General features: G+C 47.6%; 1 protein-coding gene across 8 annotated transcripts; it reads left to right on the forward strand.

Annotated features, from left to right (window-relative positions):
* The first annotated feature begins 57,299 nt into the window (after window positions 1-57,299).
* DUSP22 (dual specificity phosphatase 22) lies at window positions 57,300-121,145 on the forward strand. 8 transcript variants are annotated; one of them, XR_009048021.1, is made up of 10 exons: window positions 68,684-68,866; window positions 68,986-69,019; window positions 73,105-73,187; window positions 92,891-92,940; window positions 101,320-101,394; window positions 103,401-103,572; window positions 103,996-104,068; window positions 106,484-106,798; window positions 115,871-119,158; window positions 119,315-119,441. XR_009048021.1 is itself a non-coding variant. In XM_057699150.1 (8 exons), the coding sequence occupies exons 1-8, from the start codon at window positions 57,334-57,336 to the stop codon at window positions 119,461-119,463; spliced, it is 657 nt and encodes a 218-aa protein (XP_057555133.1). In that variant the 5' UTR covers window positions 57,300-57,333; the 3' UTR covers window positions 119,464-121,145. The 8 variants fall into 8 exon arrangements, 5 of the variants coding, with proteins under 5 accessions (XP_057555133.1, XP_057555136.1, XP_057555131.1 ...); XR_009048019.1 differs by lacking the exon at window positions 106,484-106,798 and having other exon boundaries at window positions 68,686-68,866; XM_057699150.1 differs by lacking the exons at window positions 68,684-68,866; window positions 106,484-106,798; window positions 115,871-119,158 and adding an exon at window positions 57,300-57,354 and having other exon boundaries at window positions 119,315-121,145.
* Window positions 121,146-130,872: the final 9,727 nt, after the last annotated feature.

The following is a 130,872-nucleotide window of genomic DNA, read 5'->3' on the forward strand; positions in this document are numbered from 1 at the left end:
GTGACGTCCACGTGGCAGCAGAGGCGGAGGCGGAGGCTGGAGGAGGCGGCTGTAAGCCAGGCATGGCAGGGGTTGCCAGAGCTGGGAGAAGAGGCACGGCTGTGCTGACACCTTGATTTTGGACTTCTGGCTTCCAGAATGTGAGATAATAAATTTCTGTTGCTTTAATCTACCCAGTTTGTGGTAATTTGCCATGGCAGCCCTGGAAGCGAATACGGCACTGAGGCTCATTAAGTAGAAAGTATGACCAAATCCACTCAGCCAGTATTCACAATAAGGTGTCCCTGATTCCAAAAATGTCATGTTTTTTCCTCTACTCCACGCTGCTCATCTAAGGCCAAGTGAGTGGTGGAGGTGGCCTGATAGCACACCCCCAACCCCTACTGCGCTAGGAAAGATACAGTGGAAGCAGGCGGGAGGAGACAGCTCTTTCAGGGGGGGTTACGTCTTTTCTGAGCTTGGCAGGCATGCAGGCAGGCTTTCTCAAAGCAACAGCTATCACATAGAATAACCACAACTCCACAGTTCATCTGAGAAATATTTATCTTAGGGATACAAATCGACCTAGAAAAGACTTAGTAATAACAATAATAGTGGCAGAAGAATAGCTCAGGTGAAGAGCTTTGCAAACATGATGTTTATTGTATCTTGTCCTCAAGCTAACACTACTTGTCACTAGTTCTCTCACGAGGGACCTGAGGTTCAGAGAGCATAAGTGACTTTCTTAAAGACACACAACAAAGAAGTGGGGCTCTGAGTTTTAACCCCATGAACTGAGTCTATACCAAGTGCTGCCCTAACAGGAAGTTGTCATAAACGCTGAGCACAGGGAGAGTTCCGAGGATGCGATAAGGCCACTTCCACAAGGGCTTCCAGACTAAGGTCTCACTGTCAGCTCCTGGGGAAGATGCATTTGTTCTTTCAGACTCCTGGCCAAGGAATCTTTTTTTTTTTTAATTTTTATTTTATATTGGAGCATAATTTATTAACAATGTTGTGTGAGTTTTAGGTGTACAGCAAAGTGATTCAATTATACAGATACATGTACCTATTCTTTTTCAAATTATTTTCCCATTTCAGTTATTATAGAATATTGAGCAAAGTTCCCCGTATTATACAGCACGTCCTTGTTGGTTATCTATTTTAAATATACTGGGGTGTACGTGTCCATCCCAAACTCCCAGTCATCTATCCCACCCCCCGACCCTTCCCCCCAGGAACCAGGATGACCAGAAGGAAGGGGATGTGGCAAGTTGGGGGCCTAGGGGGCCCTAGCCTTTGGGGACGAGGGAGGGGTGGCGACCGAGGGAAGCAGTGGGGGAAGGAGGTGAAGGTGCCCCCTCCCCGGCCCCCTCACATGCATATTAAAAAATAACTAGTCCATAAAATCCCCTCCTTTCAAAATATCTGAGGTTTGTTGTTTGGTACCGAGTACCCCAATCTTCTATTTTCTCCTGCTCCTCCCTGTTCCTCTAAAGCTTAAAGTCACATAAACAGATGATACTGGATAAACGCGGCGTTGGGTGTGGGAGGGAGATGCCGTGGGCAGACGGCGGAACCGACGGAGCGAGACGTGGGCGTGGGGCGCTGCACCCTCACAGGCTGTACGGACGCCGCCTTGCAGTGTGTCGGGAGTGGGTCCCAAGTCCCTTGTCAGAAATGCATCATATCTGGGTAAAAAGACTATTTCATTCCTGTACACTTTTCTTTTCCACAGAGAACCCAGGGAAGCCCAAAGAGGATTCAAACTCAAGTTTAAATGAAAACTCTGATCCGTGAACGTAAGTATTTTCCCATTCAAAAAAGAAAGAAAATATAAAAAAAAGTAAAGGGAAGAGGCTTTGAAAACTTCCTTGGTAACTTGATTTTCCTTCACCTGTTATGCTCTCTCTCTCAAGGGCTCATTTTCCACTTTTTGAGACATCACAAAGCAGAAAAGAAACTTATCTTACATAGAATCATCCAGGACGAGGAACCCACCCACACACTGACGGCTGTAAGGGGGAATGTGGTTAATCATTTCACAGAGAGAAACTTCTTTCTGGGGAGGGCAGAGAGAGACGATATTGAATTCTTTGCTTGCTTGAGACTGACAAAATAAAATTTGAGAATTAGGGTCCATAGACCAAGAGGGACAGAAAAATAAAGAACAGCTGCAAAGACTACCCCACCAACCTGTGTATTTCACAACCCGACGGCCCTCTCTTTCACGCTCCTGGAAACTCAGGTCTCCGGGAAATCTTATCTGGGATAGGAATAGGGAAAAAACAGGGTTCTAGCGAGAACTGTTAAAACAATCGATTAGGAGTTTTGCATTTCTGACCTCAAACCTGTGTGGACAATAGACAGAACTTTCTATAACCGAAAACAATTTCTTTTTCAGTGTCCCTTTTGCCCGTTGGGAGAATCTTGTTTTCAGGCAGGTCAGGCCCTCGCCCCCTCCCCACCCCCGGGATGGTGTCCACCTCTGGACCACTCAAGTGTGCAGGGGGTCCCTCTGCTGCTGGCTGCTGGTGCCACGCTGGGCGCCCAGAGACCCGGAGAACATCCTTGGGCCGTCTTCCCAGATGCACCATTTCTACTTTTGCTTTCTTGGTAATTCCCTTTTACCCTCTCAACCCCCATTGACACTGTCCCACAAGTCACCTAGGGCTTCAGAGGAAAGGATTTTGTGACACAAAATGCTGAAAACTCTACACTAATGTTGCTTTTTGACCCTATAAAGATAAGGAACGCTCCTAAGTTGCTACCAGCCTGTTTGATGTTTTGTCCTCTTTCATGTTACTTCAGGACTCCACAGAGTCAGCTAAAAATAAGAGTCTTGTCACAGAGCAAACGTAAAGTGCCGTTTTCCCATCATATGGATACGCAAACACACACATGCCAGTCCTCAGCCTTGGATGTGCTGCTGGACCGCACAGGTCTCACTCCCTAGTGCTAGAGATATGAGTGGTATACAACCTCGTGGCACGTGATTGGCAGTAGGCATCAAAGCTTACACATCTTGAACACTCATCAATTCTACCTGGAAACATTTTAATTATATGCTAAAAGTGACGTACATACCCCAAAATGTGTGTACACAGTATTTATCAAAGTATCACTTAAATAGTGAGTAATTTGAAACCATTTAAAGATCCCAAAATGGACTCACTAAATATTTTACGGTATTTTCATACAATGGAGGAAGTATGAAGCCATTAAAATTTCTTGCTGAATATTTAACCACATAAAAAATGTCACTGATATATTGGAAAGTTCATGTTACAAAATAAGATTTACAGTATTGTTTCTGAAGAAATTTATATTTATATTATGTAATATAAATAGAACAAAGATAAAAAAAAAACCCTAAATGCTGAAATGTTATCATTAATATTCCTAGATTATGGGCAATTAATTTTTTTTCTTTTTCTAAAATGCTTACAATGTATTTTCTGTATCTGTATTATTTATAATTAGAAATTTTTAAGAGAAATTCACTGGATGACCAGTGACAATACTTTTTAATATTTTGTTCTTTCCATCAAAATATTGTCTCCACCATAAAGCCCAAAAGAAGGCAGCACAGTGCTCAGCCCTATAGACTTTATTCAAGCTCGAAGAATAAACTTCACACACATGAAAACCATTTGTGTTTCACACACCTGTTCTAAACACAGGGCTAAAGATAACAGCTTCTGCTGGATTCAAAATAAATTCGCAAAAAACAAAAACAATATCTCCTCAAAAAACAAACAAAAACCCCCACCATCTACCACATATGCGTTCAGAGAACGTTACGTTCATTTTCTAGCTGATTGTGCAATTCCTCCCCGTCATTCGTTCTGTAAAATGAGCCACTAGAGTGATGATCACGCAGACCAGACAGCGTCTACTGATCACTGGCAATGTTGAAATCCAAGAATATAGACTGCACAAATCTGAGACCAAACCTGCAAAGGACAGCTGAGAGGATGGTCTAACAAAAAGAATTGCATATATAAAGAAGTGGCATTTAAAAATATGTACTATATTTTTTCTTTAAGATTCTTTATGATATATATGTGTGTGTGTATATACATACATACATATATATGCAAAAGAAAAAATCATAGTTGGAAAGTCTCAATAAAGGAAGAGGGATCTCTTACTATATATTATTACATTACTATTAATTAATTTTAATTTTTGGAAGACTGTACTTCACAGAAACAAAAACCATTTGATGTTGCAAAATGGAAATGACTGATGAAATAATACATTTATTTGATCTGAATGGGCAGCATCTTTGCTCTCTTTCTCGGCCACATTCCAGAGCGCCAGTATCTCCCAGAGAGGAGCTTCTACACAAGTCTGGTGCCCCAGTTCTCATGTCTGGTGACCCACTTTTTGCAGCTGCCACCCAAAAGACACCCCCTGATCACCAGGCTCTAGAGGCCAGAGGGGCTTAAGTTCCTGGATCCCGTGAGACTGTAACAATTGGAGGGACAGTTCTTGGCTGACTACTGCTCCCAGGGTACTGCAAAGACCGCAGGCTGAAACACATCTCAGTCTAGCTGAGAAGCAGGCCTATTTGCTTGTCCAGAAGCTTCAGCTTGAGGGGCAGGCTTCTGGCTTGCAGCACTGACAGGGCCTACAGAGATGCTCCCAAGGAAAGGAGGCTGCTGGACACAATCTTCCTGCTGTGCCTCTGCCCTGCCCAGATCACCAGTGTCTTGAGAAAGGAGCTTGTACCCTTCTCTGGCACCCGGCCAGGGGACACCTCGACATCTCCTGGCTCTGACGATAAGCAGGGCTAACGCTGACCGGTCCCACAGCACTGTCACCAACAGCAAAAAAGTACTTAAACAGCTACCACTTACAGGGCACAGCAAGAGGCAATGGCCCAGGAGCTCAATCTTTCTGGAAAGAGACCTATTAGCTAATCATCACAGCTGCAGCTTGAGGAGCTTCTAATTAAGCACACATCTAAGAGCTGACTGTAAAGCTTTCCTGATACCTCTGAAGGTGGGCACTGTCTTCATGCTTTCCCTCTGTTGCATGCCAGAGACCCAGCATTTCTCGAAGGTGAGCTCTTACATATGTCTGGTACCCCAGTTTTTATGTCTGGTACCCACACTCTCCCACGTCCATCATGGTGAGTGTGCCACTCATGGTGATGGTGACTCAGGCACGCAGGAGGGAATGATGCCCTGCTCCACACGTGCGCTTGGCTCCAGCTGTGGCGAAGACTTGTACTGAGTCATCTTCACGTTCTCACCTTCTCCTCGGCAATGCACGTGACCTTCAAGCACGGCTCTTAGAAAAAGGATCAGGATGAGGGAACGGCAAAAGAGAACGTGTACACACCTTTTTACATATTGATAGTAGATTTATTGAGATATTATTCGTATACCATAAAACTCAACATTTTAAAGTATTGGATTCAGTGATTTTGATGCATTCAAAGCATTGTGTAATCATAGCCACTAATTTATAATATTTTTATCATCCCTCCCCCCCAAGAAAAACCCTCTCTTACTCTTTAGTAGTCACTCCCTGTTTTCCCCTCCCCCAGCCCCTGGCAACCACTAATCTACTTTCTATGTCTATGGATTTGCCTATTCTGTACATTTTACGTAAATGACTCACACAATATGTGGCCTTTTTTGTCTGACTTCTTTCACTTACCACGTTTTCAAGGGTCATCCATGCTGTAGCGCGTGTGAGCACCTCATTCTTCTTATGGCTGATAATGTGTCATTGTGTGAATATACCACATTTTGTTTATCAGTTAATCAATTGATGGGTATTTGAACTCTTTCCATTCTCTGGCTATAATAAAAAATGCTGCTACTATGAAAATTCATGTACATGTTTTTGTGTAGATGTATGTTTTCATTTCTCTTGAGTATATACCTTGGAGTGGAATTTCTTGGTCATATGAGAACTCTGTACTGAATATCGGGAGGAACTGCCACTGTTTTCCAAAGTGGCAGCATCCCTGTATGTTCCCGTAAGTAAAGCAAGAGTGTTCCAGTTTCTCCACACCCTTGCCAACACTTGTGATTATTTGTCTCCTTGATTATAGTAACCCTAACGGGTGAGAAGCAGTATCTCTTTGGGGCTTTGATTTTCATTTCCCTAATGGCTAATGATTTTGAGTACGTTTTCAATTGCTTATTGGCCATTTATATACTTTGTGTGGAGAAATGTCTATTTGGATCCTTTGTCCATTTTTTTAAATTGGGTTATTTTTCTCTTTATATTAAGTTGTAAAAGTTCTATATTGTGAACACAAGTCCCATATAAGACATATGGTTTGCAAATGTTTTTTCCATGATACGGGTGGTCTTTCCACTTTCTTGATGGTGCCTCTTGCAGAACAAAAGTTTTAAAATTTGATTAAGTACAATTCATCTATTTTTCCTTTTGTCACTTGTGATTTGGTGTTATATCTAGGAAGGTTTTGCCTAATTCAGGAATATAAAGATGTACTTCTATAACTTCTCCCAAGAGTGTTATAGTTTTAGCTCTTACATTAAAGTTTATGACCCACATGAAGTTAATATTTGTATATAAGGAAGGAGGCCAACTTCATTCTTTGGTATGAGGATGACCAGTTCTCCCAACACTATTTGTTGAAAAGATCTCCCTATTAAGTTGTCTTGGCACCCTTGCTGAAAATCAACTGAACACAAATGTGAGGGTTTATTTATGGACTCAGTTCTTTGATCTACATGTTTATCCTTATATCAGTACCACACTGTCTTGCTTTCTGTTGTTTTGTAGTACGTTTTGAAATCAAGAAGGATGAGATCCTCCTCCAACTTTGTTCTTATTTTACAAGATTGTTCTGGCTATTCTGTGTCCCTTGATTTTCATATGAGTTTTCTGCTCTCCCCCTCTTCCAAAAAAAAGCCAGCTGGGATTTTGATAGGCATCGCATTGAATCTGTAGATCAGTTTGGGGAGTATTTTCATCTTCACAATAAATATTAGGCATTCCAGTCCGTGAACATGGAATGTCTTTCCATTAATTTAGGTCTTCTTGAATTTTTTTGATGATGTTTTGTAGTTTTAAGTATACAGGTCTTATGTTTGTCATGTTAAATTTATCCCTAAGCATTTTATTCTTGAGACTATTACAAATTGAATCATTTTCTTAATTTCATTTTCAGATGGTTCATTGCTAGTGTATAAAATCAATTATCTTTTGTGTGTTGGTCTTCTACCCTGAAATCTTGATGAATTCATTTATTAGTTCTAATATTTTATTTGGAGGCTTGCTTAAGATTTCTATATATAAGATTATGTCGTCTGCAAATAAGGATGGTTTTCATTCTTTCTTTACAATCTGGATGTCTTTTATTTCTCTTTCTTGTATAATTGCCCTGACTTGATCCTCCAGTACAATGCTGAACAGAAGTGGTGAGGGTGGCATTCTCGTCCTGTTCTGATTTTCAGGGAAAACATTCAGTCTTTTACCATATAGTGTAATGTTAACTGTGAATTGTTTATAGAAACAATCACATTGAGAAAGTTCTTTATATTCTTAGGGTTTGGGATGCTTTTATTATGAAAGGGTGTTGGAGTTTGTAAAATTCTTTTTCTCCATCTATTAAGATGACCATATAGTTTTGTTAATTATTCTGTTATTATGGCGTATCACACTGATTACTTTTACAAAGTTAAACCAGCCTTAGATTCCTTGCATAAACCTTATTTGAATTAATCCTTTTTATATGTTGCTGGATTCAGTTTGTTAGTATTTTGTTGAGGACTGTTGTGTCTATATTCTTAGGAGATGATTGGTCTGTAGTTCTGCTTTCTTTTCTTGTGGTATTTTAATCAGGTTTTGGTACCCGTGTAATACTAGCTTCATGGAATAAGTTGGAAAGTGTTCCTTCATATTCTGTATTTTGAAAAAGTTTGTGAGGAATTGGAGTTAGTTATGCTTTAAACATTGGGTAGAATTCATCGGTGAAGCCATCAGAGTCTGAGCGTTTATTTGTGGGAAGGTTTTTGATTACTAATTCAATCTCTTTACTTGTTATATGTCTATTAGATTTTCTGTTCCTTCTTCTGTCAGTTTTGGTAGTTTGTTTCTGGTGCGCACGTTAAAAGAAAAAACTTTATTTGAAACTTCCTTCCTTCCCTCTCTACCTTGTTAATTAGGTTCACCTCCCCTACAGCGACTGTAGAAAAAAATGAGAAAGAAAAAAATACTATCAATTTACATACTGCAGATTCCTTCAGATTTTGCTGCCTGTGGTTTCTCTTCACATACACGGCCTCCTTCTAGCTACTGCTCCTCCTCTTGAAAACTACTCAACTATAGAGAAACATAAAGGAGGGGGTGAGGGGTGATGGTGGGGGAAGGCTGATCCAGTAAGATCTGAGGCCATTTTCTTTGGCCACCTGGATAAAAAGTGGGCACATCAAATGCCACTAACGGGCCTGGCCATGTGGGCATCTTAAAGCTCTTACAGTGAGTAACTGTTAGTAAAGGTGTGGTGATTTGTAACCTTAGCAGAATTGAGACCATGAAATTCTATATTTCCTTCCTCCTTAGAATTGTTCAGAGGAGGAGAACACCATTTTTTCTATGAAAGTTAATCATGAGTTTCTTTCCTCTCTTTCTGAATCAAATCTCACATTTATTGATGGAGAACCAGTTTCACAAAGAACTAGGTAAAAAAGACTACAATTCTCATATGAATTCCAAGGCAGTTGAGCAAGAGGCCTCAATTCTGTTGTTATTAGAAGGAGATGAATTATTTTCCCCTCAATGTACTTTAAAAAACAAAAACTAACTGCCACCACCACCACTAAATACCCCTTAAACTTATGTTCAAAGTGCAGTGAGAAAAATTATTTTAGCATAGTTAGCATTTTCCTAGTATTGCCCCATCTTGGATTTGAGTTTTTCAATGGCCATGGGCAGTACCTTTTCTTTTGAGAGATTTAACAGCCTTTTCTGCAGGTCGTTTCCTCCAACTGTACCTTATCAGCCCTGCACCATAATATTTTATTTTACTTTATTTTATTTTGTTTACCAAGAAGTGAGTATTTCAGTCTTGGAGATTTGATTGCACAGAAACTAACTGTTGTCCACTGAAGAATTTCACTGCATCTGAGTTTGTTCTAAATACTCCCCACCACTGCATGACTGTTAGGTCATGAAAGGAAGACCAACAGCCTCTCCATGACCTGCACCCTGGCTTACGCATTTGCAGTTAATCATTTAAACCCAATTCTATAGATTTGCTTACATTTTCTTAAAGCTGCCATTCTTTTATCTTCATAAAAATAATGCTTGATTACTCATGTCTAAGTCTTTGAATGAAACATTCAAATTGATTGCCAGTCTTGCTGCTTTGGCATTCCGGTGCATATATTACAATTTTGCCTTATTTATTGACTTATAAACTTGTTATTTTGAAATAATTTCAGACTTACAGAAAAGTTGCAGAAATAGCACAAAAGACCCCCAAATTTCCTTCACCAGATGTCCTCAGGTGTTAATGTTTTACCAGGCGTATTTTGCCTATGTTAATGTTTTTAAAAAGGCAATGGTCTCTAGGGTGGATTATGGAGCATGGTTCTCATTTCATCAAGCAGCAGGCAATCAGCTAACAATAAAATATAGAGCATTAACAAGGCGATTTTGTTGCTATTCAAAACTCATCTCCAACTTTCTTAATCAGTTTTTTTTTTTTTTCTGGTTTTCCTTCTTAGTTTGTTTGCTTCTAGAACTGTTTCAGAAAGTCTTAGAACATATGTCCTTGTCCATTTAATAAACATTGCAGGACCTGAAAAATTCTGTCCTCAATTACCTCATAACTGAAACTAAAGCAAGTTTTAGCATGTCAATCTTATATTGTAAGCTACACACAGGAAACCCACGTTTATCACAGAGTGTCTCAGTCTTGGATGGCAAGCAAGGCATTATTGCTCCTTATAAAGTATTCTATAAAGTAAGGCTAGCATGTATAGCTTCACTCAGATATTAAACAAATTAAAGAGACCTTTATGTTATACCTGACAGTGACAAAGTAATTGTTACAACAGGCAGAAGAACAACAAAACAAAAATATTTGGTATGTCATAAGATGTTTATTTTCAAGCAACTATACTCCAATAAAAATTTTTACGAAATAAATTTATTTTCCCTTAGATTAAAAAAAAGATGTTTATTTTCTAATTTGAGAGAAACAAGGACATTATTTTGACACCAAAATTACTCTTTCTTTTCCGTTTTCTTTCTTGTCCATGGACCTTATCTACACAGAATTAGATTATTCATAATCTTTGGTTCATGACACACTCACCATTGGTCCATACCTGGCTCTCTTTTATTGATTTACTCATTTATGTATTTTTAATAATATAAAAAAACACCCACGAGCCCACTACCCATCACCACCAATACACAAGCCAGTACTTCGGCAATCATTTAATTCTAGTGTTCTGGTCCTCTCCCATTTTATGTCTCTGCCTCTCCCCACCCAACATTTAGGACTGTAGCCACCATCCTAAATTCTTTGTTTATCATTCCTTTGCCTTTCTTTTTAATGCACCGTTTTTTCTTTGCTTCTCTTGATTAGCAGGTCAATTTATTTTATTTATTTTTAAGTCCTTCCCATGTTTCACTCAGAAATGCCTTTCCCATAATTGTATTTGAGAGAATGTTTTTGTTCATCCTGTTGGGGTAATCGATTCTTCATTTATTCTTGTGACTGGCAAGGGTGGAGGAAAAACCCCTTCTCACCGGATGATACAACCAAGCAGAACTTCTGCGAGTTGCCTCAGCTGCCTCACGCTGGGTCTTCTCCTGATGTGCCAGCTTTGGGCGCTCCGCCCCTGCTCCTTGCACCGTGTCTGTGGCTAGCCAAGCTCCGTGATCATCAGCACCATAAGCTTCCTTTTCGAGAGCTTTCTGTATGATGGCTGACTTGGGAACCCACACTGAGGAAGTTTTAAAGAAGGGAGGCTGACTTTAGGGGCTTTTGGCTATATCATCCATTGAGGTCAATGGAAGCTGGTTCAACAGGAAGGGAGTCTTACAGAGCAGTAGAAAGAATTCTGGCTTCACAGCTTGGAGACGTGAATTGTAGTTTCAATTCTGCTGCTAACTAGCTGTGTGACCTCGGGCAAATGGTTTTTACCTCTCTGGGCCTCAGCTTCCTCTTCTGTAGAATAAACACTTAAACCAAATAATTTCTAAGGGCCCTTTCAGAGGAGGAACCTGGAGAAAGGGTGATTAAGTAAGCTGCTGAGGATCCCAAGGCTCTTCCTTCACTCCTTTAGTTACAGAGTCAGCATTCAGTCCCCTGAGCTCCTGCAACGTGCCAGGGATACAGGGATGGCTCCTGACCCAGGAGCTCAGAGTCCTGCACACGGGGAAGTATTGTAAATTGCGTATTTCAATCTGCCTTGCAAAGCGAAAATCTGCTTATGGGCAGGACGTCATGCTGAGACTCTTTTGAATGTGAGCAACAGAAGCACACTGTCACCAACTTAAGCAAAAGGGGAGATTTATTTTAAGAACACGGGGGATGGAGTGTTTCATGAAATCATAAGCATGAATACAATCAGGACTCAGTAAAAGACCAGAGACATCAGCGTGGTTGTTTGGGGCACCCAGGGAGCCATCTCTCTCCATCTTTATCTCCAATTCTCCTGTCAGCCTGCTTCGTTCTTCATTTTTTCAGTAGCTGCCACTTGGCAGACAATAACTTTGACAATCATACTGGTTTATATGGAGGAAGACAAACTCTTTTCCTCTTGGTCTCAATTCTGAATTCCTAGGAAAGAACTGTGATTGGCCCATTTCATGTCAGCCACTCCCCACTCCCAAATGTACCTTCTGTGGCCAAGTTGGGGTGGAGGTTAGGGAGGTTATGTCACACAAAAGTGGCCTTTAGTTCTTCCACTACAAGGATGGGATGGGGTGGTCCTGCCTGGGAAAGGCATTCTGGCTTCCAGCCCTGACAGAGGCCCGTGGTCAAACCTGGCTCTCTCACATCTCCACGCTGGACGCCAGCCCAGGGAGGGTACTCAGCACATGCTTTCTGAACTGATGCACAGATGAATACCATCAACTACAAGTGAAATTTTAAGGAAAGACTCACTAAAAGAACCCCATTTTTTGGCTTTAAAGTGAAACTAAAAGAATGTTAGTCCAAAAGAACAAGCCACACGATTCTGAATTAGAAGTTCCTAGAAGGCAGTGAAACTTAACACTAGACACAGTGCATGTAGAATCACGTATTAATCCATGTGATGGAAACAAAGGCTGATTATGACCCGGAAGAGGAGCATGTATTTTCTTAAAAGGCATCAAAGAAAAAGGAAGTGGTAATAGGATGACATCTTTTTTGAGATTTCAGTGACTTAGAGGTCTTTCTCAAAGCTTTTCACATTCCTTTAAAAATACAGACACCAAAGAAAGAACGGCCAAGGTAGACAGGGAAGCCCCTTTGTAGTTTGCCTTCTAGTGGTCATGACCTTAAAGTCTAAAGAAATCTTCAAATGGAGACTTGTGGCACTTTAGAGCTGAAATGAGCCCAACCCCACATCTCATTCTTTGCCCTAATTTTATAGGACTCAACTATTCCCTTCCAGCTAGAGGCAGTGACCCAGCTTGGTGTTCTGCAGAATCGCAGTCTGTAGTGGCCACTAATGTTATGTGTGTACAATACTTAGCTGCCCTGTCACTCAAAGCTGAAGAGGCGAACCAAGAGCAGATGCATACACTAGGGCCATTAACAATTTACTTATTGCTGAGGTAGTAAACAGAAGTCTGGCCCTGACCCGGACGTGCTCAGAGCTAAGCACTGTGTTTGCATCAAGGTACGTGCTGTGTTTTATCTAAATGAGTGCTACTATGCTGTGTTTTGACCTGATATGTGTTTGAGTACTCTCATCCTCTCGGGCCTGTGTAGCAAATGCTATGTCAAAGCCAGGATGTGCAGGCCTGAGCCCTGTTGGCCCCTGGATAGGTGCTCAGAGGAGGTCACAGGTCAGCATTTATGCAGTCAGCCAGCTGCTCAGCACATGAACACGCTGTGGTAGGCCAGCTGTAACACTGTATGTTATGTTACATTCACTTTTCATAGATCGATATAGATATGTGTGTATAGATGTATACTTACATATTTATATAAATGTATTACATATGTACATATAGATATATAGCTTTCAACAAGGGTATCCTTCCCCTAGATTTTATCTATTTTGTATCTCATGAGGCCTTGTTAAGGGAAAACATATTTGGCATTTTATTTTTAAAAATTTAAAGCTGATCACCTTAAATTAATCACTTAAAATTTTAACTTAGATCTAAAATGCCTTGGGGAATAAAACTCATGAGAAATGTTTCAGCATGAGAATTCCACTTGTGTTATTGAAGGACAATATACCCATTTACAAAGTCAACATGTTTTCCTCTAAAACACTGAATGTGTTCTAGAAAAAAATACTTCCTGGAGAAGTGGTTTCCTTTTGAAAATTTGTTTTATTTTGCTCTGACTGTTATTGGTTGACTAATGATGAGAAATCTCCCACTCATGAGGTAATTCAAAATCTGATGCTGTCACCAGGGGGAAAGAAAACTTCTAATTTCTCTCTAAGAGGAAGGAAGTCAGTGCCTGGGACAGATAACCACTTCCCTGAAAGAGTAACGTCTCTTGATAAGTTGAACTTTTAAGCGTAAAAATTAATTTTTCAATGCTTAAAAATTGAAACTATTGCTATAAGTGATAAAGTGGGTCCAAATTAAAGATTACATTTGTAAGGTAAGCATGGAAAGAATATTTGATGGAAATAGAATTTCTCAGGTTTTCCTCAGGCCAGCAGAAGGTGTGGGCCAGGTCTTTTGAAAGCAGCCCAGAGAATGCTCTGTATCTCACACGGGTGGAGGTTATATGAGTAGACACATACAAAAGGTCAAGACTATTATGTGCTTTCCTGTATGTAACTTAGACCTCATTTTAAAAGGCAGAGCAAACTAGCAAGCCAGCCGGAGCGCCTCGCGGAGAGCGTGTCTCCACACGTCGGACCAGCTGGAACCTCGCCCTTCTCCGCGCCCGGCTCTGGCCCAGCCAGGTACTCAGCTCAGCTTTGACAACCTGCCTGCAGGCGCCGCTCCTGCTTCCAGCTCTGTTGCTGAGGAGGCAGGACTGTTACCCACCCCCGACGCGCCCCCTCCCCGGCACGCGATGGAGTCCGGACCCCGGCGGTGTGCGGCTCGCCCCTTCGGCCCCTTCCTCGGCACCAGGGGCCCGCCGCCGCTCCTCCCTGCCAGAAGTCCTGCAGGGGCAGCCCTGCCCGGAGGGGAGGGCTCTGACGTCGCCTGTGACTGGGTCGGCGAGCCAATGCTGGCCTGCAAATATCAGCTATTTCTTTGTTAATATGTCAACTCATCTATCTTCCTTCTTCATTGGTTCCAGCCTCAGGTGGGAATGAAATGTACCGCACCAGTCACGAGGCTCCCCCAGAGACCCTGACACTTGCCTTCCCGCGAGAACAGATACAAAGCTCCCTGCTGCTCTGAAACTGAAACTGGCATGCCTGAGGGACGCCTTGCTAAAGCCTTGTGGAATTATTATGTAAAAGTATCAGCTGATTTTTATTTGTTAACTTCTAAATAGACTTCATTTTTTGAGGAAAACTAAGTCTACTCTTGTCCCTGATGTTTGAGAATGCTGCTCTATCACCCGCGTTGACAGACAGCCACAGGAGCCAGAGGTGGACCAACAGGTTGGTTTTGCTACTGGTGAAGTTAGATTAACAATCTTGGCTTGTACCCAAGGTCCACATGGTCTTCAAATTACCACCCACCCGCAGGCAGAACAGCTGTAGGCTTCCCCCTGGCAAGGGCAGCACCTGGCTCCTTGGGCTTACCCCAGGAGCGGAGAAGGACAGGTGCATCCTGTGGCCATACTGTTTCAAAAAATGTTGAGAGAGAGAGGGAGGGGGAGAGAGAGCGAGTGCACACCAAGTGGGGGGAGGGGGAGAAGAGACCTATGCACGTTGGAAGTGACCTGTAACGGGCAGCACCAGTAGTTTTCCACGCTGAGGAGTTAGAGGAGGGAGAGAGGAGAGGGCACGTGTTCTTTCCAACACTTCTGAAACGTTGGGTTGAGGCAGGAGCAGGTGGGGACAGGGAGATGTCTCCCTCTGACTGACGATTCCAGTAGGTCACCGAGAATGTCATCGTGGGCCAAAACTGAAACTAGGCTTTGCCTAATAGGCCTTTGCCTACAATGCAGCAAAATTTGAGAGCCCAGCAAACGTTTTAAGTAATTATTTGAAGAGACTGTGCATGCGTTGAAATCCTGCGTCCGCAACAAGTACGCTGCCATCAGCACTACAGCCTCTCCGGGGAGGGCCCATCTGGGAAGCTGGCGCACGGCGTGGGGCTGGGGACCCCGTGTCCCCTCCCCGTGCCTTTCCCCGCTGCACACGCTGGTGCCGCTTTTGATTTGAGGAATCGTCCCTGTTGCTTGTCTCTAGCATCAAAATTGGTAGCTAAGAAACTGAAGGTAGAAGAGTTCCATTCAAATAAGTGTTAGAATTCTTTCAGCAGTAACTTACTGAGCACGGACTACGTGCTGTTCTAGGTGCTAGATACACACACTGAACAAAATGGTCTGCATTCTAGTGGAAGGAAGCCACAGTGAGCAAGCGATCGACCTTTGGAGGTAATGTTGCTTGTATGTATTTGCCTTTTACATGTTTTCACGTAAAGATAAGACATGTTTCAGTTACTGTGAGGATACTCATTGAGACAGTTCTTTGAGGAGTGATTGTTGTGAGAAGGCATGACTGACGAATCACAGACACCAACACAGATACACACAGTTGATTTATTGACCATTCAGGTTGGGCGACAAACACTGTCATTTTAAAGCTTACCGTATTGCAGGAAGTATATTAAAACTAAGAACTGATTCCTTTCTGATGGTGGACAATAAACCTTGAACTCACATCTCCACTTTGTTTTAACCAGATAGCCAAAAAGCAATAGTAAAAGGTTTTGGCCTTTCTTTTTTTCCCCAAATAAAGACAAGTTTGAGAGGAAGATGCTTCAAACTTGTTCTTTAACCAAGACACGTTATTCACCTGCGCCCCGGGACAGTTGCTTCTTGGAGCCCACAGCCTTGCGGGGCCTGTGCCTTCTGCCCTTACTAACCATTTATAAACAACCATTTATTTATTTTGTAATCCAAAGAAAGGACACTTGTAGCAGAATGCAGCCTGTTGTCAGCAGGTAGACTTATAGACTCAGCATGGGAGGAGCCTGAGACACCATGAAGTCCAATCTTGCCTGCGGTATCGCTGAGAGATGGTCCTCTACGGGCTGGCTGCAGGTCCCCAGTGAGTACATGCACTTCTGAGGAGGAACAGCTATTCCATTGTTGTCTAGATGTAATTGTTAGAGAATTCCTTCATGTGTTGGGATTAGAAGCAATATCCATGTAGCTTCACCACCTGGATTAACTCAGAACCTATGTTCTCTTGAGCATATGTGCCCTTCTTAAATGCAGCAGAAGTTGCAAATTGCCCCTGTTGGATATTTCATTCTTTCTGCATGAGGTTTTAACTTTTAGGATAGTTGTCAACATGTAAAAGTTGAAATGTTTCACATAATCCAGATTTCTAGCTACTTTTTATAAACTGGAGAATCTGGTAACCCCCAGGTCTTCAACAACCTAGAAGAAATGGATAAATTCATAGATAAATTCCTAGAAATATACAATCTTCCAAGACTAAATAATGAAGAATTAGAAAATCTGAATAGACCTATTATTAGTAATAAAATTGAATAGGTAATCAAAAAACTCCCAACAAATGAAAGTCCAGGTTCAGATGACCTCACAGGTAAATTCTACCAAACATTTAAAGAAGAGCTAATACCTATTCTCCCCAAATTATTCAAAAAAATTGAAGAAGAAGAAACACTTCCAACCTCATTTTATGAGGCCAGCATTACCCTGATAGCAAAGGCAAACAAAGACACGTCACACACAAGAAGAAAATTACAAGCCAATATCATTCATGAACATAGACACAAAAATTCTCAACAAAATATTAGTAAACCAAATTCAACAATACATTAAAAATCATGTATCATTATTAAGTGGGATTCATTCCAAGGATGTAAAGATGATTTGACATTGGCAAATCAATAAATGTGATACACCACATTAACAAACTGAAGAATAAAAACCATATAGTCATGTCAACAGATGCAGAAAAAGCATTTGACAAAACTCAATATCCATTTATGATTAAAAAGAACACTCTCCAAAAAGTGAGTATAGAGGGTACCTACCTCAACATAATAAAGACTATATGACAAGCCCTTAGCTAACATCGCACTCAATGGTGAAAAGCTGAAAGCATTTCCTCTAAAATCAGGAATAAGAAAAGGATGCCCAGTCTCACCACTTTTGTTCAACATGGTATTGGAAGTCCTAGCTACAGCAATCAGATAAGAAAAACTAATAAAAGTCATCCAAATTGGAAAGGAAGAAGTAAAACTGTCAGTGTTTGAGATGATATGACACTATACATATAAAATCCTAAACACACCATCCAAAAGCTACTAGGGCTCATCAATAAATTCAGCAAAGTTGCAAGATACAAAACTAATATACAGAAATCTGTTGTCTTTCTATACATGAACAATGAACTATCAGAAAGAGAAATTAAGGAAACAATCACATTTGCAATTGCATCAAAAGAATAAAATTCCTAGGAATAAACCTACTTAAGAAAGTATTGGGTTAGCCAAAAAGTTTGTTCAGGTTTTTGGCCAACCCAGTAAAAGACCTGTATCAGAAAACTGTAAGACGATGATGAAAGAAACTGAAGATGACACTAACAGGTGGAAAGTTATCCCATGTTCATGGACTGATAGAATTAATACTGTTAAAATGACCATACTACCCAAGGCAATCTACAGATTCAATGCAATCCTTATCAAAATACCCATGACATTTTTTCACAGAACTAGAACAAATAATTTACAAATTTGTATGGAAACATGAAAGAACCCAAATGACCAAAACAATTTTGAGGAAGAAGAACAGAGATGGAGGAATTACACTTCCTGACTTTAGACGATACTACAAAGCTACAGTAATCAAAAGAGTATGGTACTAGCACAAAAACAGACAGATCAATGGAACAGAATAGAAAGCCCAGAAGTAAACACACCCACTTATGGTCAACTAATCTATGACATAGGAGGCAAGAATACACAATGGAGAGAAACAGTCTCTTCAATATGTGGTACTGGGACAACTTGATAGCTACATATAAAAGAATGAAATTAGACATTTTCTAACACCATATACAAAAATAAACTCAAAATGGAATAAAGACCTATATGTTAGACAGGAAATCATAAAACTCCTAGAACATAAGCAGAACACTCTTTGACATAAATCATAGCTATATTTTCTTAGATCAGTCTCCCAAGGCAAAAGAAATAAAAACGAAAATAAACAAATGGGACCTAATCAAAGTTGAAAGCTTTTTTTTTTTTTTTTTTTTTTCTTGACTGGCTTTATTGCAATAATTGCTTTACTGCAGTGGTTGGAAACACACTCACAATTTTCCAAGTTATGCCTGTAATCTCTAAACTGTTTTCTGTTTCTACTCACTTGCAGAATTAAAAAAAAAAATTTATTGGCGTATAGTTACTTTACAATGTTGTGTTAATTTCTGCTGTACAGCAAAGTGAATCAGTTATACAATATGTATATTCCCTCTTTTTTAGATTTCCTTCCCATTTGGGTCACCACAGAGCGTATTCAGTAGGTTCTCATTAGTTATCTATTCTATAAATAGTAGTGTATATACATCAATACCAATCTCCCAATTCATCCCAACCCCCTTCCCCCTTTGTATCCATAAGTTTTTTCTCTACATCTGTGTCTCTATTTCTGCTTTGCAAATAAGTTCATCTGTACCATTTTGCTAGATTCCACGTATAAGAGATATTATACAATATTTGTTTTTCTCTTTCTGACTTACTTCATTCTGTATGATGGTCTCTAGGTCTATCCATATCTCTGCAAATGGCACTCTTTCATTCCTTATTATGGCTGAGTAATATTCCATTGTATATATGTACCACATCTTCTTTATCAATTCCTCTGTTGATGGATATTTAGGTTGCTTCCATGTCCTGGCTATTGTAAACAATGCTGCAATGAACATTGGGGTGCATCTGTGGTATTTCAAATGGTAGTTCTATTTTTAGTTTTTTAGGAACCTCCATACTATTCTCCACAGTGGCTGCACCAACAAACTTGAAAGGTTTTGCACAGCAAAGGAAACCATCAACAAAATGAAAAGACAACCTATTGAGTGGGAGAAAAATATGCAAATGATATGACTGATAAGAGGTTAATATCCCAAAATATATAAACATCTCATATAACTCAGCATCAAAAAACACAAACAACCCAGCTAGAAAATGGGCAGAATACCTAAATAGACATTTTCCCAAAGAAGACATACAGATGACCAATAGGCACATGGAAAGATGCTCAGCATCACTAATCATCAGCGAAATGCAAATCAAAACCAGTGATATACTACCTTACACCTGTCAGAATAGCTATTATCAAAAAGGCAAGAAATGAGTGTTGGTGAGGATGTGGAGAAAAGGGTACCCTTGTGCACTGTTAGTGGGAATGTAAATTGGTCCAGCAACTATGAAAACAGTATTTTTAGTTTTTTCCTGAAAAAACTAAAAATAGAATGGCCATATAACCCATTAATTCCACTTCTGGGTATATATCCAAAGAAATCAAAATAACTTATTCAAAAAGATATACGTACCCCTGTGTTCATTGCACCACTACAGTGCACTACATAGCACTATCTTCACAGTAGTCAGGTATGGAAGTAACCTAGTGTCCATCGACAGATAGGTGGATAAGGAAGATCACCCACACACACGGGATGTTACTCAGCCGTAAGAAAGAATGAAATCCTGCCATTTGAAGCAACATGGATAGACCTGGAGGCTATTATACTAAGTGAAATAAGTTAGACAGGTAAAGGCAAACACCATATGATTTCACTTATACGTGGAATCTAAAAAGCAAAACAAACAAAATAAAGCACAGACTCATAGATACAGAGCACAAACTGATGGTTGCCAGAGGGGAGGAGTATGTGGGGGACAGATGAAAAAGATAAAGGAGATTAAGAGGTACAAACTTCCAGCTATATAATAAATAAGCTTTTCTAATAACTTTATATAAAATAGATAACGAATAAGGACCTACTGTATAGCACCAGGAACTCTGACCTATATAGGAGAAGCATCTAAAAAAGAGTGGATATATGTATATGTTTAACTGATTCACTTTGCTGTACAGCAGAAACTAACACAACATTGTAAATCAACTATACTCCAATAAAAAGTCAAAAGAAAAATTTTGCAAAGAGGAAAAAAACCAAATGAGTTACAGGGATGTAATACACAATGTAGGATATAATGTAAAAACTTTTTGGTGACATGTGGTAATTAGATTATTATAGTGATATTTCATAATGTATAAAAATACTGAATTACTATGTTGCTATGTTGTACACCTGAAGCTACTATAATATTGTATTTTAATTCTAATTCAATAAATAAATCCAACAAATAAAAAATAATTAGATTTAATGATTAATTAGAAGAACTTACAGAGCTTAGCAAAGCTGTTATACTCATGGTTACAATTTACTACAGCAAAGGATACAGATTAAAATCAAAAAAGAAAAAGACACATAGGGCAGAATGTGGGAGACCAGACACAAGCTTCCAGGTGTTGCCTCCCAGGGGAGTCTTTCTGATAACATTTAATTCTTCCAACAATGATGTGTGACAGCATGCAGGAAGTGTTGCCAACCAGGTAAGCTCACCCAAGCCTTTTTGTCAAGGATTTTCACTGGGGATCAATCCCGTAGACATGGCTGAGTGTGTGGCTGACTTTGGTCTCCATCCCTCCAGAGGTCAGGCTGATACCACATGTTCCAAAGCCCCAGCCATAAATCAGGGTATCAGCATAAGCTCTCTGATGTGGCCTCAGTTACTCTTAACTGACAGGGCTTAGAGGCTGTCTCCTGGGAGCCCAGCAGGAGCATGACCTTCCTTTGGAAAGTTCAAGTCTGGGTGACCCAGACCTGTTGAGTTAACACTTTCCTGCATAGCAAGTAGTCTTCTATTTCAAAAATTTCACTTTGATCCTTTTTTTATTTCATTAAAACACATAGCAAAAGAAACAAAATAAGAGATATTCCCTCTCACCTCTACTCAGTTTCTCTCCAAAAAACAACCTGTATTCTCAAATTCTTGTATGTAATTCCAGATATACTTCAGTTGCTAATGCATATATAAGCAAATATGTGTTGCATGTTTGAAACCTCTACTACAAATAGCAGCTGAGAATTGTGAGTGGAAAAATGACACATTAACCACTGGGTTTTTGGGTTTTGGGTTTTTTTTTTTTTTTTTGAGGCTACTGTTTCTTCTTTTTTATTGTGAAAAATGTATACAACATGAAATTTTTCATTTAAAACATTTTAGGTGTACAGCTCAGTGGTATTGATTACATTCACAATGTTCTGCCACCACTATCACTATTTCCAGAACTTTTTCAATCACCCCAAAGAGAAACCTTGTACCCAGTAAGCTATAACTCCTCATCACCTCCCCACACCCACCCAGGCCTTGATAACCTCTTATTTACTTCTGTCTCGGTGTATTTGCCTATTCTAGATATTGCAAATCAGAGTAATCACGTGATTTTTTGTCCTTTTATGTCTGGTTTATTGCATTTAGCGTATTGTTTTCAAGGTTCATCTGTGTTGTATCATGAATCAGAACTTCATTCCTTTTTATGCCCAAATAATATTCTATTGAATGTATATACCACATTTTACATACCCATTCATCTATCGGTGGATACTTGAATGGTTTCCACATTTTGACTATTGTAAATAAAGCTGTAATAAACATTGGCATAAAATATCTGTTTGAGTTCCTGTTTTCAGTTCTTTTGGGTATATTCCTAGGACTGGAATTCCTGGGTAAGGTGGTAATTCTATGTTTAACCCTCTGAGGCGCCACCAAATTGTTTTCCACAGTGGCTGAACTGCTTTAAATTACCATCAGAGGTGTAAAAATGTTCTAATTTCTCCCCATTCTTGCCAACACTTGTAATTTTCTATTGGTTTAATTATCATCCTGGTAAGTGTAAAGTGGTATGTTCTTTTGATTGTGATTTGCATTTATCTAATGATTTATGATGTTGAGCATCTTTTCATGTGCTTACTGGCCAGTCGCAGATCTTCTTTGGAGAAATGTTTATGCAAGCTCTTCACCCATTTTATTTATTTTTTCATTTGTCCTTGTGTTTTGAGTTGTAGGAGTTCTTTATATATTCTGGATATCAATCCCTTATCAAATATATGATTTGAAAATATTTTTCTCCCATTCTGTAGGGTGTTTTCCACTTTCTTGATAATTTTCTTTGATGTACAAATTTTAGAATTTTGATATTCAATTAATCTATTTTTTGTTGTTGCTTGCACTTTTGGTGTCTTATCTGAGGATTCATTAACAAATTTAAGGTTATAAAGATTTATTCCTGTTTTCTTCTAAGAGTTATATTATTTTAGCCCTTATATTTAGGTCCTGACCCATTTTGGGTTAATTTTTGTATATGGTGTAAGGTAGAGGTCGAACTTTTCATTCTTTTGCATATGGAAACTCAATTGTCTTTCACCATTTGTTGAAGAGATGAATTCTCCCCCATTGAATGGAGTGGTACCTGTGTCAAAAATCAACTAGCCATAGATGTATAGGTTTGCTTCCAGACCCTCAACTCTATTCTGTTTGTCTATATATCTATTCCTCTGCCAGTATCACATTGTTTTGAATAGTGTAGCTTTGTGGTTGAATTTTGAAATCAGGAAGTGTGAGTTTTCTAACTTTGTTTTACTTTTTCAAGATTATTTGGCTGTTTGGGGTCCCTTGCAATTCCCTATGAATTTGAGGGTCAACTTTTCCATTTCTGCAAAAAAGGTTATTGGTATTTTGAAAGGGACTTTATTGAATCTGTAGATTTTTATGGGTAGTATTAATGTTTTAACAATATGAAATCTTCCAATCCATAAACACAGAATGCCTTTCCACTTATTTTTGTCTTCTTTAATTTCTTTGAGCAATATTTTATAGTTTTCAGTGTAAAGTCATCTCCTGGTTAAATTTATTTCTAGGTATTTATTCCTTTAGATGCTACTGTAAATGAAATTGATTTTTAAATTTTCTTTTTGATTGTTTATTGCTGGTGTATAGAAACACAACTAAGTTTTTGTGTGTTGATCTTGCAACCTACAACTTTACTGGATTTATTTTCTTGTGGGTTCTTTAGGAGTCTGTATACACAGAATCATGTCCTCTGCAAATACAGAAAGTTTTCCTTTTTCCTTTCCAATTTGGATGCCTTTTGTTTCTTTTAATTGTCCAGTTGTTATGGCTAGAACCTTCAGTACAATGTTGAATAGCAAGAGTGAAAATGGGCATGTTTGTCTTGTTTCTGATCTTAGAGGGAAACCTTTTAGTCTTTCACAATTGAGTAATATGTTGACTGTGGGTTTATAATAAATGCTTTTTATCATGTTTAGGAAGTTCTCTTCTACTCCTAGTTTTTTGGTGATTTTTCAACCACGGAAGGGTGTTGAATTTTGTCAAATGCCTTTTCTGCATCGATCGAGATGATCATATGTTCCCCCATTTCCTTCTTTTAATGTGATCAATCTATTACATCAATTGATTTTCTTATTTTGAACCACCTTTGCATTCCTGGCATAAATTTCACTTTGTCATCGTGTATTGTCCTTTTAATATGTCATTGGATTCCATTTGCTAATATTTCATTGAGGATTTTTGCATCTATGTTCATAAAAGATATTGGTTTGTAATTTTTGTTTCTTGTAATGTTTTCTTCTGACTTTGATATCAGGGTAATTCTGGCCTCATGGAATGTTAGGAAGTATTCTCTCTGCTTCTATATTTTTGGAAGAGTTTATAAAGGATTGGTTGTTAATTCTTAAATGTTTTGTAGAATTCACAAGTGAAGCCATCTGGTCCTGGACATTTTATTCTTTGGAGGTTTTCTTGATTACTGATTAAATCTCTTTACTTGTTATAGATCTGTTGAGATTTCCTATTTCTTCTTCAGTCAGTTTGTCCATTTTATCTGGGTTATCTAGTTTGTTGGTTATAATTGTTCATAGTAGTCTCCTATAATCTCGTTATTTCTGTAAAATACAGGTCCCCACTTTTATTTTTTATTTTAGTTATTTGTGTCTTCTCTCTTTTTTCTTTGTCAGTATAGCTAAAGTTTTGCCAATTTTGTCAATTTTTTTTCAAAAAAACACAATTTTTGGTCTTGTTGACTTTCTGTTTTTCTATTCTTGATCTCATTTATCTCTATTCTAAGATTTACTATTTTCTTCCTTCTTCTAATTTTGCAGAAGGAAGTGTAGTTTTCTCCCCCCCCCCCACCCCGCTTTTTATAGATCCTACATGTGTAAAGTTAGGTTATTGATTTGAAATCTTTCTTCTATTTTAATGTAGATATCTACAGCTATGTTTCGCTTTGAGCACTGCTTTGCTGCATCCCATGAGTTTTTACTTTTCTTCATTTATAAGTATTTTCTAACTTCCCTTGTGATTTCTTCTTTGAGCCATTTGTTGTTTAAGAGCATGTTGTTCAGGGGCTTCCTAGGTGGCACATTGGTTAAGAATCCGCCTGCCAATGCAGGGGACACAGGTTCGATCCCTGCTCCAGGAAGATCCCACATGCTGCGGAGCAACTAAGCCCATGCGCGGCAACTATCGAGCCTGTGCTTTAGAGCCCGTGAGCCACAACTATTGAGTCCATGTGCTGCAACTGCTGAAGCCCACGTGACTAGAGCCTGTGCTCCGCAGCAAGAGAAGCCACAGCAATAAGAAGCCCACGCACCACAACAAAGAGTAGCCCCCACTCACCACAACTAAAGAAAGCCTGTGCACAGCAAAAAAGACCCAACACAGCCAATAAAATAAGTAATAAATAAATTAATTTTAAAAAAAGAGCATGTTGTTTAATTTTCAACATATTTGTGACCAGTTTTCCTTCTGTTTTCCTGTTTCTAGCTTCTTGTTCCACTGAGATTGGAGAAGATACTTGGTATTATTTCAATCTTTTAAAATTTACTGAGCTTATTTTGTGCCCTAATATATGTTCTATCCTTGGGAATGTTCCATGTGTACTTAAAAAGAATGTGTATTCTGATGTTTTTGGGTGGGGTGTTCTGCATATGTGTGTTAGATCTAGTCGGTTTATAGCGTAGTTTGAGTCCTCCATGTCTTACTGCTATTCTTTTTCTATGTCCTATCCATTATTGAAAATGATATATTAAAGTCTTCAGCTATTATTATAGAGCTATTTTTCCCTTCAGTTCTGTCACTGTTTGCTTCATATATTTGACCCTGCTGTTTTATGCACATATGTTTATAATTGTTGCATATTTTTCATGAATTAACCCCCGTACTCTTGCCAATGCAGTGCGATTAAACTTTCATTTCTGCCAGTATGCTTGGTTTATGTGAACTTTTCCTATTATGAGTGCAATTGAGCATCATTTTTACATGCCTAAAAGTCATTTATTTTTTCTTTTCTATAAACCCTATGCTCATATTCTTAGCTCATTTTTCTGCTGCTTAAATATTATGGACATTATATATAATCACAATATATTGGGGTAATTAGTCCTTTGTTTCAATGTGATTTGTAAATATACATTTACCCAGTGTGTCATTTGTTTTTGACTCTGCTTATGGTGGCTTTTGCTATGCAGAAATGTTTGGCTTTCATGTATCTAAATTTATTAACATTTTCTGAGTTTAGTATAATGGTTAGCCAAGGATACTTCACTCAAAGTTTGTTTTAAAAACTCTTTTTTTTCTATAGTTATTTTTCTTTAGTTTTTTTTAGTACTTCCTGGTTTCATCTTTTTTTCAAACTTATTAAATAAGTTCCATTGGGAATAAATCCTGGTACAAAGGATTCATACTTATTTATTTTTCCAGATGGCTTTCCATTTATCCAAGACTACATATTGACAAGTCTATCCATTCAACAAGCTTTTATGTGACTTAACTTTCACAATCTGATGTTCTCCCTGATCAGACAAATTTCTACTCACCATAGCATTACTTAAGGAAAGCCTACCTGAGAATATAACCCTGTCCCATATTTTGCTACCAAATCTGTGCATAGTAGAAAAGGCAACTATGGATCCCTAAGGTAGATAATTTGTCACCAAGTCAATATTCCTGTTTGTTCCACTCTGACCTGCTCCAGTTTAGTAAATGGGCTTTCTGTAGTCAAGACTCCATCTGTTCCCCATTTCAGGACCTTAACTTTATTTTGTACAGATTTGAGTGGGCCACTGCCTTAAAAACTTGTTTAGCCCTTCAATTCCTTTGTGACTGTGAAATGGAGACCTATTATAATTGTAGTGAGAATACCCTAGGCCAACCACTTATCTGCTGATCTGTACCTCTGAATGTTGTTTTCTCAGACTTCCTATTGTGAAGTTCCAAAGAAAAAGTATTTGCAGATCACATATCTGATGAAAGAATTTTTAAAAAATTGTATCTGGAATACATAAATAATTCTCAAAGCCCACTAATAAGACAATAAACAACCCCATTAAAGTGTTCAATTTGTATAGACAAATTTTAACAAAGAAGGTTAACAGCAAATAAGCACGAGTTATACAGTTCAACCATATGCAATTTATTGTATGTCAATTACACCTATGTCAATAAAGTTGTAAAAGATAGGAATATCACTTGAGAATTGATATTTGAGTCTGTATGCAATAAGCGAGTCACAGGAAGGTTTTGAGAGAAGGGTGATGTCCATAGTGCTATATATAAAGTTATAATTGAATTGGTGAAACTGACATTTGTGGAAATTTTTTTCAAATTATTACTCCCCATAATGAAATTGTAGAAATTATTACTCCCTATGAGGTACTAGATTAGAGTTGGAGACATCAGAACAAGCTCATGTTTAGCTTAGCACAGCCACAGATGGATGGATATTTGCATACACGTGCATCAGTGTGTGTGTGTGTATACACACACCATATACATCCCCACTCTGTCCACTGAGAGGGCCTGGAAGCAGTGGGACCACAGTAGCGACGGGCATACTCAGCCCTGGATTTCTAGCAACACCATCCTCTGATGAAAGCAACAAGGGCTCTTTGGAGAAAAGGCTAATTCTGGGACTGTAGCAGGGAAAATGCAAGATGAGTCTGGGGCATCTAGTAGTGCCAGCAAGAAAAGAAGTACTCGAGAAACAAAATGATTCAGACATCAAAGGGACACAAGAGCCAAGCTGAAAGAGCTCCCAGTGGCCAGCTTTGGAAAACTCTGAGCAACAAAATAAATAACATAGTTTTGGACAATAACCCAAAGTGTAAAATAAACATCCATGCGTCCATACTGACATAAACAAGTGGTCAAATGAGAGAAGAAATAAGGAAGGAAGGAAGGAGGGAGGGAAGGAAGGAAGGAAGGAGGGAGGGAAGAAAGAAAAAAGAAAGAGAAAGAAAGAAAGAAAAAAGAAAGAGAGAGAGAGAGAGAGAGAGAAAGAAAGAAAGAAAGAAAGAAAGAAAGAAAGAAAGAAGGAAAGAAGGAAAGAAAGAAAGAAAGAAAGAAAGAAGAAAGAGAAACAAATAAAGAAAAAGAATCTTATACATAGAAGAATGACAAAAAATTTATGTAGATACTTTGCCTTCCAGGAGGTATAGCTTAATCCTTCCACCCTGCCCCAGACTCTTCTTGAGTATGGACTCTGCTTGGTGACTTGTTTCCAAAGACCAGAATAAGGACAAGGGAGGGGTGACTTATAGTTAGGGTACCTGGAAAACTCTACTTCAGTCAGGTGGTCAAGATTATCATAACTGATTAGCCACATTGATAGCGTGTAACTCTAATATAATAAGACTGGCACTTCACCTCTGTGGTCTTCCTTCTAAAAACCATAACCAGAGCCTAACCATGAGCAAACCTCACACAAACCCAAATTGAGGAACATTTCTACAAATACCTGACCAGTACTCCTCAAAACTTTCAAGGTTATCAAAAACAAAGAAAGTTTGAAAAACGGTCACAGGCCAAATGACTACATGTAATAATTGTATCTTTGATGGGATTCTGGAGCGGAAAAAAGACATTAGTGGAAAATTAGTGAAATCCAGATAAAATGTGACGTTTAGTTGACAGTAATGTACCAATGTTGGTTACCTAGTTTTGACAAACGTACTATGTATTTGCATGATGTTAACAATGGAGGAAAAGTCAGACAGAGACAAATGCTGCACAACACCCCTTACACGTGGAATCTAAGAAACACAGTAAACTAGTGACTGTAACACAAAAGCAGCAGTCTCGCAGGTACCGAGAACAAACCAGTGGCTACCAGTGGGGAGAAGCAAGGGGGAGGGGCGATACAGGGTTAGAGCGTGAAGAGGCACAAACTACTAGGGATAAAATAAGCCACAAGGATATATTGTACAGCACAGGGAACACAGCCGTGTCATATAACCTTGAAAACTTGTGAAACACTATATTGTGCCCCCGTAACATAGTGCTATACATCCATTACACTGCAGTAAAAAATAAACAGATAACTAGATTCAAAAAACAATGGGCAGTAATCCCACTCCTGGGCATATACCCAAAGAAAACCATAATCCCAAAAGAAACTGGTACCATAATGTTTATTGCAGCACTCTTTACAATAGCCAGGACATGGAAGCAACCGAAATGCCCATCAACAAATGAATGGATACAGAAGATGTGGCATATATATACAATGGAATATTACTCAGCTATAAAAAGGGATGAGATGGAGCTATATGTAATGAGGTGGATAGAACTACAATCTGTCATACATAGTGAAGTAAGTCAGAAAGAGAAGGACAAATATTGTATGCTAACTCACATATACGGAATCTAAAAATGGTAATGATGAACTCAGTGACAAGAACAAGGAAGCAGATACAGAGAATGGACTGGAGAACTCGTGGTATGGGAGGGGGCGGGGGGGGTGAAGGGGAAACTGAGACGAAGCGAGAGAGTAGCACAGACATATATATACTACCAACTGTAAAATAGTCAGTGGGAAGTTGTTGTATAACAAAGGGAGTCCAACTCGAGGATGGAAGATGCCTTAGAGGACTGGGGCGGGGAGGGTGGGGGGGACTTGGGGGGGGGGAGTCAAGGAAGGGAGGGAATACGGGGATATGTGTATAAAAACAGATGATTGAACTTGGTGTACCCCCCAAAAAAAAAAATTAAAAAAAAAAAATTAAAAAAAAAAAAAAGATTAAAAAAAAAAAAAAAAAACCAATGGGGAAATATAGGGTGACTTTCTGCCCTTTCTTTGCAACTTTTCTGTAAATAGAAACCTATGTTAAAATAAAATGTTTATTTTAAACAGTATTATCCACCTTATTCTGATCTTTAGGTCGACTATTACAAACCAAAACAAATAAACAAACAAACAAAAACAAATTAAAAACTATGGCCAAGATCAACCTTTGTTCATCTCAAGGTGATTTCTCACAAGAAAAGAAGAAAGTCCTCCTACTCCAAATCTGGCACTCGGCTTTGGGTATTCCCGACTAAATTCTCCAAGTTTCACAGCTTCAATCTGAGGTCTTAGTATCCCCTACCTGAGAGACGAAGTCCCATAAAGGAATCCACTAGAGGGCTAGCAGGGGTCTAGTGAACTTGTTGAAGGCCCCCAGAGATGCAAATTATATTGACGGCTTCTTCCATCTGAGGAGAGAAGCCTTAGAAGAAAGGCGCTGGAAGACTTTGTCCAAGGACAGAGGGTAAGGGGATGACCTCCGCCATCAGAAGTAAAGGCTGAGAACTCAAGTCTCTGAAGTCCCCGCTGTATTGTAAGTCTCCCTGAAATATCATGAATTTCCTGCATCCTCCAGGGGGGTTACGTCCCCTACTCTGCTTTCCAAACACACGAAATCCACCATTTCTGCACTTACGATGATCTAGTTAGTATTGCTTTTCCGAGCCAGACAGTAAACTCCACGGGTCACGCCCCTGCCTGTGTTCTTCCCCACGCCCCTCAGTCCGCTCTGGCTATACGCCTTGCACTCGGTAAATACGTTGTATTCGTTTCTGCCCTAACATTACCACAAACTTAGGGACTTAAAACAATTCTAATTCATTAGCTTACAGTTCTATAGTTCAGAAATCTGACATGGTTTTCACTAGAACAAAATCAATGTGTTAGGCTGCATTCCTTTCTGGAAGTTGTAGAGAAGAAGCTGTGTCCTCCTAATTCGGTTTATTGGCAGAATTCAGCTCTTTGCAATTGCAGGATGTGGGCTCCTGTTTTCTTGCTGACCGTAATCTGAGAGCCATCCCTAGGTTCTAGAGGCCACAGAATTCCTTGGCTCTTGGCCCCCTTCCTCCTTCTTTAAAGAAGTGGCACTTCTCACATTGCGTCTTTCCAACTTACTTTTCTTTTGTCATCTTCCACTCTTAAGGGCTGAGCCAAGATAATCTCCGCATCTCAGGGTTCTTAACCTTAATCATACCTGCAAGGTCCCTTTTGCTGTTTGAGGTAAAATATTCACAGATACCAGGGATTAGGATGTGGACATCTTTGTGGGGAGGACATTATTCTGCCTACCACACATTTGTTGAATGAAAGAGTCAGAAATTGCAGAGTAAGAAGTTCCTTTTTAATACATTACGGGAACTTTGTAAGTCTTGTACCTTCTTTACATTTGCAATTTGTTGTTACATCATTTCAGTTTTCCTATAATGATTAGTTTTGTTGTGATTGGCAGTGACACTGTAAAAAAACAAAAGAAGAAAGTGTTTCACTTTAGAATGTCAAATGATAAAAGCATTTACTAAGCACTAAGATGTCCCAGGGACTCCGCTAAGTGCTTCAGATGCGTTACATCCTTCGATTCTCACCAACCCTAGGAAACTAATACAAGTGTTATGTTCTCATTTTGCAGGTGGGGAAGCCAAGTTTAAAATATTTAATAAATCTCCCAAGTTCATACAGCTCATCTGTAGTTTAGGAGCTGGAATTCAAAACCAGTTCTGACAAAGTCCAGAGCAGAAGTATCTACCCCAGGAGCAACTCTGCCTAGAAAGGAAGAGGTTATTCGGCGTTAGCCCTTAGCTGAGCTTCAGAGCTAAAAATCCCAAGAGTTAGAATAGACGGTGTCTAACTACCGACAGAGAAAAAAGAAAAAAGTTCTCTGTGGCCTGAGCAATGGGAAAAATAAGAACAAGCGGGACAAGGCTCAAACTAGGGGTGGATGAGAGGAGCTGATCTGAGCCTAGGAGGGAATCCAGGAACTGACTTCTGTCACTCTACTGAAATTGTATAAACATAAAATTTATTTTTGTCATCTCTAAATCTTCTCAGCATTTTCCCCAACGGTGGTATTGAGATACAATTTATTTGCCATAATGTTCACCTTTTAAAGTGTAAAATTCAATGTTTTTTAGTATATTCAGACAATTGTGCAACCATTGTCACAATCTAATTGTAGAAAATTTTATTTACCTGAGAAACCCAGTAGCCATCAGCAGTTACTCCCCAGTCCCAGCTCCCACTCCCTGGCCTGAGGCAACCACTCATTGACTTCTGATCTGTGTAGATTTGCCTATTCTGGACATTTTATGTGAATTGAATCATACAATATTTGTCCTTTTGTGTCTGGTTTCTTTCACTGGACATATTGTCTTCCAGGTTCGTTCACGTTGCAGCATGTATCAGAATTTCATTTTGTTTTAAGGCTAAATAACCTTCCAGTGTAAAATATACCACTCTTTGTTTACGCATTTATCTGTAGATGGGCGTTTGGCTGTTTCCAGCTTTTGGCTCCTGGGAATAATACTGCTATGAATGTGGATGTGCAAATCTCTCTTCCAGTCTCTGATATCAGTTCTCTCGTGTGTATACTCACGAGTGGAATTGCTAGATTGTGTGGTGATTCTGTGTTTAATTTTTGGAAGAACTGCCAGATTGTGTCAATAGTGTCTGCACGATTTTACATTCCTACCAACAGTGTGCAAGAGTTCCAATTTCCCCATATTCTCACCGACACATGTTTTCAGTATTTGGGAGTTTTAAAATAATAGTCATCCTAGTGTTATGACATGGTATCTCGTGATTTTGATGTGTATTTCCCTAATGACTAGCGATGTTGAACTTTATGCATTTATTGGCCACTTGTGTATCTTCTTTGGAGAAATGTCTATTCAAGATCTTTGCCCATTTTTGAATTGTGTTGTTTGTTTTTTTTGTGGTTGCTGAGTTTTAAGCATTCTTTATATCTTCTGGATAGTAATGCATTATCAGATATGTGGTTTGCAAATAATTTCTCTCATCCTGTGAGTTGCCTTTTTTACTGTATTGATAGAGTTTTATGCAAAGAGTTTTAAATTTTGATGGGCTCTGATATGTCTATCTTTTCTTTTGTTGCCTCTGACTTTAGTGTCATATCCAAGATATTCCAAAGATAATGTCAGGAAATTTTGAGTTAATTTTATATATGGTATTAGGTAAGGGTCTAAATTCATTCTTTTGCATGTGGATACCCAGTTTTTCCAGCACTATTTGTTGAAAATAACTTTTTTCCCCTTGAATGCTTTGAGTATACTTGTCAAAAAACATTTGACCATATATTTGTGGGTTTATTTCTGAGCTCTCTGTCTTGCCTATTGGTCTATATATCTGTCTTTATGCCAGTACCACACTGTTTTGACTTCTATAACTTAGTAGTAAGTTTTGAAATCAGGAAGTGTGAGTGCTCCAAACTTGGTCTTCTTTTTCTGGACTTTTGGGGCTATTTTGAGTCCCTTAAGATTCCATACGAATGTTAGGATGAATTTTTTATTTTATGCAAAAAAGGTTGAGATTTTGATAGGGATTGTATTGGCTCTATAGACCACTTTGGGTAGTAGTGACATCTTAAAAATATGACAATTGAACATGGGATGTATCTCTATTTATCTCTAATTTCTTTCAACAATGGTTTATAGTTTTCAGTACAAGTTTTTCACTTCCTTGGTTAATTACTAAATGTTTTATTATTTTAAATGCTATTGTAAATGAAGTTGTTTTCTTAATTTCCTTTTTGGGTTGTTTATTTTAAGTGTATAGAAAAGCAAATGATTTTTGTGTGTTGATTTTGTGTACTGCAACTTTGCTGAAATATATATTATTTCTAACAGTTTTGGCTTCTCTCCCCACCCTCCCACCCCCACCATGTGTGTGTGAATTTTTAGAGTTTTCTACATATAAAATCATGTCATCTGTGAATAGATATGATTTTACTTCTTCCTTTCTAATTTGAATGTGTTTATTCCTTTTCTTACCTAATTGCTATGGTTATGTTATGCACTGAATGCCCCCCCACCCACCCAAATTCGTATGTTGAAGCCCTAATACCAATCTGCTGATATTTGGAAATGGATCCTTTGGGACATAATTTGGTCTTGAGGGTGGAGTCCTCATGAATGGGATTCATACCCTTCCTTTTAAAAAAATATTTATTTACTTATTTGGCTGTGCTGGGTCTTAGTTGTGGAACATGGGCTCTTCATTGCAGCATGTGGGATCTAGCTCCCTGACCAGGGATCGAACCTGGGCCCTCTGCTTTGGGAGCACATAGTCTTAGCCACTGAACCACCAGAGAAGTCCCCATACCCTTATTTTTTTAAAAGGCACCAGAGAGATGATCTCTCTCTCTCTCAGTGATGTGAGGATACAGCAAGGAGGAGGCAACCTGCAAACCAAAAACAGAGTTCTCACCAGGATCCAAATTGCCTTTGATTTTATATTTCCCAGAACTGTGAGAAATAAATATCTGTTGTTTGAGCCACCAAGTTTATGGTATTCTGCTATAGCATTGCAAACTGACTAAAACAGGCTAGATCTTTTAATACTCTGTTGAATAGAAATGGTAAAAATTAACATTCTGGTCTTGTTTCTGATTTTAGAGGAAAAGTCTCAGTCTTTCACCACTGAGTGTGAAGCTAGCTGTGGGTTTTTCACATATGACCTTTATTATTTTGAGTAGTTTTCTTCTGTTCCTAGTTCGTTGAGTGTTTTGATCCACGAAAGGGCACTGGATTTTTTCAAATGTTTTTTCTGCATTGATTGAGATGATCATGTAATGTTTCCCCTGCATTGTGTTAATGGGTATATTGCATGATTGATTTTCGTATGTTGAAGCATCTTTGCATTGCAGGAATAAGTCCCACTTGGCCATGGTGTATAATCTTTTCACTATGCTGATGAATTCAGTTTGGTTATCTTTTCTTGAAGACTTTTGGATCAATATTCATAAGGGACATTCATCTGTAGTTTTCTTCTCTTTTAGTGTTCTGTGGCTTTGGTATCAGGGCATTGCTAGCCTCTTAGAATAAGTTCAGAAGTATTCTCTTCTCTTGAATTTTTTGAGTTTGAGAAGGATTGGTGTTATTTCTTTTTTAAATGTTTGGTAGAATGTACCAGTGATACCATCTGGTCCTGGGCTTTTCTTTATTGGGAGGTTTTTGATTACTGATTCAATCTCCTCACTAGTATAGATCTATTCAGATTTTCTATTTCTTCATGATTCAGTTTTGCTAGCTTTTGTGTCTCTAGGATCTTGTCCATTTCATCTAGGTTATCCAATTTGTTGGTGTACAGTTGTTTATATGCCCTTTTATAATCTTCTGTGTATCTGTAGATTTGGTAGTAATGTCCCTACTTTCATTTCTTATTTTAGTAATTTGAGTCTTTTTTTTTTTTTTTTTTTTTTTTTTTTTTTTTGTCTTAGTCCAGCTAGTTAAAGATTTGTCAATTTTGTTGATTTCTTTGAAGAACCAACTTCTGGCTTCACTGAATTTCTCTATTGTTTTTCTACTCTATTTTATTTATCTCTGTTCTAATCTTTATTATTTCCTTCCTTCTGCTAGCTTTGAGGTTAGTTTGTTCTTCTTTTTCTAGTTCCTTAAAGGATAAATTTAGATTGTTGATTTGAGATCTTTCTTCTTTTTTAATGTAAGCATTTACAGTTATAAATTTTCCTCTTTACCATGCTTTCACTGCATCTTATCAATTTTGGTATGTTGTATTTTCATTTTTATTCAACTCTAAATAGTTTCTAATTTCTTTTGTGATTTCTTCTTTAACCAATTGCTTTTAAGACTATGTTTTTACATCATTACATATTTGTAAATTTTTTTCTATTTTCTTTCTGTTATTAATATCTAACTTCAACTTGTGTTTAGAAAAGGCATTTTGTGTGATATCAGTCTTTTAAAATCTATTGAGATTGGGATTGCCACACATACGTTACTAACAAGAAAAAAAATATCAAATTGTACACTTTAAATATGTGCAGTTTATTGTATGTCAGTTATATCTCAATAAAAGTTCTTAAAAAAACTAAAATAAAATAAAATCTACTGAGACCAGTTTTGTGGCCTAATGTATGGTTTATCCTGGAGAATGTGCCATGTACACTGGAGAAGAATATGTATTCTGTTGTTGTTGGGTGAAGTGTTCTGTGTATGTTTGTTAGCTCTAGCTGATTTATTGTATTGTTGTTCAAGCCTTCTATATCCTTGCTTATCTTCTGTCTGGTTGTTCTATCCATTACTGAAGTTGGGGAAAGGAAATCTCCAACTATTATTGTGGAACTGTCTACATCTCCCTTCAATTCTGTCAGGTTTTGCTTCATATATATTTTGAGGGTCTGTTATTAGGTGTGTGTAAATATTCATAATTGTTATATAATCTAACTATATTGAAACATTAATATGTAATGAGTTTTTGTCTCTTACAGGCTTTTCTGATTTAAGTCTATTTTGTGTGATATTAGTATATCCTCCCCAACTCTCTTGGTTACTATTTACATAGAAAAACTTTTTGCACCTTTTCACTTTAAATCCTTTTGTATCTTAGAATCTAAAGTGAATTCCTTGTAGGCAGCATATAGTTGGATTATTTTAAAAATCTCTGTCTTTTCATTTGAGGGTTTAATCCATTTACATTTAAACTATTTACTGATGAGGAGGGACTTGCTTCTGTCTTTTTGCTATTTGTTTTCTGTAGGGTTTATTGCTTCTTTGTCTGTCATTTCCTGCATTACTGTATTATTTTGTGTTTGAAACATTTTCCTTCCTTTGTCATTTCCTTCTGTGTACACACTATAGCTATTTTCTTTGTGGTTACCATGGGGATTGCATTTACTATCCTAAAGTTATAATGTTCTATCAGTAATTTGAGGTTATACCAGTTTGAGTTTAATACTGCACAAAATCTGTGCTCCAATACAGCTCTGTTCCCACCTTCTGTCAGTTATTGATGTCACAAATTACATAGTTGCACATCACGTTCCCTAAAAAAATGACTAGTAATTGTGTTTTCTATGCATTTGTCTTTTAAAACTTGTAGAAAATAAAAACAGGACTTACAAACAAAAAATATAATAATACTTCTTTTTTTTATAATGCCCATGTATTTACTTTTACTGGAAACATTTATTTCTTCAAATGGCTTTGAGTTCTTGTCTAGCATCCTTTTATTTCAACCTGAAGGATTTCCTTTAGCATTTCTTGCAGGGAGGTCAGATGCTAATGAATCCCCTCATCTTTTGTTTATCTGGAAAGTCTTAATTTCTCCCTTATTTTTGAAGGAGAGTTTTGCTAAATGTAGAATTCTCGGTTGACAGTTTTCTTCTTTCAGCACTTTGATGATCTCAACCCATTGCTTTCTGATCGCCAAGGTTTCTGGTGTGAAATATGTTGATAACTTTGTTGGGGGTGATGTGTGTGTGATAAATAACTTCTCTCCTTTAGTTTCAAGATACTCTCTTTGTCTGTCTTTCAACAGTTTCAGTGAAACTTGCCTCAGTGTGGCTCTCTTTGAATTTATCCTGCTTGGAGTCCATTGAGCTTCTTGAATTTGTAGATTCATACCTTGCTTCAAATTAGGGAATTTTTTAGTCATTATTTCTTCAGATATCTCTCTGCCCCTTTCTCTCTCTTGTCTCCTTCTGGAACAATGCATATGTTCCTTTTCTTGATGATGTTCCACAGATCCCTTAGGTTCAATTCCCACTTCTTCAACTTTATTTCTTTCTGTTCCTCAGGCTTTATAATTTCAATTGTCCTTTCTTCAAATCTACTGATTCTTTCTTCTGTCTGCTCAAATCTGCTTTTGAGATGAATTTTTCATTTCAGTTATGCTTTTCAACTTCAGGATTTGTTTTTGTTCCTTTTATGATTTCTGTGTCTTTACTGATATTTCTATTGTGTCCATACATTGTTTTCCTGACTTTGGCCGTGTCTTCCTTGAGCTCTTTGAGCATCTTTGTATCACAGCAATTGAATTTCTTTAAAGACTTTAAAGTCTTTGTCCAGTAATCTGGCATTTGGTCTTCCTCAGGAATCATTTCCATCCATTTATTTTGTCTCTCTGCATGGGTCATACATTCTTGTTTCTTTGTAGCCTTATAATTTGCTGTTGTTTTTGTTGAAACTTGGGCATTTGATTGTATAATATGGTGACTCTGGAAATTAGATTCTCTCCATTCCCCAATGTCTACTGTTTTGTTTTGTTTTTTCCCTATAAAGAAAGACAGACAAACTTTTGAAATATTGGGAGCACTATGTGCCATGCACTATTGACCTTTGCATGTGACTTTTTATTGCTGAAAACTATTTGTGAAATGCAATGAGAGCTTTTCCTTATGTTAAAAAATGTATAGTGTAATAAATTTTTGACATTTACTAGATTATTTTGCGACATTGTCCATGTCCCCAAATTTGCAACTATCTTTGTATCGTAGCAACTGAATTTCTTTTAAGGCCATCTCACAAAGATCAAAGCTTTTATCCATTTATGGTGATGAATAGAGTACAAAAAACCCTAAATTAAATTTGGATACTGGTCAGCAGGTAAGCACAAATATCAACTAAGTGACTTGGTCCTGCACATTATAAAGCAAAAAATGATTCAAATTTGCCTCAGCAAAATTATACATGGGCATGTGTTGAAGATCTTTGATATCTCTCATGTTTAATCTTGAAAACCATGCTACAAATTTAGACCATAAATAGTATTTATATTTTTCCTCTGTTCATTTTAGTTTTCTCTCTCTCTTCCTCCCTTCCTCCACCCCTCCATTCACCTCTCTTTCTCTCTCTCACAGAAAAAAAAAAAAAAACTGAGCTGCTTATTTAGGACAGGTCTTGTCATTGTGCTTAATTTAAAAAAAAAAGTCATGACAGCCTTAATAAAAATTATAGACTCTTTATATTCCATACATAAAAATGACCACCCAGTACTTAGCATGTGCAAGACACTGAGTTGTTTACATGTTTCTTTGCCCTGCCCATGCAGTATAATCACCCAGGGAATTTTTAAAAACACAAACACCCAGGTTGAGGCTCACACCTGATGAACCAAAGGCAAGTAACCAGTGGATTTCTGGGCTCCTAGCTACACTAGCCACTTTCACACATATCACTTAATTCTCATAACTGTGCTAGATGGTGTCTTGCTACACACTGTGCCTGAGATGATTGACTCACTTTAGCAACTTGCCCAGGGTTACACAGCTGTCAAGTGGAGGTACCATGATTTAAACTGAAATTTGTTTGATGCCATAGTCAGTGTTCTTTCCACTATGTAAGTTAACAAATACTACAAAAATTTAATCTTACTAGGTTTTTTTTTTTTCTCTTTACAGGGTTTCTCCTGGATCTCCTTGGCTGTACTGTGTGTTTTATTTAAATGGAAAAATATATCTAGAATTTCCCTTTTGTAAGAACCTCTTTTATTTTTCTGGCTCCTGTAATACCAGTTCCTCCTCCGTTTCTCTAATTCTTTTTTGTTTGTTTGTTTTATTGAGATATAATTAACATATAACATTGTATTAGTTTTAGGTGTACAAGATAATAATTTGATATATGTATATGTTGTGAAGTGACGTCACAATAAGCTTAGTTAACACATATCATCTCACATGGTATCATCTCACATGCTTACAAATGTTTTCTTCCTTCATGAGAACTTTTATGATTTACTATCTTAGCAACTTTGAGATATACAGTGCAGTATTGTTAACTCTGGTCACCATGCTGTTCATTATTATGACTGAAGTTTTTTTGGGGTTTTGTTTTGGTTTGTTTTAATGTTCCACATATAAGTGAGATCATACTGTATTTGCATTTCTTGATGTGACTTATTTCACTTAGCATAATGCCCTCAAGGTCCATTCATGTTGTCACAAATGGCAGGATTTTTTAACGGCTAAATAATATTCCACTATAGATATAGATATAGACATTCAAAATCACATTTTCTTTATCCATTGACCCATTAACGGACACTTAGTTTGATTCTTGGCCTAGGCTATTTTAAAAATGCTACAGTGAACATGGGATGCAACCATCTCTAAGGTAGTGATATAGTGATTTCATTTCCTTCAGCCATATGCCAAGTAGAGGAATTGCTGGATCATATGGTAGTTCCATCTTTAACTTTCTGAGGAAACTCCATACCGTTTTCCATAGTGGCAAATCAGTGTGCATTCTCACCAGTGGTGAACAGGATTCTCTTTCTTCACATCCTTGCCAGTGTTTGTTATCTCTCAGCTTTTTGATGACAGTCATACTAGTATGTGTGAGGTGATAAATCATCGTGGTTTTGATTTGTATTTGATTGCATTTCCCTGATGATTAGTGATGTTGAGCATACTTTCATCTACCTATTGGTCATCTGTATATCTTCTTTGGAAAAATGTCTAGTTTCTTTGCCCACTTTGTAGTTCAGATTGTTTGTTTTTATACTGTTGAGTTGTATGAGTTTTTTTAAATATATTTGGATAGTAACCCCTTATCAGATATATGATGTGCAAATATTTTCTCCCATTCTGTAGGTTGCCTTTTTATTTAGGTGATGTTTTCATTTGTTGTGCAGAAGCTTTTTAGTTTGTTACAGCACTGTTTGTTCATTTTTGCTTTGGTTGCCTTTGCTTTTGGTATCAAATACAAAAAAAAAATCATTGCCAAGGACTCTGTCAAAGAGCTTACCCTCAATGTTTTATTCCAGGAGTTTATTCAGGTCTTATGTTCAAGTCTTTAATCCATTTTGTGTTAATTTTGTGTGTATGTGTGTATGGTATAAGATAAGGGTCCAGTTTCATTCTTTGGCATGTGGCTGTCCAGTTTTCCCAACACCACTTATTGAAGAGATTATCTTTTCCCCATTGTATATTCTTGACTGTTTTGTCATGAATTAATTGACCATATATGCATGGGTTAATTTTGGGCTGTATATTCTGTTCCCTGATCTATGTGTCTGTTTTTATGCCAAGTCTATACTATTTTGATTGCCATAGCTTTGCAATATAGTTTGAAATCAGGACGTGTGATGCCTCCAGCTTTGTTCTTCTTCCTCATGATTGCTTTGGCTATTTGGGGTCTTCTGCAGTTATACACAAATTCTAGAATTGTTTATTCTGTTTCTGAGGGGGAAATGCCATTGAAATTTTGAGAGGGATGACATTAAATCTGTACATTGCGTTGAGTAGTGTGGACATTTTAACAATATTAATTCATCTAATTTATGAGCACAGGATAGCTTTCCATTTATTTGTATCGTCTTCGATTTCTTTTCTCCATGTCTTACAGTTTTCAGAGTATAGGTCTTTCACCTTCTCGGTTAAGTTTATTCCTAAGTACTTTATACTTTTTGATGCAATTCTAAATGGCATTGTTTTCTTCTTTTCTCTTTCTGATAGTTCATTGCCAGTGTATAGAACTACAACTGATCTTTGTATACTGATTTTGTATCTTGCAACTTAATTTGTTTATTAGTTCTATCAGTTTTGGTGGAGTCTTTTAGCATTTTCTATATGTAATATTATGTCATCTGCAAATAGAAAGTTTTCCTTCTTCCTTTTTGCTTTGGATGCCATTTATTTCTTTTTCTTCCTAGTTGCTCTGGCTAAGAATTCCAGTGCTGTGTTAAATAAACGTGGCAAGAGGAGGCATCCTTGTCTCGTTCCTGATCTTAGATAAAAAGCGTTCAGCTTTTCACCACTGACTATGACGTTACTAGAATCCCCCATATAAGTAAATAGTTTTGAGAGGGACAAACAGGCAACAGTAAAGGTGACCCCTTCTGAAGTATTAGTGTAGAACCTTATTCATGTGTTTCGTATTTTTGGTAGAATCTTCACTAGACATTTCTTGCATTAGCACATTAACTTTAGTCCTCATCAAGTGAGTTAAATGAGATATAAACATTAACTTAACTTAGTGACTATATTTCAATGTCATTTGGAAAAACTTCTGCCACTACACTGTGTTGGACATTGTTATCACATATTAGAATCATGACACAGTCATCTAATCAGAATTTCAATTTTTAAGTTTCGTCCATATTTACTTTTTAATGTAACAGACATCACTTTACTAAAGCTTCATTTCATAATTACCATTTCTCTCGAATAGTCTTCAATACACAGAGTTAGATTTCTAGGGTTAGGCATTGTCTGCACTAAATGTCCCTGACTTCAGGGTCGTAATAAACCCAAGCGTGGGCAACTGACCTAACCTGGGCCAATCAAATTTTTTCTCCCGGTGATTTAAAGTCTGGAAGTAAAAACCCAGATACCAGGAGTTGTTGGAGGAGAGTCGCATTATTGCACAATCTAGGGAAAAGGTTCACAAATTCCTGTTGCTCAGATCCTTGGAGACATTTCTCTTCTGACTCTTCATTGCTTTATTTTTTCTTTGATTCTGTGAGATAACTCATTGTTCATTGCCTACTCAAGAACCCTCCCTTATTCTTCTTTGCTTAAAACCCCCAGATATTTCCCATGATGGTCTCATGAGATGACTTATAATTGCTCTAAGACTTTCTAGACAATATAGTTTATCTTTGCCGGATACTCTATTTTTTATCCTTTCTTGCAACAAGAGGGGACAAATGACCCTGTTCTGACCAAAGATACATTAGAAAGTTTGAAGGAGAGATTCTGTTAATAGCTCTCCCGCTTTTCTCTGGCCTTGAAAGCAGACATAGTACCTGGAACTGCAGCAAGAGCAGCAAATCAAAACACTAAAGATGGTGGAGTAGAAAGATGAAAGAGACCAGCTCCTTGATGGACCACCCAAATCTAATCTCACTGCCACCAGACTTCATTTTATCACAGAAAAATAATTCCTGTTTCTTTAAATCACTATTAGTCAGGTTTTCTATTTGCAGCTTCAAAATTCTTAACTAATGCTCTATGTCAGGCAGAATAAATCAAAGATGTCCACATCCTAATCCCTTGTGAATATGTTGCCTTACATGGCAAAATGTACTTTGCAGATGCGATTAAGGCTAACAACCTTGGGATATAGAGACATTACCCTGGACCAATCTAAACATGTGAATCCTTAAAAGTGGAAGACAGTGAAAGAAGAGTGGTTCAGAGAAATGCAATTGTGCAAGGGATTCAAGCTACCAATGCTTTGAAGATGGAGAAAGGAATTTGTTGACCTCCAGAAGCTGGAAATGGGCCTTAGCTTACAGCCAGTAAGAAAACATGGACATAAGTTTTACAACTACAGGAACCGAACTCTGCAACAAACCAATGAGGAAGAAACAGATTCTCCTCTATGATTTCCAGAAAGGAATGCAGCCTTTCTAATACATTGATTTTGTTGTAGTGAAAACCCTGTCAGATTTCTGACCTACAGAACTGTAAGCTAATGATTTCGTGTTATTTTAAGCCACAAAGTTTGTGGTAACTTCTTATAGCAGCAAGAGAAACAATACGTACACATAATATTATCTCAGTAAATTCAATTTATCTCCCCTAGAACTCAAAGAATTTTTGCAATTCAAGAATTTACGTTTGTAAAACTAAACCTGTATATTTTCTGAGTTAAAAAGAGAATACTCTTTCGCAAGACTCTCAGATATGTGCCCAGTATTATCATTTTTTTCTTTCTCTTTCTTTTTCTTTCTTTCTTTTTCTTTCTTTCTTTCTTTCTTTCTTCCTTCCTTCCTTCCTTTCTTTCTTTCTTTCTTTTTTTTTCTTTCTTCTTTCTTTCTTCCTTTCTTTCTTTCTTCTTTCTTTCTTTCTTTTGTTCGTCTATACTCTAAGAAGACAAAGAAACTTCTGCATGGCTCTCTGTTATTCTTCAGAATTATATCTGGAGTTGTGGTTCCTCTTTGTTGCCTCCTTCATCAGCTTAGATAAACTCAGCCAAGCAGAGACAAATATTTAGCAGATGTTCTTTTAGCAGAATTAGAATCACAGTAGATGTCTAGAAATATGTGTATGACATAAAAAACAGTAAGTTCTAATCTGTGATTCTATTAATTGTTCAACATGGAAAATTTGTTAATGTTATTAAAAATTTAAAACAATTTTATTATTTAAAAATGGTAGTTAAAATTCCATGTGGGGTTGTTCTGTAATCATCTCTAATGAAATACAGTATTGTAAGCGTGCATAATACAGAGAGCTCACCCTGGAGTGAGGGTTAAGTGCTGGTGCCCTGAGGCCACACGTCTGGTACGAATACCATACTCTTTCCACTTAGCATGTAATTACTGGGAGTTACCCTCTTTTAACTTTAGTTTTGGATCAGTTAAAATGGGAATCACAGAACCGTAAGAATTAAATTAGTAGCCCATATTAATGCTAAAAAATTATTTGTTGTGTATGGAAAATCAAATTTAAGTTTTTTTCCTGACAATCCCACCCACACATGACCTACCAAGGATATACAGAAAAATTTGACTCCGTGGGAAGGACGAAGCCCGATCCTGGAGTCCCAGGCACACAGGACCCGTCTGAGACTGAAGCTAGAGCAGGACAGCAAAGCACTCCCCGGTTTCCCATCACAAAGACAACAAGCACCAAGGAACAAGCAACAGCCGGCCACCACTGGGAGGTGAAATATTTACATGAAAACTTTTTATTGTTTGTGTGAAATTCAAATTTAGCTCTGTTTTTACTTGCTAAATCTGGTAACCCTAATGTTGCAGTTCCCTGCCCTCTCCCAGTGGTAGGAGACCTCCAAGGTACTGGTATAGGATCCTGGGACAGGACTGTTTTCTGTTCCACCCCCAAAGAGAGAGGATTTTTTATTTTCAGTCTTTCCTCGGACACAATGCATGTTCGCTTGTGCCCTAGGACTGACAGTATTTCATATCCCTCTCCCAGTGATGTAAAGCTTTAGTCACACAGGGGAGAAGGTCTGGATGGGACTCATGATGTTCCTGGAGTGGCAGCGCTCCCCTCCTCCACGTCTGCACCACCACAGGCGCTGTCTTCAGTGTCCTACCCCCCACCCCTGATTGCACTGATAGGATGTGAAAATCCGATGAAAGTCTGTGGGGAAGAGACTGTGAATGGGCACACATTCTCCGTATGTCAGCTGGGTGCCTTTCACACTAGCTCATACTTGGCTTCTACCAATCTGTTACAAAAATTTTAGCTCTTTCCCACTTGTATGGTACCCAACATCTTTTCCCACTATGTTCTACGATGAGTGGGCAAGTGTTTATACCCTGTCTCTCCTTGAAAGGACTTACCTTTCCTCGGATTTGGGGCTGTTAGTCAACTTGTGACCTCAGGTCTCTGACGGGTTCAAGAAAAGCTATATAGTTTATCTTGCTTTTACTGGTTAGAGTAGGAACAATACTCCTTGTTTTCTGTCTGTTTAGAACTCCTTGTCTTTGTACTTTTAAAGTCTTAACTGATACTTCAAGTAGGATATAACAAAGTACATAGTTCTTTTTAATTGAAATAAAGAAAATGTATAGTGCCTTATCTTTCTCATTGTCCAAATATATATTAGGGGCATTTTTTGACCAACAGTATAACCGCACAGATGTTTTCGCAAGGGACTTTTAGGAGGACTGAGAGCCATTTTTCAAGAAGACTGTCTCTCTTTTGTACTACTTGCCTCCTAAGGGATATCCGCTGACCATAATTAGGGTTGTCAGAGCTACCAAACCACTGAAGTTGAGGTGGATGATAAATTATTTCAAATTAAGATCTCATAAAACCATCTTTGGGGTCTCTTATTTAGCATACACAGGCACTTTTGTTATCTTTACAAGTTTCGGTATCGCATAGTTCACTTCCTCATTGTCTGTTGCCTATCTGAGCTGACTAGTTTGAGATGCTGCACTAGAAAGAGACCTGCTGCGTGGCGTGTATGCTCTGCTCTACCAGCGGGGCGTAGGAGTTGCTGCCTTGACCTGCCCTTATCGCCCACTGTTATCTTCTACTGCGGACAGTATAACTGGGATGTGATTTAGAAGCAGCTCAGTCATCACACTAGAGTTCAGCTGGAAAACTTGAGATGTACCATGTCCACATTTATTCCATCCTCTTTGGGTCCCTCTCTTGTTTCCTTTGTGTAACTCCATCAACTATTCCTGGAAGACTCAATGTGACTCATCTTTCGCTACTACCTTCCTGTCTCCCGACACCTATTTTAGAACTTTATATGAAAATGGAACAATCATTTCTTGTTTAAAAAATTATTGAAGTAACACGGTTATAACTATGACCGAATCATAGTGGTCTTTGCTTATCTCTCAGAACAAAGGTAGGAAAAATAATCACTTTTTAGAGCAATCAAAATATTGCGATTTATGCTGTAAGATACAACAAAATTTAAGTCATCGTTGGGTTTTCTGGATGTTCTGGTGTCATTTAGCTCCAAATTTTCTACCTGGATAACCCCGAGGTATCTGAAACTCGGCACGCCCAGACAACAATCGTCACTCTCCCACCAACACCGCTCCTCCTCCTGTGTCCCCACCCTCACGCGTGGCACCACCGTCCACGCAGTTACCCAGGCTGGAAACCCGGAGGGAGCCTGGGGGTAAGTCCCATGAATGCTCCCTCGTCCTTTTCCCCAACCAGACCCCTTCTCTCCATCCCCACTGCCAATCTTTATTTAAGGCTCTCATTATTTTTCACCTGGCCGTGGCCTTCTAAGTGATCTCCTATCGTCAGTCTCACCTACTAAAACATGACATACTCCAAAAAGCCCTCGAGATGCTCATTCTAAAATCCAAACGCTGCAAACAGTCCCCGCGTTCTCTGGGAAGGAGTCTAAACGTCCTGACATGGCATGCCCCGCCCCTTGCACTGATGTCTGGCCCTCTCCACTTCGCATCCTGTGTTGCCACCTTGGTAAACCACCTCAGGTTCCAAAGGTGCCACAGTCTCTCTTGCCAAAAGGCCTTTGCGTCTACAACATCCTCTTTTGGAACTGTCCTTTCTCCAGGCTGCATCATCTGGCTGATGGCTACCAGGGATGCAACCTGGACTGGTGGCTTTTGAGCTAGGCAGGCTTGAGTATGAAAACTGACTTAGCCATTTGCTCAACCTCTTTGAGCCTAATTCTCTTATCTGTAAAAAGGGGAGAATAATACCAACCTTCCTGGACTGCTAGGATGAACTACAAATAATAAATACGAGGGTCTGGTGGTGAAAACGACAGCAACGACAGCACCCATGAGTCATGTTATAGTACACGTAAGCGTCTACGTGTTTTCTTCCTATTAGCTCATTTATCATTTCAGACTCAGTTCAAGAGTAAGTGACTCTTCCTCCATGCAGCCTTTCTTGATTTCTCAAAACTTGATGACATGTCTTTGCTGACCATTTTCTACTTGCCCCCTGAATCCATTCTTACCCTTCTCTGCCCTGCAAGTGCCCTGGGAAAGGACACATGTGGAACAAATCACTTGGGCGCCTTTGCTGGCCTCCAGGCAGGTTTATTTTTTAAGTGAGATCAGAGAGCAGTTGGAGAGAGAGGCTAGGCCATCTCTTCCCCGTGGCCTCCCTGACAGAGTCACGGTTCTTCAGTGGCTGCTTCCTTCTCTGTATCCGTTTGCTAGAACCGCTGCCATAACAAGGGACCACAGACTGGACAGACGACATCCGCTTTTTCTCTTAACAGCAGAAGATTATCGTCTCACAGTTCTGGAAGCTGGGAGTCCACGACCAAGGTGTCAGCAGGGCTAGTTCCTTCTGAGTCCTCCCTCTTTGGCCGTTTTCTCCCTGTGTCCTCACAAGGTCTTCCCTCTGCGTGTCTGTGTCCTAACTGCCTCTTCACATAAGGACCCCAGGCATAACGGACCCACCCGTAGGACCTCATTTCGCCTTAATTCCCTCTCTCCAAATACAGTCACATTCTGAGCTACTAGGGTTAAGACTCCAACACGAAGACTTGGGGGACACAGCTCAGTGCGTAACACCGCGGCCCAGAGCTCCGCCAGGTGGCCTGCCGCCACGGCCCGGCTCCGGCGCCCAGCAGGCCCCAGCCAAGCTGCTCGTCCTCCCCCAGCAGCCCCAGGCCTGGCAGCAGCTGCCCGCTGCGCTAGCCTCCTGCGGCCGCAGCAGCTACTTTGGGTTCTCAGCCTGGGCACACCCTTCCCGAAGTAACTCCTCCTCACAGCTCTGTGGACTCCCTGACTGGATGCCGTTTCCTGCTGAGACACGGATACAGCGCGTCCCGTGACTTTCCTCGGCCACGTTTCCTCTCCTACCCCTACACTCAGGACGCAGCACGGCGCTGTCAGACCCCTTCTCCACGTTCCCTGTGGAACTGCAAGCTCCTTGGGGATAAAAACCATGCCTTTTACATTTTGTATCTTTAGGGTTCATACAGCAGGTGCTCAAAGTCTGTTGTACAATTTAACCATTGGCTAATGCTCTCCTGACCCCCTTCCCCTACTCGCCTCTTCCAATCTCATTTCCTTAGAGCCCTGGTGCATCATCCCTAGGCGATGGACCTCACTCTTCCCCACCTCTTCCACCGTCAGTGCTGGTGACGGGTTAACCTTCCTCATAAGAGATTCTCGGAGCCGTGTGGCGTTCAGGACATCCCTAATGTCCTGGCCCACCTTTCATTCCTCACTCTCCCCCACGCCCATCCCCGCCACCCGCCTTGCAAACCAGAACAACCCTGTCCCGCCAAGCTTTGCGCTGCTGCTCATGTACCTCTTGGCAGCTGAAGCAGCTGTCGCCCTCCTTGCCTTCGGGTGGAGTCTCGTACAGCCTCCTGGGGGGATGTTCGAAACATCACTACATCGTGGGTACTGACCCACCACACAAAATCAGCTTGGAGGAGGAGCAGGGTTGAGAGCGCGGAAGGCTCTGAGCTGTGCTGGGGTTAACCTTCTGGTTGCTGGTCGGGGGAAGGTGGGCAAATCCAGAGAATCGGCTGGATAATGAGGGAAAACCTGAAAGAGCAGGTATTTTCTGATACTGCTTATTTACCCTGAGAAAATCACTTCGTGTTTTGGTGCCTCAGTTGTCCAGTGGCTTAGACTAGAATCTGATGGTCTTCAAAGGCCCTTCGAGTTCTGCAATTCAATTGTCTTCAACATACGGCAAATTGGATCTGCTGATTCAGCCCATCACCAACCATCTACCTCTTGAGGCCAGATTTCCCTCAAGAAACACAAGTGAAAAGTTCCTCTTCACAGGCTGAGTGTTTACCAAACCTGTACGTTGTGTGTATCGTATACACGCCACGTTCATGCTTGAGAATGGTACCTGTGAGAATCTTATGAAGGGCAAGGGGAGGGGTGGGAATGGTGAGAGGTAGAAGCCACTAAAATCAGTTTTGCTCGGCTTATAACAAGAGCACATTCTGGTACTGCCCTTGCTATATCTGGGCATAAGGCACATGCCTCAGTCCCTATATCTCAACACTTTTGAAAATGATCTTCTATGAACCGAGTTCCCGAATGCGACAATAAGACAGGCCGATCTTATATTCCTGGCCCTAAATAACCCAACCTGTGGTACTTGAAACACACATGAGTGCACATGTTTGCATGTCAGAAGGATGGAAACGTAAGGATGCCTATTTTTACAGAAAAGTAGAGCGAGCTGAGGCAGTTCTGAGTGCCCTCCTCTAAGCGCCAGAAAGCAAGTTTACAAACTGAGAGTGCCATGCTACACGGCAGTTACTGATGTGTGAGCCCCTATTTCCAAGGAACTTACAGGTGAGTGGGAGTTAAGTGTGGGGCAGCTTTGTTTCACTTCTGTATGGTCAGCCTCTGGCACACCGCCTAGAACACAGTAGGTTTTCAATAAATGTGGGTCGAGTGAATAAAAATGCCACCTCAGTGCTTGGAAATGGGGATGCAAAGGACATCTAAGAGCACGTTCCCTGGGGAGCAGTAAACAGGCTGAGAGACAGCCAGCGGTGAGGTGATTTAAGAGGAGAAAGAAGATGGTGAATGAAAGCATTCTGGGGCCCAACCCTCCCACTTCATGAAAATCTTACCATTTTTAGGAGACTGTCCATCTCCCTTGAAATAAACGCTCTTGCAAGCACTGTGATCTCTCCAATTTAATATCATAAGGAAAATCTGTTAGTCTCTCATGGTTACTCTGATTTAGTTTCTAGGGAAAATATTCACATTGAACCTAACACAACTATTGATTTGTTTGGGGAAAGATCAATACGTATTTTTCTTCAGGGTGAAATATTGACATTGACTTTTCTCTAGACAATACTTCCCTTCTGGAAAGTGTCAGCTGCCTGCCTCCAGCGCGGAGGAGACCCCGACCCTGCCTACGGCCCGGCTCTGCGCAGGAACGGGAGGCAGCTGCTCCTTCTCACCACTTCACACCCACAACTATTTGTCAATAAACAGGGAGGTGCTTAAATAACAATTACATTTTTTTTTCTCATTTAAAGTTAATGTATATTTCCCCAGAATACATCATAGATCTAGCACCCAGCTGTCCTGGCTTGCCAAGGATTAGAGAGCTTCCCAGGACACAGGACTTTCAGTTCTAAAATGAGCGAATCCTGGGCAAACTGGGACAAGATGGTCACGCCATGACAGCTGCTGTATACGGCGTGAAAAGACCAACGGTCCCCTGTTTTTTATGTGGTGACTAAACATTTTAGAAATAAGAAATTTTATTAAATTGAAAAGAACAGAAAGTGATACAAACAAAAACCATATATTTCTTTAGGACATAGGTAAAGAGGGCTAAGGGATTATTATCTTAACTCTGAAACTTGACACTTAATAACTAGAAGAGAGCATGGTCTGTTTCAAGGTAGTTCTGCCTACTACAGGGCGGACATTTACCTCTGCAGCCCTGTCACAGTCAGATATGTAATTGTGGCGATCAGAACCAACACTTATACCGACTCTGAAGTTCTAGCGTTGCTATTACTCAAGGAAAAAAACCACACACACACCTTTATACCGAAAAGAGACTTCATACCCGGCTTGAGTAAAATAACCACAAAGCAGAGAGCTTCCTGCCCCCTTGCCTGGTTGTTATGACTGCAGTGAAAACAGTGAGATTTTAAAAGCAAAAGTTCACTTTGAATTGTACATTTTTCATTATATGCAATATCTTGTAATAACCTATAATGGAAAATCATCTGAAAATCTGTATATATTTGGCTGAATCACTTCGCTATACACCTGAAATCAACACAATATTGTACATCACTATACTTCAAAAAATTATACACATTTTTAAAAGCATTGCAGTGAGGAAAGATGTCCACATATCGTACTGTCTTATGTGTCAGTTACCTATCTCTCTAACCAACCACCTACACTGCCCTACACAACCTTGACAAGCAGGAGGGGGAATGGCCATTTAAAAGTCACAAAGTTTTCTGTGTTTAGAGACAGGGATTTCATATCATGTCCAAGACAAACTGTGCCTTTTACAGGGTAAAAGTGCCATCGTGGACAATTCAATTACAAGCAAGGTAAAATAAGCACTCCCTTGTACTTTGGAGCAGAATGAGGGAGAAATCGATGTCATTATAAAGCCAAAAATAAATGTTTTTAGATTGGGATATTGTTCTAATGTGCACAGTCTGCAAGTTCTGCAAGTTGTGTGTTGGCAAATCAGGGTGAGCACTGCCTCAAACTTTCCTGCCCTCTTTCAGGGGTTACTGGCTGTATGAGAGGTGAATGAGAAACACCCCCTAACTTCCTGTGAACTGAATACACCTCCTTCTGCAGTGGCTCAGTCCTCCTTGCAGCAGTTGCTCCTGTGCTAGTGGCTGTCTCTGCAGGTCCGGAGTTGAAGCCCTGCACAGAAAGGGCACACAGGTGTGACAGAGATGGTGAAAAGCGCAGGCCAGCTAGCACTGGAAAGGCACCAGTCTCTGAAAAGCAACGTGCAGCTCTAGGGAAACTGTCTTGTCTGGGTGGAGGCAGGTGGTCTCCTGCAGACCAAGAGGTGGGCAGTGAGAAAATACAAACGCCCCGTTGTAGATAAGAAAGAAAACGATCCCGGTCTATTGTCTAGCCTGAGTAGCACTTCATGTATAACGGTCTTTCCGTAACTCACAGGGTTTTAGTGATGAATGACTAATCAAAATAATGATAAATATTAACAACTTGTCCAACAGAGGGTGGAAGAATGGCACCATTCTGTCCCGTGAGATGGACTTCCCCTCTCACAGCAAGTGAAATTTCTCTTGGGACATTCCATCCTCTGAGGAAACCCCCTTCCCTCGCCAGCCCCCAGCCAGACCCTTTTAAGGTCTTCAGATCTAGTTCAATTTCTGTTTCAGGTAAAAGGTGAAAAAAACAAACAAAACTAACCAACCTTAAGTAGAAAAGAACTCTTCAGTAGGAAAGAACTCTAAAGTAACATTCAGCACACAGGGGTCAGTTTCTCGAAGGAGCGCTTCCCTTGCCCAGCTGTTTCTCGGAGCCGGGGCCTCTCTTGCCATCTTCTCTTGTGTCTTCACTTCAGTGCTGCCCCCCACCCCCAAAGGCATTTGAAGAAGCAGAAGTGTGCCTCCGAGAGGGCAGCTGGGCATGCAGGTGTGGTGAATGCAGACCGATGGGATCCTCTGACGAGGGACACAGGGGCTCTCCCACTCGCCACTAGGTTGTAGGCATGCGGTCACTTTGAATAGGGTTTTATGAAGATTTGGAGACCGTGAAAACAGTACTACAGAAAAGGCAACTTGGTGCGTCTCTTTGCGCCCAGGTGAGTCAGGGCAGAAAGCAAGGGACAAGTCCAGTCAAACACAGATGAGAAAGCCAATTCTTCTACTGAACCTAAAAATACATTCGTCGTTCAGGTTTTTCAGCTGTTTTGGGCTGGCAAGACATGAAAAGTTTTTGATTTTTCACCATGAAAAGTTTTAAAGGAACTGTTTGTTGTCTCAGGTAGACTTCCCTTGGCAGAGAGAGGGAAATGCATAGGTGGAGTCAGACCATTCCGGGCAAGAAAAGAACCACAGCCAGCCTGCAAGATGGTGTTCGTAAACCGGGAATGCTTTCCCAGCTGGAGCTCAAAGAACAACATGATGTCAAGGGCAGAATTACAGAAAGCGCTGGGCTCTGCCAACCACAGCTACGGCTGCCAATCAAGAGGAGGAGGACAGCAACACACGCACACTGTGTGCAGTCTCGCCCCCGCCCTCTCCCACCCTCTCTCCCCCGCCCTGCCCCACCCCCGTCTCTCTCTGTCTCTGTCTCTGTCTCTGTGTCTCTCTCTCACCAGTATATATTGCATCCATTTCAAAAATGAAGCCCAGTAGGACTCTGGTCACTCCTAGATCACAGCCATCCGACATGGAAATTCCATTTCTCTAGCAAAGGCAGGCTAGGTAGATCCAGCGCTGATAGAGTACCTGGCATGTAAAGGGATGAATTATTTGTGAACCTCATATGGGGATGAATGCAGCAGTCTCCCAGTTGTGTTTTCTCTCCTAATCAACAAACACCTGAAAGCTTCCCCACGTAGTAGGGCCTATTTTAGGTGCTGGATACCAAGATCTACAAGTTGTCCATGCCCTCATGAAGCTTACAATGATGGAAACTAGGTGTACTGACCATACACTGGCATGTATGCTACGACCTGCAGGCTGACAACAAAGTCACCTTCCTTCGTCTTTAGGAACAGAGCTCCGTCTTATTCCCACTTTGCCTGATACCCTGCTCTGGAATCTGCCTGACAGCTCCACTCCTCCACACAGCTAGTCTTGCCTCTGCCAACCCTGCTGGGAACTCCACATGCCAACAGAATTGACTGACTCCCAGCTACATGCCTGCTGGTGTCCCGTCTCTCTGCGCACCTCCTCCCAGGCTCTCCACCATGTCCCTCTGCCCTGCGTGCCCACCTGGGTGTTCAGTCCTCCCGCTGTTTCCCCGATGCCACACTCTCCAGCCATCAGTGCTCTGAGACCTGAGGTCCCCAAACCTCTCAAGTGGAAGCAGGAAACCAAGTTCATATTCAGGAGACTGCTTGGAGGGCTGGAAAGCGGTGGCCTTTCAAAGGCTGAGGTCACTGAAGGGCCCATCCGCACGGTCAGGCTAGCTCAGCATGGCCCCAAGCAGTCAGCTGGACACCCACTCTCTTTCTAGACAATTCTGGAGAAGCAGAGAAAATGTTTCGTGCTTTTGCTTCAGTAGTTATAGACTCCACTTTTTTTTTACTTCTCTCCACAATTCACTGGGTTCTAGCCTTTTTTTTTCTTTCTTTCTTTTTTTTTTTTTTAACTTTCTGTCATGTTTTGGCTAAATTAGCTCTTCATCTTAACTTCTTTTTCTTAATTTGTTCTAATTTGACAGCGTCGCCAGAGGATTCTGCAGAGGGCTAACATCTATTGGTGCACATTAAAGTGGTTATCAAGTGAGAGAACGAGAGAGAGGGAAAGAGACACACAGAGAAAGAAGTTTCATCCCTAAAAGATCTCATCCCTGCGGCCCCACGGCACAGATGCTAGTGGCAGGATGTGCATCTGCTCTCCGAGGGCTGGAGGCATTTCTGATCGTCATGACTGGAAGGGGTGCCGCTGATTTACAGCAGTAGAGACCAGGGATACGGGTAAACATCGTAAAACACACAGGACAGCCCCACAAGAAGAAAAAAAAAAAAAGATTTAGCCCTAAATGTCAGCAGTGCTGAGGTTGAGACACTCCGATTACAGTATGTTCAAAAGGCCAGGGAAGATTACTTAACTACCTCCCACTGGGGCTGATCTCAGTTCTCTGAATTAGCAGGGACGCCCCCAATGCCTTGGTTGGTTCTGATGGCTGAACCTCTGCTTGCAGGCTCTTACGTGCTCCCACCTTCAAGCTCAAAGCTTTTGCTAAGTACACCACTAGCTGGTTATCCTTAACCACATGCGTGTGGTTCCAGCTGGTGCACATGACTAGTAACCATTCTGCACTGTGCACACATGAAAGCTTTATTTATTTGGGAGCTGCTGCCAAAATTTGTGGTGTTGGCTGTGCTAAGAGACAGGAAAAGAGCAGGAAGAAAAGTGGAAGTAAACAATCTTACATGGAGTGAAATCCCACCAGGCCTATGATGCCTTAACAGTTTTATGAATAAGACAGAATGCAAGTGAACAGATTCTACTCTCAATAGGAAGCAAGCCACCTTCTTCTAGGAGTCTTCTTCCCTCTGTTCTTTCCATTATCAGGAGCTATAAAGAAGGAAAGAGAAAGACAGGAAGGAGCTTGGAAATGAGCACATCACCTGTTCGGCATGAAAGCTGAACCTGAAAATCTCTGAGGCGGTGCTATGAAAATGAAAAGGGAAAACCAGGACATGTCAAAATGCATCAGACTTTCTCTTTTCCTTTTTTTTAGTCACAGAATTGCCAGACATGACGATGATGATTCCTGGCTTATAATGCAGAGCAGTGGGGTTAGGTCCCAGGATAAGGTGTACGGGAATGCAGGGAGATAGAGTCTCTTACGGAGAACTTTCCCCAAAACACATACACAAAAGAAAACAAAAACTTTAATCTGACTCTTCTGACTTCTAGTGCAAATGGTTTCACCTCTTCTCATTTAACCAAACAGTGGGATCTGAAAGAAGCTCTGGGCACGTGCATGCTGTAAGGCCATACTGAATGCAGGCCAGAGTGCCAATTTTGACTGTTCAGAGATAGCCAAAGCTGGTTCCGAGCTTAGGCGAGATTGTGAAGCAGATGATCTGAGCTAGAAAAATAAGTTTATAGAAAATGAATAAAGAAAAGAAAATGTTCCAAATGGATGGCAGGAGAAAAATTGGGTATGGATTTGTCATTTATGGGCAAATCCTAACTCACGAATTGTCCATGTTTTCAAACGTTTATCTGCCTACTGGAAGCAACAACAGCACAAGCAGAGGCGGAAAAGAAAGGCCCGTCGACGGCTGGGCAGCACCTTTGAAACGTCACAGTCCAGTGCTCTAGTTTAAGGAGGACGAGAACGGTTCAGAACAGTGGGCCGTCTTGCCCAGCAGCACTCGGAGACTCGGGAACAGAGGTTGGTCTTGGGATTCCCCAGGCAGCCCACTGACCATGCTGTGTTGTCTACGAGCAGGAAGGCAGGGGGAGGGGCAGAAGAGGAGGGGGTGGGCTGTCCAGGTGACGGGGAGGTGGGGGGAAAAGGGGAAGCGAAGGTGGTAGGGAAGGAACACCCCAGAAGCAAGGGGTAGGACAGATGCGTCTGGTATGGGTCCTGTCCTACCTGTGGGGGAAAATTTGGGTGTCCGTGGAGGGGGACCGCCTACACACGGGGCTCTGGTACCTGCTGTGGCCCAGAAGGCATCAACAAGGAGGGAAACGACTGAGATGGAGTCTGCAAGTTCTTTTCAAAACGTCGGCATTCCTGAGACCCTCACTACCCTTTCCTCGGCCCTCTGGAATTTGTTTAATTTATTCAACATATGTTTACTGAACATCTGTTTTGCGCCAGGCACTGTCCCTGGCCACGTGGCTGCAGCCGTGAATAAGACAATGTCCTTTTCCTCCGGAGGATGCTTTCCAGTGAGACAGATTAAAAAAATAATAATAAGTAAATAAATATGAGGCTGTCCAATCATGCTAAGTGCGATGAAGAAAACAATACAGGGTAACATGATAGTGACAGCAGGATCTCCTTGAGACCGGGTGGTCAGGAAGGCCTCTTTGAAGAGGTGACGTGTGGGCTGAGACCTGGAAGAGAAGAGCCAGGGAGGGATCGAGATGGCTGGGTAGAGAGCACGGCCCACACAAAGGCTCAAGGGCATGATCAAGGGATCCAGCAACCAGGGGTGGCAGGTTCAAGGAGCACACAGAAAGGCTCCCGGAACCTGCGTGGCTGCGACCCGGGGAGGAAGGAGGAGCAGATGAAGTGAGGTCACGCGGCGGGGGCGCCCGGCCATACCAGAGGGATGCATTTGTTCATCTCACAAATAATTATCAAGCGCCCACTACGTGCAGGGCAGCGCTGAGCGTATAAAAATGAAACGCCCAAAGTCCTAGCTCACGGGCGCTGTCCGCGGGGAAGGAGTCGGGAGCGCGGCGAGGGGGACGGAACGCACACAGCTCCGCTAAGGGTCAGAGCGCACCCCGCTGCGGGCACCGCCACAGCGCAGAGGCCAGGGTGGGCCTCCCCAGGGCGACTGCGCCCGCACCCCAGCCGCCCCCCGGGGCCGGCTTCTGGTCGGAAGCGGGGGGCCCTCTGGCCGCCCGAGGGCGCGGTCCGAGGTCCGAGATGCGGACATCTGCTCCGCCGGGGTCGGAGGTCAGGGCCCCCCGGAGATGAGTCACCGGGCCCCCCTCTCTCCGCCGGGCGCGCCTTCTCGGTCTCCGTGGGTGGGGCAGGGCCGCAGGAATGCCCCCGCCCGGCCTACATCGGGCGCGCTGAGAAACCCCAGGCAGGGGCGCCGCCGCGGCCGCGGCCTCGGTGAGCCCCTGATTCACCCAGGCAGTCACGGCGGGGCGGCGCCTGCCGGTAACAGGCCCTGCGCCGCCGCGGGGAAGGCCTGCGGGAGTTTTGGTGCCCGGTCCCGGGGGAGCCTCTGCGCCGCCCGCCCCGCCCCGTCTCGGAACGCACGGCGGCGGGGGCGGGCGCGGGCGCCGAGGGGCCGCGGTCGGTGCGCCGCGTCCCCGAGGCCGGGGCGGGGGGCGAGGAGGGGGGAGGGGGGATGGGGGAGCATGGGGAGGATGGGGGGAGGGAGGATGAGGGATGGGGGGGAGGGAGGATGAGGGATGGGGGGCATGGGGAGGATGGGGGGAGGGAGGATGCGGGGCCGAGGGGGCGGGCGCGGGGCGCCCTGCGGACGCCGGCGGCCGCAGGGGCCCGGGCGCCGCAGGTCCGCGCTGCCCGCCCCGCCCCGCCCCGCCCCGCCCCCAGGGCCCCGCCCCGCCCCGCCCCCAGGGCCCCGCCCCGCCCGCCCGCCCTGCGCGGCCGCCATGGGGAATGGGATGGACAAGGTAACGCGCGCCGCCCCCCGCCGCGCCTCGGGTCCCCGCGCGGGGCTCTCCGGCCGGGGCTCCCGCCGCGCGCCTGCGTCCGCCGGGCCGGGGGGCCGCTTCCGGGCCCGCGGCGCCCACGAGGGGCGGCGGGGCGGGGCCGGCCGAGCCGGGCCCTCCCCCCCGGCCCCGGCTCGGCGCCGCTCGGCGGGAGCCGCGGAGGAGGGTCCCCCGCCGGAGCCGCCTGCCCCGGCCTCTCCCCGCGCACGGAGGGGCCGACAGCGGCCTCGGCCCCGGCCGCCCGCCCGCGCCGCCCCTCCGGCCCCGCGCCCGAGGCCCTGGCGTGGCCGGCGCCTCCCGCCGCGGACGGGCCCGGGTCCAGCGCCCGCGGCCGAGAGCTGCCGGGCGTGCTCCCGCCGGACGCGCGCTCGGGGGCTCTGAGGCCGGGTGCTGCGGGCTGCCAGGAGCGACGGCCGGAACTTAAGTCCTGTCAGGAGCGGTGCCTCCTCACGGGGCCCCGGGACGGCCCTGGGCCGGGGCGGCGTGTCCGCTGCCCGCTCCCCGCGCGCTCGGCTGCCGGCGGGGCGCCTTCCGCCGGGCTGCCAGCGGTCCGGGCGGGTGGAAGGTGCCCACTCACCGCCTCCGCTGCCCCGGCAGGTCAGCTGCCCCGGAGGCTCCGCTTGTGAAGGGCGACGCCGCGGCCCGGCCCGTCTCCCCGGGGGCGGCCGCTGGCCGGAGCGGGGCCCCGCGGGAGGGCTGGCGGGGGGCGGGGGGCGGCCGCGACCGAGGGCGGGGACGGGCGCTCGCTCTCCGTCCCCATCCGCCCCGGCAGCTTCTGCTTTTTAATGAGAACAGAAGAGAAAAGGGGCTTCCTCGAGGTTGCGGGTTCTGTTTCCCTTCCCACTACTTGTGGTCGTACCTCCGCTTTTCCTTGGCTTTTTTCCTGCAGTTTTCCCCACTGGAGGTGTTCGCGCTCCACCTCTTTCAGCATTTAATGCTGTGTTATAACTCAGAGGACATATGTAGGAATGCAGATCTTTTCCCGAGTGTTCGCAATTTCAGGCTTTTCGGCAAAAGCAGTCATATTCATAGCATGATTTTTAGCTTTCAAAGAAAGCACCACATTTCTTGATGAGGTCACGATCCGAACCGTCCTGTGTCGTAAGTAGAGCCACTCTCTCCAGTGTGGAGATGGGGAAACGTACGTACACACAGATTCAGAGCCACCATTAAATCAACGCATGTTTATCGTGTACTTGCTGTCAGCCAGGGGCTGTACCTGTCGAGGGGGCAAGGGGAGGATGCACAGGCAGAGGTCTTTCACAGAACCTTCAGTATAGAAATACAGTCTGACCTATGTATGTAATTTAAAATTTTCTAGTAGCCACATGAAAGAAGTAAAAAGAAACTAATTTTAATACTATATTTTATTTAACTGAACTATGTTGAGAATACTGTTTCAACATTTAACCAATAGATAAAATTACTCACAGAATGGTTTGTATATATTTTGTGCACCAAGTCTTCAAAGTCTGTTGTGTATTTGATACTTAAATCACATCTCATTTAGGAATAGCCACATTTTAAGTACTCAAAGCCACTGTGGCTAATGGCTACTGTAGTGCATGACACGGGGTGTGTGTGTGTGTGTGTGTGTGTGTGTATGTATGTATCTGAGAGAGAGAGAGAGAGAAAACAAACACAAGGTGGGAGGAGTGGAGGCTCCAGAGGATAAGAGAAGCAGTTTCTTAAGAGCCGGGTAAGGAGATGTGAAGAGCGTAGCCTAGAAGGAGCATTCAGTTGAGGTTGGGGTCATGCTGGAGTAAAGATGTTTAAGCTGAGATCTGAAGAATTGCCCAAAGTTGCAAGGTTCTTTAGTGGCAGAGTAGATTGCTGGAAGACAGAAATTAAAAGCCTTAATTAGAATTTGTTCACGTATTAGTGTGTGACTTGGAACTCGGCTTCATTTTCTCTCTAAAAAGAAAAAGAATGGTTGATTTGCAGACCTGGTGGAATTAGTATAAGGTGCTAGCCATAGAAGTGCTTTTCTAAGAACATTTTTAGATAAAAACACAATGCCCTTGGAACTGAAAACTTAATTTGCAGTGTGTGTACCCTGAGGTGCCTGGGACAAGATTTATTTCCAGTCTCACAAAAGTCGGTCATCCTTGGCAAAAGAAAACTTAGGAACTAAGCAATGCGATTCTGTTCTGACTGCTTGGAATACAGCAGTTTCTGTTTCTGCTCTGTGTCCTCACAGAGGATCTTCTCACTAGCACGCCCCAGTCTCGTGTGTGGCAGAATACCGTGCCCCTCGTCGTTAGGTGTCCGCAGCGTGCTACTCAGACAGTGTAAGGGAAAGAGGCATCTGTGCTCTGGCCAATTAAAGGTGATGAGGAAACAGAGAAGAAGATACAGCAGTTGTTATCTATTTTTTTTTTTTTTTTGAGCCTCATGTGATGTCCCTGCAGTTTATAAAATCTGCACCTCACTATATAGCCCTAGGAGGTCAGTCTGTCTTACTCTCTATGCAGATTAGGAAATGAAGACTCTTTAAGCAGCATGACTAAGGTCTTAATGCTAGGAAGTGGCAAAACTGGATTTGGAACCCAGTTCCCACTGATTTCGAAGATGGTAGACGTCTTTTCTTTGAACTAGCATGCCAGCTCATTCCAAGTGATTTCTAAAGACGCTGAAAAATAACCTGAAAAAAGCTCCCTTGAGTCCCAAATTAGTTGCAAAATAGGAAAAGCCATCTCCTCTTTTCCTTCATGTTTGATATGGATGAAGAGGAGGGGGAACGTCAGGCAACTACAACCATTTTTTCATTGTTTTTTGTGCAGTTTCCAAGTAGATCCTCTGAACTGACCAACGTGATAGTCACTAATGAACTTGTGGTGTGCCAAGGCCTGTTTAGAGACGTCACCACATGGAATCACAGCTCCATGAAGCAGGTTCTGCTGTTCTCATTGCTGCTTTACAGATGACCTGGCCAGAGTCACCCATCGGGTGAGGGCAGAGCCTGGACTCCAAGCCAGGTGGCCTGGCTCTGAGCTTCATACAGACATCCCAGCTGTGCTTCTAAGGGCCAGTCTGGCTAGTGTCTATAGTAGGATTAGGTTGAACTGAACAGGCTGCTGTAAGCAAATGCGTTTCTGTGAAGCCTTTGAAAATTCCTCGTTGAGCTGAAGTTCTCTCAAGGGTCTGACGCCAATATCTTTTGGGTGAGGGCCTATAAAGAAAGTTCCTCATTCCCATCTCATTAGTCTCAGGTACTGTAACAACCCATTAAAAACCGAAATCTCCTCTCTGGCCAAGCATTGTGTTAGAGAGATGTGTATATTTTTATCTTGATGAACCTGAAGTGATGATCTAGAAGTGGGCTGACGCATCAGCTTTCTAGGGCCGATTGTGAAGACCCAGGGTTGGTGCAGCGTACGCAGCACACAGCTGCCCAGGCTGGTGGCCTCTTCCTGCCGCACTGCCCGGTTTCCCCTGAGAGCTGCCTACCTGGTGGAAGCGCGTGCTGCCCCAGTGTTTCACGGAAGCTTGCTCATGGCAGGGGGAGGCAAACACTTCAACTGGTGCATCCCTTCTCTACGAGAAGCCCACTGTTGTGCAAGAAAGAGGGGCAGAGCTGTCAGAAAGCCTGATTTGCGGCGTCTGCCACTCTGCGGCTGCGTGGGCATGTTCTTGAACGAGTCGCTCGGAATTGCTGCGCATCCGTCTCCTTATCGCCTTGATTCATGGGATGGTCGTTTGCTTAGCTAGTCTCCTGATTTGTTCTAAAGTGAGTGTAATGTGATCTCCCCCAGTTACTACCCAGATTCTTGGGAGACGCAAATGGAATGTATCAGGAGGCGTTTTTGCAAACTGTGAAGCACAGATACGCACGGCTCTTAGTGTTCTTGGATTTTCCCCATCAATGGTGACAGTGATGACGTTTGCCTTAGATGTGGTTGACACCTGTTTTAGGATGACTCTTTTCTCCTTAGGAAGATAAGGGAGTATAGCTGAGAAAGGAGTAGTGTCCAAGGGCAAAAGAGCAAGGGGAATAACGCCACCCCCCCCCCCACCCCGCCCCAGGCATAGACCGTTCCTCAGCCTGTGCTCTGCTGGCATTTGGGGCTGGATCGTGCTTTGATGGGGGCCCCAGTGGGGGCTTCATGCACCCCAGCCTCCACACACTGGATGCCAGCAGCACTCTCCCCTCCCTGTGGCAGCCAAGAATGTCTCCGGGCACTGCCAGACGTCCCCTGGAGGGTAAAACTACCTCCTGCTGAGAACCACTGGCCTGGGGTTCTCCACTCAGGCTCTCCTGAGGCCTGTGTGCTCTGGAGCTGAGTCAGGATCAGCAGGTGGAAGGAGGCCGAGAAGGGGTAGGAGCACGGTTTTAGTCTGGGACAGGGCTGGAAGGCCAGACGTCCTTGTGCTGTTAGATGCTGCCCTTCCCGCAGGGGCAGCACCAGACGTGCTGCCTTCGTACCGCATTCATCTCTCCATTCACCAGTTCACCAGGTCAGGTCGTTGAGTTCCTGCAGTTGTCAAGGCACCGTACTGGATCCTGTAGTGGGAAATAATGTGGAAGACAAGACCCTGCCGTCCAGACTGGTCACAGGCGGCCTGCAGAGGAGTCCCGCAGAGGGGAGCACGCCGCAGGTGGCGCGGCTGTGGGGCTGATGGACAGAGAGTCCACGCTCGTGGTTTCTGTCTTCTCTGTACCACCCCCTGAATATTTTCTTTTCTCAACATTACAGTTTTATTTCATTTTAAAGAAGCAGATCTGTTCTAAGTGCACACAAGAGTATTCTCAGATTCTTCTTTCATAAATGCAAACTGTTAAGTCCATGGCCAAATGGCATTAAGGAAGTCTGTGACATTTAAACGGTGCAGGAATCCACCAAGGTTTTCCCCATCACCCCGGCTTTGAAACCCAGAAAGTCCTTCCTGACCTGGGAAGAGTTAAGTTCCCCCACCCCATGACCTTGTGCTGCTCTTTGATCAGGAATTTTATCTTTTACATCTGTTTGGGTGGCGTTCTCAGATTCCACTGCATCCTGAAGTGCTAAGAAAAATGCTTAAAGAATAAACTGAAAGTGCTTCCTGTCTTAGAAGTAATGTTGTTTTGTGCCCAAGTGCTTTTTTTGTGGCGAAGGATTTGATTTTGCCCACGTCTTTGTGGTCAGTGTTAGTAGAGTGTGGCTGTGAAGGACGCTGACCAAAGGGAGCCGTCAGTCGTGGTCACAGAGGGCTTCTGCAGGGGAACCTGCGTTCTCTCTCCCGGACAGCGTGTTAACAGAAGACAGGAATCATTTTTGACCAGCAGTGTCAGAGAGGGTTTCCCTTTGTGGTGTGTGGTGTGTTTCATCACCATTTATTCAGTGATGATCTCTTCATGTACCCATCTCTGTGCCTGGCTTTAGGGACACAGCAGGGAACAAGACAGACACAACCCCTGCTTCAGGGTCAATCAAAAAGATAAGCAAACATGAAAAAACTTTAGGTACTGATCAACGCGATGAAGAAAATAAAACAGGGTGATGTGACAGAGGGTGCCAGGGAGTTTGGTGGTCAGGGGAGACCTCCCTGGAAGCTGTCATCTCGTATGAGCTCTATGTGACGAGCAGCCACCCAGGTGGACCATGGGGCAGAAGCGTCCTCCGCAGAGGGAAACACAGTGGTTTCCAAGGGCCAGGGGTGGTTGGGACTGCTTCTCACTTATTCTTTTAAAGCCATAGGACATTCCCACGTTGCATTCACAGACTTTCTCTTTGATCTATCCTTACTTCTCACCATGTGGTGATGACTTCACTCCCCATGTTCTTGCTTCTGGCTTGAGGCACTGTCTCCATGAATTCACTGGTCAGCCACCTTGTCCCAGATGCTCTTCCCTGCCCTCCTCTACGAGCCATGGGCCTGCTGGAAAATTATTTCAACAGCAATATCGGAGACGTCAACCAGTCGGGTTTTTTGAGTTTTAAGTTTGAATTGAGGCTGACTGGTGTAGAAGTTCAAATACTTACAGGCTTTTTATTCTCCCTGAAGACAATGGCCAGTTCTCCAGCCTTCCTTGATCTAGTTTTGTAATTTTGTGTGGAAGAAACTACAGAAACTGGGATTGAGCAATTTGCTTTCTATTTGCAGCCCTTAAAACTGTAGCTTATTCTCCTGGTCTGGAAGATGGAGTTAAAAGTTTGCTGACACAACTCTGTCCTCTCTTTATAACTTAAACATTTGAATGTGTGTAAACTGTGCATCTTTCGTGATGGTCGGTGAGTTTAGACCTCTGTCCTTGCCAGCGCTCTGCTGTCCTTCAGCACCAGCCCCAGAGCCACTGTCCCCAGACAGAAGCCGTCCCAGAGCAGAAAGGGGCAAAGCTTGATCTCTCCAGCCTCACTCACCATGGTTTTCCATCTCCCTCTTCCTTGCTCGGCCCCTCCCACCTGACTCACATGGTCTGTTTGTTCATTCGTTCGCTGAAGAAACGTTTGCTTCAGTATCTACCGATCAGCAGAGAACCCCTCACGTTTAGAGGAGACGTTCACAAAGGCGATGCCGGCAGCGGACAGAGGTCACACGCTGGGTGTCTGGGGGCCGTACTCAGCCTACAGGCGTGTTTTATTCATCACCGGATTGAAAGGTTTTAAAAAATATAGTTGGCAGGATTTGAAAATTGGGCTCTTCTCATAAAACCCAGATGCTGGACATGGGGAGCCTGGCCTGCGCCTCTGCATCGTCACCTAGGCAGGCACGGGGCCGAGGCTGAAGACACAGCAGCTTGCATCCCTGGAGGCCTCTCCTGCCGAGGTGCTGACTTTCTGACGGCTGCTTGGAGCCCTAAGGAGGTTTTAATCTGAAGTCATGTGATCAACGTTGCGCCTTGAAGGAGGGTTGAGGACTCCTTTGGAGGGACAAGTCCGGAGGAGGTAGGGAGGCCTCTAAGAGGCTGTGGCAGTCGTTTGACGGGAGCGGAACAAAGGCGCTGCGCCCGGTTCCCAGAGGCACAGACGAGCTGGGGATCCGTGGAGGAGTGGGCGTCCGTGCCGCCCGAGGCAGTAGGGGTGTCAGAGGAGGGAGGAGGCCCCTGTTGATCCTGCAGTGCCAGTGGTACTGCTCTTGCAGGCGGGTAGGGCTTTGCTAATCTGTGACTTGCTTGAAGGTCTGTGCAGTTCATTTGCACGTGTGTATTTTACCGGGTTCAAAGGCCTACATCAGGGTCTTGGTTGCAAGCAACAGAATCCAAGTGTGGCTGCTTTCGGTAGGATAGGCCAGGAGGCCGGGGAGGCTGGAGAACCAGATTTACGCTACTCTGCCAGGAGCAGATCCTAGAACTGGCCTCATAAGAACATTTCTGTGGCTGCCCCAAGATGCTCCTGCTGCCGCCAGGGGCCCTGCATGTCCTACCAGCCCTGCTGCCCCTGCTGCAAGAATGGATGCTCCGAGGTATCTCTGGCTTCTAGTCTGGAGCAGTGGTGGAGACCTGCTGCACTTATGGCCCATGTCCCTGCTCTAGCAGAAAGGCAAACGGGAGTGGAGATCTTATGTAGTAAGAGCTGGTCTCTGCTTCCCACCAAGACTCCAAAGTGGGGGATGGGGGTTCCCCAGACACAGGAAAGGGCTTCAGAGGCTAGGAAACCAATAAAATAACTGTCAATTACAGAGTTTATAATTTTTCGAACATAACCATGGGATGAGGGACCCCAAGCAGTGAGGATCTCTTCCCTATTTAGAGAGAATATTGGGAGCAGAGCAGATGGTATTTCAAAGTGGAACCAGTTTTGGGGAAAGGGTTTGCCACCAAACATTTCCATCTAGAAAATGACCCAATGAGAATATGACTTTTAAGAATTAATTTTTTTAATTAATTTTTGTTGGCGTATAGTTGCTTTACAATGTTGTGTTAGTTTCTACTGTACATTAATTTGATGAGACAGATAATTTCAGTGGCTACTGCTCTAGCCCATGAGGTTCTGGACGGGGGTCCTTGGCCCCACAGCCAAGGGGCAAGAGCTGTGATGGGACTTGGTAACCCTCTGGGCAGAGGGCAGAGCCCTGGTGGGAGTGGGCTCCACGTTTCTCATTCTGGGTTACTGGAAGAGGGTGACACCATCAAGGGACCAGGAACTGCTAATGGGGGTGGGAGGGCAGTGGAGCGCAGGGAGAGAAGCCACACTGGAGGTGAGTTGCAAAGGGTGGATTCAGGAATCGTGGTTTGAGAGCAGCAGAGCACAGAGATGCGCTCCTCTCATGCGCACATTTTATTTCATTGAAAAATAATATGAAATGTTTTTGCTTATGTTTAGTAAAGAAGGTAGTAGAAGTACAAAAAAGAAAAGCAAAAGGGGGCCATAATCTTTCTCCCAAATAACCCCACCTGACTTTCTGAAAAAACTAAATCGAAGTAATGTGCGTGCAAGATATGGAAAAGTGCAAACAAACATAAAAAAGTGGTCCTTTCAGACCTCCCAGCCCCCGGTGTCCCCTTTACAGAGGTGAGCACAAGAAGGAAGGCATCCTGTTATATTTATCATAATATTTCCCATCATAGTAAATGAAAATACTTCTTTCTAACAGCCCCACACACCCGGCATCTCGGTGGCACTTAACCTGGAGCCCTGAGCACGTGCAGCTGCTGCCCGTCCTCTGTCCTTGCCATCCCCCACTTCACACACGCTCCCAGGAAAGACTGGCCTTCTTTCTCAGGGTTGGCTGTCCCCACCTCTCCCCTACCTGTCCTTCCTCTCTCCCAGCCCACTTCTCTTGGACATCAGGGCCCCTGAATGTCACCGCCTTCTTTTTTTTTTTCTAATTAAGGTTTTTTTTAAGAACTTTTATTGAGATGCAGTTAACATACAATAAACTGCATATGTTTAGAGTGTACAATTTGGTATCTTTTTTCTTATTAGCAACGCATATATGGCAATCCCAACCTCCCAATACATTCCCTCTCAACCCTCCCCGCTTTCCCCACTTGGTGTCCATATGTTTGTTCTCTACATCTGTGTCTCTATTTCTGCCTTGCAAACCGGTTGATTTGTACCATTTTTCTACATTCCGCATATATGTGTTAACATAAGATATTTGTTTTTCTGACTCACTTCACTCTGTATGACAGTCTCTAGGTCCATCCATGTCTCTAAAAATGTCCCAGTTTCATTGCTTTTTACAGCTGAGTAATATTCCACTGTGTATATGTACCACATCTTTTTATCCATTCATCTGTTGATGGACATTTAGGTTGCTTCCATGTCCTGGCTATTGTAAATAGTGCTGCAGTGAACATTGGGGTGCACGTGTCTTTTTGAATTATGGTGTCACCGCCTTCTGAAAGTCCTCGGGGACCCCAGAGTGGTCACGGTGCCTCCTCCTTTCCTAGGCAATCAGCTAGCAAGGGAAGTAGGACACTGGCAGGGCCATGTCTCTCTTGGTCACACTGTATCCCGAGTGTCTGTGTGTGACAGGAACTCAGTAAACCATTCAGCCACTGTAATACATTCTGTGACTTTGGGGAAGCAGACATCCTCCGTCATTGTGTTGTGGTCCTTTGTAACTGTCAGCTGTGTGAACTGGGAGACTTTTGTGGGTCAATGTTATAAAAGAAAAATAATTTTGACGCATTAAAAATGGCAAGGAAGATTTTATTCAAGATCATTACAGGTGAGAAATGGAACTCCACTCCCAGTACAGCAGGGGTAGGTGAGGGAGCGGATGGAAAATCTCTGATGGAACCTGATCAGATGCCAAGGGTGGAGGAAGAGGAGCTTGACTGACACGAAGAGTGGGTGGGGGCTTGACAACTGGCTTAGCAGGATTCTTTGCTAAATCTGGCCGAGGACCAGGCCTTGTGGACAAGGCTCAGAGGAGCCTGAGCAAAGTTCGGTCAGGGAGGACGTCTGTGTCCGCAGCAGCCAAAAGAGCTGGGTGATGATTTTGCCCGTGAGTGTCCAATAAAGAGAGGAGAGACCCTGGACAACCAAGATGACACATGGAAAAGCTCTGTGCAGGCAAGAGCTTCCAGAGAACCTCAGTTTAAGCCCACTCCCAGACGAGCTTGCATTGTTCTTACTTTTTAAAACAGGAATGATGAACTATCTACTCCACCCTTCCTCCACGAGAATCCCAAAGACTGATGATGTTTCAAGAAAGACCTGTCCAGCCTGTTAGCTCCTTGGCAGTGGGTGCTGGGTTTTCCTCTGAGGTGCGGTTTTACATTTCCTGGTTCCAGAGCTAACCCTGCCCGCCTCACTGCTGTGACTTCCGTCAGGGGCGCAGCTGATCCCTCGGTCCCCTGGGGCACTCTCCAAGCCAATTTTGCCTCCCAGCGTATTGAGTCAGGCAAGTGACCACACGTCCGCATGTCCACGTCACTTCTGGATTTTGCCTTTTATTCTGGAGTGATTATTAATAGTACCTCTTTTTATTCTCGCAAGTGTCCCACTTTGGTCGGTTAGTTCTATGGCCCCCCCAGGACAGACGCTAACCCTGGACCTAGTGCTGCTGTGTCCGGGTAGATTCCCCACAGTGACTTTTTAGCGGGCAGCTGGTTGTCAGGAAGATGCTTGAAGTGACGTGTAGGACGTTACTACCTGCTGCTTTCAGCTTTCTTAGTGGGAGTGGAAAAAACAACAGGGAGTGTGAAGCAGGTGGGGCTGAGAGGTGTGTGCGGCGGTGGTGCTGACAGGGGGCTGTCGCCAGGGCACTGCGCGTCACAGTGAAGTGTCGCCAAGTCCAGTACACTGTATGCCCTTGGAAATTCTATCAGGTGGTGTCGCTTCCAAAGCAGTGTCCATATCTGGATTTCAGAATTTCTATACAAAGTATTGGCAGGGCAGGAATCAGCTTCGTATTTTGCAAACTGGAAGGTACTTGTGAGAATTACAGTCACCCCTCCTCGTCTCAGATCCACTGAATCATCCTGTGTGGGGCCTGGGGCTGGGGTCTTCCCAGAAATCTGAATTCCTGACATATTCTGATGGGTAGTCTGGCTTGAGAACCACTGCCTTAGAAGAAATAGATGTTTTGGAGCAAGTGTATGTACTTATTAACTTGCACATTTAGATAGTTCATTCATTCATTTAGCAACTCTGTTGAATGGTAACCACAGGCCAAGCCCTCGGCCAGGAGCTAAGTCTGCAGCCCAGCAGAGGGGACAGACCTCCCGTAGTGAATACCCATGACAGCATCACTGCAAGGGGAGCACGGAAGACAGTGGGCGAGGAAGCAGGGGCCACCCTACACGCAGGGCTCAGGACAGGCCTCCCCAGAGTGTGAGTCGGAGCCGCGGTCCAAAGCAGCTCCGTGGCCTAGCATGTGCAAAGGCCTCAGACAGCAGAGGGCAGGTTTGCTGCAGCTGAGAGAGAAGTGAGGACGTGGGGGGAAAGAGGAGGCGGTAAGGGGACAGCAGACAGGAGGCCTGGAGGGGATGCCGGAGGCACTTGGTTTGGGGCTGGACGCAGAACGCGGTGAACACTGCGAGCCCTGGAGACAAGGATGCCTCGTTGTCCATGCTGTCCATCTGGGAAGGTGCTGGGAGGTGGGTGTGGTGGACACAGGCCTGGGCTGTGCTCCCACCTGGGGGCGGGGGGGGGGGGCCCGCCTCTGTGCCAGATACCATCAGCCTGTAACACTTGTGTCTGGTCTGTCTCCACCTAGATCCTGCCTGGCCTGTATATCGGCAACGTCAAAGGTGAGTTCTCTTTTCTTAATTATTGTGGTAAAATATGCAAACTATTAAAAATGCCATTTTAACCTTTTTAAAAAAGTTCAGTTCGGTGGTATTAAGTACGTTCACACTATTGTGCAACCATCCACAGAACTCTTTCATTTTCCCAACGGAATCCCTGTCTCCACTGGACACTAACTCCCCACCCCTCACCCAGCCCCTGGAAACCACCCTCCTACTTTCTATCTTTGAATCTGACTGCTCTGGGGACCTGGTACCACTCCCTAGAGTGGAATCATGCAGTATCTGTCCCTTTGTGACTGGCTTATTTCACTGAGCACAAGGTTGATTCACTGTTGGGGCCTGTGTCAGAATTTCCTTCCTGTTTAAGGCTGAATAACATTCCATTGTGTGGATAAACCACACTGTTTTATCCATCATCTGTGGATGGACACTTGGGCTGCTTCCACCAGTGTGAGTTCACTGTTTTAAAGATCGCCTTTAGGCTCGTTGCACGATAGACACGCATACAAAGTCTGGTCTGGACGTGGCCACCGGCGTGCCCTTGTCCTTGTGCCCCGGTGCCTTGGCCAGTGGCCGGCAGAGTGGCGTGGAGCCCTGTAGGTCCCACCTTGACCTCTGACCTTCAATTTAACTCTGCACGCTTGCCGGAGCTATGTTATCAGAAGGAGGCGGCGGCCGTGTGACTTCATAATCACCGTCACCCCTTTTGTTTCCTAGTTGTTAGTACATTTTCAGAAGCCTATTGTTCAGTCACCTGGGGAAAACAAGCGGCGGCTTGATCTCTAGCAGACTGTCGTCTCCGGCGCTGACTTTTCTGCTTACACATTTCTCTGCGGCTTGTTCAATATTGGCCGACATGCTGTCAGCTATTGACTGTATTTTTAGCTCGTTTGTCTCCAGATGCTCTGTAGACACGAAGGTGAGTAGAAACCCACAGAGAAAGTGCATGCAGAGGGGAGGGGTCGGTCCCCACACCCTGAGGCGTCATGAGGCGTTTGAGCGTGTGTGAGGGAGAGCCGCTTCCCTCGCGCTGGAGACCAGTCGTGCTTCATCCAGGCCCAGGTCCAGGACACGTGCAGGAGCAAGTCTGCCCCGTTGGGGGAGAGGCCGCTCCTCACCACGCCTCCCTCCCCGGACATGCAGAACACACTCCTCTCTGTTTCTGGTTGTTGCTCGCATCTGCGAGGTCCGGTTCACATGGATTGTTGAACGTCTCAGCCTGATGTTCATTTCCTCTCCCCACTGGGCTCCGGGGGCAGCTAACTGGCCTCAAAGAGAGTTCAGCACAGTGAGCTGACAGCTGCTGATTGCTGCTAGAACATGTTAAAAATAGTCCTGGAGTTCCTAAATTAGTAAGCTCTGTAGTTCTGAAAAGGCGGCGAGTGCTTTGTGGCAGGTAGATGGGTGGTGCTGGGATGCACGAGCACCTTCGTGGCTCTTCAGTGAGTTATTACGAGTGCTCTCATGGCGAGAGGGGAGCGTCTTTGTGTTTGAAAACAGAACAGAATTTAGGATACATTCTTGGAAGTTAATTGCTGGGTGAGTATTTTTACAAGTCAAAAATTGTGATAAATACCGACCAAATTCGATACTTCTGCCGACAGCCTGCAGCTCGGCCGCAGGTGGTGCGGCGCTGCTGCTCTCAGACCTCGGGCTGAGCAGCAAAGGACTAAGTTCTCCTCCGGTTTCTCATCAGGGAGGGGGCTTGTGCACGTGCCTGTGGGCGCGCTGATGACCCCACGGCCAAGCGTCCAGCTGCATTCGCACTCGGTACCACGTGCCCTTGGCCCTGGGCAGCTGTCCGCCAATAACCTGTAGTCCTGAAGAATAGATGTTAGCATCCAATACTGTTGGCTGAGAACGTATGCAGGTACACGGGTGGACGGAGGCTGTGCTTACGGGACCGAGTAATCCCAAGGTGGCGTGTGCGTGCGGACGGTGCCGCCACAGGATGGAAAGGCGCGCAGGGCAGGGGGGGCCGAAGCATCTCCAGGAGTCACTTCTGTTTGCTTTGGGGCCCCCCAGTCAGTTTTCTCATTTGTGGTATCAAGGGTGGTTGTATTCAAAAACAAATAAGTGTATCCCCGAACCACCGTTTTTGTGTTGTTTATCTTAATCCATGTTAGAAACGTATGTTTACGGGGTGATGAAAATATTCTAAAGTTGGATTGTGATGATGGTTAAACATTTCTGAATATACTAAAAACCACTGAACGGTACACTTTAAGAGGATGAATTTTACAGTATGTGAATTATATCAATAACACTGTTTTTTTAAAAAAGGAAAAGTGTATATTTAAACAATTATTATCTTTAAAATTCAAGTCTTGGGTGGAGTCAGAATCTGGACGGTCCTGGCCTAGACTGTCTCGTGCCTGCTCTGGACAACCACCGCACCCCCATGCCACCAGCTGCTCCCACCGCCTCTCCCGCCTTGGCTGCCCGACCTTGTCTGGGCACCAGAGCTCAGCTTGACCTTGTTTCATTACTTGTCTAGAAGGTACATACCGGTGGTGATTGGAGAAATCACATTTTGGTGGCAATGGGGGGGCTGGCTGCCGGTGGGACCCTAAATAATTCCAGGTCCTGCTGAATTCAAAGCTCACCGAGGTCACAACTTGGGATAGTTCGGGGCGGGTTGGGAGCTGGGATACGTCATGAGATGGATGTAGAGACTGCTTGAGGTGGTTGGAGCAATTAAGAGAGTCTTAAAATAAAACGGACAATTTAATATTACTTTTAAAGGTTATTTTTTTTGACTGTAAAAGTGTTATATGCTTATTGAGGATGTTCAGAATGGTGCTTCTTGGTTTCTGCTTAATCACCAAGGCTTATTAGAAATGCAGGTTCCCAGCCCTGCCATCGACCTTGAACTCAGTTGGAGCCCAGGAATCTGCCTTTAAAAAAAAAAAAAAAAAGCAGGTAGTTCATAGCCATGTTGAATTTTTACAGCCACCTGTGTTGAATACACACCAGAAAAACTATAAAGAAGAAAAAATTTAAAGCAGTTGTAATTCCATCTCTTCAAGATGATCGCTCTCTGGGCTGAGTCCTCACAGCCGCTTTCCCCACTGTGTGTGTTTGTCTTTATGTGTTTCACAAATTGGGTTTATATTGTATGGATGGTTTGGTACCTGCTCCCGTTCTTCCGCGCTTAATACTGTCTCCTGAGCATTTTTCCATGTCGTTAGTATTCTCCAGAAACAGAAATAATTAAACATTTGATTTTCAGTCCATTTTACCCTGTATCATTTTAAAAAGCTTGTCCCAGGCCAGAACAGGGGCGTAGGAGGCGAGGAGGTCCTTGTTTCTTGCCGGACCCTGTCTTGTAGCTTAGCAGAAGGTCCAACTTGAGGGGATTTATATCCACTTTCCTCTACAGGTAGGATCACTGGAAGGGAATGTAATTCTGGAGTCTCCTTAGTTTCATATGCAGATAATTTAATAGCCAACGGATAACTTATGGACTATTTTGTCTGGAATTTCCAGAAAGTGTTCCATTTTCAGTTTTGCCGTAAAGTGAATGTAGGTGTTATAAACCACAGCTTCTCTGTGTCTGGACCCAGGCTCTGCTGTCTGACGTCAGGGTTGATTAGTCTCTGGCAGGTTCCTGTATCTCACATAGTAAGTTGTTTTTCTGTATTTAATTTTAACTTAGATTACTAATCATTAAGAGGTCATTAAAAAATTTGAAACGTCTTTCTTGTCACATGTTTCCTGTGAAAGACTAACCTAAGCATCCGCAGCTTACCAAGCATCGACTACAGAATGACTTCCCAGCCTCACTTCTTTTGAACAGCAGCAATCATAATTATAATGTTTATTAATCTAAATACATTTCAAGTTTTATACAACCACTTTGTATCAAAGGATGTGCCAATCAGAAATAAACTTACTTATCTGCAGAATACCTAAAAGCAATAACCCTAGATTCCCTGGGTCTAGATTATTCTGGTCTAGTCCGTTATGAATTTTTACGAAAGAAATATGCAAGTCATTTTATTTTGTGTTTCTTCCCGGCTAAACTTAAGGAGTAACTCACTTGCAGAAAGTATTAAAATGTCCTCCTCTTTCTTCTATGACAGATGCCAGAGATGCAGAGCAACTGAGCAGGAACAAAGTGACGCACGTTCTGTCCGTGCATGACAGCGCCAGGCCCATGCTGGAGGTAGGAGAGAGCTGAGCTGCACACGTGTCCAGGGGCGTCGGGGAAGCGGCCGTGTTCTCTCCAGCACCAGGGTGCTCCTGTGTCGCTGGCGACGCTCATCTTGCGTGCTGGCCGTAGCGGTGCCTGTGCTCCGTCCGTGACATGGCAGGAGAGTGCCTTCTTTCTCTGATTGTCCTCCTGTTACATTGCTAGCTGGGCTTTCTTGGCTAAATGCCAAAGAACAAGTGGATGCTGAGGTTCCCTTTGGATTTTAAGGACACTTAAAACCCATTTTCATTCCTTTCAAAATTATCTCCTGTTTTAGAATCCAAAAGACTTCAGTATGCTCATTTCCTGATTTTTTTCCATTTAAGCTCCATTATCCACTGTCTGCATTTAGGAAAAAAATGCAGTGGAGGATACATTGTCCCCAGAGATTTTCCGGGGCTTCTCTGCAGACTGTCAGTACAGCAGCTGTTGTTGTGTGTTGGGTTTTAAAGTAAACAGGGTGTGTCTGCCTGTACACTAATTCCAGAAACATCTTCAATTTTACCTTAATGGAGGGTCTGAGCTGCTGACCGGGAGCAGCTGATTCTGTTTGTCGGCCTCCATGGCAGAGCACGAGCTGCCTCTGTTTAGGAAGTAACGCGAGTGTGGTTGTGATGTGTGTGTTCCCTTATTTTAGGGTGGGGTGTTGGAGAGGGAGGTGCGGCTTGTTCTGAAAGAGATAATCCTAGTTCAAGCATTTTTCACTTAAATTCATGTTATAAAGAGTAGGTAATATATTTTTATTTCAGTTTCGTCTATTTTACTTGGCCATTAGAGCTGCTAGATTTCAGTCAGTGTCAAAAAATGAGAACATAGAGTAATGAGTGATTCTATTGACATCACCATACAGAGCATCAGAGGAGGTGAACAAACCTCTCTTCCTTTCTCCACATTTTCTAGCTTGCACTTCCCTCTGTTGTTTTAGCTCATGCTTTTTGTTGAGGTGCTGCAATTTGTGCTGCAACATGATTTTACTGGAAACAACAACAACAAAACATCGTTTTTTTGCAGCCTAACATTTCCCTTGAAAATTGCTACTCCACTTTTCATGTGTCAACAATAGTTTATATTAAACATATAGCCAAGCTACGGCCTAGATGATAAGTTAAATGTAAACTGGTCATGATTGACTTCCTCTTGAATCACAAGATGAGGCTTGAGGTTTCCTTTATTTTAATAAATTGCATAGACATCCTCCCCACCGTCAGCCTCCAGGCCACCTCGCAAAGTTGTGCCCCGCTCGGCACAGCAAGTCGTCAACGTAGGAACGTGGCCCCGAAATCTGTCCACACTGTAGCTTCTGTCCAGATACCAGATCTTCAGGTCTTGTCTGTCCCACCTCCCCATTTTACACATGGAAACAAGGGCTGGAGAGTCAAACGGGTGGGATTGTAACCCAGTGTAAAGAGACCACTGTTTGCGTAAAAGTCCCAGAGCTCTGGGCCAACCGTGTCTCCATCCGCGATGTACCACGTATCCCTTTTTTAATTCCCTGTAAGAAGAAAGAGCCCCTGTGGCTTTTCCCCATGAGACTGCTTTTATTTGGCGATGTCCTGTTTCAGTCTTTGGGTGCTATTATTACCTTGCTTAATAATAAGTACTTTCCTGTGATTTCGTATTTATTAAGGGTTAGACCTCGGTTTTATAGCATAACATGGTTTAATGTTGTCCCTCTTACTTTATTCATTTTTAACTTCACAAGTAATTCATGGGTATGTTCTTATTTTAAAAATTAAAACAATAGGTTGTCTGATTGCACAAGTGGGGAAAATGAGGCATGGCAAGTTATTTGGATGGGCGTGCTCGCCTTAAGTGCTTGGGCTCGAGGAAGTTCGCCAGGGTCACAGACGTTCCAGACCTTTGTTTTGCCTCTGCCTGGTGCATACATTTCAAACCCAGGTCCAGAAGCCGTAATTTCACCTGGCCTGAGATGAGTCAGGGAAACTAGCTCTCTGGAGTCTGTAGGGAGTTGATGGACGGATTTTATCTTTCAGCGGCTCCTTGTTACGCTGGCCCTGATCCTTGGAGGGAAGCAGGGCAGGGATGAGGTGAGAGGGCAGATCGTGTACAGGGCCCTGATAAAGGGGGCAGGGATAAGAGGCAGGAGAGGGGAGAGCTGGCACCTCCTTCCCTTTCTGAGATCTTCAACGCTGTGCGTGTTTATCCCACTGGCATTAACTCTCTGGGCAGCCCTGGGCTGGGGAGGCAGACACTGCCTGAAGTTGAAAGGGTTCCGTCTTGTCACATCCACGCGGGAGTACTGTGAGCCTCGCTGCCCTGCCTGGCACTGTAGGTGCTTCTCTGGTGGGTGAGATGAGGCTTGTTTATCCTCTGAACCCTGGAGCAAGGCCGTCAGCAGGGGGAAGGAGGCCCAGGGCTCCAATTACTGTCTCTTCAGAAGAGTATCTGAGGGTGAGATCTTCCGGAATAGTCTTAGAGGCTTGGCTCACTGAGTCAGCTCCAGACTAACATCTGAGATTCTCAGGAGCTCTGATCCATTTCTGTGCCTACTGCTCTTTGTCTGATATAGAAATCCCAGCTGAACAGGCTGCCAGAGGTCACCTGCCTGACTCCGCCCCTGTGTGGACAGGAAGCTGAAATTCTCCCACAGCTGGGGTAGATAGCTTGATGGAAACCTGCATCTTCTCTCCCAGGCCAGAGATTTTCCCAGAATGCTTCACTGCTGTGGTCCTCTTCTAGCATGACTGCTGCTTCTGATTTTGCTGGCAGTATTAGTAGATATTGAGTCAGCTTTGGAACGGTTGTAGCATTTGTCCCCTTACTGGCAGTGTATCAAAATACCTGTTTCCCCATACCATCACCAGCACGGAGTTTTGCTCTTCTTTCTTTTCATTAACAATATTTTGTTTTGTTTTAGTTTCTGTGAGTGCCTTCCTCACACTGTCGAGTCCCCTTGTTCAGACAATTCTTCCATATGAAGGCAGGGAGTTGATGGTTTACTCTTGAGCTCCTGCTACATGCAGGGCCCTGGGACAGTGCTGGAGATAAAGTGAATCCCAGTGTCTGCCACGGTGAAGCCCTCAGTGAATAAACACACGCTCACTCTTTTCTACACATTAATAATAATTAAGTCAGGCTCAGGGCAGGAACCACTCAGCGAACAAGGACCCTCCTCTACCATGTCAGCCTGGAGGCATGTGCAGTGCTAGGCATTTGGCTGGGGCTTTGGAGACAACTGGGGATTTGGAGAATCTGGTTGGTGCCGTTCTGGTTGGTAAAATGCCAAGACATGACCTCTGGTGGGGCCCTGACTCCACGGGGTCACATCAGTCCTGCCCATCCCCCGCGGACCCTGGAGCCCAGCCAGGAGGATGGCAGTGTTCTGGTTCCTTGGTAGCATAACCAGACCTGGTAGCCTACACACATCACCTGCTAGCAAGTGGCAGAGCCTGGGGAGAGACCATTGCCACATAGATTAATTTCAAAGCGCAAAGCTGTAATTATAACGTTTAAGGGGGAAAACCCCCTTCCTCTGATTCCACGCTGTGGACTGGGTGGAGGAGTGGCCTGCGTTTGCTGAAAGTGTTTCCTTATTTGTGAGCTGTGTCTTCAGTGCCTACTGGTTGCCCGAGATTCGAGGGCTGGTGAAATCTCCTGTCACAAAGACAGTGCTTTTTCAAATCAGAAACCCCGTGTTGTTTGTAGGTGCTGAGGAAGTACTATTGAGCAATGAAAGGCTTCTCCCTTCCCCTGAAAAAGAACCAGAACTCTGTCTTTCTAGGGTAAAAATTTCAGTGTTTGTTTCATTTTTCATGTTGGGTGTTTAACCAGAGCACCTGCAGGAAACAGAACTATTTTTCACTATTAACAAAAATGCTTTAAAAAGTATTCGCATTCCTTCATTGGGCTAATAATACAAAGAATTTAATTTTTAAATGATTTATATTTTAGGATTAAATAGAAAAAAATACTTTATATACATATATTCAAATCAGGGCTTGGTGTGCACGCCAGATCGATTTTTTGAGCTTGAGTTCGGCTTGGATAGTCTTCCCCTTTTAAGTTGTGACTTTTGTATTTTGAACCATTTAAGCATTTGTTTTTGATTTTGTTTTCAAGAATAGCTTATTTTCATAGGCCAGCATTTGTTCCTAGTGATTCTGTTTTATATTTCCTTTAACACTGAAGACTTTTTTTTTGAGGTATCCAGCCCCAGAATTTAATTTTGTTAGTTTTGTTTGTAGCTGACCACGTCTCCTGGTTCTGATACTTACTGTTATCTGTGTGTCAGTATGTACAGGTGTGTATCTCCCAGAGCTTCCCAGTCTGTTTGGACGGTGATGCTGAGAGCCTGAGGGGCTCCTGGAGGGACCTCAGTCCCCCTACGACACGTCTGTCTAGTGACCCACCCTGTTTCTCACCCTCAAAAGTTTTGTTGGCTTCCCAAATGTAAAACAAGCCCAACCCAAGCTGTGAAATGGCATTTGACGTCTCAGAAACTGTGCTTCTGTGTCCCCTTCTTTCCTCCACCTTCTCCTGCTCGCCCAAGTCCTACCCTTTTTCCTATAACATTTATAATTTACATTCGTTGTTGGGTCCTGAGTTGTCACGCTCTGTGACACACTCCGCGGGTCACTGAATGGCTATCTAACCTCCGTCGGATGGTCTAGCTGCTCGTCGCCTCCCGCTGGCGTCCTGAGCTGGGCTTAGGCCACCGTGGGCAGTGGATTTCTGCCACGTTGGATTCTTGGTCTCCCCAGCACGCAGCCTGGGTCTGGTTCTGCAGACACCTGCTGACAAACTCACGGCCAAGTGCATTTCAGCCCCACTCCCAAGTAAGAAGCCATGTCTTTGGTCATTTGGGGCTGACTTCAGGGTGTGGAAGAAAAGTGATGTCGAGACTGACGTCCTGACCACCAGGGATCTGTGAGGCCAGAGGTCTGTGAAGGCAGCGAGCCCCCTGCACACCCCCCACCGGCAGGGCGCCTGGGCAGCTGCAGGCACTCTGCCGCTCACAGCTGCAGTGCCCTCCAGTTCAGAATTACCTCTTACTAAGTTTCTCACCTACAACCAAGCGACTCTTCTGTGACTTGCGGGCTGATCTCTCAGCAGTCCTTCAGGTGCCTTTGGTCTGCCGTGGAAGCCTGGTCCTGTAAGGACAGTATGATCTTAGCCATTAAAAGAAGACTTGCCACAGCCAAGGCAGCTCAGGGTGGGAGCAGGCTTGGCTGAGACACCATCTCAGATCTCAGGAGCCTGTGGCCAGATCATGAAAAGCTGAGAGGACTTTCCAGGCACCGGGGCCCTTGTTCTGACTCATCAGGGAGACCTTGGTAACCTCGTCCTCCTCTGGAGGCTTCACAGGCAGACCCAGCTCTGCCTTTCTACCTGCCTGATGACCATGTCAGCTCAGCTCTCAGGATCCCGAGGCCCCTCCTGTCCATGACCTTCAGGTCACAGGAGCTATTGGCCACATTTCTCCTGGCACGAGGAAGAGCACTGCTGAAAGCCACACACCTCATCCCGTACACACAGGTGCGGGCACGGAGGCTCACTGCAGCTCTGTCTGTAATGCAGAACATCGGAGCCAACCCACATATTCAGCGAAAGGTTACCTGTCCGTTGTGATACATCTGTATAAAAGAAATACTCTGCAGCAGTTCAAAAAGAAGAGAACGGCTGACATGTGTGCACAGGAAAAGATTAATAGCAAAAGAAGCACGTTGTAGATGAATATCCACAATGTGATCCCATTTATGTAAAGTTACACATCAATATTGTATTCTTGTATGTACATATAAGTGTGTAAATGCACAGATAAGAGTTTGAAAGGACCACATCAGACTCCTAGGAATGGTAAAGAGGAGTGGGATAGGAGAAGAGGGTGGGAAGGATGTTTCACTTTTTTCTCTGTTTTCTACAATGGGAGTATCTTCATGGTATCTTTCTGGATGAAGAGAGGTAGGGAAGGAAGGTAAGCAGGTGGCCACACTCTTGGTGTCTGTAGTGGTGACAGGTCGATTGCATTTGGATGTTGAGGCTTCGCAGTGTTTGGTGACAGTGTTTCCCATAGGTTCACATGTGATATGTGACCTCAGACGTGATACACGCTTGTCATCCATGGTCAGCGGCTGCAGAGCATCTCCTTTAGTTGTCTTAATCTTCAAAGGGAGAAGATAGTCCGTGACACAACTTTCAACTATATACATTTTATTTTCAATATCAGTTATGTTCCACTTCTGTTGGATTGTTTCAGTTAAAGGAGTTTACGTCCTTTTTTAGGATTCACAGATCCCCTAGTGTTACAGCTTGAAGCACTGGGCAAGATTTCCTGATGGGATTGGCCGGTGCGGATGAGTTCTGTTACTTTACGGACATTACGAAAACCACCACACTGTCATAATTGCTGACGAGATCCAGGGCCTTTGAAAGCAAATCATTGTTCAACCTGGGATCGTTCTCGGGTTGACAGTTGTTTCCACCTCTCTGGTAAAGTCTTTGAGTATCAGTGGCACCTCCTGTACCAAAGGTTTGCAGCTTTCATGTTGAGGTAAATTTGTTTGAAGCCAACCCCAGACCTAAATAGAAATGACTCAAATAGAAATGATTATGGTAGGTATCGAAAACTGTCAAGTAATCGCTCTTTCTTGAATCCAGCTGTGTCTGAGTTCCCTGTGTGTGGGCAGTCAAGTGCAGAGAAGGCAGCTTCCCCCAGCTGCTGACCTCCTGTGACAAACGGAGTTCTAAAAAAGCCCGAATCCCAGCACGGGTGGGCCCGAGAGGCCGAAATCGTCGAGGCCTGTGTTGGTTCCAGAGAGGAGAGCAGTGCTTCTTGTCTCCAAGTGAGAGAGATGTGGTAACCTCCTGTTGCCGGCTCCCTGGAGCTCCCTGCACTTCAGCTGTGGTCATTCTCTCCAGGTCTCACACTTACTGACCAGCCCCTCCACGTAACTGGAGACTTCTGCAAAATACTCTTCTCCCTAGACTTTTCCTTTTGGTCAAATCCCAGTTTCCTGAGTGCCTCCTGCTGAGCCCCTGTCTCCTCCCCCTTCTCTGGACCCACCCGTGCAGTCAGGTCCTGAGCACGTGTGCCTGGCGCTGCTCCCAGAGGGGGCTCGCCTAGGTCGGACCCCTCCCCGCCCTCAACAGGGAATATGCCAGTGGCAGGATGTGCCGGGACTCCCAAACCCAGGTCTCAGGAGGAGCGTGTTAGGGGCGTGGCCCCTGCCCTGCGCTCTGGCTGGAATGGCAGGGACTCCCTGCAGCAGGATTGCCTGTAAGGGCTGGAGCACAAGACCTGCATGGCAGTTGGTCTGTTTGTAGGAGATCCTTGTGCCCGTGGTCTGGGGGTTGGGGAGGACTCTGTGAAGAGGAGTGTTGAGGCAGCCGCGCAGGACTGGTTTGTCTGGTTCCGTGGGGAGGTGTGTCTCAAGTAGGACCAACCCTTCCGCACTGGTCAGGAAGGGGGAAATAAGCCCTGGGGCCGTAGGACACGTGTGGATGTCGGCCGGTTACTGCGTGGAGAGGTGGTCGGCGTGGGGGGTGAGGGTGGTGCCGTCTTCAGTTCTCCTTTTGGCTAAATGGGGAGTTATTCCTCCAGATTCAGCAAGTGTTAACTGAGTACCTACCTTGTAGCAGGGACTGGGGATAAAATACAAAGAGAAGTAAGATGTGGCCCAGCGCTGAGAAGAGACAGGCATGGACATCCTTAAACGGCGCAGAGCTGCGAATGCACGACAGAGCTGAGGGGCCTGGGGCACCATCCCCACTGGGTCAGCCTGGCCTCGCCACAGAGCTGGCCCTGTGCAGCGACCCTGAAGGCGAAGAGGGTCTGCTGGACAGTGGTGGTGAGGAGTGGCGGTTGGCGTGGGGCACGGGGTTCTGGGGGAGGGCAGCACGTGCGTGCTGGGGCCCCCGAGGGCTCAGCAGGGAGCCAGACTGGAGGCGGGGGTGGAGGGGAGATGAGGAGGGGTTCTGGTGTCGAGCAAAGCAGTCTGCGCTTCATCTTGTGTGAAGCAGAGACTCAGCAAAGATTTATGGACAAAGCCAAGTGACACAGTCACATTTCTTTTCCAGGATGCTGACTAGGGGATGGGATGGAGTAAGGAAGACAGATACCAAGAAAGCTGCTGGGAAGCTCAGAAATCCTGAGGGTTTGAGCCGGGACACTGGGAAGTGGAAGAGTCATTTCCACAAAGTGACACAGCAGGATTGGAAATCAAAGGGTGGGAAAAGGTTCTATAGCAATCATGAACCAAAAGAAAGGTGGCAAAGTAATAATTTTATCAGACAAAATAGAATTCTTATGGGCACCTTATAAAACAGCTTCAAAATACAGAAAGCCATTTCTCAGGTGGAATGAACAGGAATTGTTTACTGGTTGGATGGGGGGAGTGGAGAAGCAAGGGTGGAGGTCGGGACGCCTGGGGTCACATCTTGATGGGCCGAAAGGACAGCTGTGCCCCCAGTGGAGATGAGTGCTCCAGGAGGTGGAGGATGTGTTGAAAAGAACTAGGTTCAGTTCTGGGCAGGATGCTCTTGCGAAGTTCCCAGGTGTGTGGAAATACAGGTCCAGGGCTCAGGAGAGAGGCCTGGGCCGACGAGGAAGACCCGCGAAAGGGTAGACCTGTAGCTGAGCCATCAGGGTCGAACACAACTACGAAAGAAAAGGCTGCTACAGCATGACTGGGAGACTCGGAGATGACCAGAGTCCTGGGAGGGGGACGCGTCTGGCTTTTGCTTGACGTTGTGACACAAGGATCAAAGCCTGTATATCACACATGGTCCCGCCGGTCATCGTGAGCCTGATGTGAGATGGCTGCATCTGGATTATTGTTCTGCAGGCCACCGTCTTGGTGGTTCTGGTGAGTCTCAGCTCTCCCAAGCACAGTCCTTGGGGTCCTCCGGGGCACCCCGGGACGCAGAGGAGTGGGAGGGGAGGCGTGTGGGGGCCACGTCCTGCAGCTCCTTGGCTGTCAACCCTCAGCAAGAAGGCTCTCGTGCGTGGCTGTGTCAGCTGCTGTGGAACCTAGAAGTGGGGTGGGAGCGAGCAGGGGGCCTAGGAGCAAATCTGGAAGGCGTTCACAGGGGTGCGGTTCTGCGAAGGAGTTTAAAAGGGAAGAGCAGCCTAGTGTGGAGGCAACGCCAAGAAGAGTCCAGCACATCCCCTAAATATGAACGAGTTCTGTTCTGAGAGCAGGTTCGTAAGTCCAATGTGTTCGTTAAGTCCAACACAGTTATCCTAGGTACCCAACTAACACAGCTGGCTATATAGTACTGTCCTGTAATAGGTTTGTAATACTTTTTGCACAAATAATACATAAAAAGCAAACACAAAAAATAAAGAAACCATTTTTAGTATTACAGTACAGTACTTTGAAAAGTCCGGTAGTCCAGTACAGCAGCGGGCACACAGGGCGGCGGCGCGTGCACAGGTGAGAAGAGCTGTTGCCTGGAGGAGGGAGAGCAGGTGGGAGACGGGAGAGCTGAGGGATTGTCAGCAACGGGAGGTGGAGGGCGAGCAGCGGAGCCCCTCACGCCTGGTGCTGGTGGAACGCACATTCGCGTCTTTGAAAATTCACAGCTTGAGGGGGACGTACTCACGGAGGGGACGGTAAACGTGTTTCTGGTTCCAGGTCAGGAGAGCGGGCGTGTGGCTACAGACCAGCAGGAGCCCCACGCATCGTGGTGGCGATGGTGGCGGACGCCGAGGCCACGGGTACCAGAGGGGCTACAGGCTCCTTGGGTGAAGGGCCTTCGAGGCTGTAGTCAGAAGTTGGAATGAGAAGTTAAAGGTGGTTAGTTGGTTAAGACCCAAGGCAGAGTGAAACGGTAGTATGGGTGCCATTGTTTTTGGCCACGAGAAAAATAATGATTTAAATGTAGCTTGGTTTACTGAAGACAGGTTTGAGCAAATGTGCCATTTTCGGGAGCTCCTACGGTTCATTACCGGGTAGGCACCGGCGGTGGCTCCTGTGCCTACCACACCTGCGAGGGAGGTGGCGAACCTGACGGCAGAGGCTTGGTGAAGCAACCATACCGGCGAGCGTCATCGCCTCCCTGCTGCCGAGGCCCTGCCCTCCCCTAAGCGTGCTCTGACTCCCGGGCTGTCTCGGAGCCTTTGCGTGTGTGCCAGAGCAGAGGCTGGCGTCAGGCCCCAGGTCTGGGTGGAGAAATTTCTCCGTCCTTGCAGTTATCACCACGAGGAGCACAGGTGACCTTTCAACATTCATAACGGAGCTGGGTGTCTCCCAGCCGGCTCTGCCTTCTCTTCCAAGGGAAAACCACCCTTGGATGCGTGGTGAGGGTGGGGTCTGGCTGACGGAAGGGACATGGATGTTTCTGGAAGCTGAGTGGGAGCCCCTCCTCCTGAGGGCCGCCTGTGGACATGCTTGGCTGCTTCTCAGGCTTTGTCCCAAGTAAAGGAAGACTGTCCGTAGAGCCACAGCCGGAGCCGAAGGAGAGGCCGCCCCGCAGCCTTCCGTGGCAGCAGAGGGACGCTTCCCTGACGTGTGAAATCACCTGAGAGGCGCCTCCGACGACAGAGTGGAGCCTGGACCTTGGCTTGAGCCTTCTGCTCTTGGAAGCTGTTCCTAACCAGAGCAGTTTAGAGGTCATTCCAGACTGTACTGGCCTTCAGAGTAGTCGGGGCCCAGTGGTAGTGGAGCTGGTCCAACCTGAATGTACCTGTTTAACCAGACCAGCCCCACAGCATCCAAGTGGAAGACACACCCAGATCCCCAGAGGGACCCAAAGTGGCTGAATTCAAACTGCGTTATAGAACGCCCTGACTCACGGCTAACAAAGTGAGAGTGTTTACCTTCTCTCTCCCGTGTGCCTGTAACCTGGCGCTTCTCCTCTTTTCCACGGGTACCCTCCTGCTGCTGCCCCTGCCCTGGCAGTGAGATCGGACCAGTGGTTTCAATCAGTCGTCTTGATGTCCTGCCCACCCCCAGCAGGGCGCTCTGGCCTGCCCGCACGGTTCTCCCCTCCGTGCCCACTGCAAGAGGATGCAGCTGTCAAAACAAAAATAGCCCATCAGGTTGCTTTCCGTGGCAGCCATGGGGGAGGGAGGGCTTGGTGAAGTGCTGCCCTTCAAGGAAGGCCTGATCTGCTCTGATCAGGCTTAGGGCAGAGCAAGGAAGGTGCCCCTCCCCCGTCGTGTTGGGGTTGGACACCCACACTGGTTCATCGGTGACCCATGCGCCAGGGCGGTCCAGGGCAGTCTCTGACCACCCGCACGCACCTCCTCACGCCCAGGAGGAGCGGGAGCCACAGGCTGGCGCACTGGCCTCTACCACATCCCGCCTTTGCGTGTCCTGACCCTGACTCTACCCACGCAGGCCTGGCCAGCCCCCCAGGCAGTGCCCTGCTCTGGGTCAGTGCTCACTTCCTTCTCGAAGCACACCATTTCCAGGGTCTGATCCCGCTCCGAGGACGTGATGTTAGGTCCGAGGGACCCTGAGTGCCGCTTAGAAAAGCTTCTGAAGTGCAGAGGCTGGTGTCCAAGCCTGAGGACAGGTAGAAACCCGCACCGTCCTCCACTCACTGCAGGAAGGGCTCCTTCCATCGTGAGGGAGGGAGTCTGGACTCATTTGCTTGGTGAGCTGCGAAAGGGACCACAGGGCACGTTCCCAATGCTGTGCTCCTCCCCAGGGAGGGAACAGGCACCCTCCTGCACACAGGTGAGGGTGGCCGGGCACCGTGCTGGCCCCGGGGAGCCCTCCGGGCCGCTGGCGACATCTCTGCCACCTGGTCTGTGCTGGTGGCAACACACGCCTTGTTCCTTTGTCAGCACCTCCAGCCGCGCAGTGTGTCACAGGTCGAGTCCAATCTCTTTGTTGACAAAAGTGCTGTGTTAGAGGGAATTCCTCTGTGCCTCTCTCTTTGGGGCAAGGAAGAGAGCTGAGCGCAGGCGATGGTTCAGCATCGGGCGATCCCAAGACTGTCTCCACAGCTCCTCGTGTGCAAGAGAAACGCGATGTGTGATTTGCCAGATGAGGTCCGGTTGTCAGGATGACTTTGGGACTGGGGCTCAGCACACCTTCTTTCAAGGACCGGATGGTGAATATGTTTGTCTCTAGGCCCCTAAGGTTTCGGGGCAGCACTCTGCCTGCCCTCCCACCCGTGTCGTGAGAGGAGCTGCAGGCGACACGCAGGTGCACAGGCAGAGCTGTGTCCCGACACACACGGGCCTGTTTGGCACCTCTGGTCTTTGCAGCCAGGTGGCAGGGAGCGTAGCTGGGGAAAACTTGGTGCCCCAGCCAGCGGCTTCCAGGAGGCTGGGTTGGGGCTGAAGCTTGGGGCCGTGGAACCCCCCGTTTAATGCCAGCCTTAGAGTTTCTGAGCACCTGGCCCGCCTCCACCTTAGCGACAGTCTCCCTTGTCGGTGAGAAGGCCAAGCGTCCTGCGGAGCCGCTCGGCGTGCGGGCCGCAGACGGAGGCCTCGCCCTTCAAGACTGCTGGCCTGGCCGGCCTGCCCTGGGCTGTGCTTCGTGCCAACTCCAGGGCCTCTGGTCCCCGATCTTGGGGCTCTCAGGGCACGTTGGAACTCCAGATTCTGAGAGTAGGTCCCCCTTACTGCCCTTAGCGACCACGTGTTGATGATATCTGAAGACAGAGGTGCTAGTGTGCGGTGAGGCAGACGGTGAGATGGGGTCCAGGGCCTGAAGGAAACCGGGATCCCGTGGGAGAGGCTGACCCTACATCAACTATCGTGCTCTGTGCTGGGTCCGGCTCCCTGTGCGGCCCAGCGGGTGCGGGGGTGCGGTTAGAGCCGTCCCTGGAGTTCTCCCGGGGCGGGGCCGGGGGGCTTTCTCAGGAAGTACCCCCCCAAGACTCCTGAGGGAGAGACAGACCCACAGGAGCCTGTGGGGGGAGGGTGGGCAGGAACGTGCAGGATGCCCGGGGGACTCGGGCAACAGGTACCCGGGGCTTGGTGAGCTGGGGAAAGGGGTCGTGACAGAGCTGCAGGGCTTGGGAGGGGGTCTTCTTTGCTTTGCAGCCCGGAGGTTTCACCAGCCGAGACGCGTGATCAGATACAAATCCGCCTTTGTGTCTTTTACGAGTGGACTCTGTCCACTGCTGTTCGCTCCCGAGGAGTGTTTCACTTGCAGCGACCTTCAGCTTGGTCGTGTAGCGTTAGCTCCCGTTAGTGAACACCGTAGAGGTGCTCCGTTTGGGGGTGTTTTGCCAAAACTGCCGTTTTCATGAGTCACGTTGGGCACACCAGCAGGTCCTCAGACAGAGCCCAGATGGAGGAAGAGAGTTGAGTGGGGGGCTGGCGTGACCTTCCCGCCGCCCGCCCCCACGGCCCGAGGAGCTCCGAGGGGCTGACTGTGCCACTTCAGCAAGAGGAGTTTGAGCAAAAATAAGCATTTGCGTTCTCCATCTGTTGACTCAACAAGGCAAATGTGTGTCGTTTTTTGACTAACCTGAAAGAAGCCAACAGGTGCTGGGGGTTCTCATTTGCATTTTTTCTCACAAAATCAAACTGAGGGCTAAATCTTGTCTCTCCACTCTGACCTTCCCACCCCTCCCCACCCCACCAAGCACCACAGGGTTCTTGGAAGTTGTTATTTGTGGTGGCGTCTCCTAAATTTAGCTGGTTCAGGAAGAATCAGTGGCAAATGGGGACGTTAAGAAAATGCAGTCTGTTTAGAGCCTGGACTTAAGATGTGTATTCTCAGGACAACTGAAGGGCTGCATTTATCTTCTGGGGTGATTTTCTACAGTGGCGTCTTTGGGATTTTTGTCGTGGTGTAAACAACTACAGACAGAGGTGGCAGGAACCTCACCCTCTGGACCTTCCCTGTTTGGTGTTTTATGCTGACTTCCACTTCTTAGTCCACAGGGGTACATCGGTTTTTCCAGATGTAATCTCTCTATGGAGATAATTTTGTAGGGTGCTTTTCCCCTTTAAAATGTTGTTGACTGGGTGAAAATTCTTCAATTGAGGAGAAATACTAATCAAAACGTGTGTGCCAGGAACTGGGTTTGGCGTGCACGTACGTGAGCGATTTGGACATCTTCATGGGCTGTCCCTGCAGTGAGACTTTGCCGGGAGTGGGGGCGAGGGGAGGGCTGGAAATAGACAGAGAGGCCGTCAGACCTGGGACGTTTGTCCGAAAGCAATTTCAGGTCAGCAGTTGGCATCTTTTGGGTTTGTGACCTTTAAGAGTATGGCCAGACTGATTTTTTCAGACTTTACCTACCTTTAGGTTTATATAAAAGTGCAGAAGTTGTCAAATTCATAGAGACAGAACGTAGAAGGTTCCCAGGGGCTGGGGAGGGATGCAAGTTAGTGCTGAATGGGAACAGTTTCCATTTGGGAAGATGAAAGTGTTCTGGAGACAGATGGCAAGGATGTGAGTGGAAACACATGTATGCCAGGGAGCGGTATACTTAAAATGGTAAAAATGGTTCATTCTATGTTATGTATATTTTACCACACAAAAAAACGTGGACAGAGTGATTGTCTCCCGTGAGAGAGACTTTTTTCTGAATTAGTGTATAAGCTGTGACCTTGCTTCTGATCAGGTGTGAGACAGTTCGAATTTTTTAAAATTTTATGTGTCTTTTCTGGAGTCAGTTTTTTGGGAATGTGGTGAAAGTAGCTCTTCGCGGGGCCGTCAGCTTATTTTCTCCAGCCGTGCAGCACGGCCCCCAGACACGCTGGTCAAAGGGAAAACGTGGTCTCTTCAGGGGCCCTCCGTGCACACCCGTGTCGCTGCTGGCGCTGGAGGGCATAGATGAGAAACCAGAATTTCTGAGTCCGTCGCTTCCGCCTGGATTTCCTGATTCTGGCCCCTCTGTGAGCCTGCCGGTGTTCCCTCTTAGGTTGCTAAGAGGCAGAAGGGACTTCCCTTCTCTCACTGGGCTTCGTTTGCCTTCCTGCGAGAGAGAAGACAGCTCCGAGGGGCTTGACCTTTCCTTTGAAAAGTCGAATGTCAACTAGGTGCCTCAGAAGACTCTTTCTTATGATGTTTCAGAAAGAAAAGAACAGTGAATTTTAGAAATTGTACTTGAAACAAGCGAGAGTTCGATCCCTTTACTAGTCCTGAAATCAGAATCTTGGCCCTGCTTTTCAAGTACTTGCCTACGTATCGTTTTAAGTGTAATCTTTAGTTTCAGGCCCAAAGAAAGGCACAGCCCTTACTCTTGGTGGTTACTATGCTTGTTGAAACAGAAAACTGAAAATTATTAGAACTTTTGAGAATATGGAGTTAGAAAGCTTTAACCTTTTGTTCAAGAAGAGCCTCTGGAATACTTTCTAAACTTTCTTCTCAGTCAAGAGACGACTACAGCTTCTTTGAAAACCTCACACAAAAAGCTGTGCTTGGCAGAGCTCACCTAACTCTTACTTCTTTCTTGTATTTTCCTAATTTTTTTTGTACATTGTGTCATACTAATTGTGTGTCACTTGGTATTGTAAATATTCAGTGTATATATTTTTTGCTTTTTCCTCCCTCTGGTTCCCATTTCATCAGTATTGGTGCCATTCTCAGGACACGTGAGACTCAGGACATTCAAAATGTCATGTAGTCCAAAGAAATCAGTTGCTCTTTCGTTTGCCCTCATGGAAGCCATGGCCATCTGAGCTGAGCTTGTTTTTGTGCTCCAGTGGGCCAGCACTCGAAGCTGACAGTCTGTAACTTGACATTTATTAGCTCCATAAAGGTTTAATGTTAATTGGCTTTCCACAAATTACTTTTTTGAAATATCATGGAAATACTGAATTTTTATTTGTTTAGTAAGAATTGTATTTCAAAGAAGATAACTGATTTTAGGGTTTTTGGAAAATGTTAGAGGTAATATTAAGGAGAAAATACCACCTACCAAATGCTATAGTAATGGAAATATTGCTGCTATTTTTATTTACTTATGCATTTTTCAGATTGCTGTAGAATTTTGTCCTATAGTAAGATGTTCTTTTTTTTTTTTGGCTAAACTTTCCATAACTTAGCTAAATATACCCTGGTCCTTATCTCTGTCTCTATGAACTCCAACACTACAGCGTGCTCCTTTGTTTAGGTCCAAGTAGATGAAAAATCTGTTCCACATCATTTGCAGAACCCAGACCTTTAATACTCGGATAATTTCAAGTCTGTCCAGCTTTCTTATTAGCTCTGAGGCCCTTCACACTGCCAGCCCTCTTGTTGCTGCTTTCTGAATTAGTAATTAACTGACGTGTACACATGTGCAGGCACCTGAAGCCTTTTTTCAGGCACCTTGTGCTCTGCAGTCTGTGGCCTCCGAGAGAGAGACTTTTTGTGCTTTGTTAATGACTAAGCCAGGATAAGTAGAGGTTCTTGGGTGGTGAGCAACTGAACCTTTGCGACAGTTCTGACTCCTTTCTTTGCTGTATTTGCATAGTTTGTTTCCTTCTTATTGTAGATCACGGTGAGCTGCATGTAAGCTGCGTCCCGCTGGAGTGTATGCGTGCACGTGGCGTGCCCCCCGCACGGCGTGGCTCTTGTTTTCGTGGTCACCAGAATAAGGCCTGGGCATGTCACAATGTCCTCCTTCCCTGTACTGTTCGTATAACGTGATCTTGCCGTGCCCTGGGTCTCAGCATGTGCTCACCGTTCGGCAGACGTCCAATAAGCACCTGCTCCGTGCCAGGCGTCGCTCCGGGGAAGCTCATTATTGCTGTTGCTCTGTCTTTGAGAGAATAAGATCTTATGTTTTGTATTTTCTGTGTCCTTCCTTTGCAGTAGGGGGTCCCCAAACTTGTGGCCGGGAGCTACTTTGTTCCTCCTGAGATGCGTCACAGGTGGGGAGCCGTAGCTGCCCCACGCCCATCCCAGCTAGGGAGGCCCTGTGTGGCCGAGAGTTGCCTCCTTGCCCTCGGTGGGCTCGGAGGGGGGCGCCCCTTGCCACCTTCTCGCGGTTTGCTGTGCATCGGGCAGCACAGGGGGGGGATGCGACCCCGTCCCGAGAAGCCTGAGGAAGCGGAGTGCTTCCCCCAGCACCACGCTGACGCTGACGTGGGTGGTGGAGGCTGTGGATGGACTACGAGCTGTTTACGCTTCCCTCCTTCTCCTCCTTTTCTCCGTGCTTTGCTTTCCTCCAGCATGTGGGCTGGGCTGGTCTTGGATTCTGCAGCATCACGTGGCTGCCGGTCGGAGGGTGTGGCAGTGCTTTTATCCCATGTTAGAGGGACCGCCTCAGCATCCCCGACTGACATGTTCCTGAGACTGACGGTCACGGGAGGAGGGAAAGTGCAGCCCTGAGAGCCCTGCCCGTCCCTCTGGAAGGACTGGTCTGCAGGAAATTGGGGGAAGTGTGTGGGAGGAAAGCATTTCACAAGCTTCTGGGCCTGATCCAGCCAACTCTCACTTAAGAGTAAAAGGAAAAAAGTAAATGAGTCATTTCAATGGCGGATCAGCCTGCGTATCTACACCAACAAGCTCTGTTTGGCCTCGATGAGGGAAGGAGTGAAATGACTCCTTTTAACAGTATCGTTTCCTTTTCCATTTTCTTTCCCTTCAAATCAAGGCTCTCAAACCTCTCCGGGTTTGGAGGTGCTTTAGAACGTCAGGCAGCTGCCTGGCTGTTTCCAGCAGAGCGCGGTGCCTGCCGTCCAGGGACGTGGGGATGGAGACCAAGAGAGACAGTGGGGTGACGCAGCGCAGCTTGAGTGCGGGCAGCCTGCGGCCTCACGTTCCTCTCCCCGCAGCTGATCCTTATCTTCTCTCCTTACCGTGTTAGCCTGTGTGGCCGCGTGTCAAGTGTTCCTCTGTGGATAAGCGGCAGTGAAACTCATCTTCTTGGAGACCCAAAGGAGCCTTTGTTGGAAGATTTGATGATTGACTCAAAACTGAAAAAAAAAATGTGTATATATATATATATATATACACACACTCGTGTGTGTGTTTGTGTGTGTGTGTGTGAGAAATAAGCAGGGAAGAGCATTTTTCCGACCTCTCATACAGTGGGAGACAAGAAGGGGAATTGTGGCCCTCAGGACTTAGTTGCAGACAACAGACTCCACTCTGAGCCCTTCAGCAGAAAGGGGCTTGTGAAGAGGGGCGAGGGCTCATGGTCTCCTTGGAGGAGCTGGACAAACAGGCTGTCAGCTGACGCTCCAGGAGCAGCACCCAGACCACAGCACCCTGCTGCCCACTACGAGCGGCTGCCACGTCCGCCCAACACTTCCCGCCTCTGCCGCCACCTGCACCTGCCAAGCAGGTGCTCTCTACCCATCTGACTCTTCCCATGTCCTGTTTCCAAATCTGCCTCGAGTAGGTGTGTCAGATGATGAAACCAGGTCCCGAGTCTACACCCTAACAGCAGAGGAGGTTGAGAAGCACGGTTTCTGTCGCTGCCGTGCTGGAGAGTGGGACCCAGCGTGGAGAAGGACACACGCTGCCCACAAGGCTGCACGAGCAAATACACACTGACATCCCTGATGATACGAGTTGACAGTAAAATTTTAATGACCAGCTGCAAAAAAGTTGCAAATAATTCTAGAAATAATAATTTTATGACTTCAGCTGCTGAGGGACTAGTGTTTGTCTGTACCATGACTCCACATGTTTCTCCTTCATTTACTTGCTTGGTTATTTTTCTAGTTTCTGATGTGCTTCCCCCATTAATTTTCTATGATATGGTGGCTAGATTCTGTTAGATTAGACTATGGAGAGAGCAAGGTTTAAAGTGGTTTATTTAAGTCTTCATGAAGCCATATTCTTTCACAAAATTTACTGAGATTTCTAGACTTTGTATTTTTACTTGGCATTGAAGACCTTTAGAAGTATACTTTAAATCTCTCCAAAGAAGAGGCAACCAAGTTTTTAATAAAACTCAAATGTAGCATGGTTTTTTTTAAAGCTCTTTATTGGAATATAATTGCTTTACATTCTTGTACCAGTTTTTGAGGTACACCAAAGTGAATCCGCTGTATTTATACATATATCCCCATATCCCCTCCCTCCCGCGACTGCCCCCCACCCTCCCCGTCCCGGACCTCTAAGGCATCACCCTTCATCGAGTTGGTCTCCCTGTGTTATGCAACTTCCTACTAGCTATCTATTTTACAGTTGGTAGTGTATATAAAGCATGACTTTTTATAGCATGAATTTACACAAACTTTTTTGTACATTTTTATAGTAAACAATATGAAGTTCATTTTTTTTCAAATTGGGTCATTCTTTTAAAAAAATTAGTTTGGTATATAAACTTTCACTCTTCTGAAAAGCAAGCAAAATAAATCAAATTGTTTCCAGCGTGTGAGGCTCCTGCTGTTGCATCAGTGAAATTGTGACTCTACTCACCCTAAGACTGCCACATCACATGTCACCATGCTATGATTTTCACTCTCAGTGCTTCCTTTCTGGCCATTCAGGATCTTAAATGCAACAGCTTTAGAAAGTGGCGTATGTGAGCAAGCATCAGAGGTGATTGTTTTGAAACGTGTGGACACTTACCGGGAATGACTCAGTTATTTTGCTTTTTTGATAAACCCTGTCTAACCGATAAGCTGTTTGCAAACTAGAGCGTGACTATTTGTGTGCCTGGTCCTGCAGAACAACCAGGAACCGTCATTAAAGAGTCTTCCCCCAGTTCCTTGGCAACGAAAGATGAGTGAAGAGCTTCTCCTTTTTATTTTTTGTTTTTTGACCTGAGTAAAGAGTTCCTTTAAATATTTTTCTTCACAGAGTATCATCTTTTTTATTTTATTTTATTTTATTTTATTTTTTATCATTCCACAGGGGGTTAAATACCTGTGCATTCCAGCAGCGGATTCACCATCTCAAAACCTGTAAGTTGTCTGTTTGTTTGTGTATTATTTGGACACATTAAAGATAAAGGACATAAAGCCATCAGGGCAGAGGCATGTCACTGCACAGTGGCTGCCCTGGAGGGCGGCGGGAGGCCCACCGAGGCCTGTGCTCCTGGTTTGCTCGTCCTTCCACTGTGCGGCTTTGATGGCGGGGTGTGTATAAGGAGCCTAGTTTTGTACAGGGTGCCTTTAGCATGTTCACCCTTTCCCTATAAGCTGCTACATTTTGTTCAATAGAAGTAAAATATGAGCCACAAACACAAGCCACATGTGTGATTATAAATTTTCTAGGAGCCACATTAAAAAAGTAACAGAGACAGGTGACAATAATTTTAATATGTTTTTTTAACCCAGTATATCCCAAATACTATCAGTTCAACATGTGCTCAGCAGTTTAAAAATGAGATATTTTACATCCTTTTATTCAAACAAAGTCTTCAAGATCTGGCCTGCTTTTTACACTTAGAACACATTCCACGTGGACCAGCAGCTCTGTCTCAAGTGCCCGGCATCCCCACGTGGCCAGTGGCTGCCCCATGTGACAGCAGACTTGGAAAGCTGGCCTCTCCAGTAGGAAAGTGCTGCCCTCTCCTCCCCACAGCAGAACGTCTCTGATGCCGCTTTCACTCTGCCTGTCCCTCCAAAGAGAGATTCGTAACTGCCCTCCTTTCCGGATCCCACAGCTTCACAAGACCCATGGGACTGGGCTTTGGCAGATGGGCGGCAAGGGCGGGAGACCACGGAGATGACAGCTGTGACACCACACTCCTTGGTGTCAGAGGTGACGTGAGCTAGATGAAAGTTTTCCTCAGCCTGGATCTGAACCAGGCAGGCTGAGAGGCACAGGAGCCGAGGACAGGCTGTTCCGTACGCCCAGCGACCCAGCCTCTGCCTCTCAGACTCACCTTTGAGGCCTGTTTTAGGTCAGGCACAGCCACCCTTCCGAAATGACACATTGCTGTGTTTCGTCAGGGAAGAGGCCGTGTTGCTTGAGAATTTGGGAGTCCGTGGGCTCGTCAGGATTCATCCTTCATGGTTCTCAAGCTCTATTTCCTACGAGTCCTGTATATCAGAATCACAGGCCGCATACTCGGACCCCTCTGAAGCGTGTCCAACGCTGAGCATCAGCCAAGCTTGGTTTCTCACTGCTGGAGAGCAGAGAATTCACAGGTTATGCAAGAATTTTGTGAGATCTACCTGTTTGGAGAAAAGGGGGGCGCTATACTCAGATGAACTGATGTGAGGAAGAGTAAGGGTGGGGGTGTAGAGTCAGACCAGGGAAGGGCAGGGAGGCCGGGCGCAGGGGCAGAGCCTCCTGCCCAACGCCCGTGTTTCCACAGTCTCTGCGTTTCACAGAAAAAGGTCAATCTTTAAGATCGAGGATGGTGGTGGAAAGATTTTGTAGGATCGCTAGGAAAATAATGGTAGCCTAGATCTGGAAGGAGAAGAAGTATCAGAGAACTTCCTTGGTTACTAGTCGTGTCAAGAAACAGAAGTGGTTGGAGGGCATGGTGTATACGGAAGGAAGTGAGCCACTGCCTTTCTCTCGAGACCACAGCAATCTTCTGCCCATGTTTTGGTGGCTATTCTTAGAATGGTTGCTCTGCTCTTATCTCAAACCGAGATTCTAACACACTGTTGAACTTGTCAATACCTGATTGGCATTCTGACTCTTTGGAAGAATCAGATTGCAACACCCCCCTGGGCGTTTGTAGTCAGGACAGATGGCCACTGTGCTCAAACCGCCCCCCGCCCCCGGACTCTTCGGCTTTGGTGGAGGCAGAGACTGGGATGGACATCCAGGGCGAGGACCCTGACTCACTAGGTGAAGACAGTGCTGAGCGGTCCTGCACTCTGCAGACACGTGAGCAGCGGACCCAGATGTTAGAAATCACAGGTTCAAAACCAGCTCCATCTGCCTTGGGCCAATCATTCTAATACCCCTGTACTTTAGTTCTCTCATTTGCAAATGCCTGCCTCCAGAATTTGTGAAGTTGAGACCGTGTGTGGGGACGTGTTCTCTGTGACCTCCGAGCACTTTTGAAAATGAGTGTGTTTTTACTCAGAGTGCATGGGTGCAGCCTGAGAGTTACAAGAAAGGTAGTTCTGGTGCTTAGGAGACCCGCGGATGCTGGGAAGATGTGATCCTGGGAAGCACGGGGACAGAGGTGCAGCTGCAGCTCCCCTGACTTCTGGTGTCTCCTGGGTCTGTTCAGCTCTTCTGGCAAAACCAGCCCAAATACAGTCAACCTGGGGCCAGAGGACTAGCTCGTAATGTTTGAACTAACTAGTTCTCTCCTGTCCCAAGTATGTACAGAGGTCTCATAAGATGTGTGGTTTGCCTCTTGAACCCTTTCCTTATATCTGGACGAGGGTGTGGTCCAGCAGATGGGTGCTGCGGGGCCTGAGCTCGGGGCTGGTGACAGAAGGAGCTGCGCAGGGGCCGGTGCTGCCGTGTGGTGTGAAGCCCCACCGCAGCCTGGCCTCGGCTTGAGCAGGAGAAGGAGGTCCAGACCATGACTCCTCAGAAGACAGAGCTGTGCGCATAGGCAGGTGTGTGTTTCTTTAGGGAAACTTTTATATTTGACCCATTAGTAATAGTAAAGCTTATACACAAGTAAGGCTTTGGGTGCATAAATGTCCATGATTCTATAAATGTTTCTTGCTTTAGGGAAGTTATATGGAGATCGTGAAGTTGGGCTTGCAATTCAGGTGTACTCTGTATGTTGAGACACAACCTACGAAACAGCTTGAGTTTCTCTTTACCAGTTACAGGTGTTTCACTGGAAAGCACAGCCCGCCTTTCAGCGGCGAGCACATGTTCACGACACAGCCCAACTGTGAACGCCGGCAGCCAGAGCTCTCAGCTGTCCGTGACCCACCTCGCTCTGGGCGGGCTGTGTCTCTTACTCACCACGCCGCAGGAGCGTGCGGAGGCTGACCGGAAACCTTCAGCTTCTGTATCACCAACCAGTGTAGGTGGTCTGGAGACAAGTGATCGCCGTGCTCTGGGAACCCAGTTAGAACCAGGGGCGCGTCAGTCTAGCAGCTTTTACTTCTTAGTGCCCAAGCGTTCCTATGTTTAATGACAAAATAAATTCCAGAAGACTTCACTGCTTATTCTTTTAAGTTAGTTACAGATTTAAGAAATTATTTCCAACTTTGGGTATAATTTAAGGTTTTCTATCCTAAATCTTTTCCCGCAGATCCCTATACCAGCAGGAATTCTTCTTGCTAATGATGCTTAGTGAGAGACTAACTGCTGTCAGTCACTGCAGACGCTCCAGAAAGGTCAGCTTTCTGTCTTGGCCGTACTCCTCACAAACTCCCCCTCTGATCTTCCAGGAACTAAAAATGCAGAAACCTAGTTTGAGACGACAGTAACACGTTAGAATTTTACGTTGGTTCCCCCAACGCCCCTGCCTCGCAGAGTCAGGAAATGTGAAAGCTCCAGTTCTCATAGTGGCAACAACCCCGCAGACCCAGGCTGGTGCGTTCTGCACGATCGGCAGAATTAGGGGCATCGCAGGGTTTGTATCAAATGTGCACGCCTTCTGCCAGCGGCCCACGTATGGCGGTGGAGGCAACTGAGGCTTTTGCTTTCTCTGTGAGCTTCCTTGGGCAAGTCACTGTAACCTCACGTCTCTGCTCTGTGAAATACCGATCGCACACTATTTCTGTAGCATTAGTTGGCGTAGTGAAAGTGTTTACGGACACAGTGTCTCCAAAGAATTAGGTTCCATTTTCTGCTTCTTCAAGAAAGGGGTGTTCATGTGTCTTGAGAGTGAATGGTTGGAGAGTGAATAACAGCTTATGGTATTGATTCTTATTTTAATATTTATCAGATTGGTGTTGGTATTTAGTGCCATAAGGGAAGGTTATCTTTCCCGTCTCCTCCGTGGAGCTGGCCGCATCAATCTTCGCAGCCGTGCCTGGGTGACGACGGTGGCGTGCGGGCAGAGCAGGGCCTGAGGTTCCTGGGTTTGTGGGGAGAAGAGCCACTAGCCGTGCAGAGAGCTTGCGTGAAACACCAGTAGGCCCTCCTCGCCTCATTCCACCTCCTGTCTTCTCCTGTGTGTTTTCTGTAGTTTAGCTCATGTCTTCTGTACTTTCAGCTCTCTTTTTTCTCTCATTTACATTTTCCTTTATTTTTATTACTAAAAAGCAGCTTTGCAAGATCAGAGCTAGGTGGGCCCTGGAGTGCTGTGTCCAGCGTCCAGACTGAGGTGCACCTACGCGACTCCTGAGGCCTTGCAGCCGCAGAAATGAGAAATATGTGGGAAATGTGCATTGAGTTTTTCCTAAGATTTCACTTATTCAACCTAAAAAGCTATTTTTTTGTCTTAGACTGTGTCATCCTTGCTTTTTAGGGGCGGAACTGTTCTTTGTGAAATGATGCTGTAGTAGGTGGTAGAGAGAGTGTTCTTTGTTTGTTTGTTTTTAAAATGACCTTATGTGGCAAAATGAAAAGTACAGTGCACACATTCTGCCCACGCTTTCTTTAAATGCTGACAGTGCAGGAAATGTAAACGTTGCAGAAGCCTTGACATGAGTGTGTTGAAGGCTGTGTGAGGTCTGCCCAGGTGAGGAAGTCTCCTTCCCGATCCCCCTGGGTGCGGTGCACGCGGCGTGGTCAGCACAGGGCCTGGGGGGCTGGACTGAGTCCACCCAAGAGGAAGCAGCTCTGTGACCTGAGCCTACATGCCAGAGCCTGTGCCCAGAGAGAACACTCCACCCACGTGGTTTTTGCAAAACATTCTTTTCTGAGGAAAAAATCCCCTGAGGGTGCTGGCCTTTCCCGGTCTTCTTCTCCTTTGCTTGCCTGGGTGCACAGCTGCGCACACAGGCACACGTGTGCACACACAGGCACACGCGTGCATGCACGCTTGCTCAGGCTCTGGCGGGGGCAGGAGAGGTGGCCTGCGTCTTGTGGTGTGTGCTGTCCGTGCAGCCCGGGCTGGCGCTGCTGGCTCTGGGGGGAGCCCAGCTGCCCTCCAGGGTGTCGGGCCAGACACGCAGCCCTTCCCAGCGGGACCGGACCGCCTCAGAACCCACCATGGGGGCCGCAGCCCGCACGGCTTGCAGTCTTGGGGTAAAGAGTAATTGTTTGGCCTCGAAGAATGAGCGTCACGTGGTATGGCTCCGCTAGATCCATCCAGCATCCTTCCCGAAGGTCAGGAAGACTCAGCTGGCCCTGCTGTTGGCCTCTGGTCAGAGAGGGCGGGGCTGGGACGCACTGGCCGGTGAGGAGGAGGAAGGGGACAGTGGCACGCGCCGGGCCCTTGACCAACCCCGCGGGGGACTCCTCTCGTCGGCCCGCACACGCGTGTAGGCGTGCTTCCTTCTGGACGCGCTCAGCTGGCTGTCCTCCGACAGAACTTGCCCGCACGTCTTTGTGGAAGTAAAGGTAAAAGACGAGGATCAGGAATAGGGAACCAGTGTTCAGTGAAACAGCCTGTCGGGGACGCGCTTCCATCTGGGCTTCTGCTCTGATCCGGGGTTGAGCAACGTGCGGCCCGGAGCCCCGGGGATTTCCCGCTGCGGGGGAGGGGGTGTGAGGGCCAGGCCCGGGCTTACGTCATGAGCTTCCCTGGAAATAACCCGCCCCAGCAGCGCTGAGTGCGCCTGCCTCACGGCTTTCCTTGGAAGAGGCACTTCTAGGAATGTCTGTCTGGCTTGGCCGCGTGCCCGACCTGTCCGAGCGTCCTGTTCCGCGGTGGGGCTCTGAGCGGGCCCCTGTGTGCACGGCCACGCTCCTGGGCCAGGACCCTCGTCCCGACACGGTGGGGGGCGGGCGCCGCCTGTGGGCTTCTCCTGGCCCTGATGCCTGACGCAGGCAGAACCGAAAGAGGAAAGGCTGGAGGGGCCCTCGTCCTCGCACACTCGCTCTGGGCTCTGGCCAGTTTGGTTGTTCCCCTGCTGACCACACCCCTGCCTCAGTCTCTTATTCTGAGATGTGGCAAGACTGACCCTTGAACCCAGCACCACGCCGTATGTAGGACCTGCCTTAATCACGCATGTGGTTTAGGACATGCAGGTGTGAAAGGCAGACCGGAGACGTTCCCACCCTGGGGTTTAAGTAAAGAGGCTCAGTTGTCATCTTTGCCAAATGTTGGTGAGCTCCCCACGGCCAACAGGTCCCCAGGACACGTCCACCCAGCTGGAGTGGCCTTCGCAGCATGTTCTGGGGCCCTCCGTGTTCCTTCACGCGCTCAGGCTGTTGTCTCTCGTTTCCTGACTGGCTCTTCCTTTGCTGGGAGGGTGTTCTTCCCACCCATCTCATCTCAGATGCCGCTGTCCTGGACCACAGAGAGCCCCACAGAGGACGGGTGAGAGCACGGGCTGCAGGCGTGAAGAGGCCTCCTGGGAGCCCTTGCGTGCCTCAGTGTGGCCAGCCTAGGGCACAGAGGGGTGTGCCCTCGGCCACCAGCCTACAGTTGGGATGAGCCTGGGTTCTGGGCAAACTGCCCGGCCCTGAACCTGCCGTCAGCCTGCCCACCCTCTGGCCTGTGTGCGGGGGAAACCACAAGGCAAAGGGCAGACGGGCAGCGTGTAGCCACCCCTCGGCCACACGAGAGGCTCAGTGTTGTACTTGTCAGGTAGGTGGTGTTTGGCTGTGCATAGCGGAATATCTGATTGACAGTGTTTTAAGTTATAAAGGTATTGATTCACTTCACGACCTGCCCAAGAAGCCTGGGTGGTGGGAGGCTGCTCCAGGTCTGGGCAGCAGCTCTGGGAGGCCCCCTCCCACCCCGGAGGCCCATCGCCTGCGGTCCCAGTGTGGCTGACGCTGCTCTGGGCGCGAGCCCCATCGCATTCCCTGGCGGGAAGCCCGAGGCAGAGATGCCCTTCCTTCCGTCAGGAAGGGCCCCCGGCCCCCAGCCTCCCCTCTGCTTCTCTGTGGCTGGAGCTGGAGGGAAGATGGGACTCCCAGGGACTGGGAACTGCTGCCCGACAGCCTCGGGGTGCTGGAGGGGACCCCCTGGCCCCAACACGTCCCAGTCAGAAGACTCACCACTACCTCCACGTGCCAATTTCACCTGAGACAGGAGGGACGCACCCCACCCTGGACCCCTCTCCTGCTTGTGGCACGTTCCGGCAGCCTCGCCCCCAGGGCCACAGCCTCCACCCCTCCCTGCCCTGCTGCCTGGTCTCCGTGGCTTCTGCGTCACAGCCCTGTGCCAAAGATCACGGCACGGATCTTTCCTTGCCTGTTTTGTACCAAGTCGGTTTAGGGGAGAGTCACTTTGTGCCTCTGCACTGGGAGCATTTGTCCCTGGGACGGTCAGCAGAAGCACACCTAGCCCTGCTCTGTGGTCAGGCTTCAGGGGAGACTCTGGAGTCTGTGAGTGGGGCCCTGGCCCCTTCACGTGTGGTGGCATCAGGCCTTGTGAGTGGCGCCTGCCACTGGTTCCCTCTGCGATGGCTGCCTTCATCCAGCCGGGCACCGGCACTTAGGTTGCTGAGTTTCTTCTGCAGTTGGTACCTGGCTGAGTTTCTTTGCCCCACCTGAACGCCCCATTCTTACTAGATTCACGCGCCTGGCTTCCTTCATGAGATGGCAGACCCAGTGCGTGCGGCTGGGACCTACATTTTGTTCGTCTCTGAGTCTCTAGCAGCTTAGCAGAGTCCCTGCTAAATAGTCAGTTCTCAGTAGGTGTTGTGAATTTAGTCCACGGGCAGAGTCCACCCAAAGCCAGGAGACATGGAAAAGCACATACGCTGTAGCTCCCCTCGGAGCATTTGCACTTAACCCGCCTGCCCGTCTCGGACACACTGGCGCACAGAGCTGGGTGTGAACCAGGGGCAGGAGAAGGGGGGCGCATAAAAGCTGAGGGTCGGAAGAGAATGGTTTCATCGTCACGCAGGACTTCCGAGTGTGCAAAGCACGTTGGTGTATGTTTCCCCAGCCCAGCCTGTGAGACGTAGTTCCCACTTTCTAAGTGAGGTTAAGGGACGCTAGGTGACGTCCCCAAGGCCACACACCCAGTGAGGCAAAGCAGGACTGTGAGGGGTGAGCTGGCTTTAGGGCTCGAGGCGCCCGCGCTGTGTCACTGTGGAGGTCACCGTGCTGCCGAGCGTCCAGGGGCCCAGACTGACCGGGGGGCTGGTGGCAACAAGCCGGTGGCAGCTGTGCTTCAGGGATCCCTTGCAGAGACCTCGTGAAACGCCCAGCGGATGGGCCGGCCTCAGCGCGGCGGGTCGGCTTCAAAGCGGAGGCTGCCCCAGCCCCAGACGGTGACCGGGGTCTGGCGCTGTGGACTCAAGACCTTTTCAAGAAACCTCAGTGGATGTTTCTTTTCATCATATGTTGAGTAAAGTAGAGAGAGGTCACTTCTCTCTTTTTTCCTCCCCCAGGACAAGACATTTCAAAGAAAGTATTAAATTCATCCACGAGTGCCGTCTGCGGGGTGAGGGCTGCCTTGTTCACTGGTACGTGTGCCCCTGCCTGAGGACCACGGGGCGTGTTCCGCTCACCTCCCCCAAGCGTCCCACACACCCCACCTGGCCCCAGCTGTTTGTTAGCCATTATTTGTTTTTGCACAAAGAGAATCGTACATTTTTCCCCTCCTTTTCACTTAGGGTTTTCATTTTCTCAGTTAGGTGTCTGCAGGGACTGTCAGGGTCCCTGGACACAGAAACTGCTTCTCCAGCCTCCCTCTGACATCCCGTCAGAACATGGGCCCTGCTCACGGCCCATTCAAAACACTGTTCCTTGCCGGAGATTTCGATTGTGTATGTGGGTGTTGAGCGTTGCGTCACTGCCACACCAAAGTGACCATTTCTTCTCCGTTTACAGATTGGGCTTATCCTTTGCTTTAAAGGGAACTGGATAGACTCTTAGAATAAAGCGTTACCCGCCTGCATTCAGCTGCTCTCTGTAGCGTGTACACACACCTGCGTACTCTTGGCGCAGAGGAGGACGCGCTGAGGCTCGAACCCACGGCCCGCGTGCTGTGCCTGAACCGTGAGGCGCTCAGGGTGTGTGGGCCCCAGTTCATGGCTGCCAGTGCGCATACCAATGGCCTGGCCACTAGTGGTAACGTAAACTAGGACTCTTGATGGGGACACGTCTAGGAAGCCAGCAGCCGAAGTTCTGGAGCAGACGCCTGCTGCCCTTCAAGTACAGGCTCAACAAGCCCCCTCGCTCTTGAGCGAGGTTTGATCGGAGTTCCCCCAAAAGAGTTGCTGTTGCAGGGAGAGCTCTGCAGAGACGCAGCTGCTGTCTCGGGGAGCGTTGCTGCCCTGGCAGAGAGGATGAGGAGCCCAGTGGGTGGCACCAGGGGAGCCCCGCAGAGACTGCAGTTGGTTCTGAGGCCAGGAACCCGCGGTCGGGCAGCGGGCCCTGGAGAGTCTGCCTGCTTTAAAGACGTTGTTCTGAACTTTTATATGCTTGAAATAGTGTGAGTTTTCATTTTACTTTTAAAAAAGAGCAGGCTGCGTAATAAACGCAGAGTGCAGCTTTCATGACACTCACATTTGCTTCAGAGCTCTCTGCGGTGCAGCCAGGGCCGTGTCCGCGGGTCTGGGTGCTGTGCCTGGTGAGTTAGCCTCTGCCGGGTGCAGCCCAGAGAGTGTACTTTTTCTAAAGCTCTCTCAGTATTTGTGATACACAGCCCGAGGGAAGAACCATTACTTGAGAGTGGTTTTTACTATTATTATTATTTATATTTGAATGTGCACAGAGCTGATATTCTAGGAATTCATATTTCATACAGTTGTATTAATCTGAAGACAGGCATTTCTAAAAATGAGAAATTTGCTAAACTTCCCCATCGTAAACCGTTGCTGAGCACTCCAAGTCTGACGCAGCACAACCTCTCCGCGACCGCCTTAATTTGCATGTGCATTTGAAATCAGTCCCTCACTCGGCCTGCAAGCTGACCGTTATCCCTGCCGCGCGTCCCCGCCCCCAGCCCGCAGAGCACGCGGAGCGCGCCCACATGGGCGCTCTGCTTAGGTATGTGAGGGTCACAACCTATTTGGCAAGGGTCCTGTATTTAACGAGTTTCTGAAGTTATAGACTTGGCGCTTGTGTATCCAAGAAAGCCAGACTTTAAAGCCGGCAAGCCGTCTAAACAGCTACAGGTTGTCGCTGGGTTCACAGCTCAGATCCTGGCCCTCCAGACCCTGGATGCCCTTTAGTTGTGTGATCTGTCCAGGGAAACGGGGACTCTCTGAGGGGGAGCTCAGGAGCAGAGGAGAATCAGAAAATGAAGTGTCCAGAGCCACAGCCAGTAGAAAACCAATGAAGAAGGAGGCTACACAGGTAGAGAATGCCCAAGATGCCAGCGTTGTAAAGTGGAAAGAGCTGGTATGTTTCTGAGTAATTTCCTAGTCGTGTACCGGCTTGCTGTCCGCTCATAATCCAAGACAGGCTTCCTGAACGAGGCCTCAGAGTCCCCTGACCCCTGCGCACGTGGCTCTCCGCCCTGCAGCCTGGCGGGCGTCTCCAGGAGCGTGACTCTGGTGGTCGCGTACGTCATGACGGTCACCGACTTTGGCTGGGAAGACGCCCTGCACATGGTGCGCGCCGGGAGGTCCTGTGCCAACCCCAACCTGGGCTTCCAGAGGCAGCTGCAGGAGTTTGAGGAGCACCAGGTCCATCAGGTAACCATGCTCAGGGGCTGGAACATGTCTCCGTCCTTGTGTGCCCGCCTAGAACTGTGGAGGCTGGAAAGGACCCCTGGTCCAGGAACACCCCTTCAGCCCCTCTGCAGCATCACTGAGCCCTCATCCACTAGCCGCTGCGGTCATTCCCCTTTCCCAGCCTCCTCAGGCCCCACATTAGCTTCTGGTTCTCTGCCTTGGGGTCAAGTGCCATTTTCTCGGTCAGGCTTGCTTTCACATTCTCAGGCCAAACCCAGGAGGAAGTAGTCACTTCTCTAGCTTGACACTGGCCGGCCAGCCTCAGTGCCGGCTGTGCAATGCCGCTTGGTCCCCTGTTCGTAGGGGCAAACCTGCACCCTCAGGTAATAGGTAGGAGGCTGGGGGACGCGCTGCGAGACGTCCTGGTCTGTTTCACTTCTCCAGTTCCGCCAGTGGCTGAAGGAGGAGTATGGAGAGAGCCCTTTGCAGGATGCGGAAGAAGCCAGAAGCATTCTGGGTAAATATAAAGAGCAGGGACGCGCGGAGCCGCCTGGCGCCAGGCGCTGGGGTGGCCTCCCGGCCCCGCCTCCCCTGGCCTGTGACAGCTCCGCCACGGAGACCTAGCCGGGCCCTTGGCGCCCCTGCCTGAGGACTGGAAGGGGGTGTCCGGGTGGGTCCAGGCTCCTCCCGAGCCCCCACCAGCCCCCCACCCCCAGCTTCTGCGTCGCCCAGGTGCTGCTGCCTCTCACTCCCGTGGGCGAGCCCAGGTGTGTGTGCACACGCGTGTGTACGTGTGTGTGCGTGTGAGCTCTGAATGTGCATATGTGGGAAGCATCATGAAGCCCATGCTGCCAGGATTGGTCTCACTGCCTTTCCCCGCCCAAGATCCACTGGGAAGGCGTTTGGGGGTGACCTCGGAGACGCTGCTTGGCCAGAGCAGCCTGGGCTGTGAGCAGACAGCGAGGAGACTGCGGGGCGGTCGTGGGGGTGGCGGGAGCCCACTCTGCCTCCTGAGGGTGGCTCTGGGCCCCTGCCGCTCAAGGGAGCCCTGTCCGCCCTGCCCTCCGCGCCCTCCCTGCCTGCACCTGGCTCGCTTGGGGAGCACCCCAGATGCCCGCCCTTGGCTCCCGTCCAGCTGCCCTCCTCCCGGCCTCCTGCTGCCCTCACTCTGGGGGCCTCTTCGCAAGGCTTGCACGCACCTTTGGGGTTTGGGAAGAGAGGGCAGTTACTAGGCACTGTCACGGTTTGCATTTAAAAATACATTTAAAATGCCTGAGCACTTTTTAAGCACCTTTGTGTCTGCTGTGCATTTGAGATTTGATCTCAGCTACCTCATTAAACGGCTTTTGAAAAGGTGTTTTTCATTATTCCAATCAACTCCACCTCACGGTTGAAAGCATTTGGTCACAATTGCTTTTGAAGCCAAAGGGAAAAGGATCATATCATTGGGCCCCTTGGAGCTTCTGATTCGGGCCTTGGGAGCGCTTTGTGGTGGGTAAATCTGACGTCAGGCCAAGCCAGCTGGCCAGGCAAGACCTGCTGTCCGCGTTGTGGGTGCACCCCGCGCGCTGTGCAGGCCCTTAGTGCAGGCCTTGGTACCGCTGTGCGTGTTTACACACACAGAGCCCGTGTGAAGACACATCCTCGGCCTCTCCCTGAAACGCTGTTGCACCCAGTTTCTCTGAATTCCCCCAGAAAAGGGCCCCTGAATGAGAGCGGCCTTCCCTGCGTGTAGAGGGCGGGTCGCAGGTGAGCTCCCGGGGGCCTCCACACTTGTGCAGGCTCCAGGTGAGCAACGGAGAAAGGCAGGCGCAGCCGCGGGGCTCCCCACCTGCAGCCGAGACAGTTTGCTCCAAAGTAACTTTTCCTTAAACCAGAAAGAAATGTAAGTGTGTTAACAGAAGAAGTATTTAGGAATCAGCTTGAATGCTTAAGTGAGTGTCCAACGTGAACGCCTAGATGTATTCCTGTAACCTGAAATGTTGTCTTGATACCTGTCGCCCGTAACGGTCTTCTCCACAGCCACCCCTGGGATCCTGAAGTCCTGGGCCTTTCTCAGAAGACCGTAATGGACCTGAAATATTGCAGAGCCAGAGTTTAGTGCAGCCAAGAGGGAAAGCGACCAGAGTTCATCGTTAAGTGTCCAGGAGTGATTTGTGAACTTGCCTGCTTTCATTGTAAACAGTCGTGTGCAATCGTGTTGTTGCGTGTTGGGGACTGTGCGCCCTCTGTGGCGAGAGTGACTTTCACCTGAGTCCCAGCTGCCCCGTCTGGCGACCGTGTGGTGACTGCTGTCACCGGTCCGAGGGCCCTGCTGGGCACACCCTGCCCCTTGGGACGGTCCCCTGGGCCATTTCATCCAGGGGACCGTCGCCGCCAGCACAAGGGCGGCCATCCTTAGCGGGGGCGTGGGTCCCGCGTGCTTCTGCCCCGGGCGCCACGGGCGCGTCGGGAGGCTGCCCCTGGCGGTGACGCTGCTTTATTGTGAGGTCATGGTCTTTCTTTAGAAGGAGGTGTGGGAGACGTGAACTGGTCCCCCGCGTGAGCAGAGGGAACCCTGGGGGGCGCGTGGGGCTCTCCAGAGATGCCTGTGCGCCGTGTCCAGGGCCTTCTCCCGACTCTGCACTCAGCTCCAGTCTGAAGGACACGAAGCGGTGGGAAGAGCAATTTAAGCCAATTTCCCAGTGTTTTCTTGTCTAACTCCAGCTGGGGAAGAAGGAAATTTAACCCTTCACTTAAAGGAGAGGTTTGGCTGAACTAAAGGAGCGTAGGTACGTGGGTTCGTCGGCTGAAGGAGGCTCGACCTGTGTGTGTGCTGAGTCTCCAATGCCTGGACGCTCCTGGCGAGGGCTTGGCGCAGGACCCTTTGTGCCAGAGCAGCCCCGACAGGTGTGGGATGACAGGCATTAAAATGCTTTTTCTGACTCAACAGGACTGCCTGGGTGACGCACAGGTAACCCAGGTGTGGGTGCCAGGCCTCGAGGCCCTGCGGTGTCTCCCAGTGCCCACCAGCGAGGACGCGCCACCTGTGCAGCAGGTGTGAGAGAACAGCTTTAGGGAAGCAGGTGCTCTGGCGACGGCCCCAACCCTGTGGCCCCCCACCCTTCGTGGCACCGACAGTCACCGAGGAGTCGGTGCCCTGCGGGTCACAGATGTTCACCCCGACGCTTTATAAACCCACAGAGAAGGTGTTGTTTCATTCACTGGAGGCTCAGAGAGGCCAAGAAACACACTGAAAACTAAAAATGTGAGTGCTGCTTTGCCTGAACCTGCATCTTTTGATCCCAAATCGGTGGGCAGGGTGAGAGGGGGCGGAGAGCCCCGAGGTTCGCACTGGGAGGCTGGGGAGGCTCTGTCTGATGCCAGGGCCCCGGGAGAGCCGGCACCGCTGCCGAGTGCACGGCCGTCCGCGCCGAAGCCTCTTTGCCTGCTCCCCCAGTCTCTGGGGGGTTTGTTTGGGGCCATGGTGGGTGGTGGTCAATTCCCGTCCTCGCTGAAAGCACACGGACATTTCTGTTAGGATGGTATTGAACATGCTTCGATGTTACAGGCAGAGGCCCCTTTCCGTCCGAGACCAGACCAGGTGTTCAGGCCACGTGGACGTGAGGATGGTGAACCCCCCTGCTCTGAGGGCCTTGCCTTGCCAGAGCAGGGGTCATGGCCCTGGTAGTTCCCCTAGGCTGTCCTCTCTGTGATTTCCTTTGAACACAGGTCCGCCCAGCCTCGGTCTCAGAACCGTGGCCCACGGGGAGGAGACCTGCACCACCTGTCTTCGGTGCGGTCACCTGCTGGTGTGCTGGAGAAATGCTTGTTCATCGCAGCCGGCGCTCTGGGTCTCAGACGGGGTGCACAGACCCACCCTGGTTCTCAGGAAGACGGGCTTGGTGGGGTTGGCCGTTAGGAAAACTGGCAGTCACAGAGCAGGCCCTAAGCCCTGGTATAGGTGCTCCTGGTGCTGTGTGTGGGGAAGGGAACAGAGAGACCGTCCCAGCTTGGGTGAGGGCGGTCGTGTTCAGGAGGGCATCTCAGGGAAGGTGGTACCTAATCGGAGGCCTGAAGCATGAGTGCTGGAGTGGCTGGCCCCGTGGGTAGAGGGCAGTCCAGGCAGAGGCCCAGCACGTGTGCAGGAGCGGGCACCATCCCTTCGTGTGACTAGAGCGAGCACAGGGTGGGCAGCAGTGAGAGGTGCAGACAGAGCTGCAGAAACAGGCAAAGGCCCAGGCTGTCGCTGCCTGCGTGGTGCCTGCAGTACAGTACCTGGCCTGCTTCTTACACCAGCCCTGGAGCTGACCAAGATCAGAGGGCAGGCGCCCCGCAGCGTCCCTAGGTCTGGTCCCCAGGCGTGGGGCCTTGCAAGGGTGTGGACGCCATTCTGTGGACGCAAGGGGGCTTGTCAAACGTGCTGGGCGAGCAGGCACCATGGTGGGTGTGGGGGGAGAGCAGGGGTCCCTGTGGGGGCCGGTTGGGAAGCAGCTATCATGACCGTCCAGGTGATGGTCGACGGTGCCTGGAGCAGGGCTGTGGTGAGATGAGGGGCCGAGGAGGCGAAGGGCTCTGAGGGAGGTTGGGGAGGGAGAGGCCGGACCCCTGAGGGGCTCGCTTCCCCGGCGCTGGCTCTCTGTGTCAGGATCTTGCTGCGCTGAGCTGGGCTGTGGGCTCTGCCACGTCAAGGGTATACTGAAGGGGCTGCTGGCCCAAGGCGTCCACGGGGCTCGTCCCCTGCCGGGACCCAGCTTTGCACACGAGGTGCTCGAGTCTGTCCACAGACCCAGAAATGACTCCCAGGAACCAGACTTGTGACGGTTAATGTCCGACTCGGTTGTCCAATTTATTAATTTATTGTGAAAGATAAAACATTAGCCTTGTGAAGACTAATTTTATCCCCTAGCCAGACTGTCTTTCGTTATCAGATGTTTGGAAGCCAGCATGCTGTGCACCTTAGCTTACGCCGGGCTGTGTGTCAGTTTTGTCTCAGTAAAGCCGACCAGTGAAGGGAGTCAAGCACCTTCTAAGTCAGTCCTCGGGCATCGCCCTGCACTCCTGGACGGGGGCAGAGGCCTGGGGGTGGGGTGTTCCGAGGGGCGAGTCCCGGGAGGCGTGCTGTCGCCATGGCGCCCCGGAGCAGCTCTGCAGCCTCCAGTCTCCGAAGTCCCTGTCCCGGTCCTCGGCGGGCCGCCCTGATGCGTGCTCCCTCCGCCCGAGCTGGTTCTCTGACCGAACTCACATCTCTCAGAGCACCTTTGTTAACCTGGGCTTCTGCCTGGCGACTGGCTCCCACTGAGGGCTTTACTCTTTATGGGGTGCTGGTTCGGCCCAGTTTCCGTCTCAGCAGGGAACTTCTGGGGCTGCTTCCTGCTGCGGGTACGTGGAGTTAGTCTACAAAGCCCAGTGCCTGGCGTACATGCGTGTGCGTGCACTCAGCTGTGTTCTGCTGCTTTTAAGTTTTATCTCAGAGCACGCCGTAGCCTTCAGGGCAGCCCTGTGTGCAATGTCGAGGGGCCCGTTGGGCCCAGGCACCTTGGGCAGCAGAACCTGGGCTGCCCTGCACACACGGAGCTAGTCTTGAAAACGGGGAACACGCTGCGCCTCGAAGTCCTGTGATCCCACAGCAGGTGACCCCGCCCATCCTGACCCTGCGTTATTAATAATTTTATCAAGAATGTACTTTCAACACGCTTGTATTTATAGATGTACTTAACAAGAAATCACCAAGACTTCTGAAGGAAGTTCCTCTTCCCTTTCCTTTTTATTGCCCAGAGAAAGGGAGAAAAAAAAATGGCTTTGACTTGTCCCCGGAAGCTTGAGAATGTTCACTGTCCCTTCTGAGGCTTTCCTGGGGTCTCCTTAGGCCCCAGGCCCACCGGCTGTCAGGTGCTTGGATCTGGTGACCCTGGCCGTGTTTCATCGGGGCGCTCTGCGCTCCTGTTTCCTCCCCGCTGCAGCAAAGGGAGTGATTATTTCAGCCAGGATCAGAGTTCGCGTTCCCTCCTGCAGCCTGGGCTCCCCCGCCTTGACGCACGGCGGCAGGGCTGGCCGGGGCTCGCTGTCGGGGACGTGTCTCAGTCCACGGCTGAACACCTGCAAGTCTGCTGTCCGTCATGAGGAGTTAGCAGCTCGCAGTTCATTTTCCTGAAGCTCTTGGTTCAGTGGCGAGAGGGGGTGTGTAAAGGGCTCTGGCAGCCGGTGGCCGCACAGAGGCCGCCCTTTTTCTAATGCAGGTGGTGCAGCTGCGTCTCTGGGGATGGGCTCGGACCTGAGAACATCCTTTGTACCAAGGCCTGTTTAGGAAAACTAGATGGGGGGCTGGTTCTGGGGGGCGGGGACGATTCCCTCTAGTATCAGTAGTTTGGGACGGTGTTTGGAAGCAGTGCTGACCATGCCAAGTGCAGTGTGTGAGCTCGACCCAGGAAGGCCCGTCAGCTCATGGAGGTCGAGGCTCGGCACCCGCCGCTGACACTCTCACGATGAGCACGTGTGTGATGGGACCTCGACCTGTGTGGCCCTCCGGCCCCTGCCACCCGCAGAGTTTGCGCGCCCTCAGACATGGCCAGGCCGGCGCCAACAGGAACCGTGCCTTCTGGCACGTGAGCCTGCCTGTGAGTCGGCTCTGGGCTTCCCCAAGGCACTGATGAGAGCCTTTTTGGAAAATAAAAATCAAAAGGCCTCCACGTGTGCCCCCGAGAAATGTCACCTTCTGCTTTGGAAAGGGTGTGCCCTTCACAGCGACAGGCCACGGGCTTCCTCAAAAGGGCATCCAGAGAGGCCCGTCCTGCCTGTGCCGGGTGTTCCGTTCCCCTTGGTGTGTGTGAGGCACGCCGATGCGGGCACAGGAGCAGCAGGGAGGTGTGAGATCAGGGCATCTCAGGTGTGCTGCACAGTGGGCCCTTCCTGCCCGGGACCCCCGGTCCCGTGGCACAGGGGCTCCTCCTGCATCGTCCACTGCTGGGAGCTCCATGCTGTGGGTCCCCGTGCACAGCTGGGGCAGAGGTGGTGCCGAGCAGAGAGAGCAAGGCCGAGGCCTGGACCCGTGACCAGGTGGCCTCCAGAGGTCCGCTGTGACCCCAATTCCCTGGAACACCTGGGGAGGCCCCCGAGGAGGCAGCCCACTCCGTGGGGGAGTGAGCAGGGCTGGATGGTGCCCTGTCTGGTGGACCAGAGGTGTGGCCAGAGCCCACCTTGCAGCTGCCCTGGGTGACCCTGTATAGTCTAGGAAGCCCCCCTGCCCGAGTCTGGAGGGCAAGACCGTCGGCCTCTGGGTGGTCCACAGTCGCTGAGCACTTAATGTGTGATGTTTCCCTGAAATCACATCCTCTCGACCGTCTGGTCACAACTGCTTTGCTATTATCTCTGATTTTCAGATGAAGAAACTCTAGAAATTCTAAAGAACTCGAGTGTTGCCTAGTCTCAGGACAGAAAGTGGCCGAGTGAGGCCTGGAGTCCAAGCAGCCTGACCCTGCTGCGCGAAGGTCACCACTCCCTTCTAAAGGGCAGCATCCCTGGGGGGCAAGGGCCGACAGGAGAGGCATCCAGGCCCAGGCGGCAGTTCTCTCCTGAGGTCGGGGCCCCTCGGGAGGTGGAGGAGGAGCACGGGGAGGCACAGGGGAAAGCCCTTTCTTTCCTCTTTCCACCAAAGCCCCTCGCGTGGACTCTGTGTCCACCACACGTGCCTCCACCGGGCCTTCCTGACGCAGCCCGGAGTGGCGGGCAGAGGCCTGGGGCCCCGGGAGGCCCTTTGCAGGAACAGGGACTCGGCTCGGGGTGGGGGAGGGGAGGGTACTGGGGGGCAGCACCCGGAGCAGGAGGCCTCCTGTCCTTGAAGGGCAGCGGCTCACACGCTGAGGGCCCAGAACCGTGTGTGCGCCGCAGGCCCGGGGATTTGCTGTCACTCAGCTCAGGTGCCTCAGGAGCGACCCCTCCAGCACAGCGGCGGGCACGCAGCGGGGGCCTCCTCCACCCTTGGAGCTGAGGGCAGGGCTGCAAGTGGTACCGGACAGCTGGGGGAGGGAAGAAGCTCCCCGCGTCCTGTCCGGTCCCGACCCCCCAGACCTGCAGGGAAGCCGGCCGGCAGGGCCTTCTGCTCGCTGTGGGCCAGACTCCTTCCTACAGGCAGCCCTGGTCCTCAGCATGGGTGGGGCGGAGACACCGAGCTAGGAAGAGGAAGCACCCCTGGCATCCAAGGAGTATGAGTGTCCGCGGCTGGTGCTCAAAGTGGGTCTGAGAGGGGAGCCTGGGTTCTCCTACACGCTCTGCCCCAGAAGCGTGCTGCGGGGAGCGTGGCCTGTTCCTCAGCACCCTCATCTCTGAAAACCATCCCGGAAGCGTCCCCGCCTGCCAGTGCCCCTCGTGTCCCGCGACCTGTTCTTTCCCGTGGCCCATCTGGAGGAGTGACTCTCCAAGGGAAGGCCCGCAGGGTCAGGTGGCATCTGACATCCGCTATGAACTCTGCCCCCTCCCCGCCCCGTGAAGGGCCCTGTGACCCGCGTGCGGCTGCCCAGCGTGCAGACCGCGTGGGGTTGGGGGGGGAGATAGCCTCGGCGGCGCTGCCCTCAGAGGCTTCTTAATCGAGCTGCGCACAGGAGGCCGTCACTCTGGAATGTCCTGTGAGCAAATGCTGAGCGTAGAAGCACAAATGCAGGCCAAGATGGCCCTGCAGTGGCGGGTGTGCTGGCTGGGTTCGGAGGCCGTGGGGGAAGAGGCAAGAACACGCTGGGCGGAGGGCGGCGTGGGGGTGGGCACAGCCCGGTGCACTTGGACGTGGGACCTGCAGGGGCATCGGGGGGGGGGCCTGGCCACGACCAGAGGGCAGGATGGGCTGGAGCGGGGAGAAGAGCTGTGAGGAGGGGCAGGCGGCCCCGCCTGACGGGGCGCCCACGGGACCTTCCCGGAGACAGTCCACCAGGCGAGGGGACTGACACAGGTGGGCCGCCAGCACCTTGCAGCGGTGGGGGGGTACTGGTTTGGGTTCCCCAGAGACAGAGTCAGGTGCCAAAGGTGATTGGTGGGAGGGGGAGGAGGCTGGCGGGGCAGAGGGGCCAACAGGCCGCTGGGGGGTGGGGGGCGGGTGCCCCAGAAGAGTGGCAGCCTGGCCACTGCCGAGGGTCACCAGGTGCTGAGGGGTGACCCTGCAGAGGTACTTCTGCACAAAGCGTGTCCCCAGCGGGGCCGCGGAGTGCTCCACCCGACCTCCAGACTCCAGCGCCGGAGCTTCCGCAGCGTGCTCCCTGGGTACCCCTGGCGACCTGAAGTCCCCTCCCCGCCCCCAGGTGCAGCAGCAGGACTTGGGGGACTTCTGCCCCTCCTTACAGCAGGCCCACCAGGGGTGCAGGACCCCGCCGCTCCCAGTGCAGGACAGGAGGAGACACACTGGCTACAGAGCATTTATTACAAATAATTTCCAGTAATAAACAACTCAAAGTTGATCTGTCTTTTATTACCACTAAGAGCCTCCCCCCAAATTTCTTTGGTTGATCCAAGTCTAAATAACGGCTGTGTCTGCTATAGAGTCTTAATAACGTGTCAGCTTCAGACGTGGGTGTTTTTATTACATAGCCTTTAATTAACAGTGTTTTCTACACAAAAGTGAATGCAGAGAACTCCCAGTTAACAGGCAGCCCCGGCACGGAGGGAGTCAGTGAGTCTTAGTTCTGTCTTTGTCGGTAAATTCGGAAAGACTTGGAATCTGAGTCCCACGGGGGCACTTTGGCCTCCAGCCGGCAGGGTAGATTTGAAATAACCTAGGGCAGCCCCTGTGTGACCACCTGAACATTTACTCGCCTTTACAATTTAAGGCCTGGAGAGATATTTGAAAGTCGCCAGAACTGGTCCCAAAGAAGCACAGACTTGCTATTTGCAGACTTTGATGGGAGATGGGTTTTCTGTGCGTCTCTCCCAACCTTACCCTTTTAACACTTTTCCTGTTTGTGTTGCTGTATCTGCTGCTTAACATGAAAGAAAATTTTCAAAATTAAAATCAACAGAAATGGTCTGTGATCAATGAGTGAAGACAGATTGACAAATCTGACGTAAAGAGAAGTTCGGTTTTGACACAGTCGTTGACAAGTTTGCAAGAGTTAAGGCTTTAAAACAATTGTAATTATTCATTAATGCGACAGACCAACATGTACGTAAATATATATTTCCCCATTTTTCAAAACATACTTGAAATAGTACTGAAAGGTATTAGTCCATGACTTTTTCTTCTTTTTACTGTGATATTTGCTTTATTTTTGTTCTCATTTATTTATTGGCATGCTAAAAAGGATAGCATTCAATAAGAACATTTTTACAACAGGCATTTCTTTTCTGTCCCATATTCTTTTTTGCTTAATTCTGTGACCATTACTGGCTGTCACACCGAGGACCCTGGTGTCACATATGCTGCGTGGACCTGTGCTCACAAGGTCTCCAGGAAACACTGAGGCCCTGAAGCCCGCTGGTTTTACTGCAGCCTGTGTGCATGGGTGCCCCGAACCCATTCTAATTTGCGTTTTTCATTTTTCCTGATACTCGAGACTTGGCCAATCTGTTTCCTTTTCATTCTCTGTAGAGGCACAAGTGAAAAGATAATGAAAATTCTCTGACTTTTCACGTGTTCGTTTTTTCTGGTCCTTTTTTCCAGTAACTGTTGTTACTTTTGAGGACCCTGGATGAGAAAGCTGCTCTGTTTCCTGTGCTGTGTTCTCCTGTGAGTGTCCCTTCCTTTAAGAGGCTCACATACGAAAATCTATGTTTCACAAGAGGTAAACAGAGGCTGAAGTGTCCCCTCTCTCCCATCAGTGTGTCTTTAAATTGCCATCTCTCCTAGTGCATCTCAGAGACTCAGATATATAATAATTCTGTGTACATACAGCTTATTAAGACTGTCTCCCCTATTGCAAAAATCACAGCGGACCTGTTTGTTGAGGGACCTCACTTAAGCGTTTGTGAGATGTTGATGAACCCCAGTTGTAAAGCAAGCCCTTCCTCTGTGCCAAAAATCACCAAGTGCATTTCTTCCTTTTTTTTACTGAAGTTTAGTTGATTTACAATATTGTGTTAGTTTCAAGTGTACAACAAAGTGACTCAGTTTTACATACTTTTTCAGATTATTTTCCATTGTAAGTTATTACAAGATACTGAGTAGAGTTCCCTGTGCTGCACAGTAAATCCTTGTCGCTCACCAAGTGCATTTCTAAGGTGGGGGTATCAGCCTCAGCCAGTGGGCCCTCAGCCTCTTGGGGGCAGGGCCTGGCGCACAGCAGGTGCTTGAGTCCTGTGGTCACAGCTCCCTGGGGCCTTGCTCCGGTCAGGCGGTCCTGACCCCCCAGGCCAGCGAGCGCGGCGCAGGGCCCCCCAGAGGCCCCGGCTCCTGCCCTCCTCGCTCCCCAGGCCCTAGGGCAGGTCTGCACTCTCCCTGCTGGCTCCTCCCAAGTGTGTACTGTGGGACCACATCTTCACTTTCGGGCTCGAGAGAGGGTGGGCTGAGCCATCTGACGGGAGACAGGAGGCCCTCCGTGCTCACCGAGTCCTGCCCACCCACCCACTGAAATACAGAAACGTTTTCAGAAATGTGCTCAGGACCTCGTTTGCCCTGATACAATTAGCGCCTTGGAAACTAAGAATCTGAGCACACCGTGGACAGGACCCGGTTCAGCCCACCTGGAACTTCATAACCTCCCCTGTGTGCTGACATCCTTTGTTTCTGAGCCTTGCTTTAAAAAATAAATGCACAAAAGTCAAATGTTTTGGGAACTGAATCTTAGCCTCTTAAACTTGGTTTTTATCAAGGCCTCACCACGGGCACCCTACTCTTGTTTTATTTTGCTTCGTAAGCTGAAAACATAATTCTGCTGCCATGTTTATTTCCTTTTCCTGTATTTAGGTCAACCAGTCAGAACCATTGGTGGCCCCGCTGTGCCCACAGCCCTGGGCCAGCGCCCGCCCAGCCGAGCCCACATGTCCGCCAGAGGGCACGTCTGCCTCTGGGTGCGGAGGAAAGGCCCGTCCCAGGGTCTCCTCTGTGGCTCCCTTGTGCCCAGCCAGAGCCCAGCCACGCTCTCCTGGCTTCAGCTACCTTCTCGCGGCTTGGATTTTTAAACATACTTACATATTTCTTACCACGGTGTTGACCTTATTCTTGTCACCTTTCACTCCAGTCCATGCACTTGCTATCTGATAGCCTTGTTCTGCTCCCTGGATTTCTTCATTCACTGCCTTTCTCACAGTTTACATTCATTTCTCAGAAGAGTTTGACGCTGATGGTTTGCTGTGAAACCAGCTCTGGACAAAGTTCACGGTACCAGTTGAAACAGTTGCTTAAAGCCACTTTTCTTCTCTCTAGAGAAGCACAGCTTCTGGTCCTGGAACTGCACACCTCTCCAGAAAAGACGTGAGCCGACGTCAGGCGCCCAGAGCACCGCGCTGTAAGCGAGGCTGCTGGCAGCGAGGCCTCCGTGCAGACTCCTGACCGGACCTGAAGTGCCCTGCCAAGTTACAGTATCCAGGCATCTCTGTTCTATTTTACCACTCCTTTCCTTCAGGCTTCGCAGGGAAAAGTCCAGACTCTCTAGATTTTCTGTCCAACAGCTTCTTCCTGAGATTATGAAAATTTGATTTCCCCCCCAGAATGAAAGCAGTCTACAATGGCATTCAGAAAATTACTTTTATCTGGTCTGTCCGCTAGTGCTTCATGAAGTGTTTCCATGTAGGGAGCACCTTCACGTGCTCAGTCCATTTTCCCCACAAAGTTGTGGAATCGCCAACAGCCGTGCTCAGCTGCTAAGTAGCAGAACCAAGCCTGGAACTCAAGTCCAGCTCATAGTCTTTGCTCTACACCACGTTGGAACCGGTGAACAGCGAGCTCTCTGTGGGAGCACAACCACGATAACCCGCCAAGACAATTTAGAAACAGAGGTCGAGGCAGCATCACCACGTGACACCGTCAGGCCCGACGGACTGATTTATGAATTAATAAAGTGGAATTGAATTGCAGAAGAGGCCACAGTTACCTGGTCCGTGAGAGACCAGATCATGTCTCCACATGATAAATTTACGCAGGGAAGGGTCTTTCCTCGAGGACTGTGGATCTCAAATCGTCTCGAGGTTTGCGGACTTGAGTTGGTTGAGTCTGAGATCCGCTAAAGAGGTCTAGACGAAGCCAGTGGGAGGCATCTCGCTTAGAAGGGCGGCAGGCAGAGACGGTGTCTGTCTGGGAGGCACCTGTTGGGTGAGAACCAAGTCAAAGATGCAGAAAATGAGCCGGAGGCAGAAGCTGCCCGGGAGAGGTGGCAGGGCTGGCAGCCCAAGAGCCGAGCGGACAGAGGAGGGACGTTGGCCCGGGTTGGGGTGGACTGTCCCGGAGCAGTGCCCTGCGGTCCTGGGCACCTGCCAGGCCGAGCGAGGGGGTGCTGCTAGCTGCGCTGCGCGGGTCGGCACCGGGTCACATGTTCTCACAGACGCGACTCTGGACCAGTGAGAGCTGCTCCATGCAACACCAAATCATCAGGTGTACCTTAATATATCTTTGAGACCATAGAGTCGGTCTCCTCTTGTCTGGAATTGTTTTGCCCCAAAATAAAAAATAAAAAATAAAAAAGCTCTCAAGTCCATGGAAAAGAATTGACTTTTTCAAAAGAAAATTTGAGTAGGAAAGGAAACAATGGGGCCATTGAAAAGTAGTCATAACAACCATTCTGAAAAGTCGGTGAGTAAATATTTTAATAGATGAGATTAAGTACAGTGGTGAATACATCTCTTGCTGTCTTAGCTAGAATAAACCTAATCGAGCTGTTGAATCAGTAACCCCACCCTTCCACTTTGGTTTCTATGAGTTTAAAACTCAAAGCTGAGAAAGCAAGGAACCATCACGCAATTTGGAAGCAAAAGACACCTTGGCACTTTGGAAAACAGCCTAACTGGCACCACTTGGGGGGGGTGAGGGTTTTGCCCCAGCCACGTGCACCCGGCTCTGATCGTGGCACTTGACAGCTGCCAATGTACGGAAAGAAAACTTTCGAAATGACTTCTGAAGCTTGTATTCATGTATTTGTCAGAAAGAGGGAGGCAGAAACCTTCGGATCTTCTCTAGCGCTGGCGGCTGTTCCTCATTTCCGTGTTTTAGGAGGTGTTTATGTGTAACGTGTCTGTTGCCTGGACCCTGCTCAGCAAAGCCTTGCTGTAGACTTGTGCCCATTTCACAGAATGTGCAGGAGACAACACTGTCTTTTAGTGCCTGTTGTCATCGCTGATCAGCAGAAATCAAAGAGAATGTTCTACACGACATTTTCTAGGAAATGGGTGGGATTTAATCGAGCAGACCAGCACGCTTCCTGCCCTCGGCCCAGTGCAGAAGCTGGACCTAATCAGAACCATTTATCACTCAGTTATCTTTCCTGGGACGCTGGCAGGCGTCACGAGGTGACCCGCCTTCCAGCAGCCTCACCCATCGGGGCCAGGGTGAGTTCTCCCGTCCTCAGTTTACTGGGCCTTAAACGAGGGCCAGAATTTCTCAGAATCTCCGTGTTTTATAACATATCAGGTGTAGAGTCATTGAAAGAGAAAAGTCTGTTTTGTGCCTGTGGCCTTCGGGGGAGATTTCCATTGTGGAAATGGTCTCTTCGGAGCCCCCACAGCTTGCAGCTAAAGTAGGTGGGGGGTGAGTTTACCACCAACACCTTCCTTTACCCAAACCTTTGCCAGAATGGGGACTTGGGATAACGTACCCACTCCTCGCTTTTCTTAGGTCCCCTGGAGCTGAAGGTTCTAGAAATTTCAAGTGCTGCCTGGCCTAGGGCTGTGTGCGTATCGGGCCAAGTGGGTATCCATCCCTTGACCAGGGGTAGCTCCCCTGCCCCAGACAGGTTACGAACGCCTGGAAGTGACCAGGCCTCCAGGTAAGAGAGACTGTTCCACGCCTCCGAGAAGACACGTGCTGTCCCATTTACAATAAAAGAGGCCCCAGAATCTCTTTGAATAGACGTTTATTTTAACTGTGGCGGAGGTCAGAGTCGGCCGTGGGGGATTCTGGGGGGTTTCAAGCCTTTTTCCCCTTTGCACTTCACGTCACACTAGGCATGCTCCATCATGAATTATTTCACATGCTAACAGAGGACGTAGAAGGTCTCACGGGGCAGACCCCGCTGATCGCCTGTCTTCTTCCTGGCCAGGTTGGACATGGGTGGCCATGCGTACACACTGTTTTCCATAGAAGGACACACACCAGCACTGACTACACAGCCCGCTGAGCTGCATCAGGTGCTAACAGATGGTGCAGCTGTTCGACGGGCAAAAACACCTCGGGCTTGCTCTAACGGTCATCGGGTCAGCAGAACGTGGGGGTCTGACCTCTGCTTGGGGGGCCGTGCCTGGAGTCACAGGACGTTGCTGGGATCAGCTGGACCCCTGTTTTGACCCCTCCTTCTGCAATATGTTTACCCTCCTACTGTTTTTTTCATGTTTTTTTTTAAAAATCAGCTTTATTGAGGTCAAATTTGTATACTATAAAATTCACCCGTCTAAGCGTCCAATTCAGTGAGGTTAAGAACACCGACCGAGTGCTGCAGCTGTCACCGTACACCAGATGCAGGACTCGTCGCCCCCCAGCACCCCTCATGCCCACCGACACCCACGGGTACGTGTTCTTTCTCTATAGAACTGCCTTGCAGGGTATTTCATAAACATGGGGCCACGCAGCGTGTGGTCTGTGGGTCTGGCATCCTTCCTAGCGTGAGGTTTCTGAGCGTCCTCCACGGTAGAGCATGTGTGGTGTTTCTTTTTTATCGCACAGCCTGGTTGTTCTCGCTGGACTTGAGCTTCTGCGCGGGGCCCGCCTGTAGGACGTCCGAAGGTGTCGCAGTTGTCACACGGGGCGGGAGCTGCTCCTGGCGCCCGGCGGAGAGGCCAGCGGTGCTGCTGAGCACGCCCCACGAGGAGTGACGTCCCCAGACGCCGGCGGCGCTGGAGCCGAGGTCCCCTGTGCTGGCTTCTCGAAAGCCTCTCTCATCCTCGGGGACACGTCTACAGCCAAGTGGTGCCTGGCAGGCGTCTCCCCTTCGATTGTACGACGTGGCATTGGATCGGGGTCCTGTTCGTCTAATTTACACATGTGTTTAACATATAAACTCATTTGGGAAACTGATAATTCTTTTTACCATTTGGGGAAGTTTTGGAATTTCCTCAAATATTATTCGGTGGATCGCCTTTCTCTTGCCACCAGAGAGAAAGGTGAGGAAACAAACGTGTACAATTCTTGTTTCCTGGTTGAGATCTCAGTATAACTTGGTTTTGGAAATTGAGCAGCAGAAAAGGAGCAAATGGTGTGGCTTGTACAGCCTAAGTTCCAGGAGTTGCAGGAATCATTGGGAGGGTTATAATAAAGAAACTTAATAAAAGGCATTAAGTTCATTGAGCAACAAATTGCACCATAATTTTTGTGGCATAGGGTCCAAAGGTACGTACTCTGGTTATATTTTTCCACTTCAGCTCCAAAGTTTTGAATCTACTATGTTATTCTTAACATTAACGAATAAATTTTACACGGGGCAGGGGTTAAAGGAAACAGAGCCAAGAAAAACAAAACTAAGGAAGTTCTTATCACCCAGCAAAAACCCTTCTTGGGAAAAGGAAGAAATCAGCCAGAATTTAGTTATTTTGTTTTATCTGAGACCAGGGACCTCTGATTGCTTGGTTTTTCCTCTGGTTGAGGTGCCAAGAGGTAGAATTCTGTCTCTTGGTTCTTCTGAGCTTTGTTCAATGATGAGTAAGAAACACACAGTCCTCTGGCGCTCAGTAACACGAGAGGAGAGTGCAGTGCTGCGGGTCTGGTAAACCACCCTCTGCAGGGCTTCCTCTGGGAATTTGGCAACTAAATGGTGCGTTTCAGTTGCCCTGGGTGACTTCACTCCAACCACCCTTGTGCCCCAGGAAAGGGGGGTGGGGAGCGGGGCAGGGCAGAGCGGGGTCTCCTGGCGGCCCTCCTGCACGCGGCCTCTGCGTCGCCTCTGTGTCTCATCAGTACCTCCTGCTGCGTGAATAGTGACCCGTGTCAGGAGCACGTGGGGACAGAAAACTGAGGGTAAAATGCACACATATATGCGCACGTGTGTACACACAGGCACCCGCGTGTGCAGTATATGCGTGTACAGCCTTATGTGTACACATGACACACAACACGTGTGCACAGCACACGCGCACACGCGCATCCCTCAGGGTGACTGTAAGCACTTTGTAGACATGTATTCACCACTGCCAGATAGTTATTTTGTGTCCGTGTTACAACTGGGGACGCTTAGGCTCAGAGAGGTTGAACACTTTGATCAGGGCCACACAGCGCATAAGTGGTAGAGATTAGAACAAAGTTTTCTCTAAATCCAGATTCCCAAGAGGGAAGCAGAACAAAAGAAGATCTGGCTTTTAAAAGGCTGTAACCCCAACATAAAAATACCAGTGGTTGTGGGGGTAGAGGGAGATGACTAGGCAGAGCACAGAGACGCTGAAAACACTGCCTATGATATTACAGTGTGGGTGCGTGTCACCATACGTGTGTCCAAACCCACAGGATACGGAGCACCAAGCGTGGGCCCCGCCCGATGTGAACTGGGCGTCCATGCGGGCTCACCCACGGCAACACCTGCATCGTCTGGCGGGGACGCTAATAGCAGGGGAGGTTGTGTGTGTGTGTGTGTTGGGGCAGTGGCAGGGGCACCTGGGAAACCTCTGTACCTTCTCTCAACTTCGTTGTGAACCTAAAACTGCTCTGAAGAAAAGAAAGTCTATAAAAAAATGATATAACTCCACACGTGTTCCAGCTCAGTTGTTTCAACACCCTTTATAGAAGATCCAACTTGGTTGGCCAAGAGCCTGGATTTGCAGCTCTGGAATATGATCAGCCTTGGTCGGTCTGTCTGTCTGTCTGTCTCTCAAAATAAAAGTAACTTTTTTTCTGAAGAGAAAAGTGACGTATGCTAATTACTGAAATAGTACACATGTACATAAAGTATTTTTTAAAGTAAAAATTATCTCCCCCTCTTCATCTAGAGATAAGCAACCTGAACATATCCAAACATTCCTCCTGCTGTGTCTCTAGGCAGAGTAGAGAGACAGGTGGTAGACAGATGACAGACAATAGAGAAGGTTGGTAGAGTTTTATGTAAGTGATACTAGAGTATGGATACTGTCAGGTGGCAGGTTTTTTACTCAGATGTCTAGATTGACATTCTGTGTCAATACGTTGAATTCTGAATCATCATTATAAAGGCCACACGGTTTCATGATCTGTTTGACCTATACTCTGTCTCTTTAAGTCCTCTTGTGAGGGTGGGGTATGACAAAGAGACCTCAAAAGCCCAACGTTGGGGCCAAAGATGCCTTTGAGAAAGGAAACAACCAGCACCGTCTACACGGAACAACCCATCAGGAAGCCAAGACCTTTTAATTTCGGATTGCCTGAATTTCTAGAGCTTTCTTCAGCCTAAAGTCTTTAAGCCCAGCGGAGTCTGACAGAGTCTGGATTTGGACGAATGAAAAAGTCTGACACCAAAACTAACAGAGTGGATGCCCGTGACCTCAAGAGTGCACGCTGCCCCGGAGCGCTCCCCGTGTTCTACGTGGAAGCTCCTGCCTCTCCCGGAGGCCCGGCCCGCATCCTAGACACTGACATCTAGGGCCTGACTTCCGTGCTTCCATCAGGGCTCCTGCTCTGCGCTAAATGCTCAGTGAGAAGACAAATTCTTCTCTTGACCCTGAGATGGGAGCCAAGTTTTTCAGGGCATTCATTCATTCATTCATTCATTTGCTCAATAAGTATTAACTGAACACCTGCTCTGCGCCGTGCAGGGTCCTAGGTCCAGGGAGACGTCAGCACACAGGACAGACGCGAGTGCTGGTCGAGCGGAGAGAGGGTTGATCTCTGGGCGAGGGGGTCAGGGCGTGGGGGGACTGGTGCAGGCAGCCCTCGCAGGAGCGCCTCACACGCACACCTCCGCACGTCTACGTGACTCTCTCCTTAAAGCAGTCTTCCGGAAGCACCGTCGTGGGTCGAAGATTTAAACACCCTCTAGAAATACCAGATCAAATTGCACTTCACGTGGCAGAATAGAGCAGTGGACTGTGCGGTGCCATTTCATCATTTCATCTCCCTCTCCCTCTCTCTCTTCCTCTGTCCCTCTGTCTCTCCCTCTCGATAGGGAATTAAAGGAGATCGAGGTGAGGGTCTGCTCCCCACTCTCACTGAAAAGCAGACTGTCGTAGGCACGAGTATTTTGATGTTCAGCGGCAGAGGTGGGAGGGAGGGGAGGTGTTCTGAGAAGCACCTTTGTGTTCATCTTGTCTCCACGATTGACGAACGTATGCACGAAGCTCCCGGAACCGCAGAGAGAGGCAGCGGTTGTTTGTCCTCCTTACTCTTTCCCTGTAAGAACGTGCCTGTTCTTCCATCATGGTGAAACTCTGACCCCTGGGATTTGCCCGCTGCCGGCGCAGAACAAAACCGTCTCTGGGTGCAGGAAACTCTCAGCTTAGCAGGAAACTATTCCCTTTCAGAACGTTACCCCCAAACCTGCGTTCCCTGGACAGAGCTGCTCTGCGGACTGCCGTGGCCTCCCCAGGACCTGCCTCCCCTTCTCACACCTCCCTTCTGTGACCTCCTTCTCATTCTTAGGTCTTCTTTGGAAACCTTTTCTTTCGTAAATAAGAGGATTTCAACGACTGTTATTTTCAGCTGAGGTCAATTCTGGATGGTGAGCCCCCCCACACCCGGGCTTCCAGATTCATACACCGTCTCCTCTGACAAAGAGCACACGGCTCTCTAACAAGCGTTTTCTAGCCCTCACGCTACTGCTCTGAGGAAGAAGAGGTGCTTTTCACGGGTCCTGCCAAGAACGACCTGTTTCCTGTTTGCTCCGTCACAGGGAGCGGAGGACGGTACCCCTCCCCTGTCCCCAGCCCTTTGCGAAGGGCTTTACAATCCCACATCGCTCAGCGTCAGGCAGGTCTGAGCCTTTCTTTCCTCGCCTGTTGGCCATGCAGTTAGAAATGGTGCACCCAGGACTCAAAGGAGCGTGGCCTTGACCCCGCTGCACGCTGGGTCTGAGGCAGAAATGCCCCCGCGAGCTCCTGCCCTGCCCCAAGAGGCCCACAGGAGTGTGGAGAACTTGGGTCCCGACCGCACAGGCGACCTGTGCTCTGCAGGCAGGACCTCACAGGCAGCTTCAGGCGAGCACTTGCCCTGCCCCTGCCCTTGGGGAGGTGTCAGGTAAGCTCCCCAAGGAGTTGATGAGAAAGTCCTGGATTATGAACAGAGCAGGGCTGTCAGCCACCTGGGGTCCCGAGCTTAGCTGGCTTTTTTAAAAAAAAATCCAAAATATAAAAAGTACAATATAACAAACAGCCAGGTTTCCACTATAAGAGCTAGTATTCAGTAGTTTGTCACGTTTACTTTGTTCTATAAAACGTTACAAATATACTTTCTAGAACCTCTTAAAAACAAGTGAAAAGGGGCTTCCCTGGTGGCACAGTGGTTAAGAATCCACCTGCCCATGCACGGGACACAGGTTGGATGCCTGGTCCAGGAAGATCCCACATGCTGTGAAACAACTCAGCCCGTGTGCCACGATTACTGAGCCTGCACTCTAGAGCTCGTGAGCCACAACTACTGAGCCCACGCGCCACAACTACTGAAGCCTGAGCGCCTAGAGCCCGTGCTCTGCAACAAGAGAAGCCACTGCAATGAGAACCCCTCACACCGCAATGAAGAGTAGCCCCCACTCGCCACAACTAGAGAAAGCTCGCACGCAGCAACAAAAGACCCAACACAGCCAATAAAAATAAATAAATAAATTGATTAAATTAAATAAATAAATAAAATATAAAACAAGCAAAAAAAATCATATGCTATTCACAGATGTACATACAAAGGGCAGAAACAGGTGGGGAGACAATGTGCCCACGTTGCAGTCACGGTGCCTCTGGGGCAGCACGGGGGTGGACACGGCCAAGCTGGACACATCGAGCTCATGGCCTCCCCTCCCCCCCAGGCTGGCGAGAGACACTTGGAATCACAAGGTCTCCCGGAAGGTCCGCCTGGCCTTCGTTATAGGCCTTCGGCTCCCCGGGAGAGGCTGTGTGGCCCGGGGGCGAGGACGTGTGGGGGGTGACGACGCTGCAGAGCCTGGTGGCCGTGAGCACACCCCTCCCAAGAGCCTTCTGAGGGCCTCCCTCCCAGGCTGCCTTGCTGTCCCTCGGGACGTCACGTGCTGCACCGCGTCCTTGCCTCTGCCCAGCTGACCACTCAGGCTGCCCTGCTCCCTCCCTTGGGGGCACATTTCTCCGGGGAAGACGCCAAGTTCCCTCGCCCCTGGGACTCAGCTCCCCACCCCTGCGCCCTCCCCACTGCCCCCCTTGCTGCACCCGTAGCACTTTGTCCTGCAGAAGCCTCTTCACATGTCACTTATCACACCTTGCTGTGCAGTGTGTGCGCGCACGTGTGCATGTGTGTGTGAGAAAGGGCGCTCCCTGAAGCTGGGGTGGGTGTCTTACTCAGCTCAGCACCCAGCTTCCCCCATGCTGCCTGGCACAGGTTATCAGACGAGCCATTCGTTCAGGGAGTGTCGGGTTTGGGTGATTCTAAGCCAGTGTACGCCAGACTTTTACATGATCGCTGGGACAGATCATTAGCGGATACTTCAGGGTAAAACAAATATCTGGTGTGAGGTTCAGTGTTAAAAACAGAGGGCAGAAATCCAGCGTATGAGTCTGATTGGACTGCTGCGTGAACGACCGCAGGCGGCTTCAGCAACAAGCATTTATTTCTCACAGTTCTGGAGGCTGAAGCCCAGACAGACCTGGGGTCTGGTGAGGCCCCTTCCCGGTTCACAGTCGGCCGTCTTCCCGCTGTGTCCTCTCGCGGCAGAGGGGGCAGAAGAGCTCTCTGGGGTCCCTTCTGTAGGGACACCAATCCCATTCAGGTCCTCCATCCTCGGGACCTGATCACCTCCCACCTCCTAACACCATCACCTTGGGGGTTAGAGTTTCACATGTGCATTTTTGGATACAGACATTCAGTCTACAGCATCTACATTTCAAATAGCCGTTTTGAGAATTTCACATGTGGGGTGCTGATTTCCTGTTAGATTCGTACCACGTGTTTTTAACCGGGAAAGGCAGCCAACAAAGAGCTTGTACTCAGAGTAAAGAAGGCTCTGCCGTCTCTATTTGCTCTTTGTTACTGCCGTCTTTCATTCACGGCTTCTTGCTAATGGCTCTTAGGGGGGTTGTCTGCTCAACACCAGAAGATGCTACCTGCAGATCCGTGCATGGGGACTCACAGTGCCCGGTGGCGGTCCCTGCTAGGACCCTCCCTGTGGAGGGGCCACTGTCATTCTCTAGGCTAAGCGTGATGTCGGCTCATTTTTCAGAAACAGAACTTCTGACATATCCTTTTGGAGATGCTTTGGTGCTCTGCTGACCAGGAACACGCGCCCCTGGACCTGTGGTACCCCAGCCCCTAGAATAGCACTGGGCACCTGGCAGGTGCCCGACAGAGGCTCACTGAAGGAGAGAAGGAATTCGGACCGAAGTCCCCTTCGTGAATCAAAGACTGGTGTGGTGACAGGTGATCAAGGTTCCGGTGGCGCGGAGCCTCAGGGCCTGTCTTCTCGGGATTGGAGGTCCCTCCAGTCCGGGGGTCCTCAGGCTGCTCGCCAGACCCCCGAGCCTGCGCCCCGTAGAGTCTGAGCCGCGAAGAGATGCTGCGGGAAGTGCGGGGAGTAACGGCACCTGGGATGAGAGCCCAGGGGTGTCCGTCTTCAAGCTCTACTTTCTGTCCTCCACCTCCCAAAGTGAGCCGGGAGCCAGGCTGACGCTGAACAGCTGTGCGTCCCTGCGAATTCGCCTGCGTTGGGCGGGCCTGCGAGCCCGCGAGTCCGCCAGGCCCGGGGCATCACCCGCAAACCGAGAGAGGGCTTTGGCCGCTCTCCTGTCATTCTTCCGAAAGGGGTCGGCGGCGTGTCTCACAAAGATAAGGTTACCCTCCGCGGCGGCGCCCGCACCCCCTGCCCCTCCCCCTCCCCACCGCGCCCCGCCACCCCCAGCCCGCCCTCCCCCGTGCGCTCGCGCGCCCCGCGCGTGTGTGCAAAGGAACTCTTCTGCGTGTGCGCGGTCGAGGCCAAGCTCCCTGACGTCCTGGGGCACGCGTGGCCGTGTGTCGCGGCTGCCTGGAAGCGCTCGGCGCTCCGGCGTGGCTGACACTCCCCGGGATTCTGCTTCCTTGGGAGCTGCTTCTAGAAAACTGAGGACAGACGCCTGATCCCTGGTTCCCGGCTCCCCAGGCTGGCGGAGCGGGAACTGCCTGGAGCGGCTCCTCCTGCGCCGGCCCCGCCCCTGAGTCGGGTACGGGTCCGGGGTCCGGGTCCGGGGTCCGGGGTCCGGGGTCCGGGTCGGGGTCCGGCGTGGGGGCCCCTCGCTGCCCGCACTGCCCCTGAGTCGGGTCCGGGGTCCGGGGTCCGGGGTGGGGGCCCTTCGCTGCCGGCACCGCCCCTGAGTCCAGGTCCGGGTCCGGGGTCCGGGGTCCGGGTCCGAGGTCCGGGGTCCGGGGTCTGGGTCTGGGTCCGGGTCCGGGTCCGGGGTCCGGGTCGGGGTCCGGCGTGGGGGCCCCTCGCTGCCCGCAGGCTCCGGGAGGTGCCCCCTGCCCGCCCCCGCGACCGTGAACCGCAGGCTCCCACGCAGGCGCGGCTCCAGCGCAGCCTGTGCCCAGCCGGGCGGCCTGCCTGCGTGGGGTCCGGCTGCGGGGTCCGGGGTGGGGTCGTGAGCCTGAGACGCGTGGGGCGGGCTTGGAAAGGGGGGACGGGCAGGAGGGCGCAGACGCCGGTGGGAAGGAGCCCCCAGCGGCCGCAACCGCCGAGTGGACGGTGGCTTCTAACGCGCGCGGATGACAAGGCTGGGCTCCTCATCCACGGAAGGGAGGGGGCACTCGTGAGTCCACGGGGGGGTAAATAAACAAATAAGCAGGTGAACGACCGGCAGAGATGGGCGGCCCTTGCTTACAGAGGAATGCAAGTCGGCAAAGGTGGAAGACATGAGGAACGTACCAACTCGCCAGTAGGCAAACATTACAGCAAAACCATGGCAGGAAAGATCCACCGATGGATACAAAACCGCTGGAGTAAGCTTTCGGAAAAAAACGGGATATTTTCGTAGCCTCAGCTTATCTCCGCCAAGAGGCTGATCAGTTAGAAAGAGAAAAGTAATCACGTTACAGTCTTTATCGTGGAGCAAACCTGCAGCCACCGTAACCAAATGAGGAAGGTAACATCTCCAGGAAGAAGATGAACTCCTGACGTGATGCTCGGAGGAGGACCAAGGACCATCTCCGTTAGATTCCTGCCAAAATGGATCCCCTCAGCCAGTCCATACTGAGAAAACATCAGACAAGTCCTCATTCTGAGACTTTCCACAAGGTCACTGACGAGCACCATCAAGGGTCAAGGGCGTGACAGATAAGAAAAGATTAAGAAACCATAAAAGAAGTTCTAGTGATCTGCTCTCCTAAAAAACAGATGAGGATTGAGATGGGGAGCTGCCCGTAAGCCCTGGTGGGAGCTGGGCATTGCCTGGAAGGCTTGAGAGTCCAGTGAAGTGTGGCCCTGAGATCTCTGTAAGGATACAATGAAGTAAAAGAGAAAAGCAGCTGAATGTGGCCAGTGTAGATGAACAGTTAGGATAGCGCAAACTCAGATTTCTTATTTAAAAAAAAAAATAGCCTCATTTGAAAAATTGCCTGAATTCCCGACTTCACTTTGCCTGACGCGGAGCTCACTTCGTGCAGAGCACTATTCTAAGTCCTGCGAAAAATAAAAGATGTAGAACACGTGATCCTTACCCTTAGAACTTGGGGGGAAATAAGATATTACAAGAGAAATACACAAATCAGAGATTACATATGCCTGTAATCACTAACCACGCACTTCCCTCCGCTGCAGCATTCCCCGGGGATCTGGTCCTCGCCCCTTAAATTGCAGCTGTTTGAGGACAGCTGTCGATCTGTCTGAGCCTCTTCTCACAGCCCAGGGAGTGCCTTGCATGTGGTAAACGGTACTCAAAAATATGTGCTGTATGAATAAAGTGTCTTACAATTTTTAAAAACGCTCATGTGAATAAAGAAGCATACATGGGATATTCTTTGGTCTTAAAACAAAGAAGGACATCCTGTCATTCGCAACAACAAGGACAGGCCTCCATCGAGGAAGTTGTACTCGGTGAGGCAGGCAGACCCGGGACGGACCCTCAGACAGTCACACTCACAGAAGAGGGGAGACGAGTGGCGGCCGGGGCTGGAGGAGGTGCAGAGAGCGGGGTGATGGTCAGAGGGCACAGCTGCCCTTGTGCGGACGGACAGGTTCTGGACGTCTGTGTGCAGCCTGGCGCCTGTGATGCGCTTGCACTGGGCTGAGGGCACTGACCCTCCGCAGAGAAGAGCAGTGGTAACAGTGATGACACAAGGGATGGCGGGAGCTCCGAGGGGGGACGGGTGTGTTTATGGCCTTGGTGGCGGCGATGGCTTCACAGGCTGCACGTGTCCCCAAGGTCGAGTTATATGCAGGAAGTATGTACCGCTTTTTACATGTCAGTCAAACCTCAATAAAGCAGTTTAATATCTAAATACATGTCATTAGTTTTTAAAAACCATGCCCATAGATATTACACGTACTCTGAGGCAGAACTTCTGCTAAGCCAAGGGACAGCCCACTAAAGGTGAGGGGGACAAATGGGACCAGTCCAGGAAGAGGAAGTTGAAAGCTGTGGTTGAATGCTTGAATGCGGGCTGCAAGGAGAGTATTCTGGGATGGAGAGAGACCGGCCTTTTCCTGCTGAAGACACAGCACTCGAATCATGAGGAGCTGGGCGCCTGGTGGAGGCGAGCTGCAGTGGGCTTGGCTTTCCGGGTTGCAGAGGGCAGAACAGGCCACCGGGCCCGGGGTTACGAGGGCAATTATGTCTGAGGTATTTGGTCGGATCATCAGAGTTGGTTCAAGAGCACCGTGAGGCCTGGAGATGCTGAGAAGCAGGAAAGGAATTCATTTCGACGCCGACGGAGACAGAAGCGTTGATTACAGAGTACGAGGTCCCTGGAGACCAGGCCCGAGCACATCATGGAGAAGGGGCCGGTCGGCCTCTGCAGAGGAGCTGAGAGGCCCTGAGGCTCAGAAAAGGGAGGAGGCCATTAGATTTTTGCCAGAAGAATGTCATCGGTGGTTTATTAATAAAAGTAGTTCCTCCAAGGTAAAGACCAGAGAACCAGAGTAGTCGACTGAAAATTCATTGAGGGCAGGAAGCATGCTCTAATATATGTTTGTATTTCCCCAAAATACCTCACTCGCCCAGAAGACCACCTCTGAATTTTGACAGTGGAGTTCTGCGTTTCCCTGCCAAGAGCTTCAATTCAAGCCAGACCTCAAACAATCCAGAAAGAGACACCAGCATGAAGATAGGAGTAACTTGCAACAGAGATGTTTGCAGAAGGAATTTTACAGCAAGAAGGAAGAGAATACAGGGCTGGTGTAGACGAGCTGCTGTGGAAGCGTGCAGGTTAAGAGATGGTGTCAGAGCCTCTGACGTAAAGCAACGTGGGCGGTCAGTCCGAGTGTGTGCGGATTTTCTGTCCTTACACACATGTTTTTATGGCTTTAATTATACCATATTTTACCCTAAAAAAGGGTAAACTTCGGAAGGAACGTGGAGGAAAGGACAATTTGTACAGACAACGTGTGAGCCCCATCGAGGGGTCCCTAACTCCTGCACGTTTCCTTGGGGACGACCACGCCCCACACGATTTGCATCCCACTCTTCTTCGTCAACTTCCGATCATGAGCCTTTTCCCCAAAGTAACAAAATTTTCATAACTGTCATTTCCCAACTGCGTGTGTTGACTTGTTCCCACAGATTAGACATTTCACGTAACTCCAAGTGTTACAGCAACAGGTGCTGGGGCGGGCGTTTTGCACAAGGACGTCCAGTTGTTTCTGGAGGGGCCCGTTCGATCCAGCCGCGCTCGTCGCACGCGGTCTCGTTTAAGCGGGTGTGGACCTGCCTTCCCGTTGCCGTGATCGCTCCCCCGTGTGTTGGTTCCCAGAGCGTCCACTGCGTGTGGCTCCCGCCCGCCCTCACGGGGCCACACCCTGGAGGGCAGCGGAGACGGGCGTGGACAGCACAGGGCTGCGGAGGCTGCCCCACGCGGGGCCTGCAGGACCTTCCGACCCAGGGCTGCTCCTGAGCCGCGGTTTCCAGTGCTGGTCGCGCTGCACAGGAGGCGGGTGGCCCCGGGGCCTGCGCATCCCGCGCGGCTGCCCTCAG

Source organism: Hippopotamus amphibius, chromosome 11, assembly GCF_030028045.1.
Source record: "Hippopotamus amphibius kiboko isolate mHipAmp2 chromosome 11, mHipAmp2.hap2, whole genome shotgun sequence".
In the NCBI taxonomy this organism is placed as follows: domain Eukaryota; kingdom Metazoa; phylum Chordata; class Mammalia; order Artiodactyla; family Hippopotamidae; genus Hippopotamus; species Hippopotamus amphibius.

Bases quoted from the DNA above. Each gene is read 5' to 3' on its own strand.
- DUSP22 (XM_057699148.1), top strand. From the start codon at position 68,756: ATGCCGGAGGCACTTGGTTTGGGGCTGGACGCAGAACGCGGTGAACAC. The intron at 92,941-101,319 runs GTAAGTTGTCTG...TTCCTCCCCCAG, and splicing joins GATTCACCATCTCAAAACCT to GACAAGACATTTCAAAGAAA. The intron at 104,069-119,314 runs GTAAATATAAAG...TTTATCGCACAG, and splicing joins AGAAGCCAGAAGCATTCTGG to CCTGGTTGTTCTCGCTGGAC.